This window comes from Capsicum annuum, chromosome 9 (genome assembly GCF_002878395.1).
Source record: "Capsicum annuum cultivar UCD-10X-F1 chromosome 9, UCD10Xv1.1, whole genome shotgun sequence".
Classification (NCBI taxonomy): domain Eukaryota; kingdom Viridiplantae; phylum Streptophyta; class Magnoliopsida; order Solanales; family Solanaceae; genus Capsicum; species Capsicum annuum.
The window spans coordinates 4,056,928-4,165,407 of record NC_061119.1 but is presented as its reverse complement, the minus strand read 5'-3'; the positions used below and the strand labels follow the sequence as shown (position 1 = coordinate 4,165,407).

The 108,480-nt window shown below is 35.2% G+C and overlaps 5 protein-coding genes and 1 long non-coding RNA gene across 9 annotated transcripts; 2 read left to right on the top strand and 4 right to left on the bottom strand.

Moving 5' to 3' along the window:
- The first annotated feature begins 18,488 nt into the window (after nt 1-18,488).
- LOC107843138 (probable ribosomal protein S11, mitochondrial) lies at nt 18,489-33,061 on the top strand. 2 transcript variants are annotated; one of them, XM_016687323.2, is made up of 3 exons: nt 18,489-18,635; nt 25,466-25,573; nt 32,162-33,061. In XM_016687323.2, the coding sequence occupies exons 2-3, from the start codon at nt 25,471-25,473 to the stop codon at nt 32,758-32,760; spliced, it is 702 nt and encodes a 233-aa protein (XP_016542809.2). In that variant the 5' UTR covers nt 18,489-18,635; nt 25,466-25,470; the 3' UTR covers nt 32,761-33,061. The 2 variants fall into 2 exon arrangements, with proteins under 2 accessions (XP_016542809.2, XP_047251975.1); XM_047396019.1 differs by having other exon boundaries at nt 32,146-33,061.
- A 15,170-nt stretch (nt 33,062-48,231) lies between these two features.
- On the top strand, nt 48,232-54,818 carry LOC107843141 (probable pectate lyase 12). Its single transcript, XM_047396018.1, has 4 exons — nt 48,232-48,598; nt 50,499-51,417; nt 53,259-53,461; nt 54,545-54,818. The coding sequence occupies exons 1-4, from the start codon at nt 48,462-48,464 to the stop codon at nt 54,744-54,746; spliced, it is 1,461 nt and encodes a 486-aa protein (XP_047251974.1). The 5' UTR covers nt 48,232-48,461; the 3' UTR covers nt 54,747-54,818.
- A 1,997-nt stretch (nt 54,819-56,815) lies between these two features.
- LOC107841714 (transcription factor MYB27-like) lies at nt 56,816-60,631 on the bottom strand. The gene is made up of 4 exons (XM_016685557.2): nt 58,701-60,631; nt 58,338-58,467; nt 58,147-58,247; nt 56,816-57,092 (listed from the first exon to the last, which is right to left on the bottom strand). Exons 1-4 carry the CDS (start codon nt 58,840-58,842, stop codon nt 56,818-56,820), a joined length of 648 nt encoding a protein of 215 aa, XP_016541043.2. The 5' UTR covers nt 58,843-60,631; the 3' UTR covers nt 56,816-56,817.
- Nucleotides 60,632-60,768: 137 nt separating this feature from the next.
- On the bottom strand, nt 60,769-68,896 carry LOC107843140 (serine/threonine protein phosphatase 2A 57 kDa regulatory subunit B' beta isoform). 2 transcript variants are annotated; one of them, XM_047396017.1, is made up of 3 exons: nt 67,077-68,896; nt 61,292-61,590; nt 60,769-61,128 (listed from the first exon to the last, which is right to left on the bottom strand). In XM_047396017.1, exons 1-3 carry the CDS (start codon nt 68,274-68,276, stop codon nt 61,125-61,127), a joined length of 1,503 nt encoding a protein of 500 aa, XP_047251973.1. In that variant the 5' UTR covers nt 68,277-68,896; the 3' UTR covers nt 60,769-61,124. The 2 variants fall into 2 exon arrangements, with proteins under 2 accessions (XP_047251973.1, XP_016542810.2); XM_016687324.2 differs by having other exon boundaries at nt 60,769-61,118.
- Nucleotides 68,897-71,384: 2,488 nt separating this feature from the next.
- LOC107843142 (peptidyl-prolyl cis-trans isomerase CYP21-4) lies at nt 71,385-78,280 on the bottom strand. 2 transcript variants are annotated; one of them, XM_016687326.2, is made up of 8 exons: nt 78,125-78,280; nt 76,497-76,686; nt 73,910-73,949; nt 73,429-73,485; nt 72,911-72,996; nt 72,149-72,286; nt 71,920-72,070; nt 71,385-71,819 (listed from the first exon to the last, which is right to left on the bottom strand). In XM_016687326.2, exons 2-8 carry the CDS (start codon nt 76,646-76,648, stop codon nt 71,733-71,735), a joined length of 711 nt encoding a protein of 236 aa, XP_016542812.1. In that variant the 5' UTR covers nt 76,649-76,686; nt 78,125-78,280; the 3' UTR covers nt 71,385-71,732. The 2 variants fall into 2 exon arrangements, with proteins under 2 accessions (XP_016542812.1, XP_047251972.1); XM_047396016.1 differs by lacking the exon at nt 78,125-78,280 and adding an exon at nt 77,407-77,906.
- A 12,651-nt stretch (nt 78,281-90,931) lies between these two features.
- On the bottom strand, nt 90,932-94,079 carry LOC124886985. The gene is made up of 2 exons (XR_007044382.1): nt 93,215-94,079; nt 90,932-92,724 (listed from the first exon to the last, which is right to left on the bottom strand). It is a non-coding gene; the product is annotated as an uncharacterized LOC124886985 (long non-coding RNA).
- Between the last annotated feature and the right edge of the window lie 14,401 nt (nt 94,080-108,480).

Below are 108,480 nucleotides of genomic sequence, written 5' to 3'. Positions count from 1 at the left end.
TGGTATTGCAACAGTTGAAACATCTGATGTAATAGATGAAACATATGATGCAACAGATGAAAATCTGATGCAACAGATTAAAAATTTGATGCAACTATGAAAATCTGATGCAACATGTGAAGAATCTAACAGATCATTCATCTATTGCGACAGACGACTCTTCTGTTTGGAAGTTTTCTAAACAATATTGATCCAACAGATAACTGATTAGTGATCTATTTTTATTCTTTCCAACGATTTACTTTTCATTTTAAAATTTGATGCAACAGATTAAAAATCTGATGCAATTATGAAAATCTGATGCAACAGTTGAACAATCTAACATATCATTCATTTGTTGCGACAAATGACTCTTCTGTTTGGAAGAAATCTAAACAATATTGATCCAACAGATAACTGATTAGTGATCTGTTTTTATTCTTTCCAACGATTTACTCTTTATTTTACAACATATTAGGACTATTTTTATTCTTTCCAACGATTTACTCATCCAGGTCGGTTATCTGTTGTAACAGATAACATACCTGGTGCAATAGATTAGTGATCCATTTTTATTCTTTCCAATGATTTACTCATCCATTGCAACAGATCGGTTATATGCGACAATAGATAAAATACCTGGTGCAACAGATTAGTGATCTATTTTTATTGTTTCTAATGAAGTACTCATCCGTTGCAATGGATCAGTTATGTGTTGCATTAGATAAAATACCAGGTGCAACAGATAGTGCTGTTTTTATGGTTCCCTCGTATTACTCATCCGTTGCAACAGTTCGGTTATATGTTGCAACAGATAACATACCTGGTGCAACTGATTAGTTGCCTGTTAGAACTGTTATATTACTGTTATGCATTAATCAATTATAATCTATGTTACATTTCTGTTAATTTAAGATAACATGGCTCCCCAAATAAAAGAACTCAAATCAAGTCCAAGTAAAGGAACAAGTGTAGCAGCTCAGCTACATCCACCACTCGATGAGCTTGCTTTACAAGTGTTATCTCAATCAGGAGCAAAAGATAATGAACACGGGGAGGAGAAATCTTTTAAAAGAGATGATCCAAATGCTAATAGCCCTTCCGTCGAAGAGTTGGTCAAAACCTTCAGCATTAATCGTTACCCTGTAAGAATGCAATGGGATGGTGCCACAGATTTAACGGGTGATCTCATGGTTAATTCAGTCATGGAAAAATCTTTTGACGCCTTCAAAAAAATATTTTGAGAATAAAAATTGGATTCTTATTTCAGGGAAAGCTGCTTTGGAAAATATCTTGATTTACCGAAGGACAACAATGCTCGTTTTCAGATGAAAATGGTATATGATCTTCTCAAGCGCAGGTTTATGTATGAAAACAAAGATAAGATGGATGAGGTATGAATAAACTACTGTGGCATGCCTGTTTGTTTTAGTTGGGAGAAGTTTGCCATAGTTACCGGACTAAAATATTATCCTCCTTCTCCTTGTCAAGTTATACCTACTCTGGCCCCAAAAAAAGCATCCCACACACCCAAAAAAGGAAAAGGCAAGTCGAGTAATCGTGATGACCTGGTGTCCATTATTAGTCCAAGCTTCAAAAACAAAAATCTAATTGAAGCGTTGAAAGGTAAAGGACTTTCAAAGAAGCACAAGCAATCATTGTGCTTGGTTTGGTTTGTACATAATGTTCTTTGGGTGAGAGACGTTAACAACAACATAAGCCTTAGTTTAATAAATCTATCTGAGAATCTTGAGGCATTTAACAGCTATCCTTGGGGTTATGAAAGCTTCAAAATGACTGTCGAATATTTGTTGACTCCGTTAACGTCAAAAACATTCAACTTATATAGTTTTCCATGGGCCTTCATGGTAAATATTTCTTTTATCATGATATGATTCATCATTTTTTAATTCAATGATGCTTTTGATTTATTGGCGTTATGTTATAGGCTTGGACATTTGAAGCCATTCCTTATTTGAGACAACAAGTGAACTACCAGGAAGAAGTTTTCTGTCCAAGAATTCTGAGATGGTTGTCAGCCAAAATCGATAAAAATGCAAAATTTCTTGATCTTTTCAATCCCCCCAAGGAAGCAGTAAGTCCAATTCTAATCAAGTTTTTATTTTAATTAATGATTAAATAATTTCATCATCATTCTTAATATATGTACCAATTTATTTTAGATTGTCCATCCGTGACTTGTTCCGACCAATCGAGAGTTGAGAATGTCATTTTTCTTACTTTACGGTTTGTGAAAACTTTATCGGACCCTAAGGTCGTTGATGGAATAAAAATGGAATTGCTTGGAGCAACAACCATCACGAGAAAAATAATTTTAGAGGGTGGGGCTAATGATGCTTCTCTTACAGTTTTTGAAACAACAAGCCATTATGATTATGACCATAATGGTTGTGCAAATTTTTCTCCAGATTTTGCCGCATCTAGCGAATGTTCTTCATGCAAATGTTAAGACTACAAGGTGAAATACGATGGAGTGATTAATGCTATTAATGTACTAACTGCTTCTTTAAAGAAAATAACATCTAAGAGAAGTGTCATTCCATCAAAGAGAATTTCATATCCAGACACTCCACTAGAGATCAAGGCGGCTAAGAGGAGAAGAAAAGACACTTCTAAGGTATCATCAATCATAAAAAAAAGCAAGATTGCAACGCCTCTGTCTTTGTCTTGCACCGATGTTCAGTGTGCAAGGGCCACAGAAGAGCAGCATGAGCTGAAGAAGGTGAATGTACATCATTTGTTCCAAAACACAAACAAGCACATATTTATTTCAACAGATGATACATCTGCTGAAAATTATCAAACAAATGTATACATCTGTTGTAATTGTTTTCTAACCTATTGCATCAGATTTATTATCTATTTCAACATATGAGTCTTATGTTGCAATAGATGGGTCATTCTTATGTTGCAATAGATGGGTCATCTGTTCGAAATTATCGTACTGCTCTGATTTACCTGTTTGAATTTGTCCCAATAGATAATCCATCTGATGTAACATAAGAATTATCTGTTGCAACAGATGAAAAATTTATTACATATCTCTACTTAGCATTGACAATTCTGGCTTTCCAGGTGGATGTCATAGCTACTGCTGAAGAGCATAATATGACAGTTGATAATCCATCAACTGCTTCCAAAGATGAAGAAAAAATGGAGCCTGTCAGTTTGGGAGAACGGAAGAATTACCCGTTTGAAGGGTTCAACATCTCGGACGAGGCTCCAAAAAAGCTAATACAGTTGATCAATGACTATTCAGAATGGATTGTCGATGGACTGTTAAAGCATCATGTTGGAAGGTACATAAATTAATTTTATGGATATTGGTTTATACAATTCTTGTTGTAAGAATCTGACATTAACACATATAAATCATCATGTAGAAAACAAAATGAAGAGCGCTACAAAGTGAACAAATCGAGTCTTGGTTTTGATATGTTTGACTTTGTTGTTGCACATCCCGAAATGAAGAATTGATTATATTTGATGTCACAGCCCCAAACTTGCTGGAATAATGAAGTTTAAAGGCCATATATATTACTATTAATTAATACTTTATTTAATTGCATTTGCGTATTGATTTTTTCATCACGTAATCCGAAATATTTGATAATATGTGCAACACATCGATGTCATTTTTTACTACCTCTGAAAGAAAGCCAAGTTGCAAACACAAGAACAATACAGATACACAACAGGAAATTATTTGTACAAACTTTACATCAATAATGCCTACGATAGGTATTGTCAACAACATCCGGAAGTTTTCCTAAATGAGGAATGTTTAATTAACATTATCAAAGGTTTCAGCATTTCAGCTGGCTTACCTTGGTATTTGATCGACGAAGTGTACATCCCAATCAATTTTGGTGATGAATTCCATTGGTTGTTGGCTGTCATCATTCTAAAAGAGAGGCGCATCCGAGTTTATGGCTCGATGTCGCGAAGGAGACGTTTCGGACCGTCGTCTGAGATATAAAAGCTGGCCAAAATATTGCCTACTTACCTTGATATGAGTGACTTTTTTTATCAAAAGGTTCGTACTGATTGGTTGATGATTGAAGCATATCAGGATAAAATGGCTAATCCATTTGATGTACAATATGTAGACGGAATCGCTCAACAAACTACTGGTAGCCTGTAAGTTTAAGTTTCATGATTTAGTTTCATTTCACAAATTTCACAACGCTTGCATGAACTGCAAGATATGAATTATCTATTTTTTTATAATGTAGGGATTGCTGTTCTTTTGTTGCCGCCTATGCCGAGTATTTGAGTAGTGTATTACAAGTACCGAATGATGGACTTGATGTCGAATTACTCCGCAAAAGATATGCTGCTCTTTTATGGATATATGGAGAAGCAAAAGCTCAGAAGCCATACGCAACCGATGTTAAAGATCCACGACGACCAAAGCTGAATTCCATAGCACTGGATAAAGAACAACTTGTCCATATTTTTAGATCTTTATATCTCGAGTCCGTCAATATAATAACCTATCCTCCTTGGTCTAACTTGTTGATTTATTTGTAGAATAAATCGTTTGTACTCACAATAATTTTTTTCACATTTCATTTATTTGTTGAGTTATTTTATTTCATGTAATTTTCGAAGGCTTCGATTTATTTTATTTTGTCTATGAATATAATTAATTTTGAGTTTTGAACATGTTAATTAAAATAGAGTACTAGATTCAAATATTGCAACAGATGACATATCTTATCAGACAGTTTTAGACATATGTTGTAACATGAGATGCAACACGTAGGTCATCTGCTGGAAATTATATAACAAGTCTTCCAACTTTTTTGATTTGCTCCAACAGATTATCGATCAGTTGCAACAAATAAGTTGTATGTTACAACAGATCATAAATCTGTTACAACAGACAGACGGGGAACATCTGTATAACGCAACAGATGACCAACCTATTCTAACAGATAATCAATCTATCACAACAAGTACTATATCTGTTACGACAAATATAAAACCTGTTGTATTATAAAAATTTAACTTTGCCAGACATAAAAATTACTGCCCCTATATGTATAGTGAATTGGCTTGAAATGAAAATTTGTTATCGTGTTTGTCTCTATCTTTGTACATGTTCTTTTTTATACACGAGCTCCAACCATTTAGTTAGTACCCCATATGCCCAAACCCATTGCATTTTTCCCACAACGGTGTCGCACACATCGATCATTTGTGTGCCGGTCAGCAAACATTCCATGCATGCAAGCGATTAAGGCCCGCACGTTGCACCGATTGTATTTTTTGGGAGCTGGATGTTCTTATTTAGACCTTCAAAAACCTATGATTCCTTCGCCAAGACTTCAGCCAGCAAATAATCCATCAGCTTACTCTGCGTCAACAACTTGGGCAACAACTTCAAGAGTGGCTGCATGTGGGTTAAAAATATCTTCTCGCTGAACACAACTAAGTTGCAGTCATAAACCTTAATATTTCCCTCGTCTAGTAGTAGCTCAACAGTGAGAAAATGGGTGACATTTACGTTCATGACTGCAAGGAGTCTCTTTGCCTTGGTCTAGCTCATGCCGTGTGGATATAGCCTCTTCCTTCTAACATATTTAATCGCTTCTTCATCCCATTGGAACGTAGAAACTAACTGATCAAATCCTAGGTCATCGGAATCAGCTAGATTACGAAGATCAGCATACCTAACTTTGAAATTATTGTAGAAGTTGAGGTCCATTATTCTATCAGCAACATCATAAGCATCTGGGTACGCCAATTGCCTGCCCCTCATGAGGCAGAGAATTTCATCAACATACTGTGGTATAAGAAGATAATTTTTAAATAGGTTGGTAATTGTAAAGAATAAAAACACAGTGGAAATAATCTGATGCAGAGGGTTCTCTGAATTAGTTCACAGATTACCCAGCCAACGCAACTTATGCAACAGATGTATATTATGTTACAACAGAATACCAAGCTGTTACAACAGATTACATATCTGTTGCGTAGATTTTTCTTTATGGAGTAGATTAGAAGGGTAGGTTAGTAAAAGTAAACTTACCTTATCCTCGTACCACATGCACATATTTGTTATATTCAAGAAGTCTTTGGCGGTAAATGAATGCATGGTGTATTATTTTTGAACCTTCATCTTGATGAATTCTTCCAGTTTTTTCTTCTTCTCCTTGCCAAGTACCGATATGTCCACCTTCTTCGGTGGCCCCTGAAATTCAACAACTATTAGAGCGGAAGGAGTTGCATTTTTTGCTGATTTCAGAACGGAGAGAATTTATCTAATTTTTATTCTCTTTCTCCTAACCTTCACTGTAGGAGTGTATGGTTCCCTCACCTCGTTGGATGGTATGACACCCCTCCTGGATTTTAACTCCTCGGCAGCTTCAGTAATAGCCTCTAGCTTGTCAAGGATTTTATCCTCTCTGTCCTTGCACACTTTACATTTGTAATAAGAACATGAGGGTGGGGAGGGGTGAGAGGGACCACTGTAAGGGTGGGAGGGACCGGTGTAGGGGTGAGAGGGAGGACCCGTACAAAGGGTATTTTCAAACATATTTATTTTTTGCTGAGCACTAACATACTCATAATCACGACTGGCAGCAGAAGCAGAAGCAGGATGGATACCACCATCACAAATAACTCCACCAGCAACACCCCCAGAAGAAGCACCCGGATCTGTTGCAGTTTGAGTTAGGTCGTGTAGAGCTTCAACATTAGATTGACCTTGCCTAACTGCTCTTCTTATGAATATTGCTCCATCCAATTCCTTCTTTATTAACTCCACCGTTGGGTCTTCTTTTGTATCAACAAGACCCAGAGTAAGAAAAGAAGTCATCTCCAGCTCATCAATGGTAGGCACGATCCAAGAATGCACAACCTATAAAAAATAACAGGAGGAATTTAAATCATATATTAATAATTTGTAGTCAGTTGGGTTACATGGGGCTCGGGTTATGTTAACACAGCCAACTTATACAACAGATGATCTAGCTACCGTAATAGCTAATCTGTATGTTGAAACAAATTGATAATATGTTACATCAGAATACCCATTTGTTGCAAAATTTACAGTAGATGGGTAATCTGTTGAGTAGGGTTCAGAGAATAGAGCAACATATGGTTAATCTATTGCGAAACATAGATCGTCTGTTGTAACAGATTACCCATTGCACCAGTTACAGTTGACGGGTAATCTTTTGCAACAGATGGAACATCTGATTCAATATCTTTCTTTGAGGCAAATTATTTTAGTTGAAAGAAGACGTACTGCATCATCCGGAGGGTTAAAGAGATCAGCCGCATTAATATATTTTTGTTGCTCTCTACTACAGCCAACCACCTAAGGAACCTTGGATGAGTCTTATTCGGGTAATCCGTGAAATACTTTCAGAGGGAAGGAATGGCTTCACATGCTCAAGCGTAAAAATTATAAACAGGAAGCAAACAAAAAAAAAGTCACAAGTATATTCAATATAAATTAATGAATGAGTAAAAATAGTGATTAATTTTACCATGAAAGCCCAAGAAAAGCCGTATAATGTGGTCGTCTTTGGATTTAGCTCTTTCAGTAAATATTTGACAGTTAAGTAGTAGTTATCGTAGCCCCAGGGATAATCGTTGAATCTTCCAAAATCATCAGCAAGCGCCAACAAATTACGTTCTATGACTTTCTTGACGTCTCTTGCCAATAAAACGAAATGGACAAACCAAACTAAGCACAATTTCTCCCTGTAGTGCTTTGGTATGTCTTTATTCTTGAGATCCGCTATCAAATCCTTCACTGTGTAGCTAGGTCCAACAATGCCCAACAACCCATATTTTTTTACCTTGCGTTTGTTGGACCCTTTGTGGGGTGTTTTCTTGATGGCAGGTTCTTCTGGACGATCGCATCTCAAGTCCGTCACAATGGCAAACTCTTTCATTCCAAAACAAATCGACATGCCACAGTAGTTGATCCAGACTTCATCCATCTTATTTCCGCCCTCCTTCGGACCTCCATCATCCCCCGCATACATGATCCTGCGCTTGAGAAGGCCATATACCATGATCATTGGGAAACGGAGAGGTCGGGGCCCAGACAATTCAAGAAAGTATGCAAAGCAGCTCTTCTTAAAAAGTTCATCTATGTTTTTCTTATTCATAATACTCTTAAGTTTGTCAAAAGGTTTCCCCAACTGACATTTAAGTACAAGATCACCAAATACTACATTAGGGTTATTCATCGGCATCGCAACTCAAAACTTGTCAATACTAATGGTTTTGACAGAATCATGCTGGAATTTCGATATTATTTCATGCCCCATTGGTGAGGATGAGTTATCACTTTCCTCGGCTTCATTTTACCCTGACTGAGATTGTTTTGGAAGTTTCTCCGAATCTATTTGTACTCTAGCCTTTTTTGTTTGGTGATCGAAAGTTGATCCACTTTCTCCACTTTTTATTTTTTTTTTCTTTTGGGAGACATCTTTTAACCACAAACAAAAGAAAAATAAAAAATACATTGCATTTGATGTTTGCATTATTTTTTTTAAAAAGATGAGACAAATTTCAATAAATTATTCTTACCACATAACCAAAAAAAATACTCCAACGGACAACCCATCAGTTGGAACAGATGGGGAACCCAAATCTGTTTGAAGACCTATTTAATATCTCCCCCCAGATATTCCACCTGTTGCAACAGGTGGAGAAATTTCAATAAATTATTCTCTGCCATATTATAAGAAAATACTCCAACGGATAACCTATCAGTTGGAACAGATGAAGAATCTGTTTGAAGACCTATTTAATATATCCCAATAGATCTTTCACCCGTTGCAACAGATGGACCACCACCACCACAACCAATGCCACCAAGACCACCACCAATTCCACCAATACCAACAACAAGACCACTGACACCACCGCCAAAAAATACAAATACCAACACCACCAACAACAGCCACCAACAACACCACAAACACTATCCAATAATACCACGACAGTCAACAAAACACTGAGAGAAAAACTAGGGTTTTCTCAGCTGCTTCCTACTTTTTAAGCATCAAAACTCAAAATTGTTAACCCATTCTTGAAGATAATACAACTAAAAGTTTTCTTTTTTTATCATTAAATAAAAAGCCCTATTTTTTAAAATAAAGAACAAATGTAGAACTCTTTTCGAACTCTGTTACATGCGAAGATAGAGAAAACAATGGATACAAGCGGGAATGAAGTTGAAAAAAACAACTATATGTAGTTGTAAATGGGAAGAAAATCGACCTGTTTTGAAGGGTTGAGCAATATGTTGAGTAGTTGTTGTTTGTATTATTTGTATTATTGAGAGGGAGAGGACAACTCGAGAGAGAGAGAAGAGCGAGAACTTACGATTTAAAATAAAAAGTTTTTCGCACAAATAGATGATTTGTATGGGTTGATTTGTAATTTTGGAAAAGAATGACAAGTTTTAAAATTTCTAATTTGGTCTGAATTAATCTTAATTAATTTTAAAAATTTTAAAAGATATAGTTTTTAAAACATTGAGTTGATGAGAACTCATTTCTACTCAGAGTGATCGATCGACGACTCGAGTCAGGATGAACGCAATACCAGCGCCATGCAATTGCAAAGACTCGATTGGATTTGTAGTTGACCCTGCGAGCTCATTCATTCATCCCAAGTTCCACCTAAATCAACTTATGTACTATCACTATCCTAACATTGAGTTGATAAGAACTCATTTCAACTCAGAGTGATCGATCGATGACTCAGGTCAGGATGAACGCAATACCAACGCCATGCAATTGCAAAGACTCGATTAGATTTGTAGTTGACCCTGCGAGCTCATTCATTCATCTTTAGTTTCACCTAAATCAACTTAGGTATTATCACTATCCTAACATTGAGTTGATGAGAACTTATTTCAACTCAGAGTGATCGATCGACGACTTGGGTCGGGATGAATGCAATACCAATGTCATGCAATTGCAAAGACTCGATTGGATTTGTAGTTGACCCTGCGAACTCATTCATTCATCCCTAGTTCCACCTAAATTAATTGCTATGAAATCTATTGCAACAAATGACTAAGCTGTTGAAAATTTTCAAATAGGTACATATATGTTGCAACAGATGACATATCTGATTTAATTATCAAATAGATATTTGCATCTGTTGTGACAGATGACTGAGCTGTTGGAATTTTTTTTAAAATATTTATATCTATTGTAACAGATGACATATCTGATGTTATTAATTATCAAATGAACATTTTCATCTGTTGTCACAGATGATTAAGCTTTTGGAATTTTTAAACAGATATTTATATCTATTGTAACAGATGACTGAGCTGTTTGAATTTCTAAACAAATATTTATATATGTTGCAACAGATGACATATCTGTTTGAAAATCTTTTTATCTCTTTTAATTTTAAAGTAAGAAGCTTCTGGTCCGAGTAGATAATATCAAGTAGTAATACTTACTACTAAAGGCGGTAAAAAATGTTTCTTGGATATCTCAAAAGTGAGTTCATTGATCAGTCTTGTCTTGTCTTTTCAATGAGTAATCTTAGTCTTTATCGTGCCCCTCAAATTATTAATGAATATTAATTAATGAATATTGAAAACCACCACGTCTACGTACACAATACATCTATAGAAATTATCTCATCTCTTCCTTCAGTTGCAGTTTATTTTATTCAACTCTCATTTTTTTTCTCTCCTCTTTAGGGTCACAGCCTTTTTCTCTTTTTTCTCTTCTCTTCTCATAAAGATCTTTTCGAATCTAAAACCATCCATATCTTTTCTCGACTTAAATTTCTGTTTTGATCTCCTTTTTTATATTAAGGTATGGTTCATTATTGCTCTTTCATTCTCGTCTTCTTCTTTGCATGTTATTTACATTTAATTTTTTATTTAATTATTATTTACCCATATCATATTTATTAAAAAAAAATTAAGGAACTTGTAAGTGTTGAATAAAAAATTCGAGAATTTTTATTACAATATGAGAAAAAAGTCACCTGTTGGGAGAAGTTTAAAAGCCTTGTTGGCAGTATTATTTTTTTGTATGTATTTTGTTTGTTTTATTATTGTTGATGCAGTTATTGATGTTGTTAGTGGGGTTGGCGTTGTTAGAACTTATGGTGGTGTTGATGGTTCTAGCACAAAAGATGTTGCTTCTTTGTTGTTGATGATGCTGTTGGAACAAATATTGTTTCTTTTTTGTTGATATTTATGATGTTGTTGATGTTGCAACTGATGGAGAAACTGTTGGAACAAATAAAACCACCAGAAAGGTTGGTTTGATGTATTCCATCAGACTCCACATCTGTTGCAACAGACTCTATATCTGTTGCAACAGACTCCACATCTGTTGCAACAGACTCCACATCTGATGCAACAGATAGACAATGTTCTTTTTATCACATTAATTTTCTTCTTCTTCTTTGTAGATATAAGGAACTGACAGTTGATCAACTTTTGACAGACTATCTTAAGAGGCTGCAATAAAAATAGGATCGGAGAAATAAGCTACTTGTAGATGAAATTACTTCATATGTGGGAGGTATGTATTACTGATAATGTTATCATGGAAACACACATAGAGTGCACTAATTTTGTGAATGATGTTTTTACTGATTAGTCATAGATCGTTCAAACAAGATGTCTGTAATTTTACAGTTAAGTTTTATAGATCCAAACTGATAAGGCTGAGGGACCATGAATATGGTTCTGATAGCCTGTTAAGATTTAATATCGGTTGTTGCTCATATTTATTTGTCAAGCATTGTGAAGAGATCTAATTTTTGTGTCATTGTAAAGAGATTCAATAGCGATTGGACTAACTTTTAGGGTACATTGGACCCTTAGAGGGCCTTCGAAGCTTAACACTGCATCTAATAAGAACGAAAAACCAATATATTTATTACTCTGGCCAAAATTTATATGGCTGGGTTGCTCACTCGGGGTGATGATTTTATGCCAGAATGTCGAAGAAAAATGGGTGGTTGATGGAAGACTATATTATTTGAGAGCTAATTGAAGAAGAGACATAGGGTAAAAAGTAACTTCTAATGAATCTGACCGGTGAAATTATCTTAGTAGATGCGAGATCTGAATCAAGCGCAAATATGAAAGTGTATCTGGTATTGTAATTTCATCTGTTATGTCCCTGAAAGAAGAACAATACAGATGGACACTTTGCTAGGGAGCTGCGTGGTCGGAATTATCACCTAAATAGAAAATAGAAGAAGACCAACAAAGAAGCCTCACGGGCATCGAGGGTAAAAATAATGTACAGCAAGTCTAGAAAACTTATGCCAACAGCAACTGCAGTTAAAATAAGGAATCTAAGCGAAGGCGAAAAATTTCCGAATTTTAAATTTTATCCCATGCCTTCTTATTTGTGTTTTCGATCAGGTCCACTGTCGTTGACCTGATCGAAACCAAAAACGAGATTGAAAGGCAAATAGAGTATCATTGCTTCCTTAGCAATATGGTTATAATTGATTGTGTTTTATTGCCTTGACATGCTTTCAATATTCCTTGGAGAAGATCAGATGCTTGTTGTAGTATGTGAATCCCGATAATTTTCAAGCTTGCCTCCAACTTATTGATTCTGTATTCAAGATGGTCGTTGCCCTCTTCGAAGTTAGTAAAGAGTTCCTCGTCTCTTGTGAGCTCGATCAGGAACACAACCTTTAAAGTTGTGGCATTCTAAAAGCCCTTCAAAACACTTTTTTCAGAAGCCTTAAAGGATACATGGAGGGTCTTTGTGTTTGTTTTAGGTCAAAATATGTTGATGCACGTTGAAGATGTGGTCCCAAAAATTGAACAACACATTTTTATCTAGCGTTGCTCCATGCATCTTGCTCAACCAATTTGATAAATTAGTAAGCATGGAGTTACGTAGCATGTGATCTAAACCGGCTCTACCAAGCCTATCAAACGTTACGTAACTCTAAGTTCATTACTCTATAAAAAAATATGACCGAGTTAGTGCATAAATCGAACGAGCTCAATCTCTCAGCCTTTCTGCTGATTGCTTTTCTCCAATATAGATGACAAGATATCTGATATGCAAAAGTCTACACCGTCGCCAGACATGTTCCTAGGCAATCATGTCTGGCAATGGTGTAGAATTTTGCATAACAGATATCTTGTCATCTATATTGGAGAAGAGTGATTAACAAAAAGGCTGAAAGATTGGATTTTTTTCTATGTGCACTAACTCGGGCATATTGTTTTGATAGGGTAATGAGCTTGGAGTTACGTAACGTTTGATAGACTTGGTAGAGCCGGTTTAAATCACATGCTACGTAACTCCATGCTTACTAATTTATCAAATTGATTGAGCAAGATGCATGGAGCAACGCTTGATAAAAGTGTGTTGTTCAACTGTTGGGACCATATCTTCAACGTGCATCAACACTTTTTGACCTAAAACAAACACAACGACCCTCCATGTATCCTTTAAAGCTTCTGAAGAGAAAGTATTTTGAAGGGCTTCTAGAATGCCACAACTTTAAAGGTAGTGTTCCTGATCGAGCTCACAAGAGACGAGGAACTCCTTACCAACTTTGAAGACGGTAATGACCAGCTTGAATACAGAATCAACAAGCTGGAGGCAAACTTAAAAATTATCGGGATTCACATACTACAGCAAGCATCTGATCTTCTCCAAGGAATGTTGAAAGCATGTCAAGGCAAGAAAACACAATCAATTATAACCATATTGTTAAGGAAGCAATGATACTCTATTTGTTTTTCAATCTCATTTGTAGTTCCGATCAAGTCAACGACAGTGGACCTGATCGGATACACAAATAAAAAGATGGGATGAAATTTAAAATTCAGAAATTGCCGCCTTCTCTTAGTTTCCTTATTTTCACTGTAGTTGTTGTTGGCGTAAGTTTTCTACACTTGTTGAACATCATTTCTACCCTCGATGCCCGTGAGGATGCTTTGTTGGTCTTCTCCTATTTTCTACCTAGGTGATAATCCTGACCATGCAACTCCCTAAAAAAGTGTCCATCTGCATTGTTTTTCTTTCAGAGACACAACAGATGAAATTACATTACCGAATACACTTTCATATTTGCACTTGATTCAGATTTCACATCTGTTAAGATAATTCCATCGGCAGATTCGTTAGAAGTTACTTTCTACCTTGTGTCTCTTCTTCAATTAGCTCTCAGATGATATAGTCTTCCATCAACAACCCATTTTCCCTCGAAAGCATTCTCCTACTGCACCTTCTGACATATAATCATCAACCCGAGCGAGTAACCCAACCACATAAATTTTGGCCAGGACAATAACTATATTGGTTTTCTATTCTTATTTGATGCAGTGTGAAGCTTCGAGGGCCCTCTAAGGGTCCAATGCACACTTAAAGTTAAGTCCAATCGCTATTGGTTCTCTGCAGTGACGACAAATATTGATCTCTTCTCAAAACTTGACACGCATAAACACGAGCACCAACCGTCAGTAATTCGTAACAGGGTATCTGCACCATCTTCATGAGGTCCTCAGCCTTATCAATTTCGAACCCATCATCAAACTTAACGGTACAATGCAGGATCTTGTTTGAATAATCAATGCCTAACCGGTTAAAAATTGTATTCACAAAAATATTATACTTTGTGTGTGTTATCCCGGTAACCTTATCAGTAATACATACTTAACTCCCAAACATATGATAGTGGATCTATCTGCACTCATCTTATTCTTTCTAGCCCATCTATGGCTTAAATTGAATAAATAGATGACTAACTTGTTGCAACAGATGACACATCTATTTATATTGTCAATCAATTGGAGACATCTGTTACGACAGTGATCAACCTGTTGCAGAAATCAAACAGATATATACATTTGTTGCAAAAAGATTGCCAGTATGTTGTAAGTTATCTAACGAAAAGAATATATTTTGTAACAGATTATCCATCTGTTAGATTTATTTTAAAGCAATTTTCTTTTCTTTCTGAGATACAATAATTTATAAATAGGTCCCTCCTTACAAATATGGATGATCCAAATTCGTATAAGAATATTCATATCGAGTCCTTGCGTGAACTTCGAAGACAGTTTAATTGATGAACTCCAGAGAGATATTTGGCTAACTTCGGAGCAAGGCTGTCGGATGAATGAAAGATGTCTGATTGACAATAATACTAGTAGTAGTAATAATAATTAGGTAATATTTTTTTATTTTAGCGACTATTTTCCTCCTTTTATATATCAAATCTGCCAAAGGGATTCAAAAATCTATGAACATTCATTTCATTTTGTTGTCGACTTTGAATTTTTAATTCTTATTTAGTATTTAATAATAATCATTCTGTTTATTCCTTGTTCTCAATATGTCGACAGTTGGTGGTAGGGATTGAGCAACAATTTGTGTCAACAGTTAGAGGTTAATCTGCTACGACAGATTGATCATATGTTGCACCTGACGGTTATTAATAAACAAAGGGCTATTGTAGTTAGTGTAAAGGTGAAAAGAGAAAGACATGACTCGGAGTTCCGATTATTCAATATGAAAAATATTTCGTAAATAAATAATAAACACAATTTATAACCACAATTTTAATAATTGATTGTGACTTTTCACCATTTTTATTTTTGAATTTATTTTTTAAATTATTTATTATATAATAAAATGATTATTATTTTATTAAGGAATTTGAAAAGGTATTTTTTTTAATTTATAAAATAAAAAAGTAAGCAAATTTGGATTAATGATATGATGATATAGTTATTTTTTTTTTAAAAAAAGTAGATTATATGTTGCAACAATTAAATTATCTAATGCAACAAGTTCACTATGGTTGCAACAGATGATATATCTGTTGTCACAGATGATTTATCTGATGCAACCTATATCGAGTCACAACTCAATAAAAGCAGTTCTTGAAAAGAAATAATTAATAACAATAATCTGAAAAGTCATGACTTATTACAATATTTCTTAATTTAATTAACTCATTACTTTTCACATTAATAAAAAATGTAATTAATAAATGGAGGTGAACAGTTAGATTATATGTTGCAACAGATATGTTATCTGATGCAACATATTTTATATTTGTTGCAATAGATAATACATCTGTTAATGCAACAAATATAGAATCTGTTGCCACAACTCAATAAAAACGGTTCTTCGAAAGACTAATTAATAATAATAATCTGAAAAGTCATGACTTATATCACAATATTTATTTTTTAATTTAATCAAAAATTTAATTAATGTATGGAGGTCAATGGTCGCGCCTTTTTGCCTTTCATTCAAATTTAATCCTTTATAAATAGGTCCGTCCTTACTCAATCGTTCATTCAAATACACACTTTATTTATTTATTGCATCTCGTCTTTAATATTACACTCTAAAAGATAAGATTATGGCTGACCCAGTGTGGGACGTTGCTTTTCTGCAAGAAGCCGTGAATGAACTTCAGAATCAACTTCGTGATCTGCAATGCGAATTGGGAGGAGTTAGATCAAGAATGCTCCGCGAGATACGCAGGCTGAGGAGGACCTTGCTACTTCCGGTTGAAGATTGGCCGGCTGACAATGATGATGCTGATAATAATAATAATTAGACTATTATTTTTCTTTTAGTCTATTATATGTATTTTTATTTGTTTAATAAATAAATTATGTTTGAACTTTGACGTTTTAATCCATATTTAATTTTCATTCTGTCTATTATCTTCTCAACAAACATTTTGACCATTCGACGTAAAAAGAAATAATTTAGAATCCAGTAGCAATAGCAAGATTTATCTGTTGGGTTTGTGGCAAGGGTTGATTTGTGTTGTTTCAAATAGATTAATCATTCGTTGCAATAGATAATTAGTCTGGTGCAACAGATAAACATTCCGATGCAACAGATAAACATTCTGATGTAACAGATAATTAGTCTGGTGCAACAGATAAACATCCTGATAAAACAGATAATACGTCTGATGCAACAGATAATACGATGATGCAACAGATTACTCATCTGATGCACCAGATGATTGATCTGTTTAAATTGTGGGCACTTGTGCTAGATTCATAATCGGGGTTTTATCCATTGTTGGAAAAACAGAAGTGTACCCAGATGACAAATACGAATAAAAATCATAATTTTACTTACCAAAGTAACCTGTGAAGTAATGTCAAAGTGGAAAGTGATGTAGTAAACAAAATTTGACCTAAGAAATTGGACAGATCGCAATAGTAGCGCTGCACCACCACCACCACCACCACCAACAACAACAAATGGTCGACCAGAAGAAGATGAAGCAGAAGATGATGAATAAAACAACAGAAACAGAAACAATTAACAACAAAAATCGCTAAGAGAGAGAAAACAACAATGGATGAGAATAGAGAGAAAAACGCCTTTTTTTCCCTCCGTTTTTCGTTATTTTAGGTATACATTAGGATCAAAGTATAAATTTAAAAACTTGTGGGTTATTTTAAAACTTCCCTAATTTTCTTAATATATAATAAAGTAATTTTCATCTCCAACTAATAATTAAGACTTGTGTCACCTACACCTAATTTTAAAACTATTTTGTCACCTGTGACCCAAACCCCCTAAAGTCTTTAGGAAAATGATTTTATTGACTTTAAAGACATGCCACATCTTTTCTGCTAAAAATGAGATTTTTGCCCTATATATTAATATCGTTATTAGCTAAAAAAACTCCAAGTGATGAAAATTATTGAAAAGAATAAGTGAAAAGTTAACAATGCAATATTTTTGAAATTGCGCAAGCGCGGATTAGTTGTCTAGTTTAATAGAAAAAACAACAACAACAACAACAACATACCCAGTGTATTCCCACCTAGTGGGGTCTGGGGAGGATAGAGTGTACACAGACCATCTCACTACCTCAAGAGAAGTAGAGAGACTGTTTTCGATATACCCCAGCTTAGGAGTTTAATAGAAAAAACAACGGACTATTAAACCTTTTCTGTGAATTTTTTCTATTTAATTCTAATCTGACCAAGATTTCTCCTTATTTTTCATTTTCCTCTCTCTCATTCTCTTTCTCCCTTTCTCTTCTCTTCTCTGGTGAATTCTACCACCTGTGCACCTCCAAGCCGTCAGCTGCACCGTCCTCCTTCTCCATCACCTGTGGTCGTGCCACTCCTCTTCCACCACTGTTTTTTCCCCAATTTTGAAGGTTAGAATTCTTAGATTTTTCAATTTACTTAAGAAATATCGTCACATTTTTTTTTTCTTTTTTATCTGAATGACTTTGGAAGGGCTGTGCATTTTACGGTTCAAATCGGACAATTTGTTTATCGGGTTAATGGGTCGATTTTTATATTTTCGGGTCGGGTTTAGTATTTATTTACCTTAATGGTTTATCGGTCTCAGTTTGTATAATTTTCTTATCGAGCTATCCGATATCTCGATAACAAATAGGTTACACGGTACACACACTACCAGATTAACATTTAACAGCCCACTTAAATTTTCCAATACCCATTATCTTGGCCCAAAAGGCAACCCAAGCCCAAAGGGAAAAGGTATAATAGGGTTTATGACTATTCACTGTTAGCGCCTCTCAAGTCTCATCTGTCTCTCTCTAAGAATCTCACGCTCAATTTTTGTTCAATTTTCGCTCGTCCGTTGCCTTGCTGCTCACAATCACTCACTTAGGTAACAATTTTTCTCCATCTCATTCTTGTTTCTTGATATTTATAGGTGATGAATAGCAGTTGAGTTAAACTGATCAATGCCAATTTTATTTCTGGGATGTTGATTATCAATTTACTATTCTTCTGTGTTCGTTAAGGTATGGAGTCAAAAGGTCATCTGAAAGTCTTATCTGTTTTAGGTTTTCGCTGACTTTGTGCTTCAAATTGGTCCTTTTTGGGAATTTTATGTGGCAAAAGGGAACACATCTTTCTTAATTTTTCAATTTATTTATTTTTTCTTTGTACTGAATTCGGCTTTTGGGAATCATTTTGATTGTCAAGTCAAATGGATATGCAAGGTGTATTTTTGTCCTAGAAAATTCAGTAGAAAAGATATATTTTTGGTTTGATGAACCAACGTTGTGCAAGTAATATGCTTTGTGATAATCCAGTATATATTAATTCAAAGCTATCAAGTTGGATACTGAACCCTTTTTGTTTTCTATTAAATTGTCTTGATATTTATGGTGCTGAATGTGAATGATATCTTTTCGATCCTCAAAGTCAGTTCTTGCTTATTTTATAGCTGTGCTTCCAGTACTTGTTTTGGTCTTTGGATTTTTCCTGTTCTATTTGTGCTAGACCAAACCAGTAGACAGTTTTAAATTTGTGACATTAGTTCGAATGTTTTGTAATTTGTGTTCTGTTTGTGCTCGACAGTTTTGAGCACTAAGCAGTAGGCTGTCCGCAGTAGCTTTGAACTTTAAAGTATATATGCTCAATGTTAACGGTTAACCCGATAACCAAACCGATAACAATGAAAAACCTATAGACGATTAACCATTATCTTATCGGTTCTTTAATGGTTTAGCATATATACAAATTGATAGTGAATAAGTAAAACCGATAACTTTCAAAACCGAACCGAACCGACCGATATGCACCTAGTTTATATGAAAAAGAAAATCTCATTAGACAATATTTTTTTTTTGTTACATTTATGTTTTTTTTTGTTCCACTATTATTTATTAGTTGACTATTTTTGTGTTTGAGAGGTTTTTAAAAGCTTTGGATTCATCAACTCACTTGATAAAGTATTGTATGGTGGTATTAGTTTTTTTCTCTTTTGAATCAGTTGCTGTAAGTAAAAATTTATGAGGAAAGTTAATGAAGTCAACATTTCAACTGTATAAACTAGAGATATATATACGAAAGGAAGAAAATTTATGGATTTAGAATGCCATGCACAATTTTCCTTTTCTTTTTTTTTTGTTCTTTTGCATCAGTGTCCAATACTCGTATTATAGTTAGATTAAATTCAGACTTGCACCGTATAGCCTCACATCAGGTGTTAAGGTACTTCTTAATAAAGGCAATTACGTATTCAGATGGACTCAAATTCAAAATCTCTATTTAAGAATTTATGAGTTTTAAAGTAAAATAAATTATCCTAAATCTTCTTTAAGTGTGATTCTAAGGTTTTGTTTTAACAAAAATAAATATATATATATATATATAAAATAAAACTTAAAAACTTAAAACTGATGTACATAAAGCCCTATAAACCAAAAGAGATTAGGGAAAAGGACATTGTATAGCCTTTTTAAAAAATAATAGCCGAAGAAATGTCACGTTATGGCCATTTGGCCATCTTCAGCCCTTCCCATTTTCCATTGGGCCATTTTCGGCCCTTCCCTCGGCCATTCGGCCCTTAACTCAGTTTGTTTTTTACTACAAAATTTTTAACTGAAAAATATTTTCCTTTTTTTATTGGGAAAAAATAATAATTAAATATAATTATATAAAAATGGTATAATTGTTATATTAATATGTATCTATATATGATATATGTATAGAAATTATATAGTTCTATAATATATATATATATATTATTCGAATGTTTATTTTATACATCAACTATAAATTTCTGTACATATATGTACACATATATATGTACGTATATATGTATATATAATTACATATATGTATATAATATATATATGTACATATATATGTGTACATATATGTATAAAATATATATATAAACAAATTGTATAAAATATGTACAAAAATTTATAGTTGATGTATAAAATACACATTCGACTAATAATTGCAGCTAAAGGTTGTATAGAATGTTTATAAAAATTGTATAATTGTTGTATAAAATGTGTATAGAAACTATATATATATGTGTATATATATCACATTTGTAATTATCGTTATTGTCATTTACAGAGACGTTCAAATGTGCAATCATAATCATTATTTTCCACTATAACTCGACCAAAAAATTAGAACTTTTCATCGAGATTTCACTGAGTATGTTTTTGTTGTACAGAGAAATACTCAAACTAGCTCTTTTCGCACACAATGGACACAGAAACAATCTATTTTTTCCTATAATTCTAGCCTCTAGGTTCATTAAAAACAGCTAGAGACCATTGATTTTTCAAACGATCAATCAATCAATAGTCTATTATATCAGAATAGTCACTTTCTTTGTTGAAAAAAATAAAATTAAAGAAGAAAAGAAGTGTCTTTCGAGATGATGTAACTAATAGTTGAGTGACTACATGAGAAATCAACTTGTTAGAGTTTTACAAGCTGACTGGAATTTTCTAAGATATTTATTTATAACAACGGTGTCCGAGCCGACTTTCGCAAAAAGAATAAGTATCAATCAAGATCTAATTTATATGCAACGATTCATTCATAACCCCCCTCCCCCAAAAAGAAGCAACGTAAATGGAAAAATGAAGAAAAAAGTTACTGTTTCCGTCAATATGACATTGAAATCGCAGTGATGTAGCGATGGAGGAACCAATGAAAAAAATGGAATATGTGTTAGGTCTTTTTGTATAGGCAGGGTATTCTTAGAAATGCATAAATATTATAATGATGACTCCAATTTAAAAAAAAATGATATATTCTCTTTTTCATCCGTATTACCTCTTTTTTTTTTTTTCTTTTATACTTTAATTTAAACCTTATATTTGGCTTGTTTAATATTACAAAATTTTATCACATTTGATATAATTTTAATTTAGAATTATAAAATTTTAAAAAATTCTTTAATAAAATCTTTTTAAACTAAAAAGTAAATTACTATTTGTCAAACAAAAATTCATTTTTAATCCAAAATTGTAATTTTATCGTTTAATCAAAAGGGATCTAAAATTAAAAATGAAAATAATCATATGAGTAAGTTCTACATGTTTCAAGGGCTATTTTCGTGTTTTTTTTTTTGCCGAGAGGCTATTTTTCTCCTTTTCCTAAGAGATTATCCAGTATTTTATAATCAAACATGTAGAACTTTCTTATATGATTCTTTTCATTTTTAATTTTAGATCCCTTTTGATTAATCGATAAAATTATAATTTTGGTTTAAAAATGAATTTTTGTTTGACGAATAGTAATTTACTTTTTAGTTTAAAAAGAGTTTATTAAAGAATTTTTAAAATTTTATAATTCTAAATTAAAATTATATAAAGTGTGATAAAATTTTGTAATATTGAACAAGCCAAATATAAAGTTGAAATTAAAGTATAAAAGCAAAAAAAAAAGAAAAGAGGTAATACGGATGAAAAAGAGAATGTATCATTTTTTTTGAAATTGGAATTATAATATTTCTGTATTTCGAATAATATCCCGCCTAAACAAAAAGCTAACACCACACACTCCATTTTTTTCCTTCCTCCATCACTACGATTTTAATGTCATATTGACGGAAACAATAACTTTTTTCTCCATTTTTTCATTTATGTTGCTTTTTTTTGGGGTATGAATGAATCGTGACATATAAATTAGATCTTGATTGATACTTATTCTTTTCGCGAAAGCCGGCTCGGACACCCTAGTTATAAATAAATGTCTTAGAAAATTTCGGTCAATTTGTAAGTCTCTGACAGGTTGATTTCTCATTTAGTTATTCAACTATTTAGTTATATTATCTTGAAAAGTCTCTTTTTTAATTTTGATTTTTTTTACAACAAAGAAAGTGACTATTTTGATATAATAGACTATTGGTTGAGTGATCATTTGAGAAATCAATGTTCTCTAACTGTTTTTAATGCACCTAGAGACTAGAATTATAGGTGAAACTAGACTGTTTCTGTGTCCCTTGTGAGCTAGTTTGAGTACTTCTCTGTACAACAAAAACACTCAGTGAAATCTCGGTGAAAAGTTTCATTTTTTTGGTCGAGTTTGAGTGGAAAATAATGATTATGATTGCACATTTGAACGTCTCTGTACATGACAATAATGATAATTACAAATGTGACATGGGTTAAGAGATTTTTTAGACTACAGTTGTATTTTGTACATAACAGATGCTATTGTGGAATGGTTGCTCCACTTAGAAGAGCTCTGGCAACTCCCCAACAGAGTCGCCAGAGCTTTCACACCCCTTTTTAACCTCCAAAAAGATTCGATTGTAAGTTTCGAAAAGGGTTTTTATGATTAAAGTGACAAAAGATTGAAAATTTGTTTCGAAAAGGACTTTTTATATTCAAAACTCGAAGTCGCCACTTGACATAAACTTGGTGTGCCAAGTCACCTCCTTTTCAAAACGATTTACTCTAAAACTGATTCGCGAACAGGGATTCCGGCTAAGGAATTCTGTTGACCGAGGGGAAGGTGTTAGGCATCCCTTGATCCTGTGGTTCGACCACGGTCGCTTGGTGGAGTATGTCGGCTACTTTGACACTACGAATGTATAAATCATACAAAACACGCAAAATAATCAAGCAAAACAAAACGAAACAATTCAAAATTTAGTGTTCAGTCCAATTATACAGTCCAAAGTAGAAAAATGCAAAAATATATAAATCCTATTCTAAGCTAGTCCTAAACTAAGCTCCACCCGACGCCTCGGACCTTCGTCACGAACGTCCTCCAGGTACAAAATACTTCGGGGCATCCCCGGCGAATAAACACAAATACCTCGGGGCATTCCCCGGCCAAATGATACATTCGATCCAAAAGCAATGAAATCAAACCATTCAACACGCATTTCAAGCATTTAATAATTCAACAAGCAAATACTTATTCCTAAATCTTTGCCTACCCGAACCTACTTTTGCCTATTCATTCGATGGCCTAATCATGATACTACCAAGTTCGATTAAGGTTTATTTCAAGTCAAACTAACCAAAATTCACCAATTATATTAAGTTTTCAATTTTCACCCCCAAATTAATTCTCAACATGATTAAACCAATTTTCGACTATCAAATCCAATATCAACCACGTACACACAACAAAGAATCAAGCATGCTAAACAAACAAGTTATTCGCACCCATAACAAACAACCAAAATTCCAAAATAGAATAAAGAATCAGTTGAGAAATGGACCTCAATGCTTTTAATTGAAATGGCTCCTTCCGACTAGAACCGCGTCCAAAATCTCGGACCGAACCTCAATGACGAACAAACCAACTCGAATAGCCTTTTCTTTCCATTTTTTCATCAACCCAAGTTGGAAAACCGCACAAAGTAGCCAAACCCGTACCAATTTCGCACCCCCAGCTACTGTTTCAACAGATTTACGGCGAATTTGGTCCGAGACGGGGGTTAAAGGAACGGCACCGGAGTCGGTTCACCGGAACAGTAAACTCCGGTGACGTTGCTCTGTTTTACTTTTCACTGCTCTCTCTCTCTCGATTTGTCACGTTTTTCGATCAACCTCTGCCTACCTTTTCCGACCATCGATCTCCCTCATCTCTCGATTTCTCCCTCTCCTGGTGTTATTATTGTGTGCGTGTCTATATGGTGTATTTTGTATGAGTTTCTATGAGTAGAAAATGGAGGATCTTTTTTTTTTTTTTCAGTCGAATTGGGAATTTGTGTGATGATGTGAGTGTGGTTCCTTCGTGAGAATGAAAACAGAAGAATATATATGTGTAGAAGAGTGTGTGCTACTGGGAGATATAAGTGGAGGCTGTGAGATATGTGTGTGGACCGATGTGTGTAGTTCTTGGAGAAGAAGATGATTTCTGTGTGTGGAATTGAAAAAAAAAGCAAAGGAAAAATGGTCCTTGCATTTACTGTGGTTCCCCTCCTTTGTTTGTATAGTATTGTATATATTACTCCCCAATTCTGTTATGGCTTGGATAAAAAAAAACGTGTAGATGGGTTATGGCAGTGGCGTGGGGTACGTCTGGTGAGGTGGGGTAGGGGTAGTGGTTAGGTGTCCATCTCTAATTAGAGAGGTGGTTAATTTGTTACCCAAAAGAATAATTGGGGATTAGGTTTGTTAGTGGGTTTGTTATTTTTGTATTGTTATGGGATATAATCATATGGGTGAGGGCACGCAGTAAGACGAAGGTAAAAAATGGTAAAAGTGCTATCGGGGAGGGACAAAATTACGTGTCTATAGTTACTATGCTAGTCTTTCTTGATGCCATGTCTAAAATATGGATTGTTAGCTGGGTTGCAACCAAGTTACACATTTGGCCACTCAGAAAAATATTTATAATTGTGGGGGCGGCTGGCTATGTAATTTAATTTCTCTTAAAATGTTGTTTGATTAGTTTCTTAAGCATATGGTGCTATTGGATTGTAGTAGTTACAAGAATGTTCTTTTTTAATGTCTACAGTTCTAGCATATTACATATGAACTCCCTGTTTCTTCATTAACAGTTCGATGCTGTTTCCATTTGGAATTGCACAATTATCATTTAATCATTTAACAGTGAAATAACTTGGAGATAGAGAAATGACACCAATTAAAGAGCTCAATAAGAAGATGGGAAGAGAGTGATAGAATTGGTTTTTGTAAGAAAGGTTTTTTTGATTAATTGTATCTGTTTGTCTGAATAGATTCTAAGGTGCAGTGATTTGCATTTTTACAGGCAAGATGAAACTCATACAGCGTGTTTTATGGGCTGCCAATGCTTTCAAATTACGATCTTCTGATCATCATCAAGCTTTCAAGAACTTTTCAACACTTCCAAATTTTGGTAGGTACTGTTTATTTTCTTCTTGTTAAATGCTATGTAAGTCTCTTCATCAAATTGCATATCGTGTCATACCTCCATTTTATGAGAAGCATGGATTTAGTTTGAGCTCATTATTATAGCTTGTTTTCCTAAAATTTTATTTCCGTGGTTGCAAGTTTAAACTGTTTGCCTCCCAATTACGCTCTCAATTTTTTTTTTTTTTGGCAATTAAGATTTTGTTGAATCACCCATCACCAAGTGAGAAATACAATCCAGGGGAGAGTTACCCAGCTCTAGGGGTGTGTAAGAACAAAACCGACCGATAAATCGAATCGATAAAAATGTTATTGGTTTATTATTATTGGGTTAATGGTTTTATAAAAAAATTTATTGGGTTATTGGTTCGGTTTGATTTTTTTTTTGGGGTTATTGGGTAAACCGATAACCCAATAAGAATACATATATATATATATATGACTTATTATATATTTATCTTAATTTCTCTTTAATTTCTACAAATTAACAAACCTATTATTTCAATTATACAAACTCTTAATTTCTTCTGTCAGAAGGGGAGCCTTGGAGTAACTGGTAAAGCTGCTGGAAACGGCCTCTAGCAAAAAATGCTAGGTAAGGCTGCATACGATACACCCTTGTGGTGGGGCCCTTCCCCGGACACCGCGCATAGTGGTAGCTTTAGTGCACTGGGCTGTCTTTTTTTTAATTTCACCTAACAACGTTTAGTTCAAACTTGAAGGTTTTTGTAAATTAAAACACATCAGATTTTTGGTGGCAATCAAGATTTGTTTTTTTTTTTTTTTTTTTGTTTGTTACTACTATTTTTATTTTATGAGTATTTTATTATCGATTAAACCGAAAATCGAATCGTTAAAGAAAAAATCTATAAACCGAAAACCGATAAAAAATATCTTATTGGTTTGGTTATTGGTTTAGCATATTTAAAAACTAAAAATCGATAAATCGAACTGATAATATATAAAATCGAACCGACTCGACCGATGCACACCCCTAACTAGCTCAGCCCCTTCCGAGTATCAACCTATGCACCAAACAAATGCACAAACCTAAAGGAACTATTACATCCAAACGACCTATCTATACAAAGAAACCTAGAGAGTACTAATATATCCAAAGAGCCTGGTATTGGTCCTCACTCTAGTGCCTTGATTACTTTTATTTTTATTACTGCTTTAATAGGTAAGGGAAAACAAATGTGGGAAAAATCCAGATAGCCAATTTCAACAGGTTTCCATTGAAGAAAGATTTAAAATTGATTCTGCAGTGCTTAAAGAGAGAGGAATATTCTTAATATTTATTTCTCCCTTACCTATTAAAGCAGTAATAAAAATAAAAGTAATCAAGGCGAGGGTCTTTATATGTATTTACCGGTTCGTAATGCTCTATGGGATGACTTCTCAATTTGGTTTTTGCCCTGCAAAGATTTCTGTTTCTCCTTATAATATGTATATTCACAAAATGAAAAGAAACCAGAAACAATATTAGTCAACCATCCTTTCCATCATAAATATGGCATCTTCCACCTTTCCCATAAAGTGTTCCAGTTGAAATTTTCCGTTCACTTGGAAACTGGAATCAATTTTTATCCATAAAATGCTAGATGATTCATAAATCCGCAAGCAAGGAAAATCTCCAACAACCACTTCCCATTTCGATAGTCCAATATTCTACATTATTATTGTGCGTGTACCCATTTATGCTATCTTTTGATCCTACAACCTAATAAATTCTTGGATAGTTTATCAAAAATCATGCAATCTCCGATCCTCTAACTATGATTTCAACAAAGGTCCGGATGGAGAAGCTTTCACACATCAAGTGAGATTCAGTAACTAGCACATAAAGAGCGCACACTTCATTTTGAATATCAACCGAAAGATTTAATCACTACATCAGAAAAAAATTGAATTAACAACAAAGAGTCATAAGAATGAAAGTTTAGTCTTTAATTATATGTTGTTGTTATAAATTGTAGCCCTCGGCGTACGATAGGCTACCTTGCTAATGTGGGTTGACCTCAATTTCAATGGCAAAGCAAGCAGAGGTCGGCAGAGGAAAGACCTTTCCTGACTGAGACCATGACTAATGGTAAACAAGGATCTAGTGGATCCTCAAGAGTGAAGAACCCAGTTGCAGCAGAGCATGTACACACCAGTGGAACAGTAACTCCAGGTGTTGTGGTGGCAGTCCTGCAGAATGACGATGTTGGGGTAAAATTGATGGACCCAAAGCTGGGTGTGGGTGGTTCAAAGCTTACAGAGGCAGATCCATAGTTGAAGTTGATTGAACTAAAGCTAAAGGGAGTAGCTCCAGAAACGCAGCTAGCGAAGAAAGGCTTGACACAACGACTACTGGAAAGGGATTGTAGCTCGTCAATTCAGGTGGAACAGAGGGTGATAACTAAGGAGAATATAGATTTACCAGTGAAGGAAGAAAGATACTGGAAAGAAGGAAAATAGCGCATACCAAAGAAAATTGGGTAGGATTATTCACTCATAATGGAACCGCATCAAGTGGTGTGGCTTTAACCTTTATGCCTCCTACAGTGATTGACGGTAAGCCTACTATTACATTAGAATTGACTGATCTGGTAGAGCACACGAAGCAACGAAGTAATGCATTGATTCTTTATACTATAGGTGATGTTCCCAATTTACATATATGAGCTCGCACATTGCAAAAACATGGAATAATGTAGCTTTACCGGAATTGTTCTTACATGACAACGGATTCTATGTTGTAAAACTTCAGAACCAACAGGAAAGAGATGAAATCTTATATTTCGGACCTTATAAAATGAATAGCATGCCTCTGCTCTTGAAAATCTGGTCTCCAACTTTTGATTTCCAACAAGAGTTTCCTCGAACTATACCTCTTTGGGTAAGACTGTTGAATCTTCCTCTAAATTGATGGGGGTCATGTAACTTTGAGTAAGATTGCAAGTAGCCTGGGAGAGACCCTATTCGTAGATGAGTGTACAACAATCTCGAATATATTAGGCAAAAGCGTTGGTTGATATTGATATTCCTCGTGAGTTGCCTTAGGAGATTAAGATTATAGATCTTTTTGGGAGAAAATTTACGCAATTGGTGGCTTGTGATTGGAAATCGTTGTATTGTCCTAAATGCTTGCAACATGGTCACATTTATAAACGGGAGGATGCAGTGATACCTCATGCCAAAATAGGAGATAGAAAGCAACCACAAGGACTAGTACAAAGACAAAAAGGGGAGCATCAGGAACCAGGAAGTTGGTACAACGATGGATTGGCAAACCTACTTTAAGGCTGCATTTGTTTTTTTTAAGATTCAGACGTCTCAATCTGAATGCACATCTGAATGGTTAAGATGTTGTCTCTAGATCTGAAAAATGATTTAAGATTGTTTGTGTTTCAACATCTGAAAAATGATTTAAGATTGTTTGTGTTTCAACATCTGAATGTGCAAAAAAATTTTATTTGTATATATAACAACATACCCAATTTATTCCCACATGGTGGGGTCTGGGAAGAGTAGATTGTATGCAAACCATACCACTACCTTAGATGAAATAGAGAGGCTGTTTCCGATAGACCCCCGACTTAAGACCGATAACAGTATACCAAACACAAAAGACAAGTGCATATAAACTAGTACGGTACACAAAACAAACTAACAGTATAATAAACACCAAAGATAAGTGCATATAAACTAGTACGGTATGCAAAATAACCACACGATAATACTACAGCCACAACACCACGAGCAAGAAACTCCAGAAAAAAGAACGATCCCTTACTATTACCGACGCACTCCCACCCCCTAAGTCTCTATCCTAATCTGCATCCTCCACACCTTCATATAAAGAGTCATGTCCTTCATAAGCTGTAACTGTTCCATATCATGCCTAATCACCTCCCTTCAATATTTCTTTGGTCTACCTCTACCCCAGTGGATTGACAGGGCCAGACGATATTCCAGTGGATTTTTGGAAGAGCACCAGCAAGGTAGGTTTGGAGTGGTTGACAAGGTTGTTTAACATTATTTTTAGGGCGGCAAAGATTCCTGAAACGTGGAGGTGGAGTACGATGATCCCAGTGTATAAAAACAAGGGAGACATTCAGAGTGTCAACGACTATAGATGTTGTAACAGCCTTAAAGTAGGTTTGACAATCCATCGTTGTTCAGCTTCCTGGTTCGCTGATGCTCTCTTTTTTGTCTTTGTACTGGTCTTTGTGGTTGCTTTCCATCTCCTATTTTGGCCTGAGGTATCACTACATCCTCCCGTTTACAAATGTGACCATGTTGCAAGGATCTGTAATCTCAATCGCCTTAGGCAGCTCACGAGTAATATCAATATCAACCAACGCTCTTGCTTAAGATATTCGAGATTGTTTCTTCGTACACTCATCTGCGAATAGGGGGAATAGGGGCTCTCCCAGGCTACTTGCAATCTTTCTCAAAGTTACATGACCCCATCAATTTAGAGGAAGATTCAACAGTCTTACCCAAAGAGGTATAGTTCGAGCAAACTCTTGTTGGAAATCAAAAGTTAGGGACCAGATTTTCAAGAATAAAGGCATGCTATTCATTGTATAAGGTCCGGAATATAAGATTTCATCTCTGTCCTGTTGGTTCTGAAATTTCACAATATAGTACCCATCATTTAAGAAAAATCCCGATTAAGCTACATTATTCCATGGTTTTGCAATGTACGAGCTCATTTATGTAAAATTGGAGACATCACCCATAGTATAGAGAATCAATGCATTACTCAGTTGCTTCGTGTGCTCTACCAGATCAGTCAATTCTAATGTAACAGTGGGCTTACCATCAATCACTGTAGGAGGCATAAAGGTTAAAGCCATGCCACTTGATGCAGTTTCATTATGAGTGAATAATCCTGACCAGTTTTCTTTGGTATGCGCTCTTTTCCTTCTTTCCAGTATCTTCCTTCTCTGATACATCTATATTCTCCTTAAGTTATCACCCTCTGTTCCACCTGAATTGACGAGCTACCATCCCCTTCCAGTAGTCGTTGTGTCATGCCTTTCTTCGCTAGCTGCGTTTCTGGTGCTACTCCTTTTAGCTTTAGATCAGTCATCTTCAACTTTGGATCTGTCTCTGTAAGCTTTGAACCACCCACACCCAGCTTTGGGTCCATCAATTTTACCCCGACATCGTCATTCTGCGGGACTGCTGCCACGACACCTAGAGTTACTGTTCCATTGGTGTGTACATGCTCTGGGTTCTTCACTCCTGAGGATCCACTAGATCCTTGTTTGCATTTAGTCCAGGTCTTTCCGCTGCGTCACTTCGCCATTGAAATTGGGCTATCGTACGCCGAGGGCTACAGTTTATAACAACTACATATAATTAAAGAGTTAACTCTCATTCTTATAACAACTCTTTGTTGTTAATTTAATTTTTTTCTGATGTAATGATTAAATCTTTCGCTTGATATTCAAAATGAATTGTGCGCTATTTTTGTGCTAGTTACCGAACCTCACTTGAAGAGTGAAAGCTTCTCCATCCGGACCTTTGTTGAAATCATAGTTAGAGGATCGGAGATTGCATGATTTTTGATAAACTATTCAAGAATTTATTTGGTTGTAGGATCAAAAGATAGCATAAATGGGTACGCGCACAATAATAATGTAGAATATTGGACTGTCGGAATGGGAAGGTGGTTGTTGGAGATTTTCCTTGCTTGCGGATTTATGAATCATCTAGCATTTTATGGATAAAAATTGATTCCAATTTCCAAGTGAACGGAAAATTTCAACAAAGCACATAACAATTTATGGGAAAGAAGGTGGAAGATGCCATATTTATGATGGGAAGGATGGTTGACTAGTATTATTTCTGTTTTCTTTTCATTTTATGAATATACATATTATAAAGAAAAACAGAAATCTTGCAGGGCAAAAACCAAATTGAGAAGTCATCCCATAGAGCATTAGGAACCGGTAAATACATATAAAGACCCTCACCTTGAATATTTTTATTACTGCTTTAATAGGTAAGGGAGAAATAAATATTAAGAATATTCCTCTCTCTTTAAGCACTGACGAATCACTTTCTACCATGGAAACCTGTTGAAATTGGCTATCTGGATTTTTCCCATATTTGTTTACCCTGCTGACTGACTTATTATGTTACTGTCACTTTTCTTGATAGGGTAAGGTTTTTATTAAAGATATTCTGTTACTGTTCCTAGTGTGAGAGAAGGAAAATGCTTCACTGTACGTCGTCGTAGTATGAAACCTTATAGTTAATTTCTCTGAGTGACTTCTAAAGAGACGGATCAGAAATTCTGGGTTTTATGGTTGGCCTTTCCATTACCATCTTCTTGAACTGAAAGTCCTTTCTTTAATTCTATCCTACCCTAAATCTAATTCTAACTCTTTATCTTCTTAATTCTGTCTAGTTTTTGATTGTTTGTTTCGATTCCATGATTCTTACAATTAGGCGGATGTATTTAAATCTGCTGCGCTGATTCAGTGTTTCGTAGATCCAGGAATGGAATAGACATGCCCTTTTCTCTTATGTAATTTTTGAACTTTTGCTCAAAAGGATCATTTTGATGCAGGTATCCCAAGGAAGACTGAAAGAAAAATATACAGTAATCAGCACTTAATCTTGGGAATGAATCCTTATTCACCTTATAATGTTGGTAGGAGGTGCTTCATACAATCAGTAAGCCCAAAGGAAGCTGAGATGGGAAACAATTCTAGACCAATGGACATTATTAGAGAACTTACAGAGGACAGTAAAAGGGTTTTCCCGAGTGGTGTTCCACTTGCTAGATATCATATCGAGCAGGACGCTGATATTGTTCATATGAAGGTTCTTCGCAACAACGCCTTTGTAACTGTGACAGATTCGAAAGGGAACAGAAAGTTTGGAGCTACTGCAGGTAAGTTAACAGGGAAAGGAACGAAAATTGCTCGATACGCTGCCGAATCAACTGCAGAACATGTTGGGCGTGAAGCCAGAGACCGGGGTTTGAAGTCAGTGGTCATGAAAGTAAATGGCTTTACTTACTTTAAGAAGAAGAAACAAGCAATTCTAAGCTTCAGGGAGGGCTACACTCATTCTCGCGGAGATAAGAACCCTGTGGTATATATTGAGGACACAACACGACGTCCCCATAATGGATGCCGCCTCCCAAAGAAGCGTCGCATCTAATTACTAATCGGGTGATTAATGTGTCCTGTTAATTGGAATGCGATGAGTCATTGGTCTCGTGTTAAATCAACACAGGTCCTGCTTGCTATGTTTTTGGAGGCTTTTTTCAGCTGTCTAGTAAATCGAGTAAAGTGTAGGCTGCTTCTTCTTCTTATCAGTTTAGAGAGAACATCTAATTACCTATTGACTGTATCAGATAGCAAATACGGCCTTGTTTTGTACAAGTATTTTCGTTGACACCTCTGACACAAGTTGTGGAAATTGACCTGCATTATCACTAATGATTTCATGTTGTGTCTAATTGATTGCTATTTATTTGTCATTTTTGTAGTTGGAACTGGAGGTGTACTGATGGTTTACTCTCCATTCAGGTGTGTTTCCTAAATCTCAATCACCTGCTTAAAAAACTGTAACGTTACTGATTGCGTGCCCAGTCTTTCCCTTGATAATGTTATCTTTTTACTATTCAATTAATAGTTAGTGTTAGTCTGCAAGGCCACTGGTGATTTTTGTCCAACGTTATATTATATGCCCTCTACAATGCTCAAAACTGTTGAATTTTGAGCACAACTGAAGCATTTGAACTATAATATCATTTCATTACCTTGCATTTTCCTGAAAATCCTTGCAGCATGTCATCGAATTGTTAGGCTTTCCACTAGAGCATTGCAAATAAAGTAGTTCTAGTAGGAGGAGAATATTGCTACTAGCTACCAATGCAAAGTTGTTGACAAGTGGTAAAGGCGGAACTAGAGTATAACATATATATGAGTTCATGAAAATTCAGTAGCTTGTCAATGTTATTTAGAATTCAAGATTTATTTCAATATATAAAAAGATTTGGTTAATATTAATTTTTAAAGTTGAAAAATTAGGTGACAAGTTATTAAGATGATAGTGGCCATGAATAAGACAATCACTAAACCTAGCAAAAATATTTGGATTTTACTTGAAAATAACAAAGGGTCATAGCCAAAACTAAAGTAGAAATGACAAAAAGTGGTTTATAATGCCATTAATTTTGGATTCATCATCAATGATTGCCTCATTTTTCTGTCATAGTACCACATAATTAATCACAATGTGTGGTGGATAGATAGTATTTTCCGATTCGAGTCTGAAGAATAGATTAGAAGTTTTGGAATTGAGTTTGGAGAATAGATTAAATCTTGAAAAGAAACGCACGGTTATTCCTTTAATAAATCTTACATGGCACAAATTCAAATTTAAAACCATGAGTACAGAATCCTAGATTAAATTCTGTAGTCAGAGAGAGAATCAATTTGATCGATTCAAATCATCCTACAATTCGCTTTGACGTTCCTATATTTGTTTCATTTTGGTCTGATATTCCATTATTGATGGCATTTCGAAATCTAACACGGATACTGAATATCAAATAAAAAATTAAGGGCAAAAGGTTCGAATATATTTAAACTTCGATGAAATTTACTGTAACACGCCTCAACTTATAGAACCCCTCAACTATTTATTAATGTATTTTTGTGGCAATATTTACCTAGTTGGATCACTATATGCTCACACTGAGCGCGTAAGGGTCTCAAGTGGTTCAGTTGAACAAACATATGTCACAGAAATATGGTAATAAATAATCGAAGGGGTCATAAAATCCCAACAAAGTTGAGGCATGTTACAATAAATTTTGGCAAAATTTAGGTATAAATTTAATGTTGTCATTAATAGATTTTCTTGGGGCACCCACCATGATGTATAAACCTGTCAAAGATATATGTGTGCCCACCTAAAGCTTATAATTGAGCAAAAATTCACAAAAAGGACTCTCTAAGAAATTTTAATTTTATCCCTTCAATAATGTCAAGAGTCCGAGAAATGCAAACCAACCAATTCAATGCATGCTTCTACTTTATTTTCTTGTTTTTTTATTTCTCATTCGGTGTTCGGTATTCATATTGAAGCCCGACTAATTTGAATTCATGCCGGGTAGGATTCATTCGGGGGTTAGCGCTCCCTTCCAAGGTTTTTTTTCATAGCCAGAGCTCGAACCTGATACTTCTGGTTAAGGGAGTAACTGTCTCATCCACTGCACCACATCTGTTGATGATTCTGTAGCTTTCACTTGATTGAACAAACAAATGAATATATTTTTTATATTTGGAGTTTTAAATGTGACTAGTAAAGGTGTTGTCGTATCACTGGGAGGTTACAGATTCATTCCTTGAAAATAGTCTCTCACAAAAATGTAAGGTAAAACTACTTATAATAGACTATTGTTGTCCGACCCTTCTCCGGACTCCGAATATAACGAGAGAGTTTTTTTAATGCATCAGGCTGCCTTTTGTAGTTTTGAATATGACAACTTTGGCACAGGACAAACTGCTGACGGTTTCATACCCTGGGACTTTATGTTCATAATGATGTCATGCTTGCCTTGGCACTCCGGAGAAGCAAATCTTGATTGAATCTGTATTTGCTCAATGGATACAATCCGCTAATGATAAAACTTCATATGAGTTCGATGTACTTTTATCTTCAACGAGTGGCTCATCATTCAATGCAGGTCAAAACATCTGGTCGTCGGGTTAGTTGTTAATGAAAATAGTAATTCATTATTTTTAACAATAGGTCTTGGAGACTTTTTAGTTCATCATGCTATTGCTCTTGGTTTACATACAACTACATTGATCTTAGTAAAATGTGCTTTAGATGCTCGTGGTTTCAAGTTAATGTCAGATGAAAAGAATTTCAGTTATAGTTTTCTGTGCGATTTTAAGTAATATTGACAAACTTCTAAGTTGACAAATTTCTGAAGATAAAGTACGTGTGACACATTTTGTGAATTGCACATCGGGAATGGAAGGAAAAAGTAAAGAACCTTATAAGTTCTAACTCAAGCTCATATGATACGCATATTTTTGGAATTCAATGTATCGTAATTTGAGAGACAAATTCATGCAAATCTATGACTCAAAGCGCGGACAATACGTGTCATTCATAGCTTTGTCTACTATATTAAGCATCATGCTATACTCCTAAATGAGATTTTAAATATATCATAACATTTATTTGGTTATAAAAACTTCTCTTAAAGATTAAAAAAAAATCTAGAATGCTTAAAATTAAATTGTTTCCAAGTTTAAAAATATGGCATTCTCTTTATAAATAACTAATAAGAAAAGGCCAAATACATAAGCGCCCCTAAAATATTTTTTTTTATACATTCATTTTGACACCTAAATTAAGTCTAAGAATACTTGTATTGTAGAAAAATATAGATATATTGAACACAAATTTGTTTATTCTAAACCTTGTTTGATACGTAACGATAAAAAGTAATTTCATTTAGCATTTCAATCAAGATAGAGTAGTCAAAGTTCGAACATATATCGTTTCAAATATCATTTATATCATTTTTTTTTTTTTTAACAAAAATACATTAAAAATGCCATAATACTGAAATCGTTATATCAAAAATTTTGATTTCAATATCTACTATATCATGTCCAATGATACCCTATATTTTCCTATTTCTTTGTCAAAGGGACCCAACTCTGTAAAGCCCATAGTTCAATGGACACTCTTTTGGGCCTTCTGTATTTATGATGGACTTTATACCAAGGCCGGCCCAATGGACTAAGTGCACAATATCACAAATATTCGATATGGAGATCATCGTTTAAGTTGTAGTTGAAGTTGAAATTTGTTTGCAAATATATTCTCTTTGAAATTACCTGAGACATACGCGATTGAAGTTATAAAAGTTCGTACTTGAAGTCTAACAAATTTCGAATATTTTTTGCCTGAAGTTTGGCGTAGTAAAGGCCAAATCTCGTACATTTTTTACCTTGTCAAGGTTAAACTCGAATATTTTTTTATTGAAATTTTTTGTGGCCTTCACAAGGCAAAATTTTAGATTTTTTAATCAGAGTTACGATCTTGACTAGGCCAAACTTCAGATATATAATCGCTTGAAAATTCAACTTCGAACATTTTTATTTTGTTAAAGTTATAATTTGAAAAGATAATTTCTTTTGACAAGACCAAACTTCATAACCTTATCATGGTATATATACATATGTATATATCTATATATACACATACGTACGTAACTATCGATCAAAGAAAATCCATGTCGAAGGTTGCTAGTGTCAACGCATACTCAGAATCTTCCCCGCGTGCCTAACATCCACTCATTCTAGTCGAGTGCCTTGCGGCGCCTTTAACGATGAGAGAAGGCGATAGCAAAGAGAATAACTCAAGAGCACTAGCTACTCCATCAACTCAATTACGTTGCATAAGTGAGGATGTCAATCATCATATATAGTTAGAACTTGAAATCTTTCATACGCTCATCTTGTATATTAGCATTTCAATTCTGGTCACTCATAAATAGTCGGCGATTTTAGTCATTGGCATGTTCTAAGAATTGAAATTTTACTTATTTTTATATATTATATATAAAAGAGTAATTTAGTTTACATGCTATTTTGCCTTTTTATTGTATTCGAAAAAGGATCACACCTTAAGATGTATGATGTAGGGCGTTTACTTTAAGGCAAATATTAGTGACTATATATCCTCCTGACTCAAACTCGTGAGCCAAGAAAAATTGATGCCGATTTGGCTTGTATCACTGTTTCCACGACTCAAATTTGTTGAACTCAATCAATCCAAAAATACTTTTGCATGGCACGATATTATTATCTGTTTTGAGTCAAAGGAGATGGGATCAAAAAGGTTATAAAGTTAAAAAAAGAGCAGTTTATCGTAGAAATAATTTTGCATTCATGCAGGATTGGAAGAAGGATCTTGCTCTAAGGAGTCTATATGATGTTGGCCGTTTATTTTAAGGCAAATATTAGTGATAATTTTCATGACTCGAACTCGTGATCCATAAGTCAAGAAAGATTGACGCCGACTTGGCTTGTATCACTACTTCCACGACTCAAACTTGTTGAACTCAATCAATTCAAAAATACTTTTATTAGATGTGATATTATCCGTTTTGAGTCAAAAGAGATGGGATCAAAAAGGTTATAAAGTTCAAAAAAGAGTAGTACTCCAGTGTACAAATAATCTTGTACCATGCAGGATAGGAAATAGGATCCTGCTCTAAGCAGAGGCGAAGCCAACCTAGTAATGGGGGGTTCGTCCAAACTCCCATCCATAAAAAATCATACTATCAATATATGGTTAAAATGATTTTTATATATATATTATAAATGTTGAACCCTCTTCGGTGAGTTTTTTTTTTAGATTTTGAACCCTCTTACCAGAAATTCAGGCTCCGCCTCTTGCCGTCTAAGGAGTATATATGATGTAGGCCGTTTACTCTACGACAATCATCAATCACTATTTTCACAGCTCGAACTCATAATCTATAAGTCACACGAAATCCAAGAAAATGGGCAAAATGGTCAAAGGAGGTGGGACCCACAAAGTTTACAAAGTTCAAAAAAGTAGCTTCGAGCCATGGATAATATAGTAATGGACAGCATGTTCTATATAGTCTTCAGAATATATAAATATATATATATAGGAGCGGATTCAGAATTTTCAGTGAGGGGGTTCAGTAGTATATATACGAACTAATTGGGGGTTCAACCTCTACTATTTATACATAAAAAAAAGATTATCATATAAAAATAATATACTTTTCTGACGAAGGAAATTCAGATGAACCTCTGGACCCTACGTAGATCCGTCACTATCTATATGTTGGGCTCAAAAAGTCTTCGGGTATAGTGTACTGCACCCCACACTCTGTGTGTAACGTTTTCTTTCTTTTTTGGTCTTCTTTAGCTCTACCTTCGAGGACGTTGAAAATAAATTCTTATGCCACATATATTCTTTTATGCTAACAATATGGCAGGTGACAAATTTAAGAAATTTAATTATAAAATATAGAGAAAATATTTTACGATCATCTTGAATTATATGCGAAAAGATTAAGATAGACTTAAAATTTAGGAGGGTCCTATTATCCTTTTAGACTAATTAAAATTATATTTTTGACAACCTTAGTATCTACGTGGCACATACGTAGCACAACATACTGAAAGATTCACGTAGGCACTAAAATTATCAAAAATACGATTTTAATTAATCAGGGGTAATAGGACCCTCCTAACGTTTGGGTGTATTTCAGTCTTTTTGCGTATGGGTCAAAATCATTTTCCCTCCCCAACTTTGTCTTAAAAAATCAAACTCCCCCTCAACTTTGAACAATAATCATATTCCCCCTTTATCCTAATTGACTTTTTAAAATTTCTATTTTACCCTTTATCATTAATTTTTTTTATTTTTTTTAACTTCTTTAAAATCATCATATTTTCATTTTAAAAAAAATCATATAACAAATTTTTCATAAAAACATAAACATTATCTTCTAAAAAAAATAAGAAATATTAATTAAGTATATAGGCTAATGATGATCTTTATAAAGTAAATTAGCATGATAAGAAAATTAATTTTATTAATAATAACCAAAACTATAATATTTATTTTACAAGTGAAAATAATAAGTAATACTAATTTTATAAACATATTTCAATGCAGAAAATACAAACAATAAATGAAAGCGATAAGCCTCTAGTACCACCCCGAACTATGATCAAAGTTGTTACGACACACTCCAACTTCACAGGGGTCCTACTATCCCCCGAACTCAAATTTAGCGTATTTTTGTCATTTTTTGTGCTAATGTTGCACCTTTATTACATAAAATGAAGCCCACATCAAATGTGTCACGCCATCTAAAATGATTAACAAAAGATATTAAGTTAGCTAAAAAGATTGACAAAAATACGCTAAAATTTAGTTTAAGAGGTAATAGGACCCTCATGAAGTTGACGTGTGTCGTAACAAATTTGATCGTAGTTCGGGGATACTAGATGTTTTTCTTGAATATAAACAAGGTCAAATTTTAAAGATTATATTTATTTATATAAATTATAAAATATGTAATACGCTATTAATGACAATCACAACTTATTTACTGATATAGACAATAGATAATATCGTTTCTTATCACTTAATTCTCATACTAAAAATAGATGTTTTAATTTATCTGCTCAATTTGTGAAATTAAGAGAATTGTATTATTTTTTTTCTACTCTTTAGTGTTAAATAACTATATAAAGTAACAGTATAGATAAATTTGAAGTTTCAAATTATCATTAATAAAGTTAATTTAGCAAAATATACCTCTAAGTAAAATTTTCTTAAAGATTGTGTTATATCAACAAAAAGTTAAGTAATATGAAACGAATTTAGTAAGAGAGTGATAAAAGTACATAATTAGATCATAATATATTATTTTTGATTTTGAATTTATTGAAATATATATATACATCCAACGAACATATATTTTTTAATCTTTAGCTCAACTTTCGAGGACGCTGAAAAAGAAATACTTTGCCACATTCATGCACAGTATGGCAGGTGACAAATTGAAGAGCCCAGACAACATAAATTACGTTAGTTTGAAGCTTAATTAGAGAAAATTTTGATATTTTATATAGTCATTAAAAATCACAATTTTATATTTGTTGAGATAAATAATTAGCTTTCGATATATTTAATGAAGATACATTTTTTTCTTTATAAAGATATATAATTAGCTTTTGATTATTTTTTTTCGATTTTAAATATGTCAAGATACATAATACATCCAACGAAGATATATTTTTTCTTTGTAAAGATACATAATTAATTTTTGATTTTTTGGCTGATTTTGAGTCTGTCGAGATACATAATTAGCTCTTGATACATCTAACGACGATACATAATTAGTTGAAATTTTTATAATTACTTTTTAAGGATAGAGATTTGTATAAATATGGTAAGTTAAGATGTATGTTTATGTTATTTTTCCAATTGAAAATTAAGCAATGGGATAAGTTGCTTGATGGTTAGAGCTATGCAATGTGTTGATAGTGTATATAGTAAATTACTATAGAGAGATTAGTTATTCATTTTGCTTACAATAAATTTTATAGTAATGAAAATTGATTGTAATCACAAATAAAAAATGGTGAAATAAAGATTTTATTGATGAATTTGTGAATATAATTTTATTCCTCCCTTATTTCTCAAATGATGTAGACTGATTTAACCCTCCTGGCGATGCATTTGATCGCTATGAACGTTGGGATAACTTTATAAAAGGCGAAATTTGATGTCTTAATATTTTTATGAATATACCAAAATTTTTATGAAATTTCGAAATATCTCTTCGAGGAAATATGTTAACCTTTATCAAGTAAAGTAGCCTTTAAGTGTCAAATAAAGTGAGCTCAACTTATCTATAGTCCCATAAAATTTTTAACGTCTATACATATATTCGGTGGCGGAGTCAGAATTTTTATTGAGGAGGTTTGAAAGTAAATGTATGAGTCAATCGAAGAGGGTTCAACATCTATTCTATGTACATAAAAAATATTTTTAACCATGTAAAATAGTAAAAAAATAGTAGAATTTTCTGTTGAAGAGGATTCGGGTTAACCCCCTGAACGAAAGGTGGCTCCGCCCAGCATACATTAATCATTTATTTATTAATAATTTATATTTTCTAATCTATATAAAATAATATATGAATTGCATGTATAAACAAACCCTAACAGAAAACTGATATATATATATACATATATTTTCCCTTCGTGAAGTACTTGTCATTAGGGGTGTTCAGGGTTTGATTTTTAATCAAATCGAACCGCGATCCAAATCAAACCGATTTAAAAAAATCGATATTTGGTTAGGTTTGGTTTGGTTTGATTTGGTTTTGAATTTTAAAAAACCGATACTAATTTGGTTTGGTTTGATTTTACTCTAAAATAACCGACAAAATAACCAAACCGAACCGGTATATATATTATAATTATTTATATATTATTCATAATATAATATACATATTTGTTACATTTTATATTTTAATCATGATTTAACTTTAGTCGTAAAATATTCAGTCATTTATCTTCATCTAGTTAACAGTACCTTATGAGATTCTAAATGAATTTCTCATTTTGAATGACAAATGATACTAATTGTGAAAATAATATGTTGTTGTATATTGAATTTTACAGCTGAGATTCATTAGACTATAGACAATCACTAATTTTAACTTTCTTTTTGAACCTTGTTGAGCAATAAGTTTATGTGTTCACTTTTTGGGTTTATACTATCATTCTGTTAAATATTGTTTTTTAATATTTTCTTAGAAGTGTTCATATAGTGTTGTCATGGCTTTGGCGAAGAATAACACTCTTTTGACATCATAGTTTCAAGGTTGATATACAATACTCGGTTGGCATCTCATATGTTAGATTGGATTTGTTTTTAAAATTTTCAACTTTTATCATTAGCTAAAGTTATAAACCGAACTAAACCGACAAGAACCAAACCGATGGTTATATGGTTTGGTTTAGTTTTAAAAATTTTAAAACCGACTAAGTTGATTTGGTTATAATTTTGACCAATAACCAAACCGACCCATGAACATCCCTACTTGTCATGATAGCTCCAAGACTACGTCTTGATTTTAAATATTTTTAATGAATTTTATTTGAATTGAAATTAAAGATAAAGTCTTGTTTGATCATATACATTTCGATCTTGTAAACAAAAAATAAAAATTTTACTTGATTTTTATTAGAATGTAGTTAAAAACATGTTTAAAATATTTTTTCAGATTCAAAGTCAACATCTAGTGAATAATGACACTTAAATTATAACTTTTCTTTTTGTGGGGCGAACAAGATTTACAAAATATTACATTTACTACTCCTATATATATATATATATATATATATATATATATATATATATATATATATATTCACTTCCAATAACAAAATTTGGAAATAATAAATAATTCAAGATTTGGGAACTAAGGGACCCAGTAATAGTAAAAGTTTGATAGAAAGAAGTTTGGATACTGTATAATGTCTGATAGGGAAAGAATATACCTCTCCTCTAATGCTTGTAAATGAATTTGTAATTATTGATGCAAAAAAGAAATATTGTCACATTTTATTATTATTATTTTTCTTTGTCTGAATGACTTTAGATAAAGCAATGATAAATGAATTTACATTATCTAAAATTATATCACCTAAAATATCTACATATAACTCTTTTTTATAATGTGTAATAAGTGGTCTTAAAAATAAGATGATTTATTTACTATAACAGATAAAAGTGAACTGATATTGTAAAAGTTCATACCGCTACAACTGTATATACCTTAAACTCGAGCCTACTTTAAGTTATATACAACATTAATAAATAAAAATTTTGAACTATTTATTCACAAATAATTATTATAGATGATAATTACCTGTCTTATTTTCAAGATTATAGAAATTCAACGTTTGAAATAAAGAATACTCGAATATAAGTGAATATTTAAAGCATGCACTATTCACCTTTTTTTTTTTTTTTAAGTAATTCGGCTCCTCTTCATTGCCTTAAATTTTATTTGGATATATGACACATTTTTCATGTTAATATCACACATTTAGATTTTTAATTAACTAAAATTGAATCTTTTATATACTGAGTTCATCAACTCGCTTTTTATACTCTAGCTTCGCCCCGAACTAAAGGTTCAATCAAACTCAGCATTGTTCAATACATAGTTTAACTATATTGCAAAAGTACGATGAGTTTCTTGTCAAAAAAATTCAAAACTTAACGTATCAAATTTAAATCTAGATCCGATTCTGAATATTATAAGGAAAAAAGATTTAAAAAGTCCAAAAGGGAAGTTAATATTAAAAAAATGTCAGGCAAGAAGGTCTAATAATTTTTTTTTAAAAAATAAATACTGCTAGAGCTAGGGTGGTAGTAATAATTTTATAACAATCAATTTGTTTCTTGGGACAGTAAAGACCCTATTTACTTTATTTAAAAGGAAAAAAAAAAAGGTATGGAGCCAAAAATTATGGCTACTTTTCAGTTTTAGCCAAAGAAACTGAGCAAATTACGGTGCTAAAAGGTAAAAAGAAGGTTCTTTTTGCAAAGTGTTCACTATTCCAATTAGAGGTGGCATGGTACGGTATATATCGATAATCATACTTCCTCCGTTTCATTTTATGTGTCGCTATTTGATCGGGCATGAAGTTCAAAAAATAAGGAAAGACTTGGTGAAGTTTACCAAATTATCCTTTATCAAAAAATGTGCCAATAGTTTTTTTTTAATTAAGTGGGATCAATAAGGATAAAAGGATAATTATGCCTTTAAAAAGTTGCCAAATAAGGAAAGACGATACTTATTTTGGGACGGATTAAAAAGAAAATGATGGCACATAATTTGGAACGGAGGGAGTATTAAAATTGAAATGTTTTAAACCTGAGTATGAATATTATGATATTTGATAGAAGTTTTAAATTATTTTGGTATTTGATATTTATGCAATAAATATCGAAATACCATATACTGCATCAAATTTTTTTGATAATATATAAAACCCATATATATTATATTTAAGAATATTAAATATATTTATATATCATCCCTTCAGCTAGTTGAAATAAAAATAACTTTCATTCAAAAATAAATTTTTTGAAAAACATATTATTTAGGAGTACTATGCTTAATTTAATAATGTTGTTCAGAGTTTGCATCTTGGACTACTCAATCATGATTGAAGTATTCTTTTTGTGTAATTGATTTAACAAAGATAGTTGTTAATTTGATATAATGGACATGTTTTTAAAATTTAAAGTTATAGTTTTTTTTTATATGATATATGTAAGTCAAAATTAAATAAAGTATGATTACCAAATTGTCATACCGTAAAATATCTAAATCAAATTTTAAAATACTGAACCATACCGAACTAATTTGGTAATGATATTGTTCTTTTAAATATCAAAAATCGAAGTTAATGTACTTAAGTTTAAAATACCATACCATGCCCACCCCTAATTCCCATGGGCCATGCTGATTGAGTCCTAATCCATGATCTTTAAAATGGGTGATGTGGAACTTTTGATCCTGGTTTATTAACGAGCAAGTTTTTAAGGTTAAAAGTCGAACTTGTTAAATTTGAAATTTTGCCCGTAAGGCAAGTAAGGTTAAAAGTTTAAGATCACTAATCACCAAGATCATTTTTGTAAATCATACTAAATGAATCGCGGGACAAGAAAATATCATGCATTGGTTATATTTCGAAGAAAATTAAACTGAATGATCTTGCAAATGTGTAGTCTTGAACTCTTGATCTCCACTTATCCGACGAAAAGGAACTGCATAAATGTCCCAATGAGGTGGTGTTAGAGGCTGGATAGGGATGATATAAGGAGATCGAGGTTGAGGTAGATCGAAAAAATATTGTTGTGGTATGATTATACATGACTTGATACACCTGCAACTTATCGAGGATATAACCATAGATAGCTAGATATACAAGCCAAGAACTAGAGTAGAAGATTAATAGACAGTCGTAAGCTATTCAGTTTTCCTCATACCATTGTTTTTCTTTGCTTCGGTTATTGTATTACTATAGTTTATTCTGATAATGTTGTTTTCTCCATTATCTTCAGTCTCTGCTATATTTCTCCGAAGCTTATTTCAATTTAATATGTTTAAATTGAATCGAAGATCTATCTGAAATAATCTATCACCTACCTTTATAAGTCAAGATAGCGCTATATATACACCATTCTTTGAAAAAAACAAGACCAAAAGTTAAAGATCTTTCATTTTAAGGCCATTTTTGTAATTATCTCCATTTTTCTGTCATTTTCTTTGTAAAAGTTCATTATCATAATGTTTCGAATTCTATGAATAACATCGTAAAATTTTATTAGTAAATTTGAAATTCTATAACGTTAATATTTTTATCTACTTAATAAAAAACAAAAAGTGGCTATATGTGAATATTACCCAACAATGATACCAGAAAATTGCTGTACAAATTGTCTCTAATACCCAAAAAGAATGTGACAAGTAGAATTATTTTATTATTATTATTATTATTTGAATACTATAATGTTAGAGACATAGGTCAGTTATACATGGCCCTCAAATTAGGAATTGAGTGGTCCACTATTAAAGACTTTTTAGTTTCCCTAATATCCAATCCAGTTTCTTTGACAATAAAGTATGAAAATTTCATGTAAAGAAGGTGTGGTTAAAGTGGTTTGGGGGTGGGTGGGTGGGCGTGGGGTGGGGGAGGGGGGCGGAGCCACCTTACGATTAGCTAAGTTGTTCAGACTTTCCAAAAATGTTGCCGCGCTCGTGTCGGATCCTTAAAAAATATACTATTTTTGGAGGATCCGACACGCACCCGTAGACATTTTGAAGAGTCCGAGCAACTTAGATGGTTAGGGGTTTCACCCGAGCCTCCTTCACCTTATGCCCTGAGAGACGCACGTGCTACATGAATGGCCGGCCGGACAAAGGGTCGCGATTTCTCGAGGTGAAAAATTATATTATTTATTTATACATAATTAAAATTATTTTTTATGTATATACAATTAATGTTGAACCCCCTTCTGCTAGTTCGTATGCCTACTTCTTTCGATTTTGAACCCCTTTGATGAAAATTCTGGCTCCACCACTGATGGGGTGGGGTGAGGTTGATTTGGGGATGTTGAGTCTAGTGATACTTTTAATGGTGCGAGATAATTTGGAGATATTACGTGTTTAGCCTAAAACAAAAAATATCAAATTATGTTAAGAGTATTTTTTTTATTTGAATTAGCTCAATAATTGATATCATCGAGCCGTTGGTTTGAAAGAGGTGAGTATACAAATGACAGAGTGACGGTGTTAGTTTAGTTAGGTTCAATTTCCTGCAATTGCCTATATACAGACCGATTTATTATCGTTATCCGTAGCTTGAAGACGCTCACACATAATAGAAGCATGTGAGTTTTGATTGTCATAAATACTCGAATAATATAGGAAACACATATAACATATGGAGTAGTTTGGAAAATGACCACACTTAAAAGTGTAAAGTATCACACTTTCACGCAGAGTTTGGGAAAGAGCTATATTTAAAAAGTGGTATAATATAAACGTACAACCTATCATAAGACAAATCGATTCGGCTACTAGAACCCATAACCTTTATAAATCACACGAATGCAAGTGCAATGTAGGCAGTTTATCGTGATGCAAGTATAAGTGATTGATTTCACTGCTCAAAAATTTTACTTTTACATCACGTGAAAATAATTTTACTGTATGTAACTCAAAAAGTTCGACGACAAGAATATGTGTCCTACAAATTACACAGAAGTATGTATAATGGAGACATTTTAACCCGACGCGAGTATTATTGGCTGATTCCCCTATTCAACCTGTGTCCTACAGGTCAAACAAAAACAACTTTACCGTTACTCGAAAAAAAAGGAAAGCACTCAAAAATTCAATACACTCTGTTGCTTTTCCACTATTAAATCACACCAATGCAAGTGCAATGTAGGCAGTTTATCGTGACACAAGTATAAATGGTTGATTCAACTACTCAAAATATAACTTATACACCGTGTGGGAACAACTTTACTATATATAACTCAAAAAGTTCGACGACTAGAATGTGTGACCTAAAATTACTCAAAACTATGTACAATGTAGACATTTTATCCCGACACAAGTATTATTGGCTGATTCTCCTTTTCAATCCGTGACCTACAAGTCAAACAGAAACAACTTTATCGTTACTCGAAAAAAAAAAGAAAATCCTCAAAATTCAATACGCTCTGTTGCTTTTCCACTATTAAATCACGCGAATGCAAGTGCTTATACATCTAGCGGAAACAACTTTAATATATGTAACTCAAAATGTTCGATGACTGGAATATGTGACCTAAAATTATACAGAAGTATGGACAACGTAGACATTTTATTTTGGCGCAAATATTATTGGCTGATTCCCTATTCAACCCGTGACCTACAAATCAAACAGAAACAACTTTACTTTATATAACTCAAAAAGTTGACGACCAAAATGTGTGACCTAAAATAACTCAGAAGTACGTATAATATAGACATTTTATCCTGACGCAAGTATTATTGACTGATTCCCTATTCAACCCATGACCTACAAGTCAAACAAAAACAACTTTACTTTGTTACTCAAAAAGTTTACTATATGTAACTCAGAAAGTTCAACGATTGAACTATGTGACCTAAAATTACACAGAAGTATGTATAATGTAGACATTTTATCATGATACAAGTATTATTGGCTAATTCCCCTATAGAACCCGTGACCTACAAGTCACACAGAAACAACTTTACTATATATAACTCAAAAAGTTTATTATATGTAACTCAAAAACTTCGACGAGTAAAATATGTGACCTAAAATTACACAAAAATAAGTACAACATAGACATTTTAACCTAACGCAAATATTATTGATTGATTCTCCTATTCAACCTTTGACCTAGAGGTCACGTAGAAACAACTTTACCGTTACACGAAAAAGAAAGAAAACCCTCAAAATTCAATATACACTCTATTGCTTTTCCACTATTAAATCATGAGTGAATCCAGGTGAGGAGAGAGATTCTCTTAAACAATGACTATAAATCATGTCATAAAGTAGAAAATACATATACCATCCTTTCGACTTTTGTTATCTTCTTCTACAGTCTGCAATATACACTCCATTTTCTCACTAAAACACAATGCAGCTAACTCACTGACACCAAAAGTCCCCCAAATATACACACAAAAATATAGTACATTGTTGCGAAAAAAGATGTTCCAAAGAAGCTGCATTGTGGTTTTCTTGATTTTAACTTCATTTTTGCCTTTTGCTTTTGGGATTTTCTTGAATGTTACTGCTCTACCTGGTCAGCATTCTGATCCTGAAGCTGTTGCTCTTGAAGTTAATAGGTAAGAAAAAACAATTTTTTTATGAGTTCAACTTCTTGTTTTATGTCTTTTCTCTTGTTGTCTACCTGGTTTAAGCCGTGAAAACAGTCCCTTGCATAAATGTAACGTGAGAATGTGTACTATAGACTCTTGTGGTCCGTCTTTGTTTTTTCGAATCCGCGCATAATAGAGTTTTAGTGTACCAAGTTGTCCTTTTTTTTTTTTCACAATGTAGGACTCCTCATTCTTGAACTTAACTTAATGCCACAACTTGAGGCCCTGAAGAAATGTATGGTATGACTGTGTACAATAAACCCTTCTGATTCTGTCCTTTATCAAACCCCATGTATAGCAGAAACTTTAGTGTACCGAGGTGTTTTTTTTTTTTTCACAATGTAGGACAGTAAGACTCCTCATTCTTGTATTTAAGTTATTACCACAACTAGAGGTGGGTGTGGGGTGGGTGTGGTAGGGATGGGGACTACGAGTTACAGAATTAATGAATGTGGAATGTTAGTTATGAAACTTGTTTTCACTACTTTTGCTGGGAAAGTCATTTTCTTTCTTTTTTAAAGAAATTTATTTTTGTAAAGAAAATATTTTACATAACTCGACCAACTAGAGGTGGGGGTGGGGTGGGGGTGGGGTGGAGTGGGGGTAGGGGTAGGGGTAGGAGTGTTGGGGGTAAAGATGAAGTATGTTGGGGCTGCAAATGACACAATTAATGAATGTGGAATGTTAGTTGTGGAATTTGTTTTCACTGCTTCCATTGCGGAAGTTAGTTTTTCTCATTTTAAAAGAAATTTATTTTTCTAAAGAAAATATTTTCTAAAAAATTTGAAAAAAATAAAAAAAAAATTAAAAAATTTTTGGCTTTTGATTTTTTTTTTTTATATGAAGCTTGACAACGGGATAATAATATGATATGATTACAATGTTGCAATTGTTATTGTTCAAGAAAGATGTCGCCCCTTTAAATGAGTCTTACACAGTATAATCTGAACTAATCGGATTTTCAATATAAGTCTTATATAGTATAATCCAAATTAATTGGAGATTCAATATAACTACGAACAACGAATGGAAAATTAATTAAAAAACTTTAGGTTAATGGTCCCACATTTTGTCCTTTTTTTCTTTTTTTTTCTTGGTCAGGCACATTTTGTTTTTTTTCTTGTTTATGTCTTTCTCTGTTGTCTGCTTTTTTCTCTGTTCTTTACATGTTCTGTTTTCCACAATTTAGGACTCCTCATTATTGAACTTTAGTTAATAGCACCACATAACGTCTCGAGTTTTAGCTTTGGGTATGAAAATATTTTTGATAGAAGACATTTTTCTCTTTTACCGAGCCTTTGGTAGTGAAAAGTCGAAGGCTTCAATGTGGATATGAAACACTGAGTGGAAAATCAAATAAGTAAATAATAAATTAGGTTAATAGTCACACACATTTGAGTGTTCTTTTTTTAGGTAGATATGTATATTAATTGGTTGTTTATTTTTCTATTTATTTTACTTGTAGGCCCTCAAATCACTTTAGTTATTGCATTTTCTTTCTAGCAATAGATGTCCATATAGACTTTTTTTGTGACTTGTTGAAATGTAATAACTATTTACTATGTTTATTTTTTTTTTTTGAGAAGGAATAACTATTTACTATGTTTGTACAAACATAAATGTAGATCTAGAGAAAAACAATTTCTTCATTTACACCATTGTGTCGTTGAGATTTAACTTATATACACTGATATTAGTCTAGTGACGATAGTGGAGCATCCGATGTGTGAATTCAATGCTCATCACGAGTTTGACCGGTAGAGAAAGAACCTATCATTCAACGAATTTTATATCGTGCATTATTGACTGTCAGAGATTTCTCGGTTATTACAATGTTATGACTCTTTTCATTAATGTGTTATTATAGGAAAGTGAATGCATCACTCTCAATTTACCAAACAAGAAGAAAAATGTTGTCCTACACAAATAGTGATCATCAATCCTCTTGTCAAACGGGGAACCCGATCGATGATTGTTGGCGATGTGACCACAATTGGCAACTAAATCGCCAAAGACTAGCCGATTGCGCCATTGGGTTCGGTCAATATGCACTAGGAGGTAAAGGTGGACGTTACTATGTGGTCACCTCTTCCTCGGACCCTGACCCGGTGAACCCTCCACCTGGCACTCTTAGATACGGAGTCATCCAAGAGGAGCCACTATGGATTGTATTCGCGGCCAATATGGAGATTAAACTCTCGGAAGAGCTAATTTTCAACTCGTACAAAACCCTAGATGGGCGCGGAGTCAACGTGCACATAACAGGAGGGGGATGTATCACATTACAGTACATCTCCAATGTCATTATACACAATATACACGTACATCATTGTTACGAATCGGGGTATACGAACGTGCGATCGAGCACGACACATTTCGGATACCGAGGCAAGTCGGACGGGGACGGGATCTCGATTTTCGGGTCCCATGACATATGGATTGACCATTGCTCATTGTCCAATTGTAAAGATGGACTAATTGATGTTGTTATGGGGTCAACAGGGATAACAATATCAAATAATCATTTTTCACATCATAATGAAGTAATGTTATTGGGACATAGTGATGATTATTTACCAGATTCAGGTATGCAAGTGACAATATCATTTAATCATTTTGGAAAGAAATTAATTCAAAGAATGCCAAGGTGTAGAAGAGGGTATATACATGTTGTGAATAATGATTTTACAAGATGGGAAATGTATGCAATTGGTGGAAGTGGAGATCCTACTATCAACAGCCAAGGAAATAGATATATTGCACCTTTTGATCCTTTTGCTAAAGAGGTACACCATTTTTTTCCTTTTACTGTTTATTTTTTCTAGTCGATATATATTGATTCTACATGATTATACATATAACAACAATAATATAAACAACATATGCAATGTAATTCTGTTGTTGTTTTTGTTGTTGTCATGTGTACAATAGTTATGTCTGTCGACTATTTTATTTATTTTCTCTAGTCAGTATATACTAATTGTACATGACTATACATATAACAACAACAACAACAACATTTGCAGTGTAACTTTGTTGTTGTTGTGTGTACAACAGTTATATCTATCGACTATTTTTAGTTTGAGTGGATGTTTATTTTCTCTAGTCGGTATATACTGATTGTATATGACTATACATATGACAACAACAATAACAACGACATATGCAGTGCAATTCTTTTGTTGTTGTTGTCATGTGCACAAGAACTATATCTGTCGACTATTTTTAGTTTGAGTTGATGTTTATTTTCTCTAGTCTATATATACTGATTGTACATGACTATACATATGACAATAATAACGACATATGTAATGCAATTTTGTTGTTTTTGTTGTTATTTGTACAACAATTTTATCTGTCGACTATTTTTAGTTTGAGTTGATGTTTAGTTTCTCTAGTCGGTATATACTGATTGTACATGACTATACATATAACAACAACATATGCAGTGTAATTCTGTTGTTGTTGTTATTGTCATGTGCACAACAGCTATATATGTCGACTATTTTTAGTTTGAGTGGATGGATGAACAACTATTTTGGTTAATTGTTCAAAATAAAACAGTACGGTTATTGTGTTCTTTTTCTTTCAATTTTTGCATGCAATGAAATAAGGCCAACATGGTTTTATTTAAGAAGATAATATTAATTTGGAAAAGAATTTTTAGTTTGGGTGTATTTGGTCTAAAGTTGTGAGCTACATGATTTTAAAATGTATAATACTTTTGTTTTATCTTTTCTACTTTAGGTCCCATGCTCTCCATTCTTTTAATCATGTCTCAAATTTTATGTAAGGAGAGTGTACATATAGTCTTATTTTATATATTGTTGACTTGAAATTATATTACTGGGGCTCTTCAAAATGTCACAAACATACATAATAGATTCACCATAATTACATTTTTAAAGAATCTAATACGAGAATACGATGACATTTTTAAAGAATTCAGACAACATAAACTTATAATGAAATGAGGATTTATATAGTTAAAGCGAAATTTTGTGCTCAAATTGCATTGGATGCTAGTTTATGTCTGATGTGATGTGCGGTGGGACACTACATGAAAGAATAGAGCTACAAATGCTTAGTTTTAAATTCCACATAATTCAATAATTTTGACTTAAATTTTATAGTTGAGCTAAGATTTATGATTCATGATTTGTAAATTAAAAAGAGTAATGCTCGGACTCTTCAAAAATGTCTACGGGTGCGTGTCGGATCCTTCAAAAATAATGTATTTCTAAAGGATCCGACACGGATGCGGCAACATTTTTGGAGAGTCCGAGCAACTTAGCTCCTGAACTATCACCAAATTTGCTGCGACACACTCTAATTTCACAAGAGTCCTATTACCCCTCGACTCAATTTTAGTATATTTTTGTCATATTTTTTAGCTGATGTGACATCTTTTTAACTGACGTGACACCTTTGACGTGAATTTTATTTTTATATAATAAAGGTATCATGTCAGCACAAAAGGGTGACAAAAATACGCTAAAATTGAGTTCAGGAGGGTAATAAGACCCATGTGAAGTTAGATTTAATCGTAGCAACTTTGATCATAGTTCGAGGGGTACTGAATACTTATCTCGATTAAAAATTCTGACTCGACCTCTGATTACAACAGGTGACAAAAAGAGTGGACACAGAAGAAGGTAAATGGAGGAATTGGAATTGGAGAAGTGAAGGGGATGTAATGGCAAATGGAGCATACTTTGTTGCCTCTGGTGAAGAAGTAGAAGTTAAATATGAAAAAGCATATAGTGTGGAGCCCAAATCTGCTGATTTCATTGACCAAATTACTATGAATGCTGGTGTTCTTATTCATAGGTAACTCCTTTTACTTTACTTCCTTTTGTTTTCTGTTTTTTCATCCGGCGTTCAATATTCGTATATTCAGTATCAAGTTAGAATTTTTCTTAAAGGGATATAAAATATAATGACGTCAACAGAAGAACTAGTTGAAGGGGGTAAGGCATCTACTATATATATATATATATATAAAATAATTTCAATCGTGTATAATTGTATGATTTTTCGCCGAGAATCCCCTGGCTCCAAGCTAGCGTTGTCCCTGTCCGCATTGGAGTCCGACTAATTAGGAGTCGCATTGGGAAGTCCCAGTATGGGGGTTAAAGTGCTCTTTATCAAAGGCAACTTCATAACCTGAGTTGAATCCGAGATTTCTGATTAGTGATGGAGGAGTACTTACAACTCCACCGCAACTTTTAATGTGTCCTTTTACTTTTCTTCTTTTTCACTTTTGCTCCCTAACTTCACTTTTTTTTTTTTTCTCTCTATCACACTTTTGTCTTTATGTTAATTGGAGTAATCAACACTTTAATAGTCCCCTCTTAGACTTTTGTGTTTGTTAATTATTACTATTAGTACTAGTTGTAGTAGTAATAATTTTGGGTTACTTTCTTTTCTTAGTGACACAAGAATTATGTCTAAGAAAATGTGTCTCATCAATTTGAATTTTTCAAAATCCAAATGCATGGAACATGCACCCCACTAGTTACACAAAATAGGCTTGTATGAAAAGGGTGTTCAAAAATTACTTTAGATTATATATTTAAATCCTAAATGTGTCATTATCGAGGAGGATTCGAGATTTGAAGTTTATAAAGTTTAAAATTAATACATATTCTGTATATTTCTCTATAAATATACATGATTTATACATGTATACATGATTTATTAGCGATACTAATAAATTTTTGGATCCTGTTGCATAAATCCGTAGCTCCATCACTTTCTTTTAACATGCTTATTCGACTTCAATCTTAATTAATCAGATCAGTAAATTTTGAATAGTGGATATATAGAGAAAACCTAGAGGCATTATTTTTTTTTATATATGACTATAGTTGAGTTAATATAATGTTATAATTTTATGTCATAAATGACCAGGGGCAGCAACAGTGGAAAATGGACTGCAGCCACCAACAATGACACCGAATCCTCCGGAGACGACGGCGGAGGGGAAGATCTCGTGGCGATTTCCGGCGACGGCGACGACTATGGTGGTGATGAAGAGTCTAGAAGCTCTACAATTTACTCCAGATTACCCTTGCTATTAAATTCTCTAATGTTATTGTTAGCCTTATTGTAGTCTTAAAATTTTAAGACATGCCAAAAAAAAAAAAAAAAAAAGGGAAAACAAATTGTCCTCTTTTTTGTTTTTGCAACTATTTAGAAATTGTTGTTAATTTCTAAATTGTGGTCGCTCGCTCTTCCTTGAACCCCACGTATAGTGGAAGGTTTAGTGTATTGGGCTGCAAAAAAAAATGATTTAGAAATTGTTGTTAATGTGTTTTGAAGTATTTAAAATGTTTTTGTGGTGGCATAATTGTCGCCCTGAACCCTTTAATCAAGAAAATTTTACTACGTTCCTTCTTTTGAATAATGTTTGACGGGTGTGAAATGGGCGGATTGGAATGAAATAATTTAATAAATATTATTTGGATTGAGTCGATATGGATCACGGACTAAATAAAGGGTCATAATGTAATTTGAAAAATTCTTACGATGCTTTATTTCGTATAATTTATTTAGTTACCTGATTTATCTGATTAAAAATGAATGAGTACATTGGTGGTAGGGGTTTATCGAACCCATTCGTCGGAAAAGTACAATGTATATATATAACTATTAGGTGAAATTTGATATTTATGTGTATATATTGCATATTGGACTCCCTTAACACGACTTGAGATTCTATTTTGAACTCCGTTGGCAAAAATTTTGCTTTTGCCGCCACTATCATGTCGAGAAGTCTCACTTTGGAAAACAAAGTGCTTTCTGCCAAAAGGATGTCTTGTTCTCATAACTTGAACCGTAGATCTTCAGTTAAGAATGAAAAGATACTTATCACCTTACCATTATCTTTAATTATATATACGTTCTATATTCATTAATTTGACGAAAACACATGTAACTTTTTATATGCCAAATTATATAATAATTATATTTTTCATTAATGGAAAGTAAAGATTAGCTATGAGAAAACAATGTCATCAGCAGATATGAAAATCTCCATAACATTTTAATAATCTTCTAAGCAACTTAGCTTATTATACTATATCTATTTAGCTATCTATCTTATTCAACTTATTATACTATATTCCAAGAAGAATAATTTAAAAAGATGCTTATTAATTAATTAAATATTAGGAGACAAATTGAACTTGTTAATGACAAATGATATGATGAAGTTGCTTTTTGCACTTTATATCCAAATTTTCTAACTTGCTTACTAAAACATAATGAGATGGAAAAAAGAAGATCATTTGAATTCTTTTAATAGGAGGGATTTGATTTTAAATTATTATCCAATAGGTTAAATGAAGTTCAATTAAAATTATATTATCACCTTTTAAAAAAAAAAATAGTTCATTGTACATGGATTACAAAGAATATTTTGAATTATACCTATCATTGGGATGACATTAAATTTTTAATTGGTGGTGAATGTACTTTAACCTAATTGATAACCTATGGAGGGATATTATAAATAAAATAAATTGTGATTATCTCAAATTTTTTCGAATGACATAAAACGTGCAAATATTTTAGACTACTGTTTAATTTTGTTTCTATTGATATGTGCAACTTGGATTTTTTAAAGCAAAAATAATATAAACATACACCTTAATTTATCATATTTACATAATTTTATAAGTAATTATAAAAATTTCAACTAATTATGTATCCTCGTTAGATGTATCGGGAGCTAATTATGTATCTCGACAAACCCAAAATTAAACTTTCTAGTAATTATATAAAATATCAAGAGTTTTTATAATTAGCTCCAAACTGTCAGAATTTTTGTTGCCCCCCGCCCACCTACCTTTTTTTTTCTTGTAATTCGGAGCTATTAGAATGAGATCTTTTTTTTTTCTTAATCCCTTTTACTAGGGAAAACGAGTTTCAATTGCAAAAATATTTTCGTTGAATATATTATTGACTTAGAAATTGTAGTAACAAAATAGATCAAGCAATAAGTACAAATGGTAAAGGGTGAGGTGGAATATATAGTTCAAATAGTTTCATCGGTAACTAAAGATCTTATTTTATACGAATCTATATTAGTTGAACTAGTAAAATTTAAAAAGCAAGAAAGGATAAAAGTATATACATATATATTGAATATTTTTCCACTTAAAAAATAAATTGCTTTTTTACTAGTATTCCCAAATAGAAGATGATGAAGCATCATCCCATGTACTACTAATATTTTCATCTTGAGAAGAATAATTACAAGAACATAGGTTTAATATTTTACAAAGGTACATGTGATGTTCCATTTGACTTTGTTCATATGTCCAACTTGGTATCATCCAATCCAATAATCTGGAGGATTCTTCTTCACCATCATCAAAGCTATGACAATTATCATCTTTTGCAAATGATAATTTTGGTTGTGAATCACTACTTGTATTATTGCTTCCAAAGCATTCTATCACATAGAAAAAAATATTTATACGATCAGATCATTTAAAAAGTAATTATTTGAAACTTCGATTACTAATCATTGGTTTGATAATTTACAATTAATGGAAGGGGAGTCTTTGGTATGACTGGTAAAGTTGTTGCTAGGTGATCAAGAGGTTACAGGTTCGAGCTGCGGAAACAACCTCTTTGCAGAATTATACGTAGGAAAATATTGTGTACAATAAACCGTTTTGGTTCGACTCTTTCCATATCCCGTGAATAGTGAGAGATTAGTGCACCGAGCAGGCAGACTGAGAGAAAGACCACACCCAAGAGGGTGTGGGTGGTAAATTGTTGCAATGTGATAAAGAGGTTACAGGTCCGAGCTGTGGAAACAACCTCTTTGCAGAATTGTACATCGGAAAAGATTGCGTACAATAGACCATTTTGGTTCGACTCTTTTCATATCCCGTGAATAGGGGGAGATCAGTGCATCGAGCATGCAGGCCTAGAGAAAGGCCACGCCCAAGAGAGTGTGATGCATGCGGCCTAACTTGACGCAAACGTCAATGATTGATTCCACGACTCAAACTTTAAGACTTATAGATAAAACCTCTTGCAGAATTGTACGTAGGAAAATATTGCGTACAATGGACCCTTCTAGTTTGACTCTTTCTGTATCCCGTGAACGGTGGGAGATTAGTGCATGCAGGGCCTAGAGAAAGGCCACGACCAAGAGAGTGTGATGCATGCAGCCTAACTTGATGCAAACGCCAATAACTGATTCCACAACTCAAACTTTGAGACTTATAGATAAAACCTCTTGCAGAATTGTACACAGGGAAATGTTGCATATAATGGACCCTTCTGTTTTGACTCTTTCTGTATCCCGTGAACAGTGTGGAGATTAGTGCAAGCCGAGCATGCAGGCCTAGAGAAAGGCGACGCCCAAGAGAGTGTAATGCATGCAGCCTAACTTGATGCAAACGTTAACGACTGATTCCACGAGTCAAACTCGACACTTTTTGATAACACAAAAGAGAATAATGTGAGAAATTAAAGAAAATATTAAATCGAACCTTGTTCATAAATAAGTGCTTTCTTTCTCAAATGACTTCTCCAGTAATTCTTTATTTCATTATCAGTTCTTCCTGGCAATTGTTTAGCAATCTTTGACCACCTGTTAAATTAAAGTTATAAACATTAAATTTTAATAAGCAATATTTTGAAACAAAAAAAATGAAATTAACTACGGAAATTAATTATTTACTTGTTTCCCAATTGTTTTTGAAGTTTAATAATTAAATTTTCTTCATCTTCAGTAATTTGGCCATGTTTTAAATTAGGTCTAAGGTAGTTCATCCATCTCAATCTGCAACTTTTTCCACTTCTCCTCAGTCCTGCATGATACCAAATTCCGAACATCGTTAAAATTAAATATGTATATCGACTAGAAAAAGTAAATAGCAAATTCAATCGGCTATTCATGTAAAGACATCCAATAAAATAATTTGATGTTATATATGTTACAATCCAGCCTACTATTGGGCCTAGCTAGGTCTGCATGGTGGCATTAATTTAATTTTTTTTTACGTTGGGATTTTATCGATATGAGATTTGCCTAGATTGTTACCTGAAGCTTTTGCTAACGCATCCCAATGATGTTCACCTAAAATGGAGACAACAAATGCTAGTCGCTCGTCTTCCTCGTCGAGCCAAGGGCCTTTTCGTAATTTCTCTTCTTGCATGGTTATAAGTTGCAATTTGAAAGCCATAATGTGTATATTTGATGTATTTATGTGATATGGTTGTAGCAACTTGAGAAAGTGACACGCTTTATATAGTAGTTGTAATATTGTACATATAAAAATAGCAAAAGTGGTATGGAGAAATTCATTACATAGCCAAAGTAGGTTGATAATGTACACTAACTAGTTTGTGGCAACCCCACCATTGGCTTTAGATTTATTAAGTCATCAAAAGGGATTTTTCAGTTTTCATTTAATATTATATCTAGTTCAGGGTCTATCGAAAACAATCTCTTTATCTCACAAAAGTAGGGACAACATCTGCGTAGGTCTTACTCTCACTTATGAGATTACATTAGGTATACTGCCATATTTAATTTACCATCTGATGAATTGACCCGGCCGTGGGCAAATTTTGAGGGTCGGTTATGAGTTTACATGAACGCAAAAGCTTTTACCCAAACATTGTATATATTAATAAATCCACTAAGTATTATAATCTCTTTGTCCCATTTTATGTGTCGTCATTTTCTTTTTGGTCCGTTCCAAAAAGAATGTCACCTTTCCTTATTTGACAACTATTTAATATCATTCCCATTTTGTCCTTAGTGGGTCCCGCTTATTAAGAAAAGACAACTAAAAAGTAAACATTAAAATAACTTTAAGAGGGACAATTTTATAAACTTTACAAAGTCATTACTTATTTCTTAAACTCCGTACCCGATCAAATGACAATACATAAAATAGGACGGAGATAGTAGTATTTAACTTTAATCATTATAGAAACCCTAAACTTTAAATTCTGAATCCGTGTCCGGTTCTACTATAGCCCTTTTTTGCATCACTAGTTTTGGTATAGTAACCAAAGGTTGCATTGTCTGCTATACAAATCCTTAAATACAATAAAAGTTTATCTTCTTTTCATTATAATAATGTCAAACTTGAACTTTGAATACACATGAGGTCACATATAGAAAGAAAAAATAAAAAAATTAAGGATAAGCACACATAATGCTTTGTGGTATGGTACATATAAGAAGAAATCCAAAAGATCTGCCCAAATCTTTCATCAATTAAAGATTTCTTGTGGGGCATCTCAAATTCTTGGATTCGTTTGGCTGGGAACAAGTTATCTCAAGATAATTTATTTCAAATTAGTTATTTCGAGATTGTTATTCCTCCATCAGTGAGGGATAAAAATAACACTATAATTTTAGAATAAGTTATTTTGCGATTTATCCCAACCAAATACGGGATAAACTCAACCTAGAGTTAATATATCAACTGTAATCTTGTGCGCGGTTGTTTCTATTTCATTTTCTTATTTCAAGCTCTAAAGCACTAGCGCTAAGTTACTTATGGAATCTCAGATCTCTCTCAACACAGAGAACTACTCTTTTTAATTACGCAATTTCAAGTGAGATCAAAGGAAGGTTTTTTCGATAACTTAGGACAACTTCTATCGCCTCCAACAGAAAGGAATTCTATCCATCAAAGAAAGTCAAAAATTGCTTAGTATTGTAATAGTTGCAAATCAATGTAAGATCATAATGATGCCAAGAAGGAGACCAACTAGACGAGACAAACTATTGTTTGAAACCAGAGGTCTCGAATTTGAATACCAGAGGTCTCGAATTTGAGCTCTACGTATGAAGTGGCCTTTTACCTACCTCCAATTTGGAACTTCCCGGCATGAAAACTTGATGTTAGCCAAAAACACAAGTTTTGCAAACTTGTACGACCATGTATGAGAGCTAGGATACCCATGTAGTACTTCATCATCGACATACAACAACAACGACAATAACATACATACCTAGTATGCAAACCTTACCCTTACCTTCTGCAGGTAGAGAGGTTGTTTCCGATAGACCCTCGTCAACAATAAGATATATCATCTACATCCTTTGAAGATCATAAGGATGTTCTCTTGTATACAACACTTCCAAGAACTGCCAAGTAAATCAACTTCCTACCGATCAAATTCAAGTTCATGATACAACAAAAAAGACAAACCAAAAAGAGATACACTTCTTTCAAGAGAAGGAACAAAAGAAAAATGCCTAGTGATTACTGCAGAATCTGCTTTTCTTTGGCCTTTTGTCATTCCTCTCCTGATTACTGTAAATCAACTGTATAAATAACCTAATTTCGTGCTCCAGAGTGTTAGCAAGAAGAAAAAATTCTCTCGACGAAAATTATAGAACAAAATACACAAGATACTTCTACAAACCATTCTTGAGCTGCAGCACACAACTAATGATTATCGAAATACATACTTGAATTACACCCTGCTGCAATGCCTGTCATCATCTTCAACGATCCGGCACATTGAAAAGAAAAGAACAACAAGAGAAGGAGAAAAATGAATACCACAACTACAGAAAAGCGTGGTTGATGCATGCATCTGGTTTTGAGTTGGGATGTCTAGTCCTGCAGTTAACTGATAAGGAATAACGATAAGCGTGTTCTTTACCTTCCTTGTCCGGCAGCATCTGCTAATCTCTGCCATCTCAACTCTCGCTGCTTTTCCAGCTCAGTAGCCTGAGCTGCTTTCTCGGCATACTGTTTCTGACAATCCTCGAACAAATCAGCGTCCATTTCAAGAAACATTTTGCGGACATTAACAGTCAGCCCATGGACTGCCTGATTCCAATGACTCCTTATATTCTTTTCCAGAGCCTCAAAAATTATTGGTAAAATAACATTCCGATTCTGGGCAATCAGACCCACAATGTGCTCATTATTCCATAAAAATAAGGCTCGTTCCGCAACCTGAAAATATATAAAGTTACTTCAAGACACCTCAACGAGATTCAAACTGTCTTTTCATAGTCCAGAGGTTCCTCCTCAGGTGAAATGTCATTCTTTTTGAAACAGACTTATATGACAATAGCGCCAGATAAAATGGAACGAAGAAGTGCCATAAAGAAGCAACATGGCCAATGAATAATACTAAACCAAAAATGACATACCCAAAATGTCTATAACCGAAAGGAAACAAGGAGGAATAGGAAGTGAGATAGCAGGGACATAGTCTGTTTGCGCTAGTTTTGAGTGCTAAATTACCAAGCTTCTCATCTATTTATAACATCACTGGTGGCTTTTATCATGGTCTCAGCCACTGAGAGCTAGATATGCAAATTTTTTCAGGTTCACAGTCTAAGAGTGTGTCCTAAACTTCCCGAAGCTTAAACGAAGAAAGCAAAAGCCGAACCTTGTTATTAGCAGCTCCAACTTCCAAGGAAAAGACGAAATATTATAATTTGGAACGGGGATTGAAATAAGGTTTCACGATGTGATGTAGAACTGTCCACAGAGGTTTTACACTTCAGAATGTCAGTTTTCAGAAAGGAACGCGCGCGCACACACACCAAAAAACAAAAAAGGCAATACCATTCATTTCTGCTGATAGTAAGGTCTTAAAAACTCTAGTTTAACTATATCTGCATCTCCTAAGGTTATGTAACAGTTGTTCCTATTGTTCCAAACACGAACTTCAACAATCCTATGGCTATTTTTTCTCTCTCTCTCTCTCTCTTTTGACACACTTTAAAGTGAACTTAATAATTATTTAGAAAGTATTCATGAGCATAGCAAGTGCCAAACTTTCCGGTATGAGAAGAGTTTTAGAGTAGGAAGAGCACTACTAAAAAGCTACGGAAAACACAATAAGGTGTAAGTAGAACATACAAAAATTTATAACCAGTGAAGCTGGTGTTACGCCATTTTCCAGAATATGGTCTTTCATACATTACGTTTCTTAATTGCAAACAAATACTCCCTTTGTTTCATTTTACGTGACCGAGTTTAAATGTGCACGGAGTTTTTAAGGGGAAAAATTTAAAAAGATAATTGAAACTTGTGGTTTCAAACATGCCATAAAATTTGTATAGATATAGGACTTAAAACTAGTGGTCTTAACCACGCCATAACAATTGTGTGGTATTAAAACCTAAACATGAAAGGCTAAACTGTGAAGTTCAAATTACATTGTTCCATATTTAGAAAGAGATCGACCTCTTCTTAACAGATTAAAAAGAAAAAAATATGGTCACATAAATTGAAGCTGGGGTAGTAACTAATCTATTTAAAGAGAATAAAGAATCCATGGGATAGAACAAGAAGCCTCATTGCCTCAACTTATAAGATGATAAAGAGCAAAAAGATACTCTGGACAAGGAATGCATGCCACTCCCCTCAAAGATGGAAGTTCAATCAGTGGTATCAGAAACAATTTTTTTCCTAAAAAGAAAATTACTGTCCATGCCGTGACTGCAATCATAATCTCGAATGGAAGACCATAGCACTGAATAAACAATACACCATGCAATAGAGAGCGTAGCACACTTAGTTAGAGCCTTGTGGCGAATTTAACACAAAAGGCACTCAATCAAGCTTATGAGTCATGTGAGACATATTCACATACTTTTTCAAATGATTGCAATCAATCTCCCCCATAGATTCCAACCAAAAGTCAAAATATAGGCAACTATGCATGGAATCATTGCTACAATTGCAATCATACAAAAAAGTATGAGAAATAGCAGCAGGCAGCAGCGCACCTGCTAGCTTATAGCAAGTCACAGGCTTAAGTCTATGATAAATGAAAACCGTGTGAACGCTATACTCTCCCAAAAAACAAAGCCAAACACCTAAACCGACCCCTAAGCTAAACCAAATAAGAGGAGCAAGATTTACAAACATAGAAATTTGGGGCTTCAAACAGGGTTTGACACCTCAATTAGGAGCACCAAAAGGTGTGACTTAGTGGTCAATGAAGTGGATTGAAACCAATGAGGCTCTCAGGTTCAATTCCTAATGGAGGCAAAAACACTAAGTGATTTCTTTCCGTCCGTCCAAGCCTTGTGGATATAGTTACCCAGTACCTATTCTGATAGGTGGTAGCAGACATATCATGAAATTAGTCAAAGTGTGGCAAGCTGGCCTGGACACCACGTTTAAAAAAAAAGACCTCAATTAGGATAATTTTCATAAATCACTTGCTCTTTCCGTATGTTATGGAGTCTACCCCATCTCGTAAGCTCTTTAAAATAGCATAAGCTTATTTACAAGATCCGGAGATTCCGAATTCCCCCCACCTAGGAGTTCGGGAAGGCCAGAAGTAAACAAAGGGTGGTCTAATAGAATAAAGTGTATTGTCAATTTTTTCCTTTTCATAGTGGGAACCAGGTTGGGGTGGGGGGAATAAGGTATGTGTAAACACTCTACCCTCCCCTTGTGAGATTACACTGGAAACAAGTGTATCAAGATATCTAGACAACCTGAGATCATGAGTAGAATCTAGGAGTTTCTGCTAGACTTAGATTACATGAAAAATTTATAATATTTGTGCTAATATCACCTAACTGAAACTACAAAATTGAAATGTAAAAGTTGTTGGATTGATAGGTAATGCTCCCAATACTGGCCAAACTTGGGATTACCAAAACTAGCTTAACCCGATCTCATATTGCATTAACCCATTGTGACACAGTTTCCCCTTCTTTTACAAGTCAACAGTCCCTAAAACTTGCGAGATTAATTTCTCTCTCCTCTCTTACTAAGTTCAACAATTCAATATATGGAAAGAAGATAGACTAATTGGTTTAGAGTTGACTATAATTGGTTTAGCGTAGACTACTTCTTTCTGTGTCAAAGCAGCCAAAAATAAGCAGAAATCTATCATCTCATCTACCAACAAACTCTTTATGAAAAAAATTACTCTAGTATGACTAGGTAATGTATTTTACGTTTGGGATCATTATTATGATTATTTTTTTATCAAGTACATCTGGGATCATTATTAATCTTGATTCCAACTAATTTTGAAATTTTCTTGTTTTTGCAAAGCGGTAAGCACATGTCCGTGTCGAAAATCATATATGTGACCCGTTAAAGTCCAACTTATCAAATTACATTTGCATTGTTAGCATGCCATTTTTCAATTGTTCGGTTACCCTTAAACAGATGGATGCATTGCCAATCTTTGTTGCATCCTAGGGTAATTTAGACATTTTAAGATCTTCACTACTTCTGCACTCCAAATCTTATAACCAAACACCAATGTGGCAAATCACCACATTGTAAGTTGTGGATTCTTAGTTAAGGCGAGTAAACTTAATTTCCATGTGTTGGTGAAAGGAAAACTCTTAAGTTAAGAGATTTGAGATAATGATCCTAAATTAAAGTGAGTAAAGTTATATTCGTTGGGCTTGAATTGATGTAAATTGAACCACAATTATTATGTAGATTGAGTTGTTGATTCTTGTTAGCAAGCGTAGAAGTTAGCCTAGCTATGAAGGAAGAACCTTGAGGTGGGTTAATACTTGTTCTTACTAAAGTTCCTTTCTTACGAAGTTATAACCATTAGGTGCTTGATTAAGTGTTCCTAAATGTTAAGCCTTATTTGTCCCTATGAAAGAAAAGTTATTCCTTTAACTTTTAAAGTCTCTCGATACTTGTCGAAAACATGTAACGTTTTTGTGCGTACACATTATAAGTGATGAATGTCATATGGTACCCTCTTTGCCATGCCTATGTAACAGTGAAACGCTCAAAGATTCAATTTAAACTTAAATGAAATGGTAACCGTACAAAGCGTTACAAGTAATAGTACAATGGATTACAAATTTTGCCATAATGAGGCACGGCATGAATGGTAAACAGTATAATGGGTTACGAGCAGCCGTACAAAGGGTTACTAATTTTACCATAATGAGGCACAACATGAATGGTAACCATAAAGGATTACGAACAGCCGTATAAAAATTTGCTCGTCATAATGAGACAAAAAGATTTGGTAGCCGTATAAAGGGCTATGAATAACCATATAAAGCGTTACTAATTGCCACAGCTGGGCATAATTAAGAAAAGTTCTGTCAATTGGAACTATCTAAAAGCTAAAGATGGAAAGAACGTACTTAACTAAGAAATATTTAGTGGTGGTCCCTTAAATGTGATATTATTTACGTGATGAGTTTTTATGGACCATTCTCTTTTCGAGTTTACATTATTACATACATGTTAATGTAAACCTTATTCTAACTTTAGTTCGGAGAATGTTGAGACTTAATGGTTACCCTCAGACATACTTAGCCCGTTTGGACCTATCCGGTCGAGTGTGCAGGTAATGAAACCTATGGGTAGAGAAAAATCTTTTTGGCTCAGCTGGTAGGCTCCGCTGATTTCATTCCATGATAGTTGTTCCTATCCGGACATTAGTTATTTTCAGACATATTAATATTCCCGAGGAATGCCCCGTTGACTCTGTATTAGATTTCAGATTCTTAGAGGCTCATAGACAGTCATAAAAAGTGGGTTACAAGTTCACATTATGCATATATCCTACAATAATAAGAAGTGCATACTCACATTTGTGTAAATTTTCAAAATGTTTACTTGAACTCGAGATCCAAATATTATAAAGTCAGGATGGTCTGCTCGATCAAGTTAAAGCACCAGGTGCCATCATGGCTTGATCAGAAATTAGGTCGCGACACCTAAACAGTGTTGTCAAAGGTTCATCTAGGCACAATTAAACCCTAAAGTTAGGTGCAAAACACAATGACCAGTTCCAGTCGCTTGATTGGAACTTTAGTGCAGTCACCAAGGTGCTAATGCATACACTTCATTGCAAATAAGCATTGTTCTAAAGAATTGACAATAAACAACAAAAATTTCACCTAACTGTACTTTTTCAATCTGTTAGTCGATATAAATGTTGTTTGCTTAATTGTATTTTTCAAATTCATTTGTCCGCACTGTTATTTAAGGTCATCATTATTGGTTTTCATCGTTATTTTTTCACTATTTTCTACATGTGCGCGTTTCTTTATTAAAGCCCGTGCTTTACTTGCGCTTTGTGTTTAAAGCTGCAATAAACCGCATTGCTTTTTGGCATCTTTTGCCTCTGATAACATTACGCCTAACAGAGAGAATGAGAAAAAAAAAAAAAAAAAAAGGAAACACCTTCTGGTATCTTACCAACCACAGACAGAAAATACGTCAAGAAACTTTTCTATTTTTTCCAAAGTTAATATAGTTTAAAATGCAAATGTACTCATCAACCCTTTTTTTATATTCGAATACAAGCACAAGCGGTATACAAAAGTAGAGAATCCAGACAAAATTATGATTCAACAAATAGTTCCAATCATCTGCACATACACCAAGCAATAAAGATATCAAAAAAAGTTCCACAAAGAAGTTACTAAAACAGGTAAATTGCAACAATTAATGGCTTTGAAGTTTCTCCTAACCTGGAAGTGTGGGCTGTTAAGGCAACGAGCAATCTGTCGAAACATAGGAACCATGCAGCGTTGAAATTCAGCAGCTTGCGTGGCTTCCAGAACTTCTTCGAGTTCCCCAATAAAGAGAACTTCCTTTTGGCAATTAGTAACAGGCCAGTATTTCAACAAACCCCTTATAACTGTATCAGACAACTTGTGATCCTTCTCGACAAACTGAACAATACAATACGACAACTGCTGATGATACATTCCAATTGGTTTCGGCTTGTGTAGCGGTATGAGAACTCGAACAAGAAAAAGCTTATGTTCCTCTTTCATTGGCAACGCGAAACCATTTATAATACTCCCTAAAATCTCCAAAAGTTCACCTATCCCGCTATGCCTCTCTGTCTCATATATAAACCTATAAAAGATATTATTAATCACCTTCCTTATAAACGGCCTATGCACCATAAACTTCCCATATATCCTATGAAGAATCGTTTTCAAATAATCCCTCTCCCTCGGATCCTCAGACTCAAACAAATCCAATAACTTCAACACAAACGAATGATCAATAAACCTTTTAGCAACCTTCGTATCAGTATTTGACGAAACTATATACCTCAACAACAACTCATATACCAACTGTAAATGCGGCCATGAAGGCTCGAGATACTGTTCTTCCTCTTCAGGTTCAACATTTTCCGACCCTGTATTCTCATGAGACGCAGGAGGCAAGCATCTAAATATATTAACACCTATCATTTTCACCATTTCTTCCTGATTACTCTCACTTATTTTCACACCACCTGATTGTACACAATCAACAAGTTCTACTAAAGTTTGTCTTTTTATCTCTTTTTCCTTAACCATTTTCATCGTATCAATGAAATTAAATTGGTAACAACAAACCTGTAGTTTCCTTAAAACAAAACTCTGGCGATCAGACATTGGTACATCTTTCAACAATGGAAGCGCCTCAATTGCTCCTGGTTCCGGCACTGTAGCTGCAATTATCACTGTCTGTTGCTGCTGCTGCTGTGTAACCGAATTACTCGGCATTCCAACGCCAACACCAGCTACAGTACCTCTAGAAGCATGATTAACAACCACATTAGACGTCGAAACTGAACCAGAACTCCGATTACCCGACGGAACTATACCAAAATCCGACGCATCCGATTTCGGTACCTTCTTATTCCCTCGCTTAATAATTTTATTCAACATTTTTTCTTCTAAAAATACAAAAAAAAAAAAAAAAAACTAAAGCATAACTAACAACAACAATATTTATATTCTCAGTTGAGAATTTTTAGCTCAATAATAATTATAATTCTACGAGCAATTGATTTCATGCAATGTGCGAATTTTATGAATTTGAGAGTTTGAACAAAAAGTTTTATGTTCTCGTTGAGAATTTTTAGTTCAATAACAATTATAATTCTACGAGCAATTAATTTTTCTTCAAATTCGGATCTATTGAATGAATTTGATAGAGCTGAGAAACTTGAACAATATGAACAAACATTTTTAGTTCAATAAGAATTATAATTCTACAAGCAATTGATGTTCATATGAATGTGCGAGTATTTTTTCAAATTTGGATCTATTGAATGAATTTGAGAGAGCGGAGAAAGTGAACCGGTGGATCGGAAGAATGAAACATGATGGACGGAAGGGAGTAAAGACGGTGATCGGACGGGATAGGATATTCCGGCGATCAATCGGAGAAAATGGAGGGAGAAAGAGGTAAAATTAGAGAGAGATATTGGGAAATGGAAAATAGAACGACTGATAATGGAAAAGAAGACAGAGAAAGTGGACTAAAGTGGAGATAGTTTGAAATAGAGGGACTGTTGGTGGAAACTAATTTTTCATCCTTTTTATTTTTAAAAAAAATGGAAAAAGCGTAAAAATTATACCTAAATTTTGGCGAAATTTGTTGTAACACGTCTCAATTTTATGGGGGTCCTACGACCCCCTCAACTATTTATGACCGTATTTCTGTAACATATATTTATCCAGTTGGATCACTTCAGATTCTTACGCGTTAGTGTGTGTATTCACGCAGTGGTTTAGCTGGATAAATATGTCATAGAAATACGGTAATAAATAGTTTAGGAGGTCATAGAAACCCTGCAAAATTAAGATGTGCTACAGTAAATTTCGTAAAAATTTAGGTATATTTAGAACTTTTTTCTCAAAAAAAATTGTGATAACTTACCACTGCACATTGTGGTGGAGTGGTAAGTACTTGACTATTCATTTATTCTTAATTAGAAGTCTCAATTCGAGCTTTGAGTATAGAATCGGCTTTGATCGGAACACTTTATGCTCCACTGTGGGACTTCTCTGTGTCAATTCAAATTAGTCGAGCTACAATGTAGGTATCGGACAGTAAGTGAGAAACCAAAAAAATAATTATAGTATAACATATTTGTGATCATGATATTGTAACTATTTTATTAATTTATACTTCAAAATTATATGCCATGAAGTTAGATTAGCACTAACTATGTCAAAACATATGAAAATATTAGAGCAATATTAAGTCAAAGGAGGTGATGTTGGTATATTTGTGTTTTATTCTTTTCTTTCATCATATTGTATATGAACAAATTTCAATTCTAACATTGATAATAGTAATTATTAGAATAATCACTTTTGAGGGTTTGTCAAGGGATTGTATCCGTAATCAGAGGTCTCAGATCGAGTAGGATAATAGAAAATGATTCAGTAGAGAGCTTATTTTTTGATAGATGTTATGCGGTTCGAATTTAAATTAATCAGGAGTTTTTGAGTTCAAGTCCCAAAATAGAAAAGAATAATTGAGATCGGAGTCTAAAGTTGATATCAGACATGAAATAAAAAGATAAAACTTAAAACCGTAATAACTATAAAAAGGTGTGGTGATTAAACAGATGAGATTTCTCATCTCTTAATCAGATATCTCGAATTCAAATCCACTTGTAAGTTGTGACAAAAGCAAAAAGAAAAAGAAGTAGATATCAACCTACTTTGTGGTTTAGATGGAACTACACCAAACAAATTACTAGCCCAACAAATACAAGACAAATATAAGTGATATGATGTCAAAGTAGGCAAAAAAAAAAATTATCTTTGTAATCATTTACCCTTTCATATATACAAAAAAATATATATATGAATTAGATTTGAAATTTTTAGAATATGGTTTCAAAATACTTTTTTTGTTTTTTGTTTAGAGAGAATGACAAATTTTAGAATTTAGAGTACAATAATTGACATCTAACTTTTGAAGTGATTTATATATTTTGAAACATATTCAAACCCCCGTTATCAAATTACATCGAGTATGCTTTTATTGTATTATAATGAAATAATACTTATTTAACACTCAAAAATTAATATATTATGTTTTTTTTGTAATAGGTGGAGCATAAAAGATGGGAAAGCAGTAAATCAAGAAAAACTTACTTACACTCGATATTTATACAAAAATAATAAGTACATATTTATACAAAATCTATAAGTACATGGTACGTATTTTATGTATGCACTTATTTAAATATGATTTATTTTTATCTAATTTATTACTTAACCATAATAAGATCACACTTTTCTCTATCATTTACTAGTCATTGTGGAATTTAGGACAACCTTTGCTGTAAAGTTATTGTTTTTTTTCAGTAGGACCCAGTGTGGCTATTTTATTGTACATTAAAAAACTATATATATATATATATATATATAAAATAAAAGTGTCGATCTAATTACGTAGAGTCATTTGGTGTGAATATTGCGTGAAGAACATAAACTAGATGACGAATTTGATGAAATTAATCCAATCAATCTATCGATCAAGAGGCTAATCTACTTTATTAGGGTCGGTAGCTAAAAGAAAGTCCTCGTTTAGCTTTCTCTTGAACAAGGGAACCCGCATGTTGTTTGAGTCGACCAAGGGGCTGTTTGGATTGCCTTACTTTTACGTGTTTTTGACTTTTAAAATTTTGACGGTCTTTAGCAAAGCTAAAAAGTGCTTAATGTGTAAAACAACATACAGAGTGTAATCTCCTAAATGGAGTCTCGAGAGGATAGCGCGTAGGCAGACCTAACCTCTACCTGGAAAATGTCGAGGGGTTGTTTCCGATAGGCCCTCAACTCGACTAAAACATATCAAAAAGCAATGAATACTAAGGTGTAGAACAACAACATACACAATATAATCTCCCAAGTGGAGTCTCGAGAGTATAGCGTGTACGAAGACCTAACCTCTACCTTGAAAATGTCGAGGGGTTAATTATGATAGACCCTCAACTCGAGTAAAGCATATCAAAAAGCAGTGAATACTAAAGATACAACAATCTTTTTATTCATTCAAGATAAAGAAAACAGTTTTCTCAAGCAAAGTGAAACAAAATGTGATAATATAAAACTCATTCAATCTGTTGTTCTCTGCACATTAACAACATAGAGCTGCTAAACATCTATCTAAAGGGAAAATTTGGGAAGAAACCAAGAAAATCAAATTATACAAATGGAACATCATATCCAGATTTTTACATCAGAAGCATCAATGGCGAGTTCATACCGAGGATTTAAAATCAGCAAATGATGGTTTCCAACCTATATCGCGAGTATATGTTCGCGCTGTGGATGTTCAATGATGTTAAAAGAAACTTCATGTTATGGACACTGCTGCCTTCAAGTGTTGTATTTCAGAGTCACTTCGTTGATCTGAACAGGAGTTTTGGGTCGATAATGGTCATCTGTATCTACTTCTTCAATTTCCTGAGCGGTCATAGTAAACCATGCACATTAAAGGAGCCAAAAAAAAGAGACTTCGTACAAAATTCAGTAACAACGAATATGAAAAGGAGGTAACCCATACCTGCACGATATCCTCTCCCTTTATTACACGCCCAAAAACATTGATCTTGTCATTCAGATCTGGGATTGGTGCAGTCGTTATAAACAGATCAAATCCTCCACCTTCATTTTTTGTTTTCGAAGTACCGAGCATAAATGCTTCATGCTTCAGGCTGAATATGGAGAACCGTAACTTAGTGATCAATGAAAACAACTGGATATCAAGAAACAACAAGTAAGATGAGTCTGACCTCGTGTCTAGTCGACTGTAATGCTTTCCCCTCGAAGTCCAATCTTCTGTAGCATCGGGTTTATCAACTTTACTACCATGTATGACAAAGTGCTTTATTACACGACTAAATTGCATCCCTTTGAAGTGGCCCTTCTGACTGCAAAGGCATTTCATAAAGTTTATCATGGCAAACAGCTGAATAAAAGCAACATTTACGGTGCAACCACAAATGTGGAAAACTTGGTGCTAGAGCCTTGGACACATTAAGAACTTCATGCAGCTACTATGATACTAAATCAATCAACAAAATAAAGCAACTTGTACCAGTGCTAACTAGTATCAAAGTGTCAACTGCGCAGCCTATACCTTGTGAAGTCTAGCAATTAGCATGAAACATCTCCACCGGCACAAATTCCTAGATTCTGGTTCTACATCTACATGATGTGATGTTTTAGCATTCGATTTTTTATCACCGTGACATTCAAATTACCAGTCATAGTCTTAAAGGTTCTCTTTCGGATGAAAATGTTTCTAAGAAGTGAAAACTCTTTGAGAAGCTCATCCGGAGATCAAAATTTGAAGACTTGGGGTCCATATGAATGGGTGGGAGTTGATCACAAAACCAACATACACGCATGCTTTGAAATACTCAGTCGGCCACTCCCACCCAGTAGCTACACCACAGACTGAAAAAACTTGATGTAATGCAAATACAAATCCAACACATCATTTCTATAAAACATTGCCATAGACATAAACCAAAGATAAACGAAGTACGCACCAGAAATCAACAAACTCGCCAACAATGTCAGGAGAACCATCCTTGTAGAGTTCCACAGTTATCAATCCTTTTGATGTGGTTATGAACTGTCAAAATTTAAGAGTTCAGAAACGGAAAAGAATCAAGCCGAGAGCCAAACAACCAAACGGGGAAGCAAATTATCCAATTGTGCACAAAATAAACAAAAGATAAAAATTGTAAAAAAACAAAACAGTAGTAAACCGTCATTTGCCTCCATTTAAGAAGTCCCAAAAAGGACATTTCCTCGTGAAAAAATGACTCATCAATACTTGAAATTAATCATAAGCGCGTGGGAAGACAATGTGCTGGAAGTAGAAACAAGGAAACTAGAAAAGGATACTTGAAGCAGATCCCTTGCATTACTTCTGAATACAGAGTTCTGATATTCTATAAGAACCAGTAATAAAATCCTTGGCTTTTTTAACAATAATGAAACTGAAATCACTAATGTGACCACTTCCATATAAAACACAGCAGAAGAAAGTTTCTGTACTCACAGCATATTTTGGGCCATCGACATCAGATTTCTTATGCTCAGTAAAACGATTTTCACCCTGCATCATGCAAACAAAAACATGTATTAAGCACAGAAAAGAATAGAACCAAGAATTTCATCCGCATCGGATCCCCTATTCCTGTTCAAAGCCGGATGATCTCGTAGTGTGGATTGTGACATCAGTTTGGAAAGATGGAAGTCCCAAAAGTTTAAATAGATGGTGGGTTACTCATCCACCATCCCTATGAGGTGGAACACCAATCCCTCCTATGAACCATGAACTAGGAAATTCTCACAACAAGAAGGTCTACTCGAAAAACAAATTCTTTCTTTGAAAATTTTAACTGTGACAAATGCAATTAATACAGTGACAAGTATCTCATCTCAGACCATCACAAGCTCAAAAAAATCAATCCATGTCTTTATAAATGGCCAAAACAATTCATCATCAAGCAAGAATTAAAGTTGGCAGTTATTCGTACCTCAGTGTTTGACAAGTCATCCTGTGTCTGAATCATCGACCTAGAAGAAATTATCAAGTGCAAGGTCAGTGAACAATTCATATAGCTGAACGCAACTTGCTTGGGATTGAGGCTAAGTTGTTATTGTTATGATGTACTTAAAAATGATTGATAGGATTGCAGTATCCCATAAATAAGTTTAAAAAGTTACATGTCTGGATTGTTCATGACACAAGTGCAAAAGACTTGAGTCATAATCACAATTCCTCAGAAAATGCGGTTTTTCTGCAGATCTCCACATGAAGGTTTACTTTTGACTTACTAATGAGGCTTTTTTTAGAAGGTACTAATGGGGCTTTTAAAAAATAAAGTTGTTTTTTTTCCTGAATATTATAGCTTGAACCATTAAGAACTACATTTAAGAAGTGCTAATCTAAGGCAACGATCGTTAATACCTGTGTGGTGTGGTGGCTGTGGGAGGTGGTTTGGGGGAGGGGGGGGTTATAGAAAAGGGAGAATGCATTGGAGATATAAATTTTAGCTTGCAGTCAAAAACTGAAAAAATGATCAGTTCTCCCAGAAAATGTATTATGTACTAAAGTTTTGCCCCTCGTAGAATCATATCCAAAAAATTTTTGAATATTCCCGTTGTTGTAAAGTTCACATCCGCTTTTTCTAGTTGCCAAGAAACTCACCCAATTCCTTGCTATTGGTACTCATAAACAAGTGCAAAACCTTTACAAATCCAACTGCTAATTTATGTTCTCCACTACACCGTAGTTTCACCCATGCTAAATAACGTAGACACAACTGAATTTCAACGTCAGACTCAAATATGGATGACAACACAAGAATACGGAAGTTTCAAATTTTGTTCTTCATTTTTATTTTATGTACCTTAATTTTTGATAGAGGAAAAGTTTCGAACACGGAATCGCATGTTTACATACACAACTTGTTTCTATTCAATCCACCAAAAGAAGAAAAATAAAAAAACAACTAGCTTCAAATGGCGACCACAAATTTCATACATCATAACACCAGAAACAGTAGGAGTTTAATTAGCATATTTTATTCTCTCAGTAACATGCTGCTTATCGCAATTCATTTGTCACCATCCAATATAAGCTAAGGTTTGTTAGAGAACATACAATGATTTATCCATTACCATTGAAAACCATTACGTGTGCAATCCCTAACAGCTAACCATGGTCAAAACTAAAACACTATCGGAAAACCTTGGTGTCAGAACCAAAGAAAGCCTCACAGCTCATCATCACCAGCACTTGTTCTGCCATTACTCCTGTGACTATCACCCTAGATCCTTACTAACATGGATTTCTTCGCAGTACTTTGAACTTTAGATGATCTAAGTTTTCCCTCTGGCATTCATGCCTTAGAAAATGAAGAAACTACAGGAGAGAAGGAGCAAGGACGGACAGAGGCATGAAGGAAAAGTTTTATTCAGAGAGGTGGCTCGTAGACATTGAGGGCTTAGGAAGCTTAGACCAGTTGCACAGATATTCCTCATTTCCACCGATTCTTGGATTTTACGGTGAACAGTTAACTTTTGGATGATAAACGCTGACCAATTCACATAACAAGCCATTTACTCAATCCATCCAAAACTAGTCTGTCAAGATACAAAGATGATATATATCGATTCCATTATCTTGCATATGAATATATGATCTTATTAACAATAAATCCACTTCAATATGTAAGAGGAAAACATGTACGCACTAATCCAAAAGAAGTTTGGTTTTGTTTTAAATTGCTACTTTATTCTTATTTCTGTTTTTATATTGTGAAGATAATGTGCGCATTGGTGAAAATTTGGACCCCTAGTGTTGAATACTTCTTAAGTATGGAGTACTGAAATATTAGGGACCCAAACAATGCATACTTATGATATTGAGGATTCACACAGACGACCCCAACTAGATTGATATTGAAGCGTAGTTAATGTTGTAGTATTATTATATCTGTATAACAACGGTAGCCAAATCAATATGTATGGACCTCGACTATCATACCAGATACACATTTGCTTAACTCTATCAACCAAAGCTTATGGCTTAGGCAGATGGAAATTAAATTCTTTGGCACCGATTCAAGTTGAACTCTACTCTGCCATGTTCTTCAGATTCTTGAATGCAAAACTCATCCTATCATTCATAAATGTCAGCACATCCTCCAATCCACCCACCAAAAGGACAAAATCTCTTTTGAGTCGTTTACGTTTAATGTATATTGGAGTTATTTTTACATCAGACGGGTTAAAAGAAATTTCTTCTTCTCCCTAAATGTGTTTTACTACCTTTCCGTAGTTGTACCCGTAATCCACCGAGTTTCGAACAGTGTGCCATTGGTTCTCACGGATATCTCGGTTAACAAAAAAAAAATAGATGTGAGCACTCATACAGGTTTATCTCTTTTTCAGCTTGTTTTCCATGAATAAAATCTAAACCAAAACTAAGCTCGACATATCAATGAACAGCTCAAAAATCACGAAATTTAGACCCTACAAGCAAAAGCTATAAGCCTATAAAGCATCTCTGATAGCTACAGCAATAATAGTACGTACAAAGAAAGGATTTTGACAAACCTTCGAGACCAGTGTTTGTAAGTAGCAAACAGGAAAAACACCATTACAGCAACAATTAAGCCATATAGCATAATCGTAGGAACACTAACTCGACTTGGCACCTTCTTCTTTTTGCTTTGCAGCAAAAGAGCTTGTGGTTTTATCCTTGCCATGATATCTGACTTGGCCTATGCCTTGCAGGTATAAATATCTGAATTTTCAAAAAAGCGAGATAAAATTAAAAATTCATTTTACCAAGGTAAACAAAACAAACCACTATAAACATTTTGAGAACGACCAAACAGAAAACATAATTTGAATCTAAGAGGTGCTCCCAGTTAGCAAAGCTAAAGTGAACTTACAACAACAACAACATACCCGGTGAAATCTCACAAGTAAGGTTTAGGGAAAGTAGAGTATATGCGGACCTTACCCCTACTTCGTGGAGACCCCCAGCTCAGAAAACACATAAAATCAACTTATAACAAAAACATTCCCAAAAAAATCGCACAAGTGGGATTTGGGTAGTGTAGAGTGTACGCAAACCTTACCCTTACCCCTATTCCAAAAGACCCTCCGCTCAGGGAACACATAAAATCAACTTACAAAGACAACAAATCCCACAAGTGGTGTCTGAAATGGGTAGAGTATACACAGACCATACCCCTACCTCGTGGAAGTAGAGAGGCTACTTCCAAAAGACCCTCGGCACAGGTAACACATAAAATCAACTTACAACAACAACAACAACAAATCCCACAATTGGGGTCTGGAGCGGGTAGAGTATAAGCACATCTTACGTCTACCTAGTGTAGGTAGAGAGGTTGTCTCCAAAATATCCTCACCTCAAGTAACACATAAAATCAACTTACAACAACAACAACAACAAATCTCACAAGTGGGGTGTAGAGCGGATAGAGTATACACAGACCTTACCCCTACCTCATGGAGGTAGAACGGATGTTCCTGCAATACCCTCCGCTCAAGTAACACATAAAATCAACTAAATGAACCAACAGCAATATACCCAGTGTATTCCCACAAAGTGGGGTCTGTGTACGCAATCCATACCACTAGCTTAAATGAAGTAAAGAGGTTGTTTCCGATAGACCATCGGCTCATGAAAGATAACAGTATAAAAAACAAAAAAACATAAAAATAAACAACAAAATCAACTAAATGAACCAAAACAAAATTTCTTTCCCCATTCTATTCTTGAAAATTTCATTTCCTCTTCACATATTTGTTAAATCATCCACCCTTCATAATCCAAAACTCAGATACACAAAAAATCCAATTTTTACATTAACAATCAACTTCATAATTACATAAAACAAAACCCCACAAAATATTTCAACTTTATATTTCCTAAAGTTGAACTTTCAAGCTAAATTCATCAACACAGTCCAACCAAATTAAAAAAAAAAAAAAAAAAACTTCTAGCTCATTTCATAAACATGGGGTCTGCTTAAAACACCCAATAAACCGATCTGAATTAATTTTTGTTCAAATTAACACATAAAAATTTTTGCTCAAATTTAGCAAAATCAAGAAAATTATACATTTTGTACCTAAATTATGCAAGAAAATAAACACTAAAATTAGTATAAAACAAACATAAAATAAAAATATTAAAGAGAAAAAAAGACCTTGCAGAAGAATTGAATTTGTTTTTCTGTTGGTTGGTTGGCTGCTTCGTTGTACTTTGGTGTGTCGTTTAGGTGACAAAAGAGAAGAATAAAACAGTTTGTTTAATTTTCAAAGGTTTATTATTATTTTAATAAATTGTGATTTGAACCCCCTAACTTAAATTAATTATTATCCAAGAAAAATATCTAAAAGTTCAATTTTACATAGGGTGATTTTGTTTTTATGTACATGTTTGGTATTTGTGTTAGAGTCCGATTACATTAGTATTACAAGACTTATTTTTTGAGGCAGCGTTTATTTCTGAGTGCTATTGTTATGGGGTCAACCACATTTAAGGGTCAGTTTGGTTTGAAAATAAGTTAGATTGAGATTAGTTATGTTGAGATAAGTTATTTGGGATTATTTTTTAGTGATTGTTTGGTTTGGAGATAAAGTTCGGAATGAGACTATTTGGGAGAAGGTGAGAGTGGCTTCGGTGGAGGATAAGATGCGAGAAAGAAGGTTGAGATGGTTTGGACATGTGATGAAGAGGGGCACAGATGCCCCAGTTCGAAGGTGCGAAAGGCTAGCTTTGGATGGCTTCAGGAGGAGTAGAGGTAGGCCAAAGAAATACTGGAGAGAGGTGATTAGGCATGACATGGAGCTGTTTCAGCTTACTGAGTACATGACCCTAGACAGGAAGGTGTGGAGGTCACGAATTAGGGTAGAAGGCTAGTGTGAATGGGTCGGTTATGGTTAGATGTTAGGAGAGTTGGGTGTGGTAGCTGTCTTAGATCGGTGAGTGTGTGTTACTACTACATGAGTATTCGTTTTTCTTATTTCTTATTTTGTTTGTTAATTTTTCTCTAATTTCCTTTTCTCGGATATCTAGTGTTACTATTTCTTACCTTTGATTTTTGTTATGCTACCTTGGTATATTGTTTAGACTCGCTAAGGGTAGGGAGAGGAAGGGCCGTGACCTCGATCAGGTGAGGTGCATTAAGGGGGAGGACGGTAGAGTGTTGGTGGAGGACGGCCACATTAAGAATAGATGGCAGTCGTACTTTCATAGGCTCTTGAATGACGAAGGGGATAGAGCTATTGTGTTAGGGGAACTGGAGCACTCAGAGGAGTGTCGGGATTTTAGCTATTGTAGACGTTTTAAGGTAGAAGAGGTTAGAGAGGCTGTTCGCAGGATGCGAAGGGGTAGGGCGACGGGGCCGGACGAGATACCGGTGGAGTTTTGGAAGTTCGTTGGAGAGGCTGGTGTAAGGTGGTTGACTGGATTGTTTAATGAAATCTTCAAGACGGCAAAGATGCCCGAGGCTTGGAGGTGGAGTACCATGATCCCTCTCTATAAGAATAAGGGTGACATCCAGAGTTGCAATAACTATAGGGGGATTAAGTTATTGAGTCACTCTATGAAGATTTGGGAGAGAGTGGTCGAGGTGAGGCTGAGACGGATAGTGTCTATTTCGGAAAACCAGTTTGGATTTATGCCTGGCCGCTCGACGACAGAGGCAATTCACCTGGTGCGGAGGTTGGTGGAACAGTATAGGGAAAGGAAGAAGGACCTGCACATGGTGTTTATCGACCTGGAGAAGGCTTACGACAAAGTCCCCAGGGAGGTGCTTTAGAGATGCTTGGAGGTGAGTGGAGTACCGCTGGCATATATCAGAGCAATTAAGGATATGTATGATGGAGCGAAAACTCAGGTGAGGACGGCGGGAGGAGACTCAGAGCATTTCACGGTCTTGACAGGATTGCATCAGGGATCTACTCTTAGTCCTTTTTTGTTTGCGTTGGTGATGGATGTGTTGACGCGGCTTATTCAAGGGGAGGTGCCTTGGTGTATGCTTTTTGCAAACGATGTAGTTCTGATAGATGAGACTCGAGGGGTGTGAATGACAAATTAGAGGTGTGGAGGCAAACTCTTGAGTCTAAAGGGTTCAGGGTGAGCAGAAGCAAGACGGAGTATGTGGAATGCAAGTTTAATGACGTGAGGCGGGAGAATGAGGTAGTAGTGAAGCTGGAATCACAGGAGGTATGTAAGAGGGATAGTTTCAAGTATCTCGGGTCCGTGATCCAGAGTAACGGTGAGATTGACGAGGATGTCTCGCACCGTATTAGGGCGGGATGGATGAAGTGGAAGCTCGCGTCGGGGGTGTTGTGTGATAAGAAGGTGCCGCCCAAGCTGAAAGGCAAATTCTACAGGGTGGTAGTCCGTCCGGCCATGTTGTATGGAGCGGAGTGTTGGCCAGTTAAGAACTCCCACATCCAAAAAATGAAGGTGGCAGAAATGCGAATGTTGCGCTGGATGTGTGGGCTTATTAGAGGGGATAGAGTTCGGAATGAGACTATCCGGGAGAAGGTTGGTGTGACTCCAGTAGAGTGCAAGATGCGGGAAGCCTGATTGAGATGGTTCGGACACGTGAAGAGGAGGGGCATGGATGCCCCGGTTCGTAGGTGTGAGGGGCTAGTGTTGGATGGTTTTAGGCGGGGTAGGGTAGGCCGAAGAAGTACTGGGGTGAGGTGATTAGGCGGGACATGGAGCAGTTACAGCTCACCGAGGACATGACCCTAGATAGGAAGGTCTGGAGGACGCGAATTAGGGCAGAAGACTAGGGCCGGTTTGGGTCGCTAGTGTAGGGAATTACTTGGTGGGGTTTTTATTCTTGTTATGATTCCGTGTTCCATGTTTTATTACGAATCTGTGTGCTTTCCTCTGTTTTCTAATACTTATGGGTGCCGTATTTATGTTATGTAATCTAGTTCTGTGCTTTACTATGAGTTTGTGTGGTATCTCGTGACTTGAGCCGGGGGTCTATCGGAAACAGCCTTTCTACTTCTTTAGAGGTAGAGGTATGGACTGAGCTGGGGGTCTATCGGAAACAACCTCTCTATTTCCTCGGAGGTAGCGGTATGGACTGCGTACATTTTACCCTCCCCAGACCCCACTCTGTGGAAATACACTGGGTTTGTTGTTGTTATTGTTGTTTGGTTTGTGGTATTAAAAATAATATGTAATGCTTTGTAAAAATATATTGTTTGTTTACTAAAATATCCTTCACAATATTTAGCTTAATTATTTTCCTTCATATTAAATCATACATAAGAAATTAAAAAGTTACTAATTTTTTTTAACTTTATTAGTTTCGTTTTCCTAAAAATATGTGTTAAGAAATTTAGGTTGATATTTCTTAAATGTGTATGAAACTCTAATATTTCATGTTAAGTTACTTATTTTGTTCTAAATTCTATAAAATATTGATAATCTCATTTTTTGTAAAAAAAATTCATCATCAAAAAATGTGAAAAAGAATTACTCTCATTTTTCATTATTTAGTATCATTAATATTTGGAGAGTCAAATTGTATTTTTCTTAAAAATAAATTTTTAAATATTTTTAGCTAAATATAAAAATAGTTTTTTATTTAATAATTAAGCATGGATTAAGTTAGAAAGGGAATGTCAACATACTTTAATAACTTGTCCATGATAAATTTGTTAGGAAAAATAAAAATTTATATCCATGATAAATTTGTTAGAAAAAATGAAAATCTAAAGTACGACTAATAAACATTTCTACAAAATAGAAAGACAATAATCTTTGCATCAATTTTGAACTTGATTGTATAAATAATTTTTATGGTGTCACTATCATTTTTCCATAATTCATCACTTTTGTAGCGTTTAATAAACTCATACAATTGTTCAAATTTATCAAAATGAATAAAAATTTGTAGAGTAAATAAAATTTAAATTAGGGATAAAATGATTAAAAAAAATTTAATGCGAGGACTACTAAAATCTCACATTCTCTTATATATATATATATATATATATATATATATATATATATATATATAATCATTTGAAAAAATGTTACTAACTATAGCTTTGAAAAAGGTTTTAAAATAAGGGAAAAGGCATCGTTTCCACCTCAAACTATACCCGAAAAGTCGAAGCCACATCTAAACTATACTAGTGATCTATTACACACCTAAACTATAAAAAAGTGAAACTATTTACACCCTGTCAGGCCACCACCACTTGCATGTGGTGTATTATTTTACACGCGCTGCCACGTCAGTAAAAAGTATCACTTTTTTATAGTTAAGGTGTGTAATAGGTCACTTATATAGTTTAGGTGTGGATTCGACTTTTCGACTACAGTTTGGGGTGGAAACGATAACTTTTTCCTTAATGTTTTTAGCTGTTTACTTTTGTTATTTAATAGGCTGGACGCGCCTAAAATAAGTGTAACACACGCGCCTTAGAATGGGGGTCACGGGGAGGTAATAATATCACTTTTTTATAGTTAAAGTGTGTAATAGGTCACTAGTATAGTTTAGGTGTGGCTTAGACTTTTCGGGTATAGTTTAGGGTGGAAACGATGTCTTTTCCCTTAAAATAATAGCTAGCTAGATTCTCCATTACTCAACATAAAAAATTATTTATTTGATTCATATGATTTTTCTCTTTATTTTTAAGTTTGAATTTTTTACTTTCTCCAAAACGTCTATAACGATGAATCATGTAGTAGTTAGATCTTTTTTTTTTTAGAATTTTTTGATAAAAATATTTGAGTAAATTGGTAGAAAAAGTAAAATAGAAATGATGAAAAACTTGTGTAGAAACAACAAAATATTATACACAAAAATTTGTAATTTATTTTTTCATCTCATCTAAAAATTTGAACTTCATATGATAAGTTTCATATTCATTTGCATTAAAATCTAACCTATCTCGTTATACAAATACCTTATATGTTATAAAAAAAAAGTAAAATAATATGTATAAAGTGGTAATTAAAGAATTTAGGGGTTATTTTGTCATTTTATAGCTTATCCCAAGGATAAATTGTCTTGGGATTGTTATCCCACACCCACATGTGTGGGATAACTTATTCCGGTACTATTTATTAGTCTCGGAATAAGTTATCTCGAATATTGACAACCAAACAATGCATCAAAAAATTTATTCCGAAACTATTATTTTATCTCGGAATTATATATTTCAGTACCTCACACCAAACGACCCCTTAGTATGTCTTGGTCCCCTTCTTTTTTCCCAGGGGCGGATCTATGTATATGGCTAGGTCCCCTTCTTTTTTTCCCATGATACCTGAAAGTCTCGATTGAAACTTTAGATACATATGCATATATGTTTGGGAAAATGAGTAAACGTTTAGTCTTGGCACCTAGACCAACAATGGGTCATGTAGTGCCACTGTTGAAAACGCAAGCTTTTGTGCTCGTTGATGTAGGTTCGGACCTTGATTAATCGAACTTTTGTGATTTATTGTTGAAAAAATGATTCACAATCGAATTTTGAATCCTTAGACTCCGATAAACACATAAACCAATGAGCCAAGCTCTTTCATGCACATATAATGAATGTTAAAATATACTTATTCTTTTTAAACATTGATATAACTTAAGCAGAACGTAATTTATACTATTCTGATGTGGCACTCAAAACTTTTAAATCCTGGATCCGACTTCATTTTTCCCTTAACAATTAGAATATTTTAGGCATACGAAAATAACAACATCAAGCACGTACATAGATACCTTTCAACTTTATATTAAACTCATGCTACAAAAATTCACACAATTCAACCTTGTAAAATTTAACCAACACATCCAAATTTGATTTGACAAGGTCTTAGAGCTCTTGCTTGTCTTCGCACTAAACCTATACCCCCGAAAACGGCTTGTTCGCGTCATTTTGCCAGTTTGACCACCCAAATAGCCCCACCGATCCTATAGGGCCACCCTCACCCGCTTTACAGACCACTGGCGGGGCTGCCGATACGTATTTGGTCCAAATCATGCCCTGGCCCGAGCTTACTCGGAGAATCGTGAGCTAACACCCACCGAATTGGCCAAAAATCTGCATGTTCGCACCATTTTGCCGTTTGACCACCTAATTGGCCCCACCAACCTTGTTGGGCCACCCTCATCTGCTCTATAGCTCGTCGAAGAGTCATTGATTAATTTTCAGGCCAAACCACAACCGGGCCCCAGGCCCACCACGAGAACCATGGGTTAACACCCATCGAATTAGGTTGAAAACAGCCTGTTCGCACTGTTTTGCTCGTTGACCACCCAAATGGCCCCATCGACCCCCTAGGCCACCCTAACCCACTCCACAACTTGTCGGGAGGACGTCAGTCGATTTTTAGCCTAAACTGCGCCGTAACCCCAGGCCCGCGGGCTAACACCCATCAAATTGGCCCAAAAATTCCCATTCAAGCCGTTTCGCCCATTTGCCCATCAAATTGAACCCACCGACCCTGTCGGGCCATCCTCAATCACTCCACAGCCCATCGGGGGGCCGCCAATCGGTTATCATCCCAAACTGTGCACGGGCCTCGGGCCACCCAGAGAACTGTGGGCTAACGCCCACTGAACTGGCCCGAGATGGCTCATTCGCATTTTGCCCGTTTGACCACCCAAATTAAACCCGTAAACTAGACCGGGCTAGCCCATTTCGACCCGGTAAGCCCGACCCAATTAGCCAACTCGGCCTGGTGAGCCCCCGGGTTACAGCGCTACCAATACTGGGTTGGGCCGTCTATGTTGACAGACCTGATTAACCTGACTTGGTTCAAACCCGGACCAAGCCCACCGGTTGCCCGACCCGACATATAAATTTTTTAAAAAATTAATAATGGCATTTGCTGACTGGGCTTCCAATGGTCAAATGGACCGTTGGCTCAACGGTTATAATGCTGTTTGGGAACCCAACGACCATTTGACCAATTTTTCTTTTTTGAAAAAAATTAATTCAGAAGTTTTCCTATAAATACCCCACATTTTCAAATCATCTTTCACACAATTCTCATTCTCTCAAATCTCAATCTCTCTCAAATATTCTAATTATCTCCTAAAGAGCTCAATTTTATTTTTTAAATTTTGCGATTACAAATACAAGTGGAAGTTTTCTAAAGTCACAACTTTCGGATACTTCTAAAATTTGGTATTGTCGTTCCATCTCTTACCTTTAATTTTTAATTAGTGTATTGATTGTTCTATATTTATTTTTATTATTTTTGTGTATTTTGAATATTTTTTAGTTTATTTTATAATATGAATAAAATAAGAAACCTCGGTAAAAGTGTCAAAATTTTTTGTCTCGAAAGTGGTAGTGGTAGTAGAAAACGAATTGGTGGCGGTTCCGGTATAGGTAGTTCAAGTAATAGATATACACATGTGCCTCCGATACCGGTGATATGAGCCAAATGGGCCATCTATGCTTTTGAAGACGTCATTGGATGCCAAAGCATAAAGACTCAAGACTTGGTCACCTCAAGGACACAAGAACGTGCATGTAGGACCCGTTTTGAGCATGACATAAGGTAAACCCATGTGTGGAAGATTGCGTGGGGGCTTACCTTTGATGCCAACCCGAGACTACAAGTGTTGAAGAATGACCCTACGGTTGTGGAGCATTGAAGAAGAGTCCTTGATTAAGGGTGTTTTGGGGATCACACTTTGTTAGAAAGACACTTCATGGTCACCCTTTCATTAAGGGTATTGTGGTCATTTTTGTTATGTAATAAGCTAGCCTCTATATAGTCTTCTATTAAGTCATTTGCTCTTTAATTTTGGAAGGATAAATATGTGAAAGACTTCTTCTCTCTTTGAGAGTGTAACACCCTTAGTGTAGGGCTTGGATAAGCCATTAGTGTAGGGCTTGGAAAAACCAATATTGTTCTTTGCTTGGAAACGGTGGATCTTGAGGTGAGTTGATTTCCTTGGCGGTCACCGTAAGAACTTGGTACTTGTTAAATTGTTTTGTAGAGGTTTTAGAGTTTTGATACACTCTTTAGTTGCTACCTAATGGGTTCTCTTTGTGTCAAGTTAGCTATCTTTTACTTTTTTTAAGCTTATGTTTGCTTCTCGGATCGTGTTGTTGTCTTGTTGTTGTGGGTAAAGGTTTGTGATTGTGGGTTGTTTACGGACTGTTTTGGTGTTGTAGATACCGTTTGGTATCAACCGGTTAGTCAACCTTTTGAAGAAAAAATAGGTGCAGATGCTCACAATATGGATTATGCAGAAGCTCAGAAAAATTATGGTATAGAATAAGAAAATGAAGTAGACGAGGTTAATTTAGATGAAGATGATGAAAATATTGGTGAGACACCCTCAGTAGAAAATGCTAATGTTAGATCTGAATTGGTTAATCTTCCTTCTTGTCCTACCCGTGCCCCAAGATCTCGTAGAATAACTATTATTGCATGCGAATTTTTTACGGAAATAGAAAGAGAAAGTAAGGTGCAATGCAATATTTGTGAAATTATATATGAGTATAAAACCGAAGGCAAAAAGGGGGTACGGGTTCGCTGATAAGACATTTAAGAGATAGACACATTAGAGAGTTATGTATTGCACAAGGTGGTGAGGCTGTTGGTGAACCAGCATAAACTAGATTGAACCCAACAAACGGTCAATTAATTAAGAATTATAATAAAATGAAGGATCGGGAAGAAATAGCGAAAATGATAGTTGTGTGTTGTTTGGGTTAAAAATGCCCCGTTTGCACCGTTTCGCCCGTTTGACAACCCAAATAGCCTCGCCCACCCCAAAGGCCCACACTAGGCCACTTCCCGGCCTTCCTGGCACGCCTCGATTGATTTTGGGCCCACAGAACCCCGAACCCAAGGCCCACCCCCAAAATCGTGGGCTATAGCACACCGATTTGGCTCGAAAATGTCCCGTTTTCCCGTTTGACCATCCAAACGTCCCCGCCCTACCCAATGGGCCATATTAGGATGCTCACATTTCTTCCTGGCTCGCCCCGGTCGATTTTGAGCCACGACACCCCTAGACCTTGGGCCCACCCTCGAAAAAATAGGCTATAGCACTCCGATTAGGCCCACAATGCCCCGTTTGCCTGATTGACCTCCCAAATGGCTACGCCCACCCCAATGGGCCACACTAGGATGCTCCCTAGCCTCCTTGCCACTCCCCGATCAATTTGGGCTCATGGTACCCACGGACCCCGGGTGTTTTCCCAGAATTGTGGGCTATAACATACCATTTGGCTCGAAAATGCTCTGTTTGAGCCGCATTGGTCGATTGACTACCCAAATGGCCCTGCCCACCCCAACAGGCCACACTAGGCTGCTCCCTAACTTTTCTGGCACGCCCCGATCGATTTTAGGCACACGACACGCCCATACCCTGGGCCTACCCCCGAACCATGGGCTATAGCACACCGATTTGGCACGAAAATTCTCTGTTTATGTCGTTTTACCCATTTGCCCTCAAAATGTCCCCGCCCACACTAAAGGCCCACTTTAGTCCATTCCCCAGCCTCCCTGGCACGCTTCGATCGATTTTGGGCCCACGGCACGCCCGAACCTACCCCCGGAACCATGGGCTATAGCACATTGATTTGACCCCAAAAATGCCCTATTAAAGCCGTTTCGCTCGTTTGACCACTCAAATGGCCCCACACACACCAAAGGGCCACACTAGGCTACTCCCAACCTCTCTAGCATACCCCGATCAATTTTAGGCCCACGGCATGCCCGGACCCCGAATCCTTTTTCAAAACCGTAGGCTATAACACACTGATTTGGCCCGATAATATCTCATTCATGTTGTTTTGCTTGTTTGACCACCCAAATGTCCCTGTCCACTCCAAAGGCCCACACTAGGTCGCTCTCTTGCCTCCTGGAATGCCCTGATAGATTTTGAGACCACGAAACGTCCGGACCTCAAGTCCACCCCCGGAACCATGGGCTATAGCACACCGATTTAGCCTAAAAATGTCTTGTTCATGCTGTTTTGACTGTTTGGCCATCAAAATGGCCCCACTCACCCCAAAGGTCCATACTAGGCTTCTCCCCAGCCTTCCTGGCATATCTCAGTAGATTTTGGACCCACGACACGCTCGGACCCTAGACACACCCTTGGAACCGTGGGCTATAGCACACCGATTTAGCTCAAAAATGCCTCATTCACGCCATTTCACCCGCTTGACCACCCAAATGGCCTCTCCCACCACAAAGGGAGACACTAGGTCGCTCTTCATCCTTCCTGGCACGCCCCAGTCGATTTTTGGCCCACGACACGCCCGGACTCCCGGACCACCTAGAGACACCTAATTTTGTCCCTCCCAAGTTCAATTTTATTCATTTTTACCTCACTTTATTATACACCCTCATCCATGTAATTATACCCCACAAAAATACAAAAAAAATAACAACCCTTAACATAAACCACTAATAAATTAAAATCCTAATATTCCCTTATCCTAACAAACTTTGTCCCAACCACCTCACCACCCCATACCCCCTACCCTTTAACCCCACCCCCATATTTTTTTTCAAGAATAAAGCAAAATAATACAAAAACAGACCTCACTATATAATACACGAGGACAAAAAAAGATGGGAACCTCACCATTCTTTCACAAGGAGAAAATCATCATCTGGAACCAGAGAACAATTCTCAACTCATGGTGACTATTTCCATTCAAGAATAAGACACACACTTCTATCTTCTTCCATTAACATCATAATACTAACCCCTCACTGGAGATGACCACATACATACACCGCCATAGGCACTGACCAGTGAGAGGAAAAGATCAAGAGAGAAAGGGACTAAAATCAGAGAGACGCGAGAGAGAGCCGAAAAGTAAGACGGGTATTTACTAAAACAGAGAGGTTATATTCTTCACCAATATTGAGCATAACTCGCACACGCACGTACAATATTCCACCGGAAAAGGTCAATTTGGTTTTTGTTTTGGCTGTTGCTTCGAACGGAGGTCCGACCGAAGTTTGACGAGTTGTTGTTCGTCGTTGAGGTTCTTCAGTCGAGGTCCGGTGGTGAAGCTCCATCTTTCGATCTGTATTTCTGCATACTTAAAGCTCGATTAAGGTCCAATTTTTACCCTTATCTCAATATCTCATTTTGATTTTGCAAATATGTTGGTGAATTACGTGGTGTTTGATGTTTGTTTGGCTGATTGAATATCTGGTTTGATGTTGAATTAGTTGTTTGAATTGATGTATACGTTGAATTAGGTGAAATTTATTAGCTAATGGATAGAATATAAAAATCATTGATTTGGGGTTGGACGTTAGGGATTGATAAAAATGAATATTCATTAATTTTGATGCATTGATGATGTTGAGCGTGATAGAATTGTGATATGATAGGTAAATATTAAGCTCGGGTATGCAAATTTAGAATTTGTGGATTGTGGAGTATTGGTAATATTTGTTGAATGGTTTTGTTTACCGCATATGGATTAATTGTATTCATTTGCCGGGAATTCCCCAAGACACATTGTATTTGTTCATCGGGGAATGCCCCGACGTACTATATTGGTGGAAGACGTTCGTGATGAAGGCCCGAGGCATCGGGTAAAGCAAGAGAGTGTAGTTTAGAATTAGCATAGAATAGAATAGGCTTATATTTTCGCATTTTTCTATTTCGGGATTGTAATAATCGGACTGGATACTATAATTTTGGATTTGTTTTGTTTGTTTATTTGATTGATTATTTTGTGTGATTTATATATTCATAATGTCAAATTAGCCGATACGCTCCACCAAGCAATCGTGGTTGAACCACGGGATCGAGGGGTGCCTAACACCTTTTCCTTGGTCAACAGAATTCCTTAACCGGAATCTCTGTTCGCTTATCAATTATAGAGTCAGAACCATTTTGAAAAAGATTTCCAAAGGTGACTTAACACATCGAATTATGCCAAGTGGCAACTCTGAGTTTTGAATATAAAAAGTCCTTTTCAAAACAAATTTTCATCTTTTGTCACTTTAATAATAAAAATCCTTTCGAACTTAAAACATAATTTTTTTCGGGTTTAAAAAAGGGGTGTGACACCACCCTCGAAATCGTGGACTATAACATACCGATTTGACTTAAAAATGCCCTGTTCACGCCGTTTGACCACCCAAATAGCCCCATCCACCCCAAAGGCCCACACTAGGCCACTCCCTATCATCCATGGCACGCCCCGGTCGATTTTGGACCCACGACGCTCCTCTTAGTATATATAAAGTATATTTTTTAATCTAATTTCAAGAGCATGTTCTTAAATCTCCATTTTTGCTAAACACCCATGCATTAAGCTGTGGTTTTAGGTTACCTTATGATTAACAGAAAGGTTGAGCTTTTGTATATTTTTCTTCATCAAATTATTTTATGGCTTACATAAATGAGTTTGGAGAGAATTACTTGTATTATAACATGCTTTTGTTTCAAAAGTTTTGATAGAGATGACCTACACTTAAAGCTGTAGAAAAACCTTGAACAAGATATATTTTTCCTAATACTTAACATAAATTTGGAAAGAGAATCCTTGTTTGATCCTTACATTATCTTTTGAAAGAGTATATGGCTTATATGACTTGCATGGTATGACAATACCAAATAAAGAAATGCCGCCAAGAGTAAGAAATAAGTTTTGAGAGAAACTATTGTTTAAAGAGGTCAAAATATGGTCTTAAAGGGAGTTTAATGGTTAATCGAGAACTTGTGAGTTCGAAAGGCTCATTATCCATAATCGTATTTTACTGACAAGAGTGTTTTGCAGAGAAATTTTGACTTTCGAGAGAGAGTTGTCACTTAATTTTGAAAAGGAATTAAGAAACCTTTAGAGAGTTACTTCAAACGATTCAAAACAGAAAAATCGTTTCAAGTTAGAGATTCTAGATAAGCGATTCCTATTAACGTTTTAGGAAGGTGTTAGGCACCTAAAACGTCCGCTAACTTGCGGTTATCCGGACTGTTTGAAAATCGTCTTTGACCAACTTTGAAAAAAAAAGTTGATTTCTGCAAAGAAAAGTATTTTTAGGCGACTTAGTTAGGGATTTTAACTAAGTTCGCAAAGAAAAATGTAAATAAGTAAATGAAAGGAAAAGGGGAGAAAAACGGGGAAGTAGTGATTTAGGCTTTCAAGCCCAAACCATCGGCCCTATCCTAATCTAGTTGGGTTTTCAACCCACTTCACCTATCTTAGTCTAGCTTTCGAGCCTTTAGCTCGAGTCTCGCTCCACCTGCATTAAATTTACAACTTTGGCTTCGAGGCCCAAATGAAATAAAGGAATAAATAAATAAACAAATAAAAGAAAAGAAACGTTCTAATCCCTTGGCCGCTTCAAAGATGAGATTTTAATCCATTATTCCTCTTTCGACTTCTCGTATCCATATGCCACGTGCTTAACTTTGGGCTTTCATTCGGGCTTAACTCGGAAGGATAGGCCTCATTGGCCCATTTATGAAATGCAAAGAGAGAAAAAGCCCATTTGGACTCCAAGGGGGTGCATGCAAAGAAAAGATATGTTAATAAAAATGAATTACTTTTATAACAAAAAAATTCAGAAAGTTCGAAGCTGTTAAAAAAAATCACTACTTCGATACATAAAAGGAAACTTAGCTACTAGATTAGTGATATATACGACATGCAACTGTGTTTAATTGGTTTTGAACTTTTAACATAGAGATCAAAGAGAACACGTCATATTATGCTGGACTTTGGCATGAAAGTATGCATATGCATGAAAGAATTCTAGTAAAAGGTCACTTTTCCTAATCGCATGTGATGACCATTAGATGAGAGCATAGGACGTAAAGTTGGTTTTGTTTGTTGCAGTAGAGGGATGCTATAACATTTGTTAAAGGACCGTACATTAATAGTAAATCGCAATCCATTTCTTTTGGCAAAACGATAGGTTCCGGTGCTTACTTATGACAAGGAATACGCAGAAACTAAGAAAATTTTATCAGTTGGCTATCAAAACACTCAACTGGAATACAAAACTGAAGAGCTGAAGATAATTCTCAAAAATAGATACTTAAATTTATGCTACAGATGAACCAAGATAAGTTCGTTTCACCTCTTTTCTTGTATGTTGTTCAGTATACAGGACAATCCAATCAACAAAAGCAAAGAGAGTCTCACTTAAATCAAGAACACTATTAATTTCCAACACTACAATCGAAATGCAGTCATGCGCTTCAAATAAACCAATCTATACCACACTATATGATACTCTCATGTTGTATGGGACAGGAAAAAACTGTTGCAAGCTGTTTTGAGAACTTCATACCTAAACGTAAACCCACGATCTAGACAAGAGACTGATTGAAACACAGAAAAGAAGCAAAATTGACCTATAAATTCAAGTATATTGACAGTAGGTATTCAAAGAGACATACAACAGTGACGCTCCATTTCCACGAGGAGAACAAAATAAGGCCATTCCTTCTAAATAAACATACTAAGATACCCCATTATTGCATTCATCTCCCTAACCCGATCATGTACTGGCAACAAGCTCAAGAGACAAGGAAGGATAAAAGATTCGAATCCACACAAAAAAAGACATGGCAGATAAAGCTAAAAGGAAAGTGGCGGGGCACTACAATCATCCTCATCCTCTTTTGTCAAATTCAAACGAGTTCTAACAGCCGAAATGGTCATCGAGGAATCATGGGATTTGTCAGTTTTTGTCGAGCGTATCCTCGTCATTCTTTGTCATTTGGGAAGCCAAAGAACTCATGGGGAAGTATCGACAACAAGACGACGTTAAACGCCAACAATGAACAAAACACCCTCGGCCTGAAAACTATCAAAACAAGAACAAAACACGAAACTTTAAAATAAGACAAGCTAGAACAGGGCGCCATCGACCCAAAACAATCAAAGCACGCAACTTTAAACCTTGAAGCCAATCATGACAACATACAAGCAGCCCAAAACGACCAAACAGAATCAAACTTTAGCCATGAAACTAGCCTTAACAGGATACCAGTAACTCAAACCAAATCAAAAGCATGAAACTTTAAACGACAAAACCAACCTTAACAAAATATCAGCAACTCAAACAGAATCGCAGAACATTAAACTTTAACATAAAGTCAGCTATACAAACCTTAAGCATTTCACAAAAAATGAGAGTATTAAATCGAAAATCTATCAAAACAACTACCTATGGCTATCAAATCCATCTACCAGCAAACAACCCAGCATACAATCATACTAAAAAACTTATTCACGAATATAGAAGATCGAGATGAAGCTAAAACAGATGAAGCTTAAATGGAAAAGGGTATTACCTTTTAGGGAGAAGCAAAACAGGACTCGAGCTATCACCGGATTCGTCACCACCGGAAAATGGCCTAGCAGCTACTGCGAACAATTCTGACGAGCTTCAAATTTTTTCTAAAATGAAAGGATTTATCGATTTTGCTCAGAATGGCTCACTTTTTTCCCCCTCTTTAGACCTAGTTTTTCTAAGAACTCCCCCAATCCAAGTTTTCTCAACCCTCTCAACATTTGAATCCCTTTGTTTCCGAGATTTTGAACCCCAAAAGGAGAGGCCAATCCCAAAAAAAAAGAAAAAAAAATCCTCCCAATTTCGAACCCTCAAAAGACTATCAAAATTCCGAACCCCAGAATCCCCAGCCTGGAAAGAAGAGAAAATCCCCCGATTTTCCCCGAATCCAAAAAGAAAGAAGCTGAAAAATCCCCCATTTTTAGATCAACAGTGAGCTCTTTATATAGAAGCCAATTGAGGGTGATTTAGGGATTACTTTTCCAAAGAGAATTCAAATTTTTTTAACTCCCAATCGGGTTCCCCCCAACAAATTGTACCGATTTCCAAATCGGTGGACCAATAAGATTTAGGCAAAACGGATTTTCACCATGAGCCAACAAATTTGTGACATACATGTACGGAATCGTACTCCCATACGCGAGATTCGCAGAATTGATACGTTGATAGGACACCTCGACTTATTTCTAGAAGATTCGAGGGTCTTCTTCTCATGAACTTACGTGGGATGCGTGAAGGAGGCTACAAACGGGTTGGTTACGGGTTGTTGGTTGTGAGAATCGGGTTTAGGGTCGCAGGTGAGGTTGGTTCGTGTTGAAAATGGGTCGGTGGGTTTAGGTTTTTGCGGTGTTATTGCATCTGTTGAGGGTTGGTGTTGTTATGCTGAAGGGGGAGATAAAAGGGAATGGGTCGGGTCGGAGGGAGTTTGGGCCTGGGTTGAGACATAAAATTGGGCTGGTGAATGAAGGTGTGGTACTGGGCGGGGGTAATTTGAAGATTAGGTTGGGTCAAGTTTTGAATGGGCCGCTTGTGGTGGGTTGTTGCATTGTTAAAAGAAAATGGGCTGGTTTGGTTGGAATTGTTAAGAATTTGGCGGTTATTTAAAATATAACCCTCAATTAAAATTTAGGATTTGGCCAAAATTAGTCAATATTTTAATCCGATTAAAAATTAGATTGGTCACATTTCATTTCAAATATGACCAATTAATTTTAATTAGGATCAAATTTAATAGTTTGACTAAATTGAATCAAAATTCTATATGAATTAATACCTTGTTTGATCTCGATCTTCTTGATTCATTAAAATTACACAAATATTTATCCAAATAATTTAATTTTTGAGAGTAAAATTATATTCAAATCAAAATTTTAATCATTTGAATTTATTTTCGATATAAACCTTGATTAACATACGATATTCTATAATATAAGCATTTAAGTAATAAAATTATAAAATTTCATATAATTGAACACGATAATATATAATCGCTACTTAAATGATCAATTCACCCAAATGAATACTTTGAAAATCCTTTATTTAGATAAAATAAATGTTGTAATTTTACTTGAAAATCGAAGAAACCCCGGATTAAACTTAGTTATGGAGGTAAAAAATTAGGTGTCAACAACTGCCCCCGCCCTTTGGGTAGGGTGGATACAAGTAACCCTGGGCAAAGGGAGGTTGACGTTACTAATTTTTGTCTGACCACAAATTCGAATTCGAAAAAGGTTGGCTTTCGCATGAGTTTCATGGAGTTATGGCCGAACCTCGGTATCAGGTTTCCTACATATCTCAGTTTACATGAGAATTCAGGCCACTTGTAGTTCACAAAACTTGATTTAAGCACGATTTTCAGAAAAACTCACCAACTATCGCGGTTTTAGAGCTTTTGATAAACTGAGAAGCTGGGGAATAAAGGAATTTGGGGGAGGTTGGAATGCAGTTGAGTTTTCTATGTAGAGCCCAGTCTACATATCCCCGAGACTTTAGGGAATCGGACTGCTTGTAGTTTGACTCGATCGGTAGAAAAGATAGTCTTCTATATTAGACGATCTTTGGCTCAGAATGAGTGACAGGTTAATGATCGAGTTATGGAAAAGAGGCTTGTAACCTCTTAACCATGAATGTGGGGTCCTTCACATCCATAGACAAGAATTTAGCTGGACATAATTTCCAAAACTCTAGGTGTGTTGTCACTCGGCTTTGAAAGAAAACGAAGTTTACCCTTAGTATGAGTTTAGGAATATCCCGAAGGAGAAGCTAAAACCAGAATATCCTAGAATTCCCACATGCCTTCTAACAGGGGTGTGGTTGGATGGTGGTGGTGATCATCCTTTAGCTCGCGTCCAAAGAGTTTGACGTCCCTCTTTAGACTATGTCCCGTTTTGCTGCTAAGAAAGAGTTCCACGTTGTGCTGTATCCTATCTGAAGTCGTCCGCACCTGTGGTTTTGATTTGAGATTTTCATCCTCTCGGATGATCTCAACAATGCTTCAAGCAAAAAGTGTTAGTGCTAAACATAATTCATGAAAGAGGTATGTAGTCTTTTACCATATCTCCACGTGAGTTGTGGCCTAAAAATCGGAGTCATATCTTCATGTACCTGTTTGGAATGAAATAACTGGCAAAAACACAACAACCTTCTTGGTTGTTATATAATTATGACATTTGTCGGTTAAATATATCTTCAAAGTGGGGTGGCCCTTTTAGACACTGGCGATACTTTATGCAGAACGGTCCCTACAACCGTGTAATCTTGTATTAATGAGGAAACCTTTTTGGTCACCTATAATGCTTGTTGTATGTGGAATCATAACTTCTCCGGTTATAGCCGATGATCGATTTATAAATTTTCCTTAAATTGTCAATCTTTGGATAATCTTACGCATTATTTGATGTTGGATACGAGGTGACTTACAGATATCTTTTGAATTTCTAGCTTTTAGGTAATCTTGCACATTATCCGACCTTCGATTAGAGATGGCTTACAGATATGCCTCCAATCGCTAGCTTTCAGGTGTTCCTGCACATCATCCGACGTTGGACACAATATGACTTATAGATCTCAAATTGTTAGTCTTTGGGTAATCCTGCACATAATCGATCTTGGATATGACGCGGCTTATAAAGAACCCTTGGACGTATCAATTTGATAATCTCGCGTATTCTCCGATAAGGATTTAGTTGCGACTTATGGATAACCTTTGAACTATCAATTTTTAGGCGATCTTGTACACTATTCGGTTAGGATGTTGTTGTGGCTTACGGATGACCTACAGGATATCTAATCATAGGTGATCTTGCACACTATTCTATTTTAAATAATATGACTTATAGATGACCCTCAAATTATCAATTTCTAGGAAATCTTATATATCATTCATCCTTAGATAGCGACTTAAAGGCGTCCCTTCAAATCCTATTCTCTCGATGCATTTAGATGCTGATTCATAAAATGATAAGATATCCTCAACGCCAGCATTTATGTCTTTCATGTCAACAGATATAAAATGATGATGATATCCTCGACGCCAGCGTTGTGTCTTCCATTTCAACAGATATATCGAATGCTGATGATATCCTCGACACCAGCGTTGTGTCTAGCACGTCAACAGATATTGAATGATGATGATATCCTTGATGCCAGCGTTGTGTCTTACGTGTCAACAGATATATTGAATGCTGATGAAATCCTCAGCGCCAGCATTGTGTCTAGCGCGTCAACAACTATTGAATGATGATGATATCCTCGATGCCAGAGTTGTGTCTTGCATGCCAATAGATATATGAATGATGATGATATCCTCGACGCCAGTGTTGTGTCTAGCGTGTCAACAGATATATTGAATGCTGATGATATCCTCGACGCCAGCGTTGTGTCTAGCACGTCAACAGATATTGAATATCCTTCTTGGGCGATGGTATAAGATGGCCCTCTTGGCGATAATATGCAATGGCCTTTTTGGCAATGATATGCAATGGCCCTCTCGGCAATGATATGCAATGACCCTTTCGGTAAATGACATGCAATGACCCTTTCGACAATGATATGCAATGGACCTCTTGGCAATGATATGCAATGGCCCTCTCGGCAATGATATGCGATGGCTCTCTTAGCAATGATATGCAATGGCCCTCTTGGCAATGATATGCAATGACCCTCTTGACAATGATATGAAATGACCCTCTTGAAAATGATATGCAATGGCCCTCTTGGCAATCATATGCAACGGCCCTCTTGGCAATGATATGAAATGGTTCTCTTGGCTAATGATATGAAATGGCTCTCTTGGCAATAATATGCAATAACCCTCTTGGCAATGATATGCAATGACCCTTTTGGCAATGATATGAAACGACCCTCTTAGCAATTTAAAAATAGTTTCACCTGAGTTTGTTTGTCTGCGTCTTGCTTTCTACATGTACCTGTACTTGAAGTAGACGATTAGTAAACACAAAGTCACTTTTGCTAGCGACTATTTTTTAGAAAAATTCTAAATACAATGTTCGTAAAGAAAAGAAGACGTCTTTGTTTGTCCTCCATGATCTCAAGAAATGAGATGGACAATTCAAATGGTCCTCAAAAAATGGGTATTAAACCCATTTTTGAGCTACCCAAAAATACCGTTCTTAAGCATTATATGCTCTGGCATGGCTCCCGACTTGCTCGGGGATTTTTTGAAAGAAACACTCATTTTGTATATCGATCCCTGTATCCACAGAAAAATAATTAGTTTGAATGAAACTACTCCGTGTTGACCTTCTTCGATTCTCCATTTGCTCCACTCCATCTTTTGGGTGCTCTGTCATGTTGGGACTTCCACCCCTGACTGCCTGTCCTAATTGATGTCTGGCCAATCATTAAGTAAAAGACTTATATAGATTTTTGAAAGTTGTCTTAATTTTTAGAAAATAGTTTCGAAAACTCCTGCAAAAATCTAGAAAATCTCTGCCAGTCATGTCATGTGCTAGCTCAACGACCACCTTTCTCTTGATTCTGACAATATCCGATATTTGACGGAGGATTGCTAGGGATTCAGCATTATCGAGCCTCTCTACGAGAAGTTTTATCAAAGACAGAGATTCAGTCTTCCTAGACTTTATCACAGGTGGTGATTCTTAAATCTCAACTTCGACCTCTAGCGCTGGAGAATTTAAAATATATTTCAGTAGTTGGTGGAAATTTTGAGGCCTCCCTCAAAATTTCTGCCCCTGTTTAGAGTAGTCTAAGATGATATCATCTTGAGTGGATCTGCAGTCTTTGCTGATCTTCATTCTTTTTGTTGGATGTTGATCTTCTCTTGTGAATTTTTGAGATTTCTTCTCGAAAATTCTGCCCAGTTTTCATTTCCTAGGGTTATATATCCGAGCCGTTGGGGCGCCTACTATCCCGTTGAAGTAGGAATCAGGTCAAACGTAGTTCAAGACTACTCTAGGGATATATATAGAAAAAATTGAATGGGTTGAACAAAGCTGACATAGGCCGCCTACGTATCCCGTTCTTGGAAATTCAGGTCAAACGTAGTTCGTAGATAAAGGAAAAGGATAAAATTTTCTAAGGGGTTGACCGAAGCTGACATAGGCCGCCTACGTATCCCGTTCTTGGGAATTCAGGTCAAACGTAGTTCGTAGATAAAGGGAAAGGACAAAATTTTCTAAGGGGTTGACCGAAGGCGACATAGGCCGCCTACATATCTCATTCTTGGGAATTCAGGTCAAACTTAGTTCGTAGATAAAGGAAAAGGATTCTAGGCGATTACACATCATAAAATTGATACTATTATAAAGGCGATTACAAATAAGCCAAGAAACAAAAACTATAACATCTTTCAAGCATGATATATCTTTACCGCATCAGAATTGATTGGTTTGGTCCACTCTTGACCATCCATCTTAGGTAGGATTAGGACTCCTCCAGGTTGGGCTTCTTTTGATTTTCACATTCCTCTATATCTACTACAAACCGCTCCTCATCACCTTTTCTGTTCATCATTAATTCCTTCGCCTTGTTCGTCTAAACCTTGACATGACATGACATTAGCAGGTTTTTTAAATTATTACTACCAAAATAAACCATTCTATATAATCATATTTAAAAAATAACTTCTTAAATAAAAGGAGACCTTTTGGAAAATAAATAAAAACTATGGCTTATGACCCACACAAATGTGGGCCCATGCCTTTTTGAGAGTTGTAAAACACGAAACAAAAATTTGAGACATAAAAGGGTGAATCACGGGGCCTTCTCCGGATCATCACCGATTTTTAAAACTATTAGTAATAGACCTTTCATCTACCACGACGAACGACGAATTAAGAGCGGAGTGGAAGTCCAATTTTGTAAAGCCTCTCCTGGTGTAACCTTCTTCATCCAACCGGACTTTGGGAAATCATCTGGTAGAGCATTGGATCCTTCAAACAGATCTCCTATCCCATCCCCAAGACCATCATCATTTGACATCTCATGTACGGGAAATGACTCGTACAAGAGCGGCAAGGGCCTAAACAGACTCTCCTTTGAATTATCTTCGATCTCATCTTTCTTTCTTGGTTGGTACTCTATTCCATGCTTAAAAGATTTATCTCATCTTTCTTTCTTGGTTGGTACTCTATTCCATGCTTAAAAGCTTTATCTGGGACCATAATAGGCTTGATAATTTTTTCCAAATCCTAACTTAAGGCGGCCACAACTTCCTCTATCTTCTCCACCTCTTCTGTTCCTTTGAGTTCTTCTGAATTTACCTTAGTGATGGCCTTGCTAGACGTCCATTCATCCTCTATTCCAATCATGTTAACTGTAGGTCCCCCATGGTTAGGCAATGGATTATTGTTAACATTTGGTGTTGACGATTGAAGCGTGATGACCTTCTGATCGATCAAATCTTGGATCTTATGTTTCAAGTTAATACAATCCTCGGTACTGTGCCCCGCTGTTCCTGAATGATAGGAACAATTTTGATCGAGATGATAGAATCGGGAATTGGTATTGATAGGCTTTAGCTGAATCTGTTACAAATAACCAGCTTTTATCAATCTTTCGAAGAGCTAGATACGACTTTCAGCTAGCGGCGTGAAGTTTTGGGGAAGTTTCTTTTTTAAAGGGTTATAATGGTTCTAATTTACAGGAGGAGGTACTTGATGATAATTTGGAGATGTTTGGACGTTTAATTGGTTATTGGAAAAGTAGCTTGAGTATGAGGCTGATAATTTGGCTGTGAAACTTGGCACTGGGGTAAAATATTTGGAATTAGAGCTTGACATTGGGGTTTAGCGTAGAATACAGGCTGAGAACTTGATGGCGATGATAAGGAAAGAATATTCCTAGGATTGAATTTCCTCTTTAACTTATCAACAGAATTAGTAGAGACTGCAGTCGCATCCTCTCTTTTCTTCTTTGGGAATGAGAAGATTCAGATGATGTTGGGGTTTTGGCAAATTTTCCTGTTCGAATGCCTTCTTCCTCTAATGATTCCCCAATCTTTACTAAATCTGCGAAAGTTGCTCGGACCACGGATACCATCCTGGTATAAAATCCTCCTTCCTGTGCGCGAGAGAAAATCGATACCATTACTTCTTCAGACATGGGAGGTTGTACTTTAGCAACCTCTTTTCTCCAACGAAAGGCGTAGTCTAAAAAACACTCATTATTCTTCTGTTTGATCTGATCTAGTGCGTATCAGTCAGGGACTATCTCAATGTTAAATGCGAACCTGTCAAGAAAACCCTTGGCGAATGCTTTCCAACCGGTCCATTTTTTTAGTTCCTGAGACATGAACCATTCTAAGGCTTCGTCACTTAAACTCCTGCTGAACAAACGCATCAATAATGCTTCATTTTTCCCTACCCCCACCATTTGATCACAACACCTTCTCAGATGGGCCATTAGATTTCCAGTGCCATCAAACACTTCAAATTTAGGGACCTTATACCCATTTGGTAGATCTATTCCAAGGTGAACACATAAATCGTGAACACATAAATCATCATACCCTAAATCGTCGTGGTCCCTCACTCCATGAGATTCTTTGATCCTCATGATCTCTTCATTCATAGCTAGCAACTTCATTTCATACTCGGTCCTCCACTCTTTCTCCTTCTCTTCGTAATGGTCCATCTCGAGATTAAGAAGAAGATTATAGATATCAGGGGATATAATGGCATGGAGAGGATTTGGAAAGGAGGCTTGATTTTGCGGGTTAAACGAAGTAGGTTGGTAGGTGGGGCGGACGTTATGAAAATTAGAAAGGTTTTATGGAATTTGAGAGTGGTTTGGTGGAATCTGAGAAGGATTTTGTGGATTTGGAAAGAAATTTGGTAGATTTGAGGATAGATTTGATGGATTTTGCTGGTTTGGGAATGAATCTTATGGATTTAGGAATGAATTTTCTTGATTTGAAAATGTGTTTTGGGGATTTGAGAATGGATTTGGAGATGGGTTTTGTGAGTTTAAAGATGGATTTTGTGGATGGTAGGCATCTGGGTTATTTTTCGTGATTAGTGTTTTGGACAAATAGAGGAGCGGAGACAGACGATATATTAATTAGCTGATTCCCAAGAATCGGTGTACTGAGGGGAAAAATTTAGAGTAGAGTCCCGTGTCCTCCTGGAGCGGAGGTGTTGACGGTGATAGCCAGGTTAGCCAAATCTCGAGTGCGATTTATTTCCTCCTAAAGCATTTCTAATTTTCTTGTGAGTTCCACAATCATCTCACTCGGTTCCACTATTACATTGTCCTTGATGGTCAATGTGTTTTCTTCATCATTTTCAGTCATTATTGAAGGATGGTCAGAGGATGGAATTTTATGCGCTTTTGACCGGGTGAAGTAGGGATGTTCTGCTAGCTTATATCTACACGGAGTAGTTTCTATTATCTGTAAAGTACAACAACTCAAACGCAGATGTGTTAGTTTCCGTATGTGATAAGTAATGCAAAATATTTGACAAGAAATACCCACGTAGAGTTGTTTGAGTCATAGACGAATTCATCCATAGGAGCATAGCGGATAAACTTTCCTTTGATCCAAACAAACACACATAAGCACCTAAGACAATTATATTACACAAAATATTATAATAATGCGTATCCTAACTGGGGTGACCCTTTTTGAGCCAAGGGTTCAGACCTAACGATTTTGAAGAAAATATTCGCCTTTTCAAAGCCAATCCATTATCCTCAAAAACCTTCATAGGTATACATAAATGACATAAATGTCTACAAAAGTTGAACAAAAGGGATACAATCTTTAGGGAAAGGGAATAATGTCCTACGTAGAGGATACTAATTACTGAATGCTTCTTCTATTGACCTTCGCTCTCTTAGCTTCGTCCATTTCTTATATTGGTTACATCCGTTAACGTTCAAACTGTGCCTTAGATGCAACCTCCCAAATCAATCAATTTCTTGCTAACTTGCTTCAGTTCTTCTTACGGAAGTAAGCAAATCAAGCTTTTTCCCAACCCCCAAAGGATAATGGATTGAATTAGACAAGCATATATTTTCTTCAACACATAAGTATGGTTCGTCTATAATTGACTCGAGGTCAATAGACGCAGGGCAGATTTTCTAGTGAGCCCAATACCCCGCTTGAGTATTAGGTCGTCCTAGGCTCATGCCTAAAATAGAGTTTTGATTTCGTTCTATCAGTGTCTAGAGTGGGTTTGAGCCAGGTTCTCGAGCAGACAACTTGAGTTTGAAAATACGAACAACCATCAGACGACTCACGTGCTAATAAGCTGTCGTATTTCCAACACATTATTGGAATTGAACAATAGGGGCCGGGACATCCACGAAACCTCAAAACAATTTAAATAATGCAGGAATGTGCCATGCGATGCGATAGTTGAACTTTACAGAATTGAAACATATAAACAGTTAATCAAAAGAAGAAATCAAACATTTGGTTAGATCCTAGTTAAAGATCCCCAGCAGAGTCACCATTTCTGTTTTGCGAAGAAATTGACTTTTAAAAGAGAGTCACCACTTAATTTTGAAAAGGAATTAAGAAATCTTTAGAGAGTTACTTCAACCGATTCAAAACAGGAAAATCGTTTTAAGTTAGAGATTCTAGATAAGCGGTTCCTATTAACGTTTTAGGAAGGTGTTAGGCACCTAAAACGTCCGCTAACTTGCGGTTATCCGGATTGTTTGAAAATTATCTTTGACTAACTTTGGAAAAAAAGTTGATTTCTTCAAAGAAAAGTAATTTTAGTGATATTTTAGTGTTTATGCAAAACTAATTTTTAGGCGACTTAGTTAGGGATTTTAACTAAGTTCGCAAAGAAACATGTAAATAAGTAAACGAAAGGAAAAGGGAAGAAAAGCGGGGAAGTAGTGATTTAGGCTTTCAAGCCCAAACCATCGGCCCTGTCCTAATCTAGTTGGGTTTTCAACCCATTTCACCTATCTTAGTCTAGCTTTCGAGCCTTTGGATCGAGTCTCGCTCCACCTACATTAAATTTACAACTTTGGCTTCGAGGCCCAAATGAAATAAAGGAATAAATAAACAAACAAATAAATAAAAGATGACAAAATAAATAAACAAATAAAAGAAAAGAAACATTCTAATCCCTTGGCCGCTTCAAAGATGGGATTTTAATCCATTATTCCTCTTTTGACTTCTCGTATCCATATGCCACGTGCTCAACTTTGGGCTTTCATTCGGGCTTGACTCGGAAGGATAGGCCTCATTTGCCCATTTATGAAATGCAAAAAGAGAAGAAGCCCATTTGGACTCCAAGGGGGGTGCATGCAGAGAAAAGATATATGAATTAATACGCGTTCATAAAAATGAATTACTTTTATAACAAAAAAAATTCAGAAAGTTCAAAGCTGTTAAAAAAAATCACTACTTCGATACATAAAAGGAAACTTAGCTACTAGATTAGTGATATATACGACATGCAACTGTGTTTAATTGGTTTTGAACTTTTAACATAGAGATCAAAGAGAACATGCCATATTATGCTGGACTTTGGCATGAAAGTATGCATATGCATGAAAGAATTCTAGTAAAAGATCACTTTTCCTAATCGCATGTGATGACCATTAGATGAGAGCATAGGACGTAATGTTGGTTTTGTTTGTTGCAGTAGAGGGATGCTATAACATTTGTTAAAGGACCGTACATTAATAGTAAATCGCAATCCATTCCTTTTGACAAAATGATAGGTTCCGGTGCTTACTTATGAGAAGGAAGACACAGAAACTAAGAAAATTTTATCAGTTGGCTATCAAAACACTCAACTGGAATACAAAACTGAAGAGCTGAAGATAATTCTCAAAAATAGATACTTAAATTTATGCTACAGATGAACCAAGATAAGTTCATTTCACCTCTTTCTTGTATGTTGTACAGTATACAGGACAATCCAATCAACAAAAGCAAAGAGGGTCTCACTTAAATCAAGAACACTATTAATTTCCAACACTAAAATCGAAATGCAGTCATGCGCTTCAAATAAACCAATCTATACCACACTATATGATACTCTCATGTTATATGGGACAGGAGAAAACTGTTTGCAAGCTGTTTTGAGAACTTCATACCTAAACGTAACCCCACGATCTAGTCAAGAGACTAATTAAAACACAGAAAAGAAGCAAAATTGACCTATAAATCCAAGTTCCATTGACAGTAGGTATTCAAAGAGACATACAACAGTGACGCTCCATTTCCACGAGGAGAACAAAATAAGGCCATTCCTTCTAAATAAACATACTAAGATACCCCATTATTGCATTCATCTCCCTAACCCGATCATGTACTGGCAATAAGCTCAAGAGACAAGGAAGGATAAAAGATTCGAGCCCACACAAAAAAAGACATGGCAGATAAAGCTAAAAGGAAAGTGGCGGGGCACTACTATCATCCTCATCCTCTTTTGTCAAATTCAAACGAGTTCTAATAGCCGAAATAGTCATCGAGGAATCATGGGATTTGTCAGTTTTTGTCGAGTGTATCCTCGTCATTCTTTGTCATTTGGGAAGCCAAAGAACTCATGGGGAAGTCTCAACAAACAAGACGACGTTAAATACCAACAATGAACAAAACACCCTCGGCCCAAAAACTATCAAAACAAGAACAAAACACGAAACTTTAAAATAAGACAAGCTAGAACAGGGCGTCATCGACCCAAAACGATTAAAGCACACAACTTTAAACGCTGAAGCCAACCATGAAAACATACAAGCAGCCCGAAACGACCAAACATAATCAAACTTTAGCCACGAAACTAGCCTTAACAGGATACCAGTAACTCAAACCAAAATCAAAAGCATGAAACTTTAAACGACAAAACTAGCCTTAACAAAATATCAGCAACTCAAACAGAATCGCAGAACATAAAACTTTAACATAAAGTCATCTATACAAACCTTAAGCATTTCACAAAAAAAATGAGAGTATTAAATCGAAAATCTACCAAAACAACTACCTACGGCTATCAAAGCCATCTACCAGCAAACAACCCAGCATTCAATCATACTAAAAAATTTATTCACGAATATAGAAGATCGAGCTGAAGCTAAAACAGATGAAGCTTAAATGGAAAAAGGGTATTACCTTTTAGGGAGCATCAAAACAGGACTTGAGCTATCACCGGATTCGTCACCACCGGAAAAAGGCCTAGCAGCTACTTCGAACAATTCGACGAGCTTCAAATTTTTACTAAAATGAAAGGATTTATCGATTTTGCTCAGAATGGCTCACTTTCCCCCCCCTAAGAACTCCCCCAATCCAAATTTTCTCAACCCCCTCAACTTTTGACTCCCTTTGCTTCCGAAATTTTGAACCCAGAAAGGAAAGGCCAATCCACCCAAAAAAAAAGAAAAAAAAAATCCTCCCAATTTCGAACCCTCAAAAGACCATACAAAATTTTGAATCCCAGAACCCCCAGCCTGGAAAGAAGAGAAAATCCCCCGATTTTCTCCGAATCCAAAAAGAAAGAAGCTGAAAAAATCCCCCATTTTTAGCTCAACAGTGAGCTCTTTATATAGAAGCCAATTGAGAGTAATTTAGGGATTCCTTTTCCAAAGAGAATTCAAAATTTTTTAACTCCCAATCGGGTTCCCCCAACAAATTGTACCGATTTCCAAATCGGTGGACCAATAAGATTTGGGCAAAATGGATTTTCACCATGAGCCAACAAAATTGTGACATACATGTACGGAATCGCACTCCCATACCCGAGATTCGCGAAATTGATATGTTGAGAGGACACCTCGGCTTATTTCTAGAAGATTTGAGGGTTTTCTTTGCATGAACTTGTGTGGGATGCGTGAAGGAGGCTATAAACGGGTTGGTTACGGGTTGTTGGTTGTGAGAATCGGGTTTAAGGTCGCAGGTGAGGTTGGTTCGTGTTGAAAATGGGTCGGCGGGTTTAGGTTTTTGCGGTGTTGCCGCGTCTGTTAAGGGTTGGTGTTGTTATGCTGAAGGGGGAGATATAAGGGAATGGGCTGGGTCGGAGGGAGTTTGGGCCTGGGTTGAGACATAAAATTGGGCTGGTGAATGGAGGTGGTGCTGGGCTGGGGTAATTTGAAGAGTGGGTTGGGTCAAGTTTTGAATGGGCCGCTTGTAGTGGGTTGTTGCATTGTTGAAAGAAAATGGGCTGGTTTGGTTGGAATTGTTAAGAATTTGGGGGTTATTTAAAATATAACCCTCAATTAAAATTTAGGATTTGGCCAAAATTAGTTAATATTTCAATCCAATTAAAAATTAGATTGGTCACATTTCATTGCAAATATGACCAATTAATTTTAATTAGGATCAAATTTAATAGTTTGACTAAATTGAATCAAAATTCGATACGAATTAATACCTTGTTTGATCTTGAGCTTCTTGATTCATTAAAATTACACAAATATTTATCCAAATAAATTAATTTTTGAGAGTAAAATTATATGCAAATCAAAATTTTAATCATTTGAATTTATTTTCGGTATAAACCTTGATTAAAATACGAAATTCTATAAAATAAGCATTTAAGTAATAAAATTATAACATTTCGTATAATTGAACACGATAATATATAATCGCTACTTAAATGATCAATTTACCCAAATGAATACTTTGAAAATCCTTTATTTGGATAAAATAAATGTTGTAATTTTACTTGAAAATCGAAGAAACCCCGAATTAAACTTAGTTATGGAGGTCAAAAATTAGGTGTCAACAGCGAGGATGGCATGCCCTTTGTTTATGGATAACCTCATTGTATGCTTGCCTCGTGCATTAGTATACTAGAGTCTAGAGAACCTTAGTCCTTGCGACAAACTTGGATTGGGGGCTTAGTCGATGAGTTAAAGTTGGACCCATATAGCCCGTGGTGCATAGAGATATCTGGTACACCATCTATCTTAGAACTAAAGAAAAGAGCAGAGTCTATGTTTTTAACTATCATTTGAAATCTTCATTTATATCTTTGTGATTTAATTTCTACTACCATGAATATGTTTGTACAAAGCATATCTTATCTTTTGGTTATTTTATATGCCAATACCTTCTACATATTGACCGTCTCCGGAGGCTACATCATTTCATGATGTAGATTTGGAGGCACCTTCCCGTGATTCTCGCGTTAGAATGATTAGGACAACACTAGAGTTGGTGAGTCCTCTATGGTTTGGGCGGGGCCTTTTTCTGGCTTAGACAGTTTTCTTATATTAGAGGCTTCACAGACTGATTTAGTTAAATTCGTGTACTTTTTGAAGTTAAATGGCTTCTTTTGGGTTTATTGTGTTTCCACATTTCTATTTGTTTGTTTTACATTTTATTTTAGTTTGTTTGACCAGAATTCTTTTTTTTTTTAAAGAATATATATTTACGAGATATTTGACTATTATCTTTAGTTTAAGAGTTAAGACAACAAAATTCGCAAGTCTTTTTACTTTTTAAACTTGAAACTCTTTATCATGTCAAAATCAAACAAATAAATTAAAACAGAAGGGAGATTATTACTTTGTAGAGAGAGGAGGAGATATTTTATTACTTTGTGATGGTCTCACTCTCCTATTTATATAGAAGAAACCCAACTAATTGGTTCTAAATAAATTATTTCCTTTCTTAACTAGTTCTTTCCTTCCAAGTAACACAACATTTTATGGATTATGCATATTTTGATTTAATTGATTAACACGAGAGTAACCTTTCAATAACAAGTAATTATTAATACAATTGTTACTTATATCACAAGTAACTTTTGATTAACGCACAAGTAACTTTTGTCCATATGCTCGTGCAAAGTTTCCATAAACTGACAAACCCTTTTC

Excerpts from the sequence above, each read along its gene's own strand:
- LOC107843140 (XM_016687324.2), bottom strand. The coding sequence starts at position 68,276 with ATGTTGAATAAAATTATTAAGCGAGGGAATAAGAAGGTACCGAAATCG. Across the intron at positions 61,591-67,076 it reads TTAACAGCCCACACTTCCAG|GTTGCGGAACGAGCCTTATT; the intron begins GTTAGGAGAAAC and ends ATATATTTTCAG.
- LOC107843141 (XM_047396018.1), top strand. The coding sequence starts at position 48,462 with ATGTTCCAAAGAAGCTGCATTGTGGTTTTCTTGATTTTAACTTCATTT. Across the intron at positions 48,599-50,498 it reads GTTGCTCTTGAAGTTAATAG|GAAAGTGAATGCATCACTCT; the intron begins GTAAGAAAAAAC and ends GTGTTATTATAG. Across the intron at positions 53,462-54,544 it reads GCTGGTGTTCTTATTCATAG|GGGCAGCAACAGTGGAAAAT; the intron begins GTAACTCCTTTT and ends ATAAATGACCAG.
- LOC107843138 (XM_016687323.2), top strand. The coding sequence starts at position 25,471 with ATGAAACTCATACAGCGTGTTTTATGGGCTGCCAATGCTTTCAAATTA. Across the intron at positions 25,574-32,161 it reads TTCAACACTTCCAAATTTTG|GTATCCCAAGGAAGACTGAA; the intron begins GTAGGTACTGTT and ends ATTTTGATGCAG.
- LOC107843142 (XM_016687326.2), bottom strand. The coding sequence starts at position 76,648 with ATGGCAAGGATAAAACCACAAGCTCTTTTGCTGCAAAGCAAAAAGAAG. Across the intron at positions 73,486-73,909 it reads ATGACTTGTCAAACACTGAG|GGTGAAAATCGTTTTACTGA; the intron begins GTACGAATAACT and ends TGCATGATGCAG. Across the intron at positions 71,820-71,919 it reads AGGGAGAGGATATCGTGCAG|GAAATTGAAGAAGTAGATAC; the intron begins GTATGGGTTACC and ends ATGACCGCTCAG.
- LOC107841714 (XM_016685557.2), bottom strand. The coding sequence starts at position 58,842 with ATGGCTTTCAAATTGCAACTTATAACCATGCAAGAAGAGAAATTACGA. Across the intron at positions 58,468-58,700 it reads TGCGTTAGCAAAAGCTTCAG|GACTGAGGAGAAGTGGAAAA; the intron begins GTAACAATCTAG and ends GGTATCATGCAG. Across the intron at positions 57,093-58,146 it reads AGCACTTATTTATGAACAAG|AATGCTTTGGAAGCAATAAT; the intron begins GTTCGATTTAAT and ends TCTATGTGATAG.